Source organism: Microplitis demolitor, chromosome 10 (assembly GCF_026212275.2).
Source record: "Microplitis demolitor isolate Queensland-Clemson2020A chromosome 10, iyMicDemo2.1a, whole genome shotgun sequence".
Taxonomy (NCBI): domain Eukaryota; kingdom Metazoa; phylum Arthropoda; class Insecta; order Hymenoptera; family Braconidae; genus Microplitis; species Microplitis demolitor.
In genome coordinates this window covers 15,573,992-15,709,748 of record NC_068554.1, presented here as the reverse complement: position 1 = coordinate 15,709,748, position 135,757 = coordinate 15,573,992, and the positions used below count along the sequence as shown (strand labels likewise).

General features: G+C 31.7%; 6 protein-coding genes and 2 long non-coding RNA genes across 24 annotated transcripts; 4 read left to right on the top strand and 4 right to left on the bottom strand.

Annotated features, from left to right (window-relative positions):
- Positions 1–5,844: 5,844 nt before the first annotated feature.
- On the bottom strand, positions 5,845–8,624 carry LOC103573773 (zinc finger protein 322). Its single transcript, XM_008552979.3, has 3 exons — positions 8,137–8,624; positions 7,112–7,168; positions 5,845–7,014 (listed from the first exon to the last, which is right to left on the bottom strand). Exons 1-3 carry the CDS (start codon positions 8,284–8,286, stop codon positions 5,905–5,907), a joined length of 1,317 nt encoding a protein of 438 aa, XP_008551201.1. The 5' UTR covers positions 8,287–8,624; the 3' UTR covers positions 5,845–5,904.
- A 15,899-nt stretch (positions 8,625–24,523) lies between these two features.
- Positions 24,524–35,706, bottom strand: LOC103573771 (prion-like-(Q/N-rich) domain-bearing protein 25). 2 transcript variants are annotated; one of them, XM_053742285.1, is made up of 13 exons: positions 35,470–35,706; positions 35,292–35,382; positions 34,070–34,318; positions 33,730–33,978; positions 30,345–30,593; positions 30,019–30,267; positions 29,469–29,717; positions 29,143–29,391; positions 28,821–29,069; positions 28,332–28,580; positions 27,729–27,977; positions 25,092–25,340; positions 24,524–25,016 (listed from the first exon to the last, which is right to left on the bottom strand). In XM_053742285.1, the coding sequence occupies exons 1-13, from the start codon at positions 35,587–35,589 to the stop codon at positions 24,751–24,753; spliced, it is 2,967 nt and encodes a 988-aa protein (XP_053598260.1). In that variant the 5' UTR covers positions 35,590–35,706; the 3' UTR covers positions 24,524–24,750. The 2 variants fall into 2 exon arrangements, with proteins under 2 accessions (XP_053598260.1, XP_014298521.2); XM_014443035.2 differs by having other exon boundaries at positions 27,729–27,974.
- On the top strand, positions 31,544–58,721 carry LOC103573772 (uncharacterized). 3 transcript variants are annotated; one of them, XM_008552978.2, is made up of 5 exons: positions 31,544–31,576; positions 31,728–31,876; positions 55,150–55,308; positions 55,856–56,109; positions 56,898–58,721. In XM_008552978.2, exons 3-5 carry the CDS (start codon positions 55,257–55,259, stop codon positions 57,663–57,665), a joined length of 1,074 nt encoding a protein of 357 aa, XP_008551200.1. In that variant the 5' UTR covers positions 31,544–31,576; positions 31,728–31,876; positions 55,150–55,256; the 3' UTR covers positions 57,666–58,721. The 3 variants fall into 3 exon arrangements, with proteins under 3 accessions (XP_008551200.1, XP_014298522.1, NP_001401698.1); XM_014443036.2 differs by lacking the exon at positions 31,544–31,576 and having other exon boundaries at positions 31,710–31,876; NM_001414769.1 differs by lacking the exons at positions 31,544–31,576; positions 31,728–31,876 and adding an exon at positions 48,802–49,022.
- On the bottom strand, positions 52,944–126,342 carry LOC103572284 (prion-like-(Q/N-rich) domain-bearing protein 25). 6 transcript variants are annotated; one of them, XM_053742286.1, is made up of 5 exons: positions 126,252–126,342; positions 72,970–73,215; positions 72,643–72,891; positions 72,331–72,579; positions 62,433–62,708 (listed from the first exon to the last, which is right to left on the bottom strand). In XM_053742286.1, the coding sequence occupies exons 2-5, from the start codon at positions 73,115–73,117 to the stop codon at positions 62,455–62,457; spliced, it is 900 nt and encodes a 299-aa protein (XP_053598261.1). In that variant the 5' UTR covers positions 73,118–73,215; positions 126,252–126,342; the 3' UTR covers positions 62,433–62,454. The 6 variants fall into 5 exon arrangements, 3 of the variants coding, with proteins under 3 accessions (XP_053598262.1, XP_053598261.1, XP_008549034.2); XM_053742287.1 differs by lacking the exons at positions 62,433–62,708; positions 126,252–126,342 and adding an exon at positions 52,944–53,084 and having other exon boundaries at positions 72,970–73,341; XM_008550812.2 differs by lacking the exon at positions 126,252–126,342 and having other exon boundaries at positions 72,970–73,341.
- On the top strand, positions 67,315–98,275 carry LOC128668731 (uncharacterized). 4 transcript variants are annotated; one of them, XR_008404387.1, is made up of 5 exons: positions 72,986–73,074; positions 73,348–73,540; positions 95,882–95,985; positions 96,056–96,690; positions 96,774–98,275. It is a non-coding gene; the product is annotated as an uncharacterized LOC128668731 (long non-coding RNA). The 4 variants fall into 4 exon arrangements; XR_008404385.1 differs by having other exon boundaries at positions 73,001–73,089; XR_008404386.1 differs by having other exon boundaries at positions 73,001–73,089; positions 73,348–73,559.
- Positions 99,804–110,245, bottom strand: LOC103572285 (rh5-interacting protein). The gene is made up of 5 exons (XM_008550814.1): positions 109,910–110,245; positions 103,055–103,145; positions 102,164–102,409; positions 100,438–100,686; positions 99,804–100,308 (listed from the first exon to the last, which is right to left on the bottom strand). Exons 1-5 carry the CDS (start codon positions 110,243–110,245, stop codon positions 100,034–100,036), a joined length of 1,197 nt encoding a protein of 398 aa, XP_008549036.1. The 3' UTR covers positions 99,804–100,033.
- LOC128668870 (uncharacterized) lies at positions 115,280–117,168 on the top strand (the record flags this gene model as incomplete). Its single annotated transcript, XM_053742679.1, has 2 exons — positions 115,280–116,199; positions 117,156–117,168. Coding segments are annotated over 2 exons (933 nt in total), but the record flags the coding sequence as incomplete, so codon positions are not given.
- Positions 119,262–131,834, top strand: LOC128668732 (uncharacterized). 6 transcript variants are annotated; one of them, XR_008404389.1, is made up of 8 exons: positions 119,262–119,591; positions 120,012–120,252; positions 120,327–120,439; positions 128,058–128,306; positions 128,385–129,321; positions 129,398–129,512; positions 130,289–130,484; positions 130,590–131,834. It is a non-coding gene; the product is annotated as an uncharacterized LOC128668732 (long non-coding RNA). The 6 variants fall into 6 exon arrangements; XR_008404394.1 differs by having other exon boundaries at positions 129,404–129,512; positions 130,289–131,834; XR_008404390.1 differs by having other exon boundaries at positions 130,289–131,834.
- Positions 131,835–135,757: the final 3,923 nt, after the last annotated feature.

Sequence of the window (135,757 nt, the reverse complement as noted above, 5' to 3'; positions counted from 1 at the left end):
TGCCGCTGAATGTAATATGTTATTTAAGTCCTCGATGTCCTAGAAAAAGGGTATGGAGAAGTAAATCACCTTTTTAAAATGGTATTTTAACCATCCATGGTCTACTATATATTTTAGAATTCTATTCAAGTCCTCACTACACTAAACGAAGCGCATGGAGGACAATCACCTTGTTAAAAAAATGTTTTAACCCTCCAAGGCCTACCATACTTTTAATCTGTAACTTCAAATGAATTCAATTCTTTAGCATAATATTATTGTTATGATAATTAAGTTAGGTCTTGGTTTCGAATCTCGGCAGCAGCAGATTATTTTTCTGCAGTTTTTTTCAATTTCTTTGGCAGTTTTCGTTATCCTATACATTAGGGTGTGTCAAAAAAATCGACTGATGTTTTTTTTTTTCGAATGGCCGTGGAATTCTGTCGGAGGATGTCAAAATAAAGTTTCTGTAAAAATATGAGCTCTTAAGATTGATATTTAGAGGTCGCGAATCATAATTTTCTATTTTCTATTTAAATAACATGGAAAATAAAAAATTTTAAGCTTGAAATTTTATTCCTCGGCAATGACTCATTGTACAGATGAGCTCAATATATATCATAGGAAATTAAACGCTCTACAAAAAAGGTTTCTTATCATTTTTTGATAAATCCGTCTGTTGAAAAGTTATTGGAGCTTGAAGTCAAATTTATAGTGAATATCGAGATCTTATTACTTTTTCGGCAAACTATCAGACTTATCACAAAATGCCTTGAAATCTTTTTTGTAGAAAATTTTATTCCCTACAAATTATTTTCAATAAGCTTTTTTCAAATTCCGCATAACTTTCTAGTTATTTCCATTTCAATATTAAGCTCTTAAAAAAATAGTGTTCTAATCGATTTTACGAGCTTAATATTAAAATGTAAATAACTAGGAAGTTATGCGAAATTTGAGAAAACTTTATTTGAGATAATTTGTCGAGAATAAAATTTTCTACAAAAAAGATCTCATGACATTTTGTGATAAAACTGAAAGTTTCGCTGGAAAATTGAAAAGAAATCGAAATTTACTATAAATTTTATTTCAAGCTCCACAACTTTTCAATAGACGAATTTATCAAAAAATGATAAGAGACTTTTTTCGTAGAGCGTTTAATTCCTTACAAAATTATATCCTGAGCTAATTTGTAGAATGAGCCGTTGCCGAGCTATAAAATTCCAAGCTTAAAATTTTTTTTTTCCCATGTTATTTAAATGGAAAATAGAAAATCATGATTCGTGACCTCTGAATATCAATATCAAGAGCTCAATATTTTCACAGGAACTTTATTTTGACGCCCTCTGACAGGATTCCACGGCCATTCGAAAAAAAAAAACTTATTCGATTTTTTTGACACACCCTGCTATATTATTCGTATTTATTGTTCACATAAAATAATTAATTAATCATATACTAATACGTCAGAGGCTTTAATTATTCAATTCGAATTTCAAATGACAGTACTATTCTATTCGAACGGCTACTTGTATAACTTTAGCTATTATTATTACTATTTTAAATTTTATTATTTTTTAACTCACAACAAAACATTTATTACTAAGAAATTATTTCTGGAATTTTTAAATTTCAAATTTTTTTCGTTCATGGTGGCCATTTCTAATTAGTAGCCCCGTTTTCCCTTCTGTTTCTTTACCAATTGTACGCAATCCGATGAGAGTCTTTCTCGATCTTTTTAAAAAGATAATTTGAACCTAGACTTGGTAAAAGTGGATAAAGTTACTGCGTTTAGATGACAATCACCTTTTTAATGCATGTGTGACGTCACGACGTCGTATTCTCACTGTCAATGAAATTATTAGAAAAATCGAACATGTTATACCATCTGGCTACGCATGAATTAATTAATTAGCAAATGACTTCCAGCCTTTATTACGGCTGATGATTTTTAATTTTGAAGTTAAATTCAAATTATTTTTATTTAAAAAAAAAAAAAGTTATTATTGAATGATTATGAATAAGTATAAAAATGAAAGAGTTAAATAATAAAAAAAATATTGTTATGAAATTTGAATATAAATTCAAATTATTATATTGTTAATTATTAATAAATAATGAAATGGAAATTATGAAATATGAAGAGAATATTATTGTGAAAAGTATGAAATAGAATTTTGAAATAATAAAATATTGATAAAAAATTTATATATGAAAAATAATTATTAATAATAAAGTGAAATAATAGAGGAAAAGGAATATGAAAGAAAATTATGAAGTATTTATAAAAAAAGAAATAATTATTATTAAGAAACAAGTTATCAATAATTAAAATGAAATAAATTATAAAATGTTTAAATAATATGATGAATTTATTGCAATAAAGAAAAAATAATAAGAATCAATAAATATTGATTTGTAAACTCGACTCCAATGCTTTATTCGTATGTTGCTAACTGCATTGGAAATCATGAAATATATATATATATATATATATATATATATATATATATATATATATATATATTTATATATATATATATATATATATATATATATATATATATATATAAATAATAATTATAAAAAAATTATTGATTTAATTATAGCCGATAAAATAATTGGTATAATTAAATAATTATTGGAAGGGATGTTACTACCTAGTAACAGCTCTTCTGGACATCGAGAAAGATTTCAGTTTCCTAAGTGAGCTCATTCGTCATTGACGAAATTTTAATTATTGAAAGGCACAGTCCTTAATTTTATTAAATCATTTTAATGTGATTTGAATATTTATAAACTGAATTATAAAAACATAATTCAGAATATTTTTAATTAATTATTGAATTATTAAAAGTAATAATTCATTTAAATAAAAAAATAATTTTGATAAATGTTCCATCAATTATCAAAGGTTAAGAAGGAAGAATAATAAATAAAAAAATCAAATAAATAATTATTGATAACAATAATAATTATCAAATAAATCAAGGTAACAATTTAATTAATAGATTTTAAATAAATTAAATAACAAGTGAAATCGAGAGTTAAACCATTTTATAAAAGTGTAAAATTGTAAATTGCATTTAATTGTCTAATGCAACCTAAATTTTGTTTTGTAATAATTTTTAAATAATTGTTTTGATTTAAATAAATTTGGAAATTATTTTAATTTTGCTTTTATTATTTTAATTAATTAATTAAATTTAATTTTACTTAATTTTTATTATTTTAATTTATCTCTTAGACAACGAAACATTTTTATTTTTATTTTTTTTTAATTTTCAATAAACAGTCATCCTCATAGCTCCGTCCCAGTTATTTTGCTAGGCGAAGGCTAAACAGGAGCGCTACTTTTAATATGTGTTATTTTGACGTAATATATGGATCATATTTTAAAAAGATGATTTGAACCTCCTTACCCTCATGTAGGATTTGGAGGTTCAAATCACCTTGTCAATTTTGACTCAGGTACTGTAAAAAATAAGGTATTGACATCAAACTCCCTAGGAGTTTGACAAATTTTCTCTTCAGTGAAACCAAACTCGTTTGAACCAACGAAAACTAGTTTGTCTCAAAAAAATCATTTTTCTTGACATAAAATCTCTACTTAATTATGAAAAATTGCTTAAGTGTTTATGTCAAAGTTTTCAAGTTTGATTGTAATTAAACTATATAATATTGAGTTTTTAGAAAATTATAAAAAAGTTGTCCACATTGCAGGAAGATAAAAATTATGAAAATTTTTGGAATTTTGAAAAAGTTAGAAAAAATAGAATTTTTTCTAATTTTAGATAATTGAGTTTCTAACGATATAATTATTAATATTATAATTATTAATTATAATATATTAAATATATTTTAATAAGTTTAAAAAAACTTTTTTATATTCCAGAAAATTAAGAATTTGAAAAATTTTTAAAGCTTTGACAAAGTTGAAGACAATTTGATTGTTTCAATTTCTGAAGAATTTATGAAATTTTTTTAAGTTCTAGAAAATTCAGTTTGTAGAAATTTTTAAAAAAATTTTTCATATTTTAGATAGTTTAGAATTCGTTTAGAAGTTGGAAACAATTTTTTTTTCTAAAGAATTTATGGAAATATTTTTAACTTCTAGAAAGTTTCTGAACACTTCTTCATATTCCAGAAAGTTAACAGTTCTAGGATTCCCAGTGGTTTTCAAAAAGTTTGAGATCATAAATTTAATTTCGCTTCTAGATAATCGGGTATCTAGGAAGTTGAAAAAAACTTCGTATTCTAGAAAGTTGAGAATTTGAAGAATTTTGAACTTATTATAAAAGGCAATTTATTTATTTGTTTTTTTTTTTTTTTGTCAGTTTCAGAAGTTTTGACAAAATTAGAGATAACAAAATTTTTTTTTAACTTCAAAACAATATTTTTTTTTACTTCTAGATAATTAAAATTTAATTTTACACTCTTGAAGCTTATATATATGTATATTCATTCGAAGTAAAATGTTATCATTCTTCTTTAGACAAAAAATTACACGAAAAAAACAAAAATAAAAAAAATTATTTTTTAATAAATTTTGATTTAATAACTAGATTATTATTTTAAATTCGCATATAAAATTTCAGAACAATTGTCGACATCTTTTTTTAGTGTGACAGTTAGGACATAACATTACTCAAGATAAAAACGATAAAACTTTGTTACACATATATTTTTTGGTTAAAGTAAAAAGAATAAAATATATATATATAATATATATTATGAATTTTATATACGTGTAAAAGTGGATCAAAGGAATGTTAAATGTACGAGAAGGACATACGCCTCAAGCATCCACTGAAAATGATTTCCTTTGATAATAATGTAATTTACTTATAATAATAAAACATTTTTTTTGGCTCATATTCTTTTCTTTACCTTCTATTTTAATAATTTTTTTTCAAGTTTTCATTTTAATTATAACTCATTCGTGACTAGAGAAAAATTTTTCTATTCTACACTTATTAATTTTATTAACGTGATTTATTATTATTATAAAATAATCTAAATAAAATTTTTCTTTAAAATTACATGATTGAAATTAAATATTCAAAGGTATATAAAAATTTTAAGATTTATGCTCGTTTTGTGTATTATAATTAAAATGGAAAATTTTTTTTAACCTGCTCAGGAAAAAAGTCTGAATAATTTGATTAAGGAAGTTGATTTTCGTGTTAATATTTTTGAAGAACAGTAAATTTCCGTTGAAATAAGTACCCACAAGCAATATTTATTTTCAAGGATAAAAGTGTCCAACATGGTCACACCTTCAATTTCATGGGTAAAAATTTAATTGGACCAAATTTCAAACAGAATTTTGGTGTTCAGCGGCAAATTTTCGCTAAAATGAGTACCCACAAGCAACACTTATTTTTAATGTTAACAAATGTGTCTGATATGGTCATAACCGCAATTGCATGGGTAAAAATTAAATTTAGTCAGATTTTGAACAGGATTTTGATGTCTCGTGGGAAATAAGCGCTGAAATGAAAACCTACAGGCAATTCTTCTTTTTAATATTTGTTAAAGTGTATAATATGGTCATAACCTCAATTTCATAGGTAAAAATTTAATTGGACCAAATTTTAAACAGGATTATAATATTTAGCGGCAAATTTCCGTTGAAATGAGTACCCACAAGCAATATTTATTTTTGATGTTTATAAAGATGTCTAATATGGCAATATTGTAATCTATGAGTTAAAATTAAATGAGATGACATTTTATAGAGCTAAATTTCGGTTTCAACTCTATAAGCTAAACTAGAGAAAAATAAATTATTCAATTTGTGGTCAAAAAAATAAAATAAATACATAAAAATGTTTGGAATCAATAAATTCATACTTTATTATTCAAACAATCTTGTAAATTTTTATATTGATAACAGTTAATAAATTTCAAATTCAAAACAATAAATTACAAATTATGATAAATTTTATTATGATTTTCAAAAGAAATCGGGCCACGGAAAAATTTTTTACAACTTGTGCACTCATATCTAAATTTATTTTCATGAACACGAAGATGTTTGTCCATCAAATCCTTACGTACAAACTTTTTATCACAGTACAAACAAGAAAATTTGTTTGGATTGATATGAAAATTATTGTGTCTTGCTAAATTATCTGATCTTGTGTATTTCCTGCTACAAAATGCACACGAAAATTTAATACCATCTAAATGAGTGCGCTGATGGTATTGCAGATACCGTTTCTGCGCAAACATCTTCACACATGCGCAACAATGAAATTTGTTTGTCAGATTGTTCCGAACAAAAGTGACAGCAATGTGTTTTTTTAACTCCCAAGAAGTCCAAAAAAATTTTTTGCAATACAAACAATTTAATTTTTCATCAAAACAAACTTTGTTTCCACTAGGATCCGCGACATTATTCATATTGTTTATATTGATATTGTTCACGTTAATATTGTTAACTGTCAAGCCGTCAAAATTTTCAAAGTTTGTCGGAAATAATTCGGTAAATATTTTATAGAGGTACAGAGCTTTGTATCTTTGTTCGCATTGTTCGACAGGTTTATTAGTTCGCTGTTCCATTGTTTGTTCAATTACATTGTCTGTATTATCATCAACAAACAAATGATTATGACAGTTGACATATTGTTTCGCATTGTTCGATTGTTTGTTGCATCGTCTGGTTAAGTAATTTATTGTTTGTTTTGTTTGCACATAATTGTTTCCTAGATTGTTTTGTTCGCTCACTCCTCTTCTTGTATGATATATACTCCGATGACCTAAGTTATTGAAACTTGAACAACTTTGTACATTCTTTAAGGATAAGTCTAATGGTTCACTGTGTTCAGATACAATGTTACTATATTGTTCGGTATTATTATTAAGTGTGTCATTGTTTCTGTTAAAATCATGGAGAGTCTTGTTTGTCGAACAATCTAGACTTGTGATGACAGATAAATCCAATGGCTCACTTTGTTTGGCCACATTGCTTACACATTGTTTGGGAACAAATAGTGGAAATTCTTGAAATGAATCCACAGATTTTTCTTTATCCTATAGCAAGAAAATATAATTATTATTGATTGTTATGGTTTAAACAATTGAGAATTTATGGTTGCTTCAACAAAGCTAGAACAATGTTTATTTTTACCTGGTGATTATTAGATTGTTCTGTTGCATAATACTGTTTCGGTACGTATTGATTATTCTGAAAAATAATATGCAACATAAAAAAAATTTGAAAGCTTGAAAACAAATTATAATAAAAAAATTATGCTTCGATACTCTAAAATTTTTTTTGAACCAAGTCGTGTGGGTGCTCTAACGAACGGGCATTTCATTTTAGTTCTAATTAATACAATGCATTTTTTATTTTTTTTCAAATTTTGACTAAATCATTTTATTGGAATTTAGGAAATGAAAATTTCTAAGGTTTTTTTGGATCGTTTGAGATTAAATGGTACTTCACACAATAAAATTACTCAAAATCAGGCCAAAATTGAGAACCGAAATTTTTTGAGTTCCAAAAATTTTTTAAAATTCTTTGATTAGAACCTAGTTGTGTTGGTACTCTAATCAAAGAGCTTTTTGCACATATTCTCAAAACTAACGAATGATTTTATATCCTTATCAATTTTCAGAAATTAAAAAATTATTTCTAAAAGTTTCCAGAAAATTAATTTCGGTTTTTTTAACCAAATTATTCAAATAAAAGAAAAAAAATTAATTAATACCAAACACTGTGAATAATTTCGGTGTAAAAATAGACCCAGATAACTTTACACGGCCGTGTAGTGTGAAATAACGATGTAAAATTCTCTCGGTGTAAATTTTCCATCAGTGTCATTTTAACACGGTGTAATCTACTTTTTTTACACCATTCTGTTACTTGTTAATTTCGATTAACGAGCAACAAATGACCATTGAACATCTTTAAATACTTAAGTAATAGCTATATTAATATTACTGAGAAATTAAATAGTATTTTTAACATTTAAATATTTTGATGACGCGACATTGTCATAAATTACATATTTACACGTTTGACAGTCTGAAAATTATTAATTCGACCCCTACAAATTTCACACGAGATTTGGTGTAATTTTAACACCGGAATTTTTACACCGTCATTTACACTATACCGGGTACAAAAAATTTCTTACAGTAAAGTCTCACCTTATTTTCACATAGATATTGTTTACATCCATTATATTTGTTATAAATTAAATTACAAAATTTATTTCCGTCCCATTTTGTTGGCCCGGAAATAAATCTACTAAATTCTTTCGTTCGTACTTTTTTAATTGGCACATTTTTTACCTTCATTTTTGTTACACAAATCAGTAAATAAAATCGATTATTTACAAATTATTTATTTATCAAACTACTTGAATAAGTAACTATAGTATATATATTTATATATTTAATTATATTTCACTAGACACTGACTGATCAACGGTCACTTCAAAAATGGACGAGATTAAATTTAAATTATATATTTTCACTTATTACTTATGAGTATTAAAGTATAGGTACACAGTAGGCTTAAGCTTTTATTCGATACTAGGAAATCATGTGAAAGTAAATGTCATAAATATATGTGATGTTATATATTTAAATAGATTTAATTACTGTACGGTGAAATGCGATAAATTTGATTATGTTCTTAAAATTGAAATTCTGACTTAAATATTCGAGATACATGAAAAATAAATGAATACATTTTTGTGGCAAATCAAATATTCTATAAAAAAAGTTCTTGTAAAATTTCTCGTAAGTTTATTAGTTTAAATGTTATTTTCATTTAAAAGCAACGGAATGAAATTTTCTATCATTAATAAAAAATGTTATTTTACTAGTGCCAAAAAGTAAAATTCTGGCGTATCAATTCAAAATATGAGAAAAATTAATGAAAACATTTTTGTAAAGAATTATATTCCCTACAAATACGGTTTTAGAATATTTTACGAAAAATTGATAGTTCTGATGAAATATTAATGGTAAGTAAATCGAAACGAATTTCAATATTGTAAATAGAGAATTATTTTTTCCTTTTTTTTTGATAGAGTTTCGAATTGAATTTTCCGCTAAACTATCAAAGATACATTAAGTTCATAAGGATTAAATTTGTAGGAAATTTAATTTTCTACGAAAAACAATTCATTAGTCGTTTTCGTAAATTTGACTGTTTGGTCAGAAAATTCCAACTGAAAGTCATAGATATGTTATTGGGTAACTTTAATTTGTTTTGAGTTACAAATCTGTATGTATATATATTAGGCTGTTTAAAAAAAAAAAAAAAACAATTTTTTTTTATGGTATCCAAAAATTGAAAGTAAAACTAAAAATAAGAATTTTGGTAACAATTTGGGCTCTTAATAATGATATTAAGGTTTGCCTCAATCCATTTTTCTATTTTCCATTTAAATATCACGGGAAAAAAAATTTTTTTTTTTTTTAGAATTTTCTAGTTCACAAACTAATCAGCGGTCTTTTATGCACAATAAATTATTTGAAGAAAATTGAGCGCTCTGCAAAAAAAGTCTCTTATCATTTTTTAATAAATTCCATTGTTCAAAAGTTATTAAGCTTCAAGTCAAATTTGTAGTAAATTTTGAGATTTTTTCACTTTTCTGGCGAAGCTATCAGTCTTATCAAAAAATGCCACTGGAACTTTTTGTAGACAATTTTATTCCTTACAAATTATTACGAATAAAGTTTTTCGAAATTCCACATTGTTCACAAGTTATTTTCATTTCAATGTCAAGTTCTTAAAATCAATCAGAAGTCTAATCTTTTGAGAGCTTAGCATTGAAATGAAAATAACTTTTGAACAATGTGGAATTTCGAAAAAATTTATTCGTAATAATTTGTAAGGAATAAAATTATCTACAAAAAGTTCTAATGACATTTTTTGATAAGCCTGATAATTTCGCCGGAAAAGTAAAAAAATCTCAAAATTTACGATAAATTTGACTTGAAGCTTAAATAACTTTTGAACAGTGGGATTTATCAAAAAATGATAAGAGACTTTTTTAGTAGAGCGTTCAATTTCCGATAAAATAATTCATTGTGCATAAAAATCTGTTGATTAGTTTGTGAGCTAGAAAATTGTAAAACGAAAAAAATTTTTTTTCCGAGTTATTTAAATGGAAAATAGAAAAATGGATTGAGGTAAACTTTAATATCATTATTAAGAGCTCGGATCGGTACCAAAATTTGTATTTTTAGCTATACTTTCAATTTTTGGAAACAAACAAACATTTGTTTCTTTTTTTGAAACACCCTAATATATATATTTATGATTCCTCCACAGACTGATAAATAAGTTACATATGATTTATTTTCGTGCATAAAAAAAATAGCCCTAGTGTATTCCGAAAAAAAAAAAAAAAAATGAAATAAAGATTTGAATCTAGCAATTTGACTCGACGATATTCAAATGACATAAATTTCTCCAAAATAGCTTTTTGGCAGTATCTAATACAACATCGGTCTGACATTATTTTTTTATATGATCTCAGATAAAAAACAGGCGAAAACGATTTTATTTCTTAGTCAATACGCTGTATCTTGAGAAAAAAAAAAAAAAAAAAGGAACCAACAGATTCAACAGCTTACCAAAAAAATAGTAAGAATTTAATCGTTGAATTATCCTTTTTGAATTCATGATACTAATGATTTTTTGAATAGTTTGCGTATTGTAAAAAAAGAAAATTTTTACTTTGTAGAATTTCAAATTTTTTCATTTTTTACCTAGTCGTGTGGGTACTCTAACAAAAGAGCGCTGACTGGACACTCTAATTGAATGTTAAAAAGAAAAATTTTATAACTGTTTTTTCCGAAATCGGAAAAAATCATCTTCTTTATAATTAAAATAAAAAAATATCATTTTTCTTTTTTAACTTCTACACTCAACACAAGAAAATATTGTGTCCATTGGAAATACGAAAAAAAAAAAAAAAAATATAATAAAAACTTGTTATAAACAATTTTCTGAGTTGAAATTTTTCAGAAATTTTTTCAGTTTAAACCCTATCATGTCAGTGCTCTGATAAGAGAGCGTCGAACTCCTGTTCTGAAAATTTAATCAAAAGAATAAATTTTTTCATTTTTTTATTAAAATTTTCAAAAACTTACCTCCTTACTTTTCACAAAATCTATTATATCACTCATTTATACTTTTTTTTTTTTTTGATTTGATAACATGCTACTAACAAAGTTACCAAATTTGTCTCGTAAACTTGGTAAATATTTTTTTTTTTAACCTAGTCATGTGGGTACTCTGAGCAGAGAGTTTTCCATGCTCGTCAAAAATACTAGATCAAAAAATTTTTTACTCTTTCCTATTTCTCAAAATTCAAAGAATTTATCTCTGCGACTTTCGTGAAACTGTTGTTATTTTGCTCAAAGCTGAGCAAAATCAACAATTTTTTGTCTCTACACGTGATAAAAGTCTAAAAACTTACGGAAAAGTTCAATTGTTATCATAAAGTTTTTTATCACATTATTTAATAACAACTTTTTTTTTTCGATATTAAAATTTACTATACGTGTGTAAATATAACATCAGAGAATAAAGCGGTTATGTTGCCGCAAATATAAGCATACAAGCCGCTTCATTAGAGACATTTGAGTTTCTGACATTAAGGACGTAGAGGAACGTAAGGGGGTTGGGAGTGAAGGGAGAAGGGTTAAGGGAGTCCCTGGAGGAGGACAGTGTACGAAAGTGAACGAGAGGTTTCGACAGAAAGGTATGAGGTTGGGTTTTAGAGAATTCAAGATATAAAGCACGACAGCCTGAAAGAGTGAGATGATATCGCGAAGGGGTTGGCAGGGTTCTAAAGTAGTGGGTGGAGCAGGGTCGGGGGTGAAAGGGAAAAGGGGGAGAGGATTGGTATAGGGTAAAAGAGGTTACGCTGTGACCGTGGAATGAAGCAAGTACAGTAGCAGGGCGAAACGCGGCACGGTAGACAAAATCAACAACGAGTAACGAGAACTCGGTGATATTAATCCACTCGACGAGTTTTCAAACTTTGTACAAAGCCAGTGATACTGATGTCGTTGACGACATCGTCGTCGTCGTCGTCATTGCATGAGTTGAGCATACGCTTTTACGTTTGCACACGCTTATTTACTATTAAACCATGATCAATATTTTGTAATGCTCATAAAGTATTTTGTATTTTTTTTAAAAAAAGCCGGGATGAAATTATTTTGTAACTTTTTATTTTTACACGGAGAAAAAAGTATAGTGAAAATTACAATACTACAGTAAAATTTTCTAACAGATATGAAAAAATTCATTCTGTATTGTAATTATTACTAAACGTTTAGTAAAATTTACTAATTAGTAATAATTACATAATAAGACATTAAAAATTACTATGCGTAATGTATTTTTTGCTAAGACGATTATATTTTTTTACTGTTTGTATAGTAAATTCTACTATGTATAGATAAAATTAGGTTGGTGGGGATAGCATATACAAATATGTATTACAAGCTGTGAATTTTTTGTCCAAAGAAGACATGGGGCCGTCAGACATAGGAAAGGACTTGCGCGCGGGAGATCAGGGTTCCAATCTCGTTTGAAACAAGTGATTTTTTTAAAAACAAAAATCGACACCAACACGAATACAAATGACATAAATAACAATAATAATCAAAGTGATAGCAATCATAATAAAAAGATAAAGCTAATAAAAATTTTATTTTATTTTTTTCCATTCTAATATAGTAATATTTACTAAACGGGATAGTAAAATTTACTAAATATAACTAAAAATTAATATGCAATACAGGAGATTTTCTATAGCCAGTATATGAGAAATTACTAAACGACTAAATATAAATCAAAAGCGTTTCAAGACAACTATCCAAATTTAGTAATTATTCTCATACTTTTTAGTAAAATTTACTTTTTTTTGTTCTTCGTGTATAGTTGTCCAAAAATAGGGGTGAGAAAAAATAAACTTCGTTTTTAGAAGGTGACAATTAAAGAACTGTTTAAAAACAGGGGGGGGGGGGAGGGTGTCTTATATTTTGCGTTAAATTTCACGCACAATTACTTGAAAAATCCAAATATATATGTATATATATAATTTTATCGACATCTGCAGATCATTATTCAAAGATACCACAAGGACACTTGAAAACAAAAAAAAAATATATATATAAAATAAAATAAAACCCTCAAGCAGTTACGGATGCGTCCCCAAGTGGGATCGGAAAGCAGAGACATCACAAAACGATCAAGTATCTCCGGACGTGAGCAATATGCTATCAAATCCCCGTAACCATCAATATCTTTCGTTCGTTTTCATTCTATTTCTGATATATATGTGTATATACATATAGAGAGGAAGAGAGGGTAAAAAGTAAAAGGCAGAGTGAAAGAATCGTGGTAGCATTTTTATATATATTTTTTTGTTACCCAACCCCAAACTTCTTTTCCAATGACTCTCATTCCCTTTAACATTCCACTTTTAAGCATTGAGTTTGCCTCTTATCCTGAAATGTTTTACATTGCAAAATCAATGCAGGGATCGGCTGCTACCCTCATTTTACTCAAAATATATATCACCACAGCAAAATGTAAAATACCCACTAACGTCTCACCATCTTGACATCAGACTTTTTGTTCTATTCATATATATTAGACTAGGGTAAAAAAAAACAACAATTTTTTTTCGAACGTGCTGTCAAAATATTAATCAAATAATCATGATGACCAAAAAAAATTATCGGTCAAGTTTGAGCCCTTAATATTAATATTAAGTGGTGTATCATCACAATTTTTGATTTTCTTTTAATGAACAGGTTTTCGTCTCATAACTTCCAAATAATCGAGATAAATGAAATTGACTTAGATACATTTCTTGTAGGAAATTGAATGTTCTACAAAAAAGGTCTGATTAAAATTTTTCGTCAGATGAACCGTTTCCTTATAATCATGCCTCGAAAATAGGCATGATTTTACAATTTAATTGTTTAACTTTGAAATTTCATGATTGATGCAAAAATCAGTTTCTGAAAAAAGGCCGATGGATATTCTCAAAGGAAATTTGAAATTTATTCAAAGTATTGAAGTCGTTTTTACTTAACTTCAACCTTGAATAACTTTCAAAGGAGTGAATTTAGCGAAAATTGCTATGAGATATTTTTTATAGCATATCCTTTGAGAATATCCATCAGTTTTTTTTTGGAAACTGATTTTCGCATTAATTACAAAATTTCAAAGTTGAACAATCAAATTGTAAAATCATACCAATGTTCAAGGCATGATTATAAGGAAACGGTTCATCTGACAAAAAATTTCAATCAGACCTTTTTTGCAGAACATTCGATTTCTTACGAAAATTGAATTCGAGTCAATTTCGTTTATCTCGATTGTTTGGGTTAGGAGACGAAAACCCGCTCATTAAAAGAAAATCAAAAATTACGATGATACACCTTTTAATATAAATATTAAGGGCTCAAGCTTGAACGATATTTTTTTTTATCATGATTAATATTTTCTCAGTATCGTTAAAAAAGAAAATTATCATTGGTATTGACTCAGTCTAATATATATAGGGAAGGAGGGGGGGGGGGGGGGGTTGGCAAAAGGGAATAGGGTAGGCAAAACGGGGTACTTCCAAAATTTTATAAAAAAAATTTTTTTTTTTTTTGGTCTAATTACTATAGATCCGATACATTGGCACATTTCCACCCCTACGCATGACATCTGGGACAAAATGGACCAGCTAAAAACTCTGAAAAAATGATTCTTTCATATTTTTATCGTCATATTAAGAAGAGTTTAATATATTAATCCATTTTTCGACTGATTTTCTATGGCTGGGGCAAATTTGGCCACTAAAAATATTCGAAAATAATATTTCCTTTTTTAATTGATAAAATTTTTTAAATAATGCAAAATAATCTTTAATCTAAAAAATCAAAAAACACGTTTTTTTGGTTCCAAATAGTGACAAGTAAGAAATATAGAATTGTTCTTTTTTATTAAATAACAATTAGTAATTAAGCTAATCGAGGGGGAACGATTTATTACACCTACAAACATTTTTTTTGAGTATTATAAAACCACAAACAGTTGTCAATTTTATACATAACTCCGAATTAAAATTCCCCCATTCGATGAGAAATTAAATTATCCGCAAACCTGATAGTCCCTGCTTCGTGAAAACGATCGAACGAAAAATGAAAAATGTTTTCTTTTTTTAATTTAGTTAAGATTTCTATACATCCTTTCAAAGTGCACTGCATTTTAACCAGGTAAATAGTCGGGGCAATTACAAAAAACCCAATCAGGTTTCTGAATTCTTTCCTGATCATGCAGCAAAACGTATGCCTGATCGGATGATTAACTGTCTACCCGACTATTTACCCGACTGGACTCTTTTGCCGGGGCCATCTGAAAACGCATTACATTCTAACCGGGCTAATAACCGGGGTGATTTTTCGGGCCCTTATTTCAAATCGGGCAAATTATATGAAGCCTGGTCAGGTACCCGAAGTCATTTCTACCTGGGTGTTTATTATAAATTACTACTATGAAGTATGGCTGATAAGTATGTATGTCTGATCATAATTACAGCCACGAATTTTCCATTTCTGCACGTGGTCACTAGACGAGCGATGCAGACTACAATCCATCATTAACAAAAGTTGATGCAGTATCGAGGTGGAACATTAACTGGACGGGTGATTCATCACGGAAAAATATTGATTTTTTGTTATACTCGCTCCAAAGGTTCAACTTTTGAGCGCTGGGTGGCGTCCGTAAAGGGACTCTGTTTTAGAGACTCTACTATACCGTCTTTTTTTCATGGCCTAGGCCGTGAAGTTTTACCTTCTCCTTTTTTTTACGAACTTTTCGTGTACACCTAGACGAAATTGAGAGAGATCGTAGAAAAAAAAGTCGTATTCTAGTGTACCGACCAATGAATTTCAGTAAAATTTAAACTTAGTTACTATCGAGTGGCGCTAATTATTTTTCTGCTGGCAGTTTATTACGATGCGGACCTAATGTTAAACAAATAATAACCACGCCATTTTATTAACCATAAATACACGATACAAGTAAATTATCAGTGTATATTTTTTGAGCAAGTAATACAAATTAGTCAATTATTTGTTTAAGAAATATATATTCACCTACAAGTGATTGATTGAAAAAAAAATGTCATTATTTGCCTCCTATCCCTCAAAAGTTAAACTTATGGAGCGATAATAACAAAAAATATTGTACGTCATTCAGTCGTTTAGTGGCGATTTTGACAACGACTTTTTTTCGATTTTCGCTTTAATGTTAGTGCCGCGAATGTTCGAAAACGGGCGTAAATTTCCGTCCTCGGCTACGCCTCGGGCGTTAAAATTGCGCCCGTTTCGAACCTTCCCGCCACAAACCTTAAGCTCATATCAAAATATCGTCACTGTCAAAAACCGCCACTTCCGACCTTATGACGTAAATATTTGTTATAGAATTTTACAAAATTTTATAAAAGCTTAAAAAATTTTGTAAACATTTATACTGAAAATGGCCTAGTTAAATTTTATAGAATTTTACAAAACTTTATGAATTTATATAAAACTTTAAATGTAGAATCATTCATAATCAACTTATATTCAAACTTTTTGCCGGTTTCAGGCTTACAAAAACGAAAAAAAAAAAATTATAGATTTTTTTTTTCTTCATTTTTATACTTGAATTTTTGAATAAATTATTCAAAAATTATTCACTATTGTCGTGTCGATATGCACATTATGTGTTATGAGTCACATAAAAATTTAATAACATATTAACGGCCCTCGGAAATCATAAAGGAGAACTATTAAAATATTTCTGTATATATTAAAAATGTTTATATATTTTTTTATAGATCAATTACTTTTCAAATTCGGAATAAAAAAATTATGTATGAATAAAATTCGTTAGAAAATTCGCTTACCAAAAAAAAAATATTTTTTTTTTTAATACCGAAATATATTCACCGGGAAAAAATTCTAGTTACATTTGCGATGATTATATGCATGGTGAATTCATGAAGAAAATTTTTTAAGTCAGTATAATCCAGTCGGAGTTATAAAAATAATTTACTTTATTATTATTATTAACTCAATAAAAATTAAGTAAACTTTGGTGTTATGTCGTATCAATTAATGAAAATATGTAAGGTTATGAAATTCAGCTGACGCAGTTTCATCTACACATGCGGAGAAAATAATTATTGTTGATATATTACAATACGCTCGTAAGTAAAGGACGGCAAAATTTTTCACGAATAAACTAAAAGTTAACAATAATATTAGCGTAAAGGAGGAAAAAATATGGTAAATTTTACTAAAAAATATGAGAATAATTACTAGATTTGGATAGTAACCTTGACACGCATATCTTAGCAAAAAATACATTACGCATAGTAATTTTTACGATACTTTATTCTCCGTGTATCTGACTTGAAAAATTTATCTATAGATTTAATTTCAAAGCTCAACTTTTCTCAACAATTTTTTCTATTTTGTTGACTCTTTTTGATCCCTAACGCCCTGAAATAAATAAGTTTTAAGTAATTCCTTGAGAAATAAAAAATAAAGTAAATAAATATATAAATCTGCCTTTAAATCTACCCATTAATTACTGCTACCCCCACTAACTTAAAATAACCAATCTCCCAAAAAATAAAGCTCACGAAATTTATTAAAATTAAATCTAAAAAGGAAAAAAAAATAATTTTAATCAATGACCATAATAAATTGCTTGAAAGTCATTAAGGGATGAAAAAATGGCGAAAATTATTTATGGACTTAGAGAAGGCGGTAGCGATGCTGGTGGTGGTTGAGATAAAAATTTATATCGGATATTTTGTTGGCTCGGGAATAGTGAATTCAAACGGGCGTGTAATTGGCAGTATCGTAAAAAAAAAAAAAAAAAAAAAAATAGTCAGAGTAGAACCATTGGGGTGGAATAAGGATGCGGATGGTTTGAAGGGTAAGAAGGAAGAGGCAATAAGGTGGGGGAGGAAAGTAAAAAGTGTGGGGTTAGTGAAGACGAAAAGTGAAAGGGGAATCGGGGATGAGTCAAGACCTTAATAATTTTTTATCCGTAAAACCGCTAAGACTTTATTCTTTATTATTATTTATATTTTTTTTATTCTATGAGAATAAGCCGTTGTTCTCTGTTCTCGGTTCTTCCGTTATGTCTCGGTTCGTTCGAACGATATTGTTAATATGCAAAGGAGCATCGGAATGATGGGGTGGCAAGAAAATAACGGCATAACCGAAACTTGTGCTTTATAGAGAGGGATCAACAAACTTGCCCGATACTTCTGAGAGTTTTGATAGGATGGCGTAAAGCGAGACGTCTTTGAGATTAGCGCGATACTTAAGTGAAAGTTAGTAGATTGAAAATATGCTAAATTTGTTCATTTCTCTAGGGGAGAGGGGGAGGGGCAATATGGGGTACGCCCAAAATTTTATAAAAATAGTTTGGTTATCAATGTTGTTTTTAAATAATCTAAATTACTTTTGTGAATATAATTGAGAATTATTGTGGTTTTTTTTTTTGGTGGCATTTTCAATTTCATTCGATTTTGACAAAAAATTTTATTGGGTCCTAAAAAAATTCACATCATTTCTCAGATTAAATTGAATGAAAGGAGCTTTTCAATTGATTTTCACCAGAGTTATGAAATGCTCACACAGAAAAAAAGATTTACTTGATTCAAGTGAAAAATTTTCTTCCGAAGTTTATTCTTGAATGAAGAAAAAAACGTTTCTTGTTTTTAGAAAAGTCTCTTGCTTTGAGAATTTTTTTTTTTTTTTGCTGAAATAAATTTGCACTTTAATTTAAGAAGTTTCTCTTGTTTCAAAATAATTATCTTTTTTCGAGAACATTCAATTTCTTGATGTAATTGATTTGATCTTCAATATAGCAAATGTTCTCTTACGCTAAGAGAAAATTTATCAAATATTAATAAAATTTATCAATATTTAGTAAACGGTTTATTTAAATTGTCTTCAAGTAAACCATTAGAAAATATTTGGTAAACGGTTTATTTAAATTATCTCCAAGTAAACCATTAGAAAATATTAATAAACGGTTTATTAAATGTTAATAAACGTCCCGGGTTAAAAAAATAGATCTGTTTTAAAATAAATGATAAATTCAAATATTTTTTCTTTAATTCAAGTTTATAACCCATGTAGGAACCGCCAGGCATACAGCAACGCCGACGACTGGCCTATTAATGGCTTGCAATTATTAGCCGATGATCAAAATGCCATTATTGGGCCATTAATGATTGGTAAGTGGCCCATTGATCTTGTATCGAAATCGCCAATGATACACGTGGCCAGCCATTCAGCCAATGGTTGGCCGATCAATTGGTTACCTTGGTTGGCTGATGATCGAATAACATTAATGGGCCAGTAATATTCGATAGCCGGCTTATGAATTTTGTATCAAAGGCACTAGTTAGACAATCGGCCAATCATCCAGCCGATGGTAGACCGATCAATGATTATCGATGGTTTGCTGATGATTAAAAAACATTCTTAACCCCGCGGTAAGCTACAGAAGGCTGATAGAATTTTGATCACAACTTTTGCGCTATATTATAAGTGGATGAAAAATTAATCTATTATTAATTTCATTAAAAACTCTTAAAATATTTAAGTATTTATTAACATATTCAATTAAAATATTTTATTTTAATTTATTTTGTTTAAGTTTTTTTTACTAACAAAAAATGATTCTTATCTTTTTTTTTCTTTTTCAGTTTAAAATTTAAAGGAATTGTGTTTTAAATTATTAATTTTTTTTTTCTGCAACTAGACTATAGATTCATATATTTGTGGAAGTTAGTAGGAAATGTAGGGATAATAGCCTATTGTAGGACCTCGCTCCTTACACGTGGTGTGCTAGGTGAAATTATAAAAAAAAATATTACTTATTTTATTTAATTATTTATTATGTCACACAATTATTATCGTTAAAGAAGTAAACCATGAATTCAAGTCCGTAGATGATAATAGTGGCGATGATTATAGTGGAGTTAGAGATGAGGTGAATAAATTAACAGATTTGAAGGTTAATCATTTAGAAACTCCAAGTTATTAATCACTATCAAATACTATGGATCACAGTGATCGTTATTGAAAATAGTGGTGAATTCAATTATTGTGCTTGTGATAATTGTGATGTTAGTAGTGATAGTGATGGACATAATATTAATCCAATAACATTAAGAAGCCTAGACTTAAAAATTTTCATGGCTACAAAAAATTTAAGAATGAGTTCATTCTAATCTATGTTTTTTAATTATGTAAATAGTGTCGTAATGATTACATATAAGTATAATAAATTTTATTTATGTTGATTTATTATGATAAATATTCAATAACATCTTCAGTTTAATTATTTAAACCATTGCAAATTTTATTGTTAAAAAAATTTACTTTTTAGAATCTACGTCGCATTCACGGAAAGAAAATAAAGGAGATGGTTGCCACAATTTTGTGAAATTCTTTCCTATACCAGTATAAGAATTACGACTATAAATTATGGGAGCGGTTCCTATAATTATGAGAACTATACGTATATCATTATAGAAATGGTCCCTATAATTATAGGAATAGATCCTATAATTTATAGGAAGATTTCCTATAATATTATGAAAATCATTTCCATAATATATAGGAATTATTCCTATAAATTATAGGATCTATTCCCATAAATTATAGGAATCATTCTTATATTATTATAGGAACCCGGGAAAAAAAATTTAGATTCATTCAGATCAGATTAGATCTGATGTTTCAGATCTGAACAGATCTGCATTTTGACCAGATCTGTTTAGATCAAATTAGATCTACTCTGATTAGTATAGATCTGCTTAGATCTGAACAGATCAAGGTAAATAAAAAACACTCTTAGATCTGCTCAGATCAAATTTGATTTACTTCGCTAGATCTAAATAGATCTGTTTTTTTATCTTTATCCTAATAGAAATTGATATGTCTGATTAAAAATACATTAAATATATCACAATAATATAAAATATATAGGATTGAAGCCATTAGAATTAAAAGTAAACGTTTCATATTCCATATGAGATCAGCTTTATCTTCTCCTTTAAATGATACAATTGAAATTTAACTTGATAAATATCCATAATGAAGATCACTCTTCTCCAAACAATACAAATTAACATATAATTAAGAAGATACTAATTTAAATAAAATAAAATATCCAATAGTTATTGATCTCGACGGTAATATAAAATGAGTATAAGTAATGAAATATAGTCATAAATTAGATTGATTTTTTGTTAAATAAAAATGATTATAATCAATATGAAACATTTTGCATAAATATAAAGGATCACTATTTTATAAACAACTAGCTGACCCGGCAGACTTCGTACTGCCTCAATCTATCGTAGAGCAAAATAAAAAAATCAACTCTGTTTAAGTTCCCACTATATAAAATTGATGTATTACCGTACGATGGATGGTGTGGCTCAATAAGTTATAGATTAAATTGAACGGAATATAGTATAGTGCCCGATATCTCAACTGGTAGAGCACTCGGTGCGATACCGACATGGTCTGAGTTCGATTCCCAGTTCGGGCTATCTATATTTTTCTCAATTTATCTATAAATTGTCTTATTGAGAAGGTTTGCAAGATTTAGGTTTCCACTATATATTAAATTGGTGTAATACCGTACGATGGACGGTGTGGCTCAATAAGTTATTTTGAACCTCTGATTTTTTATCTTTCAGCATAGGTTGAAAGAGGCCTTCATGATTTTTTTCAAATTTTTTTCCTCCAACCGTTTTCGAAATATCGAATTTTAAAAAATGAAGAGATTTTTCTATCAAATGCCTGTAACTTCGTGAAAAAAGGGTCAAACAAAATTTTTAAAGAGTCAAAAAATGATTGTTTTTAGATTTTTTTTCGATAAAAAATATCAAAAAAATTTTTGAATCACGCTTCTGTTGAAATTTTGACTTTTAAGTATAAATTGTCGATTTACAAAAAACACGTACTGATCGATTTCCTTCATAATTTTTTCACAGCAAACTGTCACCTATTCTACAACTTTTCCAGCTATGCTCATAATGGGACAACGATGGGATTTATTTTTTTATAGATTTTTTAAATTTCATATTCCACTTTATTTTTAAGAAAAATGTCTTAAAATAATAGCATGCTCAGAATTTACTGTTAATAATTATCTGACACACAACTATCATCAAAATTTTCTTCCACAGTAAAATTATTACTAATTAATTAATAAATAATAATTTTATTAATAATTATTTTTTTTTGTCGCCTGCCGAAAGTAAAACAAAAGAAATAATATCGCGAAGCCGACCAAGTTGTTATTATTATATTTTGTGACTATTCAATTTGCTCGGGTTCGCGATCACTTTTTTTTAGTTTCGGAACGCGACATTAAATCCTCCAACGACGTATTCTGGGCTCCAACGCACACACGCACACTAATTTGATAGATATGATTGAATTTGAACTTTGTATAGCGGTAAGAAAGTGTAAATTTACTTTTTGACGTTAGGAACACATCTACATTTCTTAGATAACAGTGAGTGCTTGTAATTTAATATGAACTTTATATAATAGCAATAAAGCTCAAATTGATTCTACGTTTTAGTTAGAAAACGTTTGTATGTGAAAAAGAAAAGGGCTGTTTTTAGGGTTTTCCCGACAATTATTCGATTTTTTCTCGCCGTAAGAACCATCCTTGGACTTCAACGAACATTTTAAAAAAAGAATTGGCCAAATTGGTCCAGGCGTTGTTGAGTTATGCGCTTACCAACACATTTTGCGATTCATTTTTATATTATAGATAACGAAAATAATCTCATTTTAAGATACATAAAGAATTTTTCCTTAAAGTATTTTATACTTATTTACCCAAGAAACTCATGTAACGATGTATATGAAGTACCTGTATGAATATCAGATAACATCGATAGAAGATTATTATCGTGTTTACATTTTCTATGATAACAGAATTATTAGCTGAATAAACAAGAAAATGTATTTATTTTAATTACGATAGACTTTTTATAATCATCAATATTTAGGTAAATGTGTCGAAATTCAGCTCGTCGATCTTATAATTATAATATAATGTGAAGAAATATTTCTTTATAATCTGTACAGATCTAATCTGATCAGAGCAGATCCGAACTTTTTTTCCCGAAAAAAAGATATCAGCTCAGATCTGGTTTGATCCGTACAGGTCCAATCAGATCTATTTATATTTACTTCATAAATCGATCGTTTAATCAATGTTGATCTATTATGATCTGACTGGATCTAGATTGATCTAGCTTGATTTAGGTTGATCTGACTTGATTAGATTTAATCAGGGTAGATCTGGACTATTTTTCCCCAAAGAAAAATGTCATATCTGATCAGATCTAGTTTCATCTGAACAGATCAAATCAGATCTACTCTGATCTAGGTTCAGTATAAATTTTGATCAAATTTGATCTGAGCTGATCTAACTTGATCTAATTTGATCAGAACAGATCTAAAATTTTTTTCCTGGGAATGGTTCCTATAATAGTATGGGATCGATTTCCATAATATTATAGGAATGGTTCCCATAATGTTATTGAAATATTTCCTATATCATTATGGGAATCATTTACATAATATTATAGAAATCGTTCCAATACCATTATGGGAATCATTCCTATATCCTTATGGGAATAGCTCCCATACTATCATGAAAATATTAATTAAAGAAAAATGTGAAATTCACTTCTACAATACACAGAAATATCATCAAACATAAAAACAAGAATTCAAATATTGATAAAAACAATTCGTATTTGGCAAAAAAACATCAAAATTTTTAACAGAAATTTTTGTTAGCGTAGAACATTAAAGAAGATTCATATTTTGGAAATAAACATTTAAATTTCGATAAAATCTCCAATTTCGAAAAAATTTCTACACTATTTCGCAAATTTCAATTTTATATGTCCGAGTGTACAAACGTACACTCGGATATCATTTTGAAATTAGTCACAATAGCTTTCTAAAACCTCAAAACGTCAAGATCTGTTAGAAATTCGATTTTCGAAAATCGGACCGAAATCAATAACTTCCCGAATTTTTGAAAATTTTCAATTTTCTTAGCGGGAAGTTAAAAAATTTTCGAGGCATGACGGACTCCCTCTGAAAATAATTATAACAAAAACTTATAAAAAATTTTTTATTTCCTAAAAATTATTTTGCATCCCTTAATTTCATCTGTATTGAAGAAATCATCGATTATCTTTTAATATGTTTGACAGAAAAAAATTATATTCTGGGGCAGGTGAATTATCTCTAATTTTTCGTCTAATGCTTATAATTTATTTTATTGTTATGATTAGGTCAAATACAAAAAAAAAATTATTTATCAAAACTTTTAAAGTATTTCATATATCTCCAAATATTTCGACGAAGATATTCGTAAATTACATCAAAATCACAAATTTAAGCTATGGAATATATTTTTTTTTTTTTTTTCTTTAAATGTGTTATGGGGGTCTGTCGTTCCCCGGGTATCTCGTATCGTTTAAAAACTTACTCAATATATCAAACGCATGATAGTATGACGAGTATAAATAAACATTTTTTTTGGCAAATTTTTGAGGGGGTTTATCATGCTCCATTCTCTCATATTTATAAATATTGAATTTGATTTTGAACATTAATTTAAATTTCTTTATTCAAATGCATTATTATTTTTAGAAATCATACTTCAAAATTGACAGGTACACATAAATTGTTGGAAACCGGAACGAAATCAGATCCACACGCGCATCGAAAATTCTCACATATAGAATTTCCAGTCTGACATTGATCATCTCTCCAGCAGTATCCATCTAAAAGTGGTAAACACATTGATCTGCTCATTGCAATATTATTTGATCTACATATACATTTATGATCATCCGAGCATTCGGCATGCCATGGTTCAGAACAGTCGGTAGAATCTTCACACGAGTGTAGAAGATGTGCTGTAGTAATAATTACACATAATCAATAAATATATTTGATGGGTCATAAATACTTTCAATTCGCATGACACTCACTTGCCATACATTGACTAGAAGAAATTGATGAAAAATCTGGTTTACATTGACATTTATTATCAATACAATGAAAACCATTGAATTTGCATTGATTATCGCTAAAACAAAATCCGTTTAATATTGGTACACACAAGTCTTGACTCAATGCAAATGTGTTTGCGTCACAAATACATATTTTATTGACTGAACATTTAGAATTTTGAATAAACTCACAATCAAGATTTGTACTACATGACTTTCCTAATGTAACTTCATGAGAGAAGTGAAAATAAAAAAAAAAAAAAAAATATTCACATTAGGTAAAATAAAAATAAACAATTTTTCATACCACTCTTATTAAAACTGAAAGTTACAATGTCTATTGTGCAAATCGAAATAAGCCAACTTCAGAGTAAAGCGATTTAACTGACAGAAACTGATCATTTTCTTATTTATATGTGACCCGGGTAAAAAAATTTGATCTGTTCTAAATTAAATGACAAATTTAAGTATTTTTCTTTAATTCAAGTTTATACATCGTATTTCTTTTATGTTGCAATTTGATCTGTTTTTGCCCGTACTATTCCTTATCCAGGCCAATATCCGACTTGTTTTCGTACGATATTTAGTCAGTTTTTAATCGGGCTTAGACTCAAATCAGACTTTTTTGTGATAGTTATTGACCTGTGTTCAATTGTTTTTAAGGTTAAAACAGACTTTATTTACTATAATTTTTAGTCTGTTTTTAACCGCTTTTAGATCTAAAACAGGACTTTTTAAAAATATAAATAATAATAATGATAATCTAGATTTATAACCTTATTATAATTTTCTCAATATTTGAAACGCTAATGCGCTTCCGTAATAAGATGTCACAAGAATTTTGATGTTTTCTAATGCCAAAATGTTTTCGATTTTATCCAGTAAATAAGAAAAATTTTTTGACATTTTAAGAGTTATTTTATCATTTTTATTCAATGCTATAAATATACAGTCAGGACAACTAAAAAATTAAGTTGTCAAACTTTCATTAACTGCCGACATTTTTAAACAAAAGATACTCAGTAAATAGTAAACAAAACATAATCAATTCTGTAACTTGATATTTTCAACTTCTCGCTTAGAAAATCGATGATTTTCAAAAATTTCGGGAAGTTATAGTTTTCACCCCGATTTTCGAAAATCGAGTTTTCATCAGATGTCGACGTTTTGAGGTCCTAGGAAGCTATTCTGACTATTTTCAGAATGATGTCCGAGTGTGTGTGTGTGTGTGTGTGCGTGTGTGTGTGAATGGTCTATAACTTTTTAACAAATAGATCGATTATGATGTTTAAGGCGGCAATCGAAAGAGCATGTTGGCCATCAACTTTCCTGAAAATTTCAGATCATTTGATCAAGTAGACTCGAAAATATTGGCGAATTACGAAAAAAAAAAAAATTTCTTAACCATCTCAATCGGTTAATTTGTTCGAGAGATGTCGTTGGAGAAAGAAATGGTAAAAAACGGTTTTTTTGTCAAATATCTTAAAGACGGCTGAATCGATCGCTTTTAAATTTTAGTCAGCTCTAGAATTCAATAAAACGCGCCTATTGCCACCTCAAACGTCAAAATCGGTTAATTAGTTCAAAAGATATCAGCGTTGAAATGTTAAAAAAATAACACTCTCTGTTATTTTTCCAGATAAATCAAAATGTACTGTACTAAAATGTGTCTAAAATATTACAAACTTTTTCTTTTTATGTTCTCTTTTAATCATCGTATAATGCCATCAAACTTGTTCTTTAGTTTAAACCATATTATCAACGAAAAAATCGAAAAAACCCCGTTTTTAATCATTTTCTCGGATATTTTACATATTATTGCTCTGGCCTAAGCCAAAACTCATTTAAATCTTAATTTCGATCACTGACATTGATTTCTGCCTCAATACATTTAGCTTATTGAACATAATCGGAAACTAAAATTTAAAAACCGCTAGTTCATTAATGATTTTCGATTCTTGAACTTTTAAACTTTAGCATAAAGTGTAACTTATTAGAGTTTGAAAAGTTCATAAAAATCGCATGCAATAAGATTTTCGAGCTCGAAGAGCTTGAAAGTATAATCACATTAATATTTTCGAGCTCCTTGAGCTCGAAAACGGCGGGAAGTTTTGGGGCCGGCCCGCAGGGCCAACCGACGCCCGGATTTTTTTTATAAATATTGCCCATAAATAAAAATATTACAAGTCCATGATTTAATCTAGTTTTGTCTCTGCAAATTTTCAGAACTAAAATTTTTCAAAGTTCAAGAATTAATCTAATTTTGTCTGCCCGTAACGCAATTGTTTTTTAAAACAACAGGTCGAAAAAAGGTTAAATTTTTGTAAAAGATCAAAAACAGATTAAATAGTCCAATTAGACTAAAATCAGATCAAATTTTTCGGTTCGGGTAGATCAAAAATAGATTGAAATTTTTATAGTAGTTCAATAACATACCAACTAGTCCAAATATAGTTCAGTTAGACCAAAATCAGATAAAATTTTTCGACACGGGGAGAAACTTATTAGATTTGCTCACTGTATTTGTTTTTAACTTCATTTTAACCTTCAGTTAAACGGGCATTAAAGTTCGTAGTTTAAACGCAAGTAATATGTAAAAAAAGTTAATTCACATACTTGATTCGCATCTATGATTGGAGTGTGTTGAATGATGAGGTTTACATTGACATTTATTTTCATTACAAATAGAATTTTCAACACTACAATTTTCATCGCCTGAACATTTACCACCTAAAAGTGGTAGACATAACACTTTTTCCGACGCTATATAATCATTTTTGCAAATACATTTTTTTTTGATTGAACATCTAGCATTGGGTATTTTAATACAATCTTCATTTTGTTCACAAGATTCATCTAATTCTGCTGATAATATATATATATATATATATATATATATATATATATATGTATATATATATATATATATATATATATATATATATATATAATAGTGCTTTTATTCAACTATATAAGGTATTGGAACTCTGTGCGTTCATTGTGTTAAAATATCCTTTCCAAAATAATCCATCGTACGGAAATCCATGAAAAAATCATCAAAGGGAAGTATAAATTCACATGAGATTCCGTGAGAATCAACACAAAAAGGCGTGGATTTTTATAGGAATCCATTCGAAAACGCTGTGTGAGTATCTAAGTCAGATTCCTAGATGGATTTTTTTGATCGGGATATTATTTATATCAAAATTGTATACTTACTTGGTATACATTTATTATTCCCATCACTTACGTATTTAGGTTTACATTGACATTTATTATTGATACATAATGAGTTATTTATTATACATAAAGTGTCGTCGTGACACTGTTTACCCAATATGGGTTGACACCTATTCCCTGATGCTGCAATATAATTTGATTTACAAGCACAAAAATTATACTTTGAACAATATGAGTTCATTATTTCACCACAATCAATATTGGTGTAGCAAGCTTTATTGAAATGACCTGAAATAAATAATAGTAATGATGAAAAATTTGTTGAATAAAGCATTGTGTATATTACGGGTTGTCATTATCCTTCAAACAATGTTTTTAGCACTCATCCCCAATGCGCACTAGGCATACGCTGGCGCTGCACTTACGACTCGTATTAAAAACATTGTGATTTTCGTATAAAGACTCACCTAGCCCACTAGCTATATGCAATTTACTATTATTGATACGTTCAAGAGTTTGTATACTTACTTGATACACATTGTTCATTAGATTGGGCTACATAGTTGTCTAAGCATTGACACTTATTATTGTGACAATTAGAATTATACACAAGACATTCTTTATGCTCTTTACAATAACTTCCTATGAGTGGTAAACATACACCTTTATCAAATGTTGAATAACCTGATTTACAAATACATTCATTGTCATCAGAACATTTTGCATTTGATATTTTATCACAATCTCGATCATCTCTACAAAATTGTCTTAAGAAAACTAAACAGATCGATAATTGTTAAAGAAATTATTACGTACAAAAAAATTTTCTTTTATGATTAATCACACTTACCCGGCAAACATAGATTATCCGATCGTGATGAGTAACCGTCTAAGCAAGTACATTTATTATAGTGACACGCTGAAAAATCAGTTTTACACTCTGCGTCATTAGTGCAAAATCCTCCCAATAGTGGTGCGCATGTTGTTGCATTCAATTGAACATAGTTTGAATGACAAATACATTTATTTGCATTTGAACACTTTGCATTAAGTATCTCATTGCAGTCTTCATCTAATCTACACCATTTTTCTAAATAATCTAAAATCGATAAATAAATCAGTTGTGCATTTATTCAATAAATTTTTCCACGAATTTGAATTTAGTATTTTTCTTACTTAATACGCATTCATCATTAGATCGCTGCAAGTACCTAAATTTACATTGACATTTATTATCAATACAAACTGAATTATCTGGTATACATTGTTTGTCATTTTTACATGTTTCATTAAGTAATGGTGCACACTCTGTTGTATCTGTTCTTAAGTAATTTTTTCTGCACATACATTTATTATGTTCTGAACATTCAGCATTAATAATTAATTTACAATCATCATTACTGAAGCAGTATCCGTTAAGATCCGCTAAAAGTATAATGACAATTAGAATTCGTTTGAATTCAAAGTTGAAGTCCTTTATTGAAGTTTCTTTCTGTCACATTGCTAGTCTTCCTAAGTTAGCAAAATAAATACATTCAGACTGCACGTATTTGCCCTTACTGCGATTTTTACAAGACGAAGCAAAACCCGATATTTTTGACACGCTATTTAAATATCTATGGCACATCGGAATGCGCATAAGGTAATAATTTTCGTAGTAAGCAGGTAAAGTGGGGAAATAGAAACTTTAGACTTTGAGTTTATTAACTTATAATTAATCACTTACTTGGTAAACATTGTTCTTTAGAAATAGCGATATAACCAAGTTTACATTGACATTGATTTTGGAAGCATTCGGAATTTTTTACAGTACATTCTCCACTGTATAAACAAAATCCGCCTATAGTTAATACGCATTTTGTTTTATTCACAGCAAAATATTCATCTTTGCAACGACATATCTTATCTTCTGAACATGTTGAGAATTCAATTTCATCACATTCAGTATCCATAGAACATGACTCATTCAAGCGTGCTGTAATCATAATTAAAATACAGCGTTTTGTTGCCGATGATTTATTAATTTCTATGGGTGTATAGAAATTTCATTACCTGGTATACACCGCGATTCCCGAAGCACAAAATTACGTTTACATTGACATTGATTATCAATACAAATAGTATTGTTCAATGCACACTGTCTGTTACCCGAACAATGTGCGTTTATTCCTGGTACACATGTATTAAATTCAGTTAGATAGTAGTTATTATCACAAATACATTTGTTATCAGTGCTGCACGTTGTATAGTTTAGATAATTTTGACAATGAATACCATTTTCACAAGCCATACCAATATAAGCTATAATATAAAGTTAAAAAATATTCGGTAAAACAATTCCGTAATAATTCTTAATGACTACTCTATCAAAAAAATTGATGTGTACGAAGGAGCTATTCTTGTTTGAAATGCTATGGTGTCATAGTAAAATTGAAACGTTTCGGCCACCTTCGGAATTGAATTAAACGGATTGCGAAAATTACTATGATCATCGTAAAATTGGTAATGATTACATCACAAGTTACTATATATAGTCATTGTTATATATAATCGATGTATATAGTCAAGTTACTATGTATAATCATTATAAATTTGACTGTAGTCGAGGTAATTTTCGCATGTATTCATTTCAATTGACGTCAGGTAGCCAACGTGATCTGACTTTGCCATGATACCGTAGAATTTTAAAAAAGAATGATTTTTCTGTGAAGAATTATACGAGAATCTATAAAAATCCATGTAAAAAAGTATGGGTTAACATAAGAGTCCATCGAAATCTACATAGAGAAGTATGGATTTATATAAATTTTCATAGTGAGGGCTCCCACGGAAACCCGTGTGAAAAGAAATCGTTTTCAATATGCTCTAAATAGATTCAAGTTTAGAATTTTACTACAATAATCTTTTTTAGAACATTTTTCAAACGATCTTTTTTAATATCTGCTGGATCCCCGGATGCACTGATAGAAATTTCATATTGACTCAAGAAACTGTAACCGGGTAAATTAATAAACATAAATAATTAAAAAATTTGAATTTGAATTTCGTTTCCCGCCGATAACGGGCCAACGACCTCGTAAGTTGCGAGTTAGTGATGTGACTAGTCACCGAGTGTCGCATGGATCACTAAGGCCAGTCCGTTCGTCATTTCCTTAGGTTAAGAAAAGTGGGAATAGGTTTCCGGGGAAGTGAACCGAAAGTGAGACAATATAAGGGACTGCGGAATGTGAAATCAGCAGAGTTGGTCAGACGACAACAACAACCAGACCTGAATTAATACGCAGGTAAATATGTAAGTCCGTTCACGCTTCACATGGAACGAGGCGATTATTAATTAATAAATTTAATTGCATATTTAATTATCAGGCCTCAAGGCCGATAATTTCATTTATTAATAATTAATTACATCTTCTAATGCGTACTGATTATTGACAGATTACAATATAACAAAAGATTACGAGCTGAGAGACGAGAGAGAGAGCAGAAAGAACAGTGCGAGAGGCAACCCAGCCACCACGAGAGTAAATAATACTAGCCGGACATCAACAAAATCTTCCGAGGATACTGCTGGAGTTCTCATCAAGGTAAAATTTATAATTAATTAAGGCCTCTAGTAATTATTAGAGGGTCGAATTAATTATAAATAAATTACTTAACATCTTTCCGCTGGTTCTGTTAAATTTTATTGGTAGCTCAAGGCCTGTCGGCCGGTTCAACCACGCGTCGCGAAACTTCCGTCAAGTCTTTTGCCATCTTGTAACTCAAAATTTATTCTATTCGAGGCCTCTCGGCTTAAATAAAATAAATTTTTCGCGTAAATCGTCAGTAAATAAATTATATTAAATTCAATATTAATTATAAAAGTATCCCAGGCCTGTCGGCCGCTACAGACAATTTGTCCATGTCTTAAACCGATTATTGTGTCAGTAAATTGAATATGAATAAATTTTAAGGAAGTGTTCATGAAAATTATCAGTAAAAGTTGAGTAAAAATAAATATATGAACTTTGAAAGCAAATGGTAATAAGATTTATCAGTGAATTATTTATTCAATTAATAACTTAATAAATTTATAAAAATTAATTAATTAATGAAAATAAGTGAATTGAATAAAATTAGTGAAATTTCAATTACTGTGAAAAAATTATCATTTTTGAAATATTATATTGAAAAATCAAGTTCTAGTATTTGAGTAAATGAAAGTGATGTCATTATTGATACAGAAAAAAATTGAATTCAAAGTCGAGTCAAGTAATTTTAAGTAAAGTTAACTGTGTCTGTGATAAGTCTGGTGGACATATTAGTTTTAAATAAATACAAATCCAGGGGATGATTTTTAAAGTAATATTAAGGTTTACCGTCCAGGGAACGAGATAATTATTGTGGGTGTGTGAGTGTGGAAAACGTCCGGGAGACGATACATAAAATTTAGTTTGTCATAAGAATAATTTTTGTCGTAAAGGTTAAATAAAATAAAAGCAAAGTGCTTATTAAATAAAAATTAAAAACTAAATTTGATTGACATAATTTCAGCCTAATGTACAGTTCCTCTCCTCTCTCACAAAATATTGCAAGCGACCCTAAGTAATTAATTGACTTCATTAATTTGAAATAAAATTTTACAACATCCAGTTCTGGAAGGCTGAGTCCATTTTCCAATGGCGCCCTAGTATTCGACTATAATACTAGGTGCGACCAGACTTGGCAAGAATAATCTCTTTGTCATAAAACATTTTCTTGAGCCAAGAATTTATTTCTGAACAAAACCAATCGTCTTAAGTCAAGAAATTCTCGTCTTGATTTAGATTTTCTTGGCTCTAAAGACTTTGTATCTTGATGGATAACTCTCCCGTCTTGACCCGAGACTATATTATCTTCAATCGATACTATTGAATTCTTCAAGCAAGACCACTTGTCTTCAACTAAAAATGTCGTATTATTATTTTAAGAACTTTAAATTTTTGATTCAAGTAATAATTCTTCGATGGAAGAAGTTTTAAAAGTAATGAAAAAAAATGTAGCCCTAAAAAATCACTTTAAAATTTTTTATTTTTAAAATGAAAAAAATTTTTTTTTTCAAACTGAGTATATTGATATCTTGATTTAAAAATCGCGCCATTCTCGTAACAAGTCGATAATGTCTTAAACCTACATTTTGCCTCTCTTAATTCAAGAGCAAGAAACTCTTAACTAAAGTATCTCAGAATTTAGTTTCAAAACAAAAAAGGCTTCATTGAAGAATAAAATTCTCAAACTAACAGTTTTTTTTCTCTATCCGAGAATTACAATATTTTGGTTCAAAGACTTACTTCTTGAATTAATAAAACAATTAAAAATTTTGAAACAAGAACCACATTTTGAAGAAAAAATTTTTCTTGAATCAAGTTAGTTTTTCTATCAGTGTGGATATTTTCGATACGGTGTAAGAGACACTTACGTGATTTACATTCAGTATTGGAATAAGGTACAAATTGAAATTCACATTGACATTTATTATTAATGCACACAAAATTATCAATACTGCAATCATAATTACTCTGACATCGATTACCTAAAAGTTGTGAACAAGAAATGGGACTTGAAGCAATTGTGTTTGATCTGCAAACACACATATTTTCTGGAGAACACTCTGCAAATTTTATTTTTTTACAGATAGTATCGTTTTCACAGAATGATCCTAATATCTCTAGAATGATGATTATAAAAATGAGTCAAAAAGTCCATTATAACGTGATTAATTCCAAAAAATAAATTTTTTTTTGTCTAATCATAATTACTTGGTAAGCATCGATCATTAGATAACGGTAAGTAGCCACTATCGCATTTGCATACATTATCAATGCATAAAGAATTAGCTGGCGCACATGTTTCATTTTTCCAACAAAATTCATTCAGTAATGGAGCACAGTCTATACTATTTAGTCGAATATTATTTGGTCTACAAACACATTTTTTTTTCATTGAACATTTAGCATGCAATATGTCACTACAATCTTGATTAGTTTTACACGAATCGCCTAATTTCACTAAGTTGAAAAAAAAGCAATGAAATTAATTTATTCAATTTAATCTAAATTTGTAAATTTGTAATATTCGTAATCTCTAAAAATGAATTAGTGAAGTTTACTGCGATTTAGTGAATATGCACTAGAAACCAGCTGTAATTATAAATATACCATTGGTTGAATTAGTGGTATACTTATAGCAGGAAAAATAGTGACTATTCACTGATTCGTAATTAATTTCACTGATCCCGGGTCAAAAAATTAGATCTGTTTTAAAATAAATGTTACATTTAAATATTTTTCTTTGATTTAAGTTTATAAATCATATTTATTTCATATAGGAATTCAGTCTGTTTTTGCCTGTACTATTTCTTATCGAGGCCAATATCAGACTTGTTTACATATGATATTTAGTCTGTTTTAAATCGCTTTTAGACTAAAATCAGACTTTTTCGTGATAATTATTGGTCTGTTTTCAATTGTTTATACGGACAAAAACAGACTTTATTTACTATAATTAATTAGTAACTTACTAGTTAATTAGTAGATTAAATAGTAACAAAGCATAATAAATTCTGTAGCTTAAAATACTTTTTACAAATATTGTCCATCAATAAAAATATTACAAGTCCATGATTTAATCTAGTTTTGTCCTTGCTTATTTTCAGAACTAAAATTTTTCAAAGTTTAAGAATAACTCTAGTTTTGTCTGCCTGTGACGCAGTTTTTTTTAAAACAACAGATCAAAATTTTGATAAAACATCAAAAACAGATCAACTAGTCAAATTAGACTAAAATCAGATCAAATTTTTCGGTCCAGTAGATCAAAAACAGATTAAAATTTTTATAGAAGTTCAATAATAGACCAAGCAGTCTAAATACAGTCCAGTTAGATGAAAATCAGGTCAAATTTTTCGACCGGATTTATTTTTATATGTAATAATGAAGTCTAAATTTGACCATTAACTGTTAGTTAAAATTATCAATTAGTCACCTTTTTCCAAACATACAAACGTGTTTGTTAGATTTAGTCGTTTGCACGTCAAATTTTCATCACAGCATGGCTGTTGATTATGGAGTTTACACTTTTAAAATTAAATAAAAATTTTATGATTACACTGTTATCAAATTTTTAATTACATTTTATTCATTCAATTTAATTCATTACTTACTGTTTTACCATGGTTCGAGCATTCCGCTTTGGTTTGTTCATTCCCGTTAACTAAACAGCCATTGAACATCATTAAAATTAAAGTTCCACTCAATATTAAAAATAACTTTTGAATTATCATTTTGAAATTATCTTCAAATATTCAATAATTTAGAAAATTAATTTAATGGTAAAAGTAATTATTAATTGTAAGTCTTCTTTTTATTAGAAAATAGAAAAAAAAACAAATTTAACTTAATCAAATCTATTACAAGAGTGGTATATAAAGTAACATCTATATACTTTTATATAGAGCAGCAATTTAATAGAGAGCAGTAATTAAAAAAATTCTAGTTGTTTTTTTTTAATAAAGTAGTAATAATTTTTTTTTCTTGTTATTATTTTGCAATAATTTTCAATACTTGCGGGTGCAAGAAACACATTAATAAAAATTAATCATTTATCGTCAAGGACAAGTTATTTTTTTATAAAAAGTGCTGATATATTTCTAATTAATTAGTATAATCGTTTAAAATAACAAATTTATATTTTTTTACAAAATTAAAAAAAATTAAGTTTGAGATTAAAAAATAATTTATCTATGTAATATTTAATTATATGTGTCACGTTATTAAAACGTGGCAAACAAGTTTTTAATTTTTAATGCGGTATTGATTAAATCTTTATATTTTTAATTACACCTATACTTATAAGTCATATGTGAATAGTCATTTCTTAAATTGGATTTATCAATCATATTCAATATACTTTAGAATAAGAAACGATCTAATGTTAAAATATATTTTAATTCCATCGCGGAGAAAAATTGTATACACACCTCGGGAAGTAAATAAGAAAGCCTCAGATCACATGAAATTGTTGCACTTATAGAAAAACTATCTTGATTCAAGAAAAATTTCTTGTTCAAAATGTGGTTCTTGTTTCAAAATTTTTTATTGTTCTAATTCAAGAAATAAGTCTTTGAACCAAAAAATTAAAATTCTCGGATAGAGAACACTAAATTCTTTGTTTGATAATTTCATTCTTCAATGAAGCCTTTTTTGTTTTGAAACAAAATTCTGATATACTTCAGTTAAAAATTTCTTGCTCTTGGATTAAGATAGGCAAAATGTAGGTTTAAGACATTACCGACTTGTTATGAGAATGGCGCGATTTTTAAATCAAGATATCAATTTAGTCAGCTCCCGTGAAAAATGAATCATATATGGCCATGCATCAATAAATATTTTAATTTAATGGTAAAAGAGTTTTTGATTTAAGAAAGAATTTATTGATATAAGATTTGAAATTCAAATAAATTTAATACTTGATCAAAGAAAATTATGGCCTTCCTTCTTTCCTATGCAGGAGCTGCCAGAGTTGAACGAAGGGCCCCTACTTGGTCCAGCATTGGGGAACCTAGCTTTGGCACACTTATATTTGCCCATGCTTGGCTCAAGATTGGGTACTCAGTCCTGGCCGTTACAATGATTACCCTGCAGGGGTAGCGATGGTTTGAGCTAAGACTGAGTTCCCCTGTCTTGGGCATCAAAGGGCAAGCCAGACTTGGGCCAAGACTGGGTAACCTAGCCTTGGCCCAAGGTTCTACAAAGTTGGGCCAAGTCTGGACCAAGCGTGGGCCCGTAGTACTTTTCTCTCTGGGTTGGCCCAAGAATGTTCTTGACTTAAGAAAACTTATATTCAGCCAAAAAAGTTTATTTTTCTGTGCAAGAATTAAATCCAATGGATCTAGATTTTTGACAACTGCGCCCTTTAACTTGAAGACAAGTAATTTAAATATATTAACCAACATGAGTTTAAATAATGCTAAGGTGCCTTCTGTAATGTGCTTTAGTCAAAAATAAATTAAAAAATTTTTAATAATAAAAAGAATCGATATTTAAAACAGAGCTGATAAGGTAAAAAAAGAAGTAAGTGAGTAATGAAACGATGGAATATGTATGTGGTCATAGAATTTTGAAAGAAGACATTGAAGAAGAAGGCGAGAAGATGTAAAAGAAGAAGAAGAAGCATGAACGCTATCGTCACGCTAATTTATAGCACCCAAGTGTTCCATTATACGAATATTTATCCGTACCGGGTTTAATCTAAACTTCGAGAGTCCCTGTGTCTTCGTAACGGGAGATCTTGCCGCAGCTTTCTCACTACCCTATACATATATATAGATAGCTCAACATTTTCACGAGCTACAAATATCTTCACCTACAACCGACTTGTGCGCTTTAACGACGTATTGTCCTGGCGACTTATCAAAACAATTCGTTAAACTCAACAAACTCACGCCGCGAAAACATTTTCAACCGTTCGCCCTTGATTAAACCTGCACACTGTGATTTCGTAGCTACTATTGTAAACTGACTTTTTTTTTTGTTTTTTGTTTGTAATATATAAAGATTATTTTAGTTTCAGAACAATTTACATTTTTTTGGGTTATCTGCCAGCAAATAGACTAGTTAAGAAACTCTAGGAAATTTAAGTCTCAATTAGATTATTTTATAAATTTGAATAATTCTGAATATAAAGTTACTGATAAAAGTATTTTCAAACTGTCGAATAAAAATAATAATCAGATCTCAAATTGTGTCACCGAAATGAAAAATCGAAAGACATCAGCTCCCTGATAACGTAACCTTAAATTTGTTCCACTGAGTCAACTGTCGGTACACGGTAAAAAAGGATTCGTCAAAATCAACACATAATGTGTGTAAAACGAACACTTCACACTTATTTATATGTTATTTTAACAGATCGTGAGTCATGAAATAGTTACACGCGTATATGTTAAAAGTAACAGTTTTTTCAAGAATTCTTTTGTGATGCTTAACATTATTTTTAACATACTTTGTGTGTTGATTTGACAATAACTTATATAAAGTGTTACTTTCGTAAAAAATAACATTTTTGTGTGTTAAAAAATCAGTCGACTGCGACAGTTCAAAAAAATACCGGTATGAAAAAACAATATATGGTTAAAATATATGAAATCATATATGTTTGCAACAATAAAATATATGATATAGTAAAAAATCATATAAAGATTTTGGCCGATTTAATATACAATTATATACAGTAGTAAATATATGTATTCCATATATGCAACTTATATGATTTTTATATGAAGGTATATATACATTTACATTTACCTTATCATATATTGTATTGATATATTTCCTTCTATATTCAAAAAATATAAAATTAAATATATGATAGCATAGAATTTATATGATACATGGTACCATATACTTTCTTTGTTATATTTTAGCATATATCTTATTCGGTGTATGGGTATATTATATATTCGCATCAAATTAACTAATTTTCGAAATTTGATCTGCAATTTAAAGACTATGTTAAAATTTAGATCTAATTTAATTGGAGTTAGTCATACGAATAAGAAACTTTTTTTTTCCATACACAATATAAATATATGTTTTTATATATGATCAAAGTATATTTTTCGTATATGATAGAAATATATATTTTTATGTATGAAAAAAATATAGTTTTCGTATATGATAGAAATATATATTTTCATGTATGATGAAAATATATTTTTTTTTATATGATTGACACATATATTTTATATATTATAAACATATACGGACTCGTATATGATGAATATTATATTTTTTAATATAAAAAAAAATATATCAGAAAAAATATAAAATTGGCCACATATATGTTCTGATATTTATCATATATTTTGACCAAATATTCTGACCATATATGTTATTTTTATACAGCTAAATACTGTGTTAAATTGACACACAAAAGTGATAAAAATCAAACATTTAGCATTTTAACAGTTTTTTTTTAACATTTAGACGATTCATTTCTTACTGTGTATATTGAACTATTGATTCATTATGAAGATGGTCATTTATTCGTAAAGAACTCCTCTAATGTAGCAAATGGACTAAGATCTAGATTACTAACTATAAAACTAAAATAGAAAACGAAAAGGCACCCTTCTGAAAACGGAACTTTGAAATTGTTCCGCTGAATCAATTATCGGCTGTCGAGACTTTTTATTTAAAATAAGCATGAGTTTTTCTGACCAAACGACCCCTGTAAGCTATCAAAGGTAACTAAAAATTAGATTCGAGAAAATATCACAAAATTCCAAAATCGAAATGCTCAATTAGAACTCTTCCAAAAACGAATTTTTTTAATCACTCTATCAACCAAAGTATTGAAAATTTGATCTTAAAATTGCTCAGCTACATTTTCATGTCTGTTCTCAATACAATTGTAAGGTAACAAACGAAACTAAATCTTATTTTCGAAATTACGTATAAAAAATTAAAAATCCGTAATTACGAAAAACATTAATAGAATTCTTAATTGAACTTTTCAGCCTAATCATTCCGTAATTTTAAAACTACATTTCGTTTCTCTCTCAAGTCCATTTTAAAGCCCTTTACATGAAGAAAAAAAATTTAGTCTAAAAATTTAGTTTAAAAATTTTTATTTTATTTCTCGATTTCTTTTAAAATGAATTGCATCATTCAAAGAAAACTGCAAACTCAATTAAATATTAAATTCAAAGGAATAAATAAATAAGAAATAAGAAAAAAAAGGCTAAAGAAATCAAAAGAATTTTTCTATGAAGATTCGAGATGAATTTCATTACGTGCGCGATAATTGCAAAATTTTAATTGCACAATGCACAAGCCGTGTGCGTGTGTGCGTGTGTAGTCATGTATATAAGAGTACGGAGCCCATGGGTGACGACCACGAAAGAGGCCAAGGGGGTTGCGAGTAAAAGAGGATAGAGGGTGGAAAAGGGGATGCTGGGGGTTTCAGGGTTCAGGGCTGTAGCTGGAGGTTAAAGAGGGAGGTGGGTTAAAAGAGTGAGGATGGAAAATGGACGTGGTATGAGGGCAAGAAATGACCGAGCTCCGAGCTGGGCATATATGTAAAATTATAATAACATTACTTGACAGAAATGGCGGCGAGTGAGCCGAGCTTGTGCCAGAGCATTGAAATATTACACTTAGCAAAGGGAAAATAATTAAAATTCAACCCTTGCCGGTCTCTACTCCTCATATATATATATATATATATATATATATATATATATATATATATATATATATATATATATATGGATATATTTTCTACATATCGTACTCCAAGGACGAGGTCCGGATATGATGTTTTGTATTTTTTCTTTCCACCTCCGTAGTTACCCGGTATTCTAGAAACGTTTGTTCGTTATGTAAACGCGATGTTGCAATGAGAAAAAAAAAAATTTATATATATATATATATATATATATATACATAAAGAAAAAAAGGAGCTTTGAACTTCTGTCTTCAACCCCTAACTAAATTTCATTATTATTTTTAATTATTACCGCTCCTATTATTATATTGTATTATTATTATCAGCGAAATTTATTTTATACGAATTTTAATTCTCATACTGGGCGCCAAAGAAACGAGTCCCAATACTGAGACACCCCAGTCAAAAATTCAAGACTATTGTAATAAAATTAGCTATTGTTTTATAAAAATTTGTTATTTATTTAAATTAGCAACTGAAATAAAAATTGATTATGTAACGTAGCATGAATATTAATTGACATAAATAGATTGGAGAAAAAAAAAATAAATAGCTGTAACAATAATAATAATCTTTGAAGAAAAATAAGGATAAGGGTGTGAGACAAAAGAATTAATGACTACGGACCCTTCTCCTCATTTTACAGACACCATTTTAGTGGCTATCAATGCCCGTCAAACGCCATTGGTTATAATTTATTCAAATTATCCTTGGGAATATTCATTAAAAAGTTATATAAACGTACTCTTGGGGATGGGGACAGAAAATTTAAAGATTAAGATTTTGAGATTGGAACAAAGGATTTATTACTCTTGAATTATTAAGAAATATTTTCGCGTTGTATTGATTTCATTACATATATATATATATATATATATATATATATATATAGATATACATGTTTGTGTGTGTGTGGATTTAGTTATAAGTAACCATGCATAAAATCATTAAGAAAATGGATGTACCCTTATATAGTTATATATGGTATGTATACAAGTAAGGTATACAAGAAAAACTACCCAATGAAAAAAGATTTTATAAAACTGTATACAGTTATATATGAATAATATACAATTGGATAGAGGTAGTGCATAATTATACGAAATTTTTATATAATTGTATACAATTATATGCAATTGTATATAATTCTATATAAAAATGCAAAAAAGAATCATAAAATTATATACGAATGTATATGTTTGTATACAATTACATAGAATCGTAAATAATTATATATAATCTATACGAATACAGTGTGTGATTATATACAAATGTATATATTTGTATAGAATTATACAGAATTGTATATAATTATATATAGTCTATATGAAAACATTATATGATTATACATAAATTATATACAAATAAAATATAATTGTGTACGATTTTATACAAATGGATCGGGCTATTCTTTCTATCCAATTACATAAAATCTTTTTTCTCCGGGTATGCACTTTTATATCTAACCATATATGGACATGTATAGTTACATGTGGGTTTGTTAGAAAAGTTTATATTCCGATATATGACCATATATGCCCACCATGTCATACATAGCCGTATATAATTATGTATGAACTCGTTCAAAAAGTTAATAGCCCCATACTTGAGCACATGCTCTAATCAAACCATATATGTGGTCATATATTTTAGTATGCAAAGATAAAATAGATGGCGCACTATCTTATATGATTATATATGGCCATATATATAAAAGTACGAAAAAACATATATGGAATCATTCGAAAAGTGCATATGCCCATATATGACCATGCATGATCTGATAACACCATACATGGACATCTGTATATAGAAGGTATACAAACGCAGTGGTGCATTCTTGTATGTGGTTGCATACAAATGTGTGCCCATGTATGATTCAGGGAATCCAAAAAATTTTGTATCGAAATTCATAATTTTTAAGTAAACATATGAATTGAAAACAAGAATTTTCTTAGGGCGAGAAAAAATTTTCTGACGGGATGAAGTTTTTGCACCTAAATATCCCTTGTTTCTCTGTATAATAATGTATTGATATTTAGTTATAATTATTCGTAAAAAAGATGACAGTTATTAATTTTGAACACAGTATGCGTAAGAAATATTAAAAATGTCAATACTTTTCTAGTTACACTAGTTATTAAATAATAAAATCGATTCGGGACGCACAGCTAATTCTTATTCCCCTTGATGTCTTTCTGAGTTAACGGTTTTAACGGATAAAAGACGATCGCTCCCTTATTCTATAAAAGACAGAGTACTAGCTAATGGTATTCGTCTTTGCGTCTTACTGTTCGTAGTACGTGCAGACCACAAAAAATATAATAAGAAGGAAAAGATAATGATAAAGAGGTGAGTGTACAAGATGGTAGAGAGGTGAACCAAGAAATTGATATAGCATACGTAAAATGAATTGCCCATTATTTTTCAGAATATTTTCTTCCTTTTTTTTTTTTATGTAATCTGCTTGCGTTGCCTACTGCTTTTATATTCTTTATGCTCATTTTCAATTTAACCTCGCTGGTAAATTCTCGAAGACGCCCCTGTGAAGTCATCAACTCCCCGGATTCCCATAAAATTTGTATTACCATACGCAAGTAAGAGTTACTGGGTAAGACTATCTATATTTCAGCCTATCACCCTTTGGGTAGACTTACGGCTGGAAATTAAATATTTTTGCTAAAAATATTTAATTACGAGTAGTAATTGTTTAAATAAGATTTTTTTTTTCAAAATGAGGAAAATTAATTGCAATAATTTAGCAATAATATATATGCCCAGTCGGGTGGCGCAAAAAAACCGACTATTTTTTTTTTTTCGATCTCGCATGAAAATTTGTTGGTTTACTATGTTTTAAGAAGCCTCTCCAAAAATTAGCTCGATAAAAAATTTTCAAGAGGTCGCTCACGAATTTTAAAAATATCAAAAATGCTTGAAATTCGGATTTTTTATTTCAATTTTTTTTTTTTTTTCGTGGCAGCAATAGTTTATACTTGTAAAATCATGACTATGCTGAAAATTTCAGCCCAAAATTTAAATATTTAAACAGCGATCGGGAATTTTGAATATTACCTGATAATATGTAACTAATACTTTGAATTAGTTTTTGTATTTTTTTATAACTTAATTATTGTCATGTCACCAAAATATAACTTTTGCATAACCAAAAATATACAGGACATTCTTAAATAATAAAATTTGGTAAGTTTTGAATAAGCGAAAAAACCTACAAATTGAATTAAAAAATAAAAAAGTATATAAAACACTTATTATTTCTATTTCTCGGGTTATATTTTCATTCATTGTCATGCAAATTGATGGTGAAAAAATCGAGAAGCTTTATTATTAATATTTTAATTTTAGGCATTAATTTTCAGCGTAGTCATGATGTCACAAATATAAACTATTGCTGCCACGAGAAAGAAAAAAATTTGAAATAGAAATTCAAATTTCGATTATTTTTGATATTTTCAAAATTCGTGAGTGACCTCTTAAAAATTTTTTATCGAGCTGATTTTTAGAGAGGCTTCTTAAAACATCGCAAAGTAACAAATTTCCATGCGAGATCGAAAAAAAAAATAGTCGGTTTTTTTGCGCCACCCTAATGGCTAGTTTAATTATACTTTAAAGTGTATGATTTTTCGTTTATTAAACTTTACATTTTTCCATCATAAATCTAAAGATGTATGGAAAAATATATGTTACTAAGTGAAAAGAAGGGTAGATACTTAGGGAAAGGTATTTTGAGAACTCAAATACATTGAATTTTTTTTTTTTTTCAATGGTATTAAAGTGAATAGAAATAATTTTCAATTGCAGTTAAAAAAAAAAAATTCTATTTTTCACAGGAAAAATCGGGTATACAAAGAGAATTATGGGGATGGTTCCCATAATTTTGTGAAATTCTTTCCTATACCAGTATAGGAATGACGACTGTAAATTATGAGAGCAGTTCACATAATTATAAGAATGTTTCCCATAATTACAGGAATAGTTCCTATAATGATTGAAATGCTACCTATACCATTATAGGAATGGTTTCTATAATTTATAGGAAGACTTCCTGTAATATTGTGGGAATCATTCCTATAATATATATGGACTATTCTTATAAATTATGGAATCCATTTCCATAAATTATAGGAACCATTACTATAACATTATAGAAATGGTTTCCATAATGGTATGGGAACGATTCCCATAATAATATAGAAACAGTTCCCATACTGCAATTGGATTATTTCTTATATCATTACGGGAATCGTTCCTATACCATTATGGAAATCATTCCTATAATGGTATGGGAAGTATTCCTATAATATTATGGGAAATATTCCCATAATGTTATGGGAAGCATCTATAATATCACAAAACTTTTTTTTGCAAAATAGTGTAAAAAATTTTTCAAAATTTGAGATTTTATCGAAATTTAAATCTTTATTTCCAAAATTTGAATTTTTATGAATGTTCTGCGCTGACGTACCCATAGTATTATAAGTATGGTTCCCATAATATATAGGAACTATCCCTATAATAGTATGGCTACAGTTCTTATACCATTATGGGAACCATTCTAATAATGCATAGGAGCACGTCCCATCATTTTCTTTCCGTGTACTCCGTGAAAAAGGTGAATAAAAAAAAAAAATTAGTACCTGAATCAATTATTTATGAAAATAAATATATTTCTCATGAAAAAGTTATTTATAGAAAATATAAATTTATTTTAATAATAGAAATCCGGACCGGAGTGAATGCAGACTAAAATAAAATTTCCGTCACTCCGAAATCACTCCTCATGCATGGGGTGGTTTTGTTCTAAACTTCGGAATTCCAAACGTTGAACTCGGATTGAAATAAAATCCATGCTTACTCTGGGTTTCCACTCGATTTTTCACTGAGTCATCACTTTCAATAGTCCTCATTAGTAGTTTATTTCTGTAAGGAATATATTTAGTTTTCATAATTTTAGTGATCCTGGCGCCCAGTAAGTGAAAAAAGTTAAACATTTATAAATTAATTATCTTTTATAATTTGCTATTGACATATTTATAATCTTGAAGCAAATTTTCAAGGACTAGCATCGTGATCGTCAGCTAAACAGACATGACATCAGACACTATAAAGGAAAGTAAAGCAGCCCTGGCTGCCGCCGGGTGCTTGATGAAGGGGATGGGCTTTTCCAGGGTGACATTCGTTTGCTGCTTATTTGTCACCCGTTAAATGGAATGAGTTACTACTACGGCAAAAGAGATCCTGGATACAAGTACAAACATATATATCTATACATAAACGAATCAGTGTAGGTCGTCTTGGAATGAGCGAGAGTCACGATTCACGGGCCACGAGCCACGACTTCAACTAGGAGTAATGAGTCGAAGGAATAAGGAATGGAGTAAAGAGCTGTACAAGAAGCAATGGGTAAAGAAAGATACCAAGAGGCACAATCGGAGAATGAAATCGTTACTAAGATACTTGCTCAATACTATCGTGATGTATATGTATAAGTATACTGGTTTAAGTTGTGGCATCTTTAGTATTCAATCTCCCCACCTACGATCTTATTCTTCTCGTTTACTCAGTATACCCTAGTCGATCTACAAACGAATGTATGTATACTAGAGGAAGGGTTGGGCGCCTCACATTACATTTAATTTGTATTTCTGAACTTCGATGTCATTATTTATGTTTAATTTGTATGCCAGATCTCCTACACACGTATACTTGTGCATCTGTAAGTATTGACCAGAAATAATGGTAAAATTTTTTTACAGCATTTTCCCTGTCACACTATTTTTACCAGCTATAAATATGCTACACTGTAAAAAATTTACGGAGTAAATGTAGAGTAAATCTGGAGTGGATGAATTTTTATTTATTCACTACCCCTCGGAGTGAAATTTATTTCGAATGGGAGTTATCGCGAAGTGAATGATTTTTTAGTTATTTAATTCCCTCAGCGTGAATTTTATTCTGAAGGAAAGTTTCGGAAGATATTGATTACAAAGAAATTACTCATACATAGTGAGCTCATAGATGTTAGATATTTTAACATTTATATTGAATACGGAAATAATTACGAGCTTCCTTTCTATATATTCACGCAAAATAATTTTTGAAAACTATAAGTAACTGATAATAACACTATCACAAATATAATTCCACTGAGTCACCAACTGTCGTATAATTTACATCCCTGAGTCAAAATTCCAAAGCTGATTTGAGCCTCAAAATCCTGCATGCGGGTAAAGAGGTTCACATTATCTTTTTAGAATATGAAGACCCACACATTAAAAAGGTGATTTGTAAAATAAGCCTCCAGAGCCTAAATTTATAGATCGAGAAAGACTCTTATCGGACCGCGTATGATTGGTAAAGAAACAGAAGGGAAAAGGGGGCCACTAATGAGAAATGGCCACTATGATCGAAAAAAATTTGAAATTTAAAAATTCCAAAAATATATTCTTAGTAATAAATGTTTTGTTGTGAGTAAAAAAATAATAAAATTTAAAATAATAATAATAATAGCTAAAGTTATACAAGTAGCCGTTCGAATAGAATAGAACTGTCATTTGAAATTCGAATTGAATAATTAAAGCCTCTGACGTATTAGTATGTGATTAATTAATTATTTAATGTGAACAATAAATGCGAATGATGTATTGGATGACGCGAACTGCTGAATAAATTGAAAAAAAATCTGCTGCTGCCGGGATTCGAAACCAAGACCTAACGAACATGAAGCACAACCACTGCCGCACTGTTACTCAGGCGCTCACGATCAGTTGGAAATATCTTTATGTATTTAGAACGCAGATATTATAACAATAATATCATGCTGAAGAATTGAGCTCATTCGAAGTTACAGACTAAAAGTATGGTAGGCCTTGGAGGGTTAAAACATCTTTCAAACAAAGTGATTAACGTCTCCATGTGCTTTGTTTAGGGTATTGAGGACTAGAATAGCATTTTAAAATATATGGTAGGTCATAGGGGGTGAAATACCATTTTAAAAAGGTGATTTACTCCTCCATACGCTACTTTTAGGAAATCGAGGACTTAAATAACATACTACATTCAGTGGCAAGTCCAATATCAAAAGAACTCAGGCTTTGGAGGCTCAAACTACAGTTTTAATACTGACTCGGGAGCTCATTTGCAGTTACAGATTAAAAGTATGGTAGGAATGAATACCATATATGTATAAAACATAGTAGAGACATCAATAATATAAAAACCGGATAATAAATTATAATTTTATTTGAAAAACTGAAATAAATTATTCGATATGTGACACTAAAAAAATATTTAATTTGACACGGAAAATAAAAGTTGTTTCTTATCAAAATTATTATTTTGAGAGTGATTGTAGAAACCCTCTTGTTAGAAGTAAATTGCTTTTTTTTTTTTTTTTTTTTAATTTGATATAGATAAAATCAAACGATGCAAAGTTATTCAGAAGTTATTTAATACCGTAAGAAGGACCGTTGAATTCGATATTTGTAATTTGCGATTTGCTGTTTGCTAACTTGCTATTTCCAAAATTCTGACGTCGGAAAAAATTTCGACGTCGGAAAATAATCATGGAAGTGGTCATGAATTCTATGATTATTCTCTTCCATCATAGCATTCTTAGCAATAGTATAAATATTATGTTCATAGTTTTAAAATATTATTTATTCTTAATTTTTCGGAAGAAGCCCATCGTGCTTCGAAAATCTGTTTTTTTTTTTTTTTTAAATTATGGAAAAATGATAATGAACTAAGGTTACGGCTTGGTATTACAACAGAACCAAGCTTCGACCAGACTTGGTTCTAGTTTGGTTTTACATAGAGCCAAGCTTCAGCTATGCTTGGCTATCGAGACTTGCCAGATTTAAAAAAGGCCAACGCTGGTCCGATTGTCATCATTGGCGATTCATATCTGGGTATTTCAAGGTTATGGAAATCGCATCAGTAAGTTGAAGATAAAAAAAAATAAGTATACTAATAATAATGATAATTATCGATAAGCGCAACTGCAACGTATTCTTATCAAGTTTAATAGCAAAAAAAAAGTAAAATAAATAAATAAGTTAAATTGTTGCAAGGACAAAGTCAGAAGAGTATGATATATCGAGTTAATTAATAGACAAGCAAATGAAATGATTATTTAAAACTACTATGGGAGAAAAAAAAATTATGTAACAAATTATTAATCATGAAACATTTCCGCATTTTTTTTTTGTCGTGAAAATGTGTGAGGATGACGGAAATAAAAAATTTAATTGGTAGTTTAAAATCAATTGAACCTTGTAATATATAAAAATAATAATAATAATTTTAGTCGTATATACTGCATTAAAAGTGAGATGCAAGTGCATTGATTATCATCGTCTCCTTGAATAGCCAACACTTATTAAGGCAATCACATAGTTTATCGGAATAGTTCCTCGTTGGCCTAGGCCTAGTGCACTACGTGTAAAATGGAGCGCAAAAGTGTGTCAGGTATTATCGTGATTTGGAAAAAATATAGTTTATATATAAATATATATACATACATTTTTTTTTTATTGACATCAGTTTAATGATTTTTAAAAGTTAATTTTTAAAAATATTTTTTCTTAAAAGAAAAAAAAAATTAAGGAAAAAAATACTGTCACCAGAAATTTTTTATTATATTAAAAGAAGTTATATGTTTTTATAAATTTTTCAATTAAAATTTTCAAGCTTGAGTATTTTAGATCGAGTTTTTTCTTATATATTTTTGGTATACAATATATATGATTAAAAATTTGTAAAAAATAATAAAAATAAAAAATTAATAAAATAGTTATGTTTAATTTAAAAAAATTTTTATTTTCGTTTAAAAATAAAAATTTTAATCACTCTCGAAATGTTAGAAAACTATTCACAACAGTTTATTTTGAAAATTTAGTTAAAAGTTTGAGTTATAATTTAGACAATGTTATGGTACTTTTAACAAAAACAAATTGAAGAAAAATTACTTCCTTGAGTGAAAATGATTTTATATAATTAGAAGAGGGGGAGAAGGAGCAAAACGGAATACTTCAGGAAATAAAAAGTTCTTAAGGTCTCGAATTTCATTTTTTGTGCGCATAAATGGGTTACCCTTTATATAATGTGAAAAAAAAGTATTCCTTGAAATTAAATAAATTTGATTAAATGAAACTTTCGTGTAAGTCATTTAGATGGAGAAAAATTATATTTCACGTAACTGTCGGATGCGAAAAAATTTAAAAAATATTTAATATTTGTTTTTATAAGACAAAGGTCAATTACATTTTTCGACTGATCCTTTCGATTTTTGAAAAAAGTTTAACTTCCTACACAGAAAAAAAAGATATCTTGGCGCAAGAAATTTTTCCTTGCCGCAAGAATATTTTGTGCAATTTTGAATAAGAACAAAAATTTTTTTGGTTCAAGAGCAAAATTTTTTTAAATTTAGTCACCTTGGTATAAGATTGTTTTTTATTCGGCCGGTATCATATAAATTTTTTTAATAAGAAAATATTTTCTTAAAGTGAGAGAAGTAAATATTTTGCCCCGAAATATAATCAATTGTTCGAAGACTAAAATATTCGTTCTTTGAGAATAATTAATTTCGAATCGAGATGATCTGTAATTCCAGTCAAGAATTAAAAGCACTCAACTCAACGTGAAAATTCCTTTGGGAAAGCTAACTGTACTATACTAAAACAGCGGTAGTGTCGACTGCATTGTACAGTGTGCTTAATGGATATAAGTAAAGTAAACGAATGCTCAGGAAGGATAGGATAACATAACCGGTAAAGCTCGAGCATGATGCCGAATTGGTCTGGTTTCGATTCCATTCATGAGCAACCTGATGAAAAAAGATTTTATATAATTGTATAAAATTGGATAGCAAAAATGGCTCGATCCAATTGTAAACAATCGTATATAATTATATCTTATTGTAAACAAATACATACATTTGTATATAATCACATACCGTATTCGTATAGATTATATATAATTATATACAATTCTATATAATTATATACAATTCTATATAATTGTATACAATTCCATAAAATTGTATACAATTCCATATATTTGTTTACAAATTAAATTTGCCATATATACTCTATATACGGACTATGTATGATTCGACCATGCTCTATGTATAAACGATATATGAACTATATCATGTTATTTATGAAAATTGTCTACATATGTCCGATATATGGATTGTATTTTTTACGTAAGAAAGCAGAAAGTCATTTAAATTTTGAAATTTTCTTCTATACCCGAATTTTATTAGGCTATCAAATTTACGAGTAAAATCAAAAAATATTTTTTCTGGTAGCAAATTCAGTTCACTGTAAAATTTTATGTTTTAAAATTTTGTCTTCATTTTAATAGTTTACCAAAAAATAAATGTGAATAGAAATTTTCTCGATAGACTATGATAATAAAAATTTTATTACTGCAATAAAAATAATAATTTATTTCAAGATAAAATTATTGTGATTATTTTTACATAATTCATATCATAAATTAATGATTTACTAGTAAGATAGTCAATCTTATAAAAAAAAAAAAGAAAAAAAAAAGTTATAGGAATATTTGTTGCTAATTTTTCCTTATCAATATTTTTCTAATAATTAATCAGCCGTAAAAAAAAAAAATTACCACGATCATAAATCATAATTCAGAGTAATAAATTGCAATAAATTGCAGAGAGTAATATAGTGATTGCAAGATCTAATAAATTGATGTCATTAGCAGAAGATCAAGGTTGAAAAAAATAACTACTTTAAGTTGCAATTTTGCAAGGACAGACGAGACTTACGACACAATGACAGAGCATTTTCTTGTATCTAACTAATATGAATAGGAATAGAGAATTTAAAACTTTGTTTGTCTATCATTATTTATTCTTTAAACCAAACTTGTATTATGCAAGGTCAAATAAACTCAGTCCGTTGAATGTCAGCTATTTTTCTCTCATTATTTACCTATCAAACATTATCATTTTCAGATAAATGTCTTCATGACAAATATTTTTGTTTACACTGAAAAAAATATATTTTTCCTTCCAGAATCCAAAGTATATCGATCCAGTATTCTTACAGTAAGTAAACGTATTCTTACTGCAAGAAACCTGGTATAATTCCCACAACAATACCAAGTTTTTTTGTGGGACTGAAACTTTACACTATTGTACTACAGCAAATGCAGTGGTGTCTCCAGCTCTAACACACTTATCCTATAGCAATTTTTGTTTCCTGCATTTTTACCTCATGTTATTATGAGATAGAAATAAGAGCGAAAGTGACAACAAATATTCAAGGAATGCGTGCAATATTCCTTTTTTTAATTATTAAATTATTTATTAGTATTCATTCGTTTTTTGTATCAATTGCTGACAGTGCCTTTATTAAAACCAAAAATTCTCCTATTTTTACATACATTCATGCATCTCAATAAAGTAGGGTTAAGTTTATTTTATTTTAATTGTTGTTTTATACCTACAGCAATACTGAGTTTTACTACAGTCAGAATACGTATTGCTTTGTGAAATAAACTTTGATATTCTTACTACAAGACTACCAGTATTGTTACCAGAACAAAACATTGACCGGAAAGAAAAAAACATTTTTCAGTACACCTGTGAAACAATCTTACTATAAAATAGCATAAATGCCTCGTCATACATGATCATGCATGATTGAACATGGCTTTGCATGATCATGCGTGTTTTTGCATGAATCGTGCGAAGTCGTAAATTATCATTCATGACTGAGCTTGATCATGCATGATATTGCATGAATCATGCATGACTATTCTTGTCTCGTCATACACGAGCATGCATGATCGAGCATGCCTTTGCATGAATCATGCAAAGTTATGCTTGGATCATGCAGATAATGTCTGAATCATGCACGATCATGCTTTTAGCGCTGCTAAAAATTTTTCTTTCCAGTCTACAAGCTTCTAGGTAGTCTGTAAGACCCAAAAGAGAAATTTTTTGTTTCTCATCATTTGGCAATTAACATGTTTTTCTAAATATGAAATATGTTTCCGTTATAGTCTAATTTTTTTATCGCAAGTTTTTAAAGATATTTTCTACTATGCAAGTCTTATTTACATTTTTATACGTTAACTACGTCTAAAATACGTTTTTATAGCTATACTTACGTCTTCGAAGGTTGTATTTACGTTTTTAATGTCTAGCACGTTTAATATACGACTTGAATTTTGACTCAGGCGCTGAATTTAAATTTGATAACATTTTATAGAATTTTACAAAATTACAGAAAGGTTCATAAAATCATTCTCTTGACGGGGTATTCTGGTCTAGAAGCCTAATTTTTCGGTATTTGTCAAAGTAGGATAAAAAAAAAATGAAGAACATTTTTACCATCCATTTTTTTATTTTATTTTTATTGATATTTAAGAAATGTGAAAAAAATTTTTTTCAAATAAAAAATTAAAAAATCCTTGAACTACAGGCCGGTGAAGTGCGGGCTACAAAACCAAACAATGCACCGTGGTTGACATGATTCCAACCTTTGTAGTGATCTAAAACAAACGAATTTAGAAAATTTTTTCATGAGTAAAGATTTCGCAATCGCATGGACCTTTGCCAAGAAAAAAAAAGTATTTTTCACAAAATGGCGTCTGCTTAAAAAAAAATCGGTCTATCGGTTGACCCTGGGAGCCAGCCCCAAAACTTCCCGCTGTTTTCGAGCTCCTTGACTACAAAAACATTGTTGTGAATTTATTTTCGAGCTCTTCGAGCTCGAAAATACTGTTGTATGCCATTGTTTAAAAAAAAACCGTTTTTTAGCATTTCTTTTTCCTACGATATCTTACGAAAGAATTAGCCGATTATGATGGTTGAGGCGGCAATCGACGCGTTCTATTGAATTCTTGTGCTGGTTAGATTTTGGAATTGATCGATCGAGCCATTTCTGAAAAATTTAAAGAAAACTCAAAAACCATTTTTTTTTGTTTTTCTTCCATATCATAGAGTCCATTTGATCGATCAATTTGAAATTTTCAAAAAAGTTGACGGCCAACAAACTCTTTGGATTGCCACCTCAAACATCTTAATCGGTCAGTTCATTAAAAAGATATGAAAAGTTTACATCCACACACACACACACACACACACACACACACACACACACACACACACACACACACACACACACACACACACACACACACACACACACACACACACACACACACACACACACACACTCGGACATCCTTCTGAAAATAGTCAGAATAGCTTCCTAGGACCTCAAAACGTCGACATCTGATGAAAACCTCGATTTTCGAAAATCGGGGTGAAACCAATAACTTCCCGAGTTTTTGAAAATTAATAATTTTCTTAACGGGAAAGTTACAAATTTTTTTTTACCCCATTTTCTGACCTTTGCGAATTTTTTTAAAATACTTGGAATTGAAATTTTTAAAAATCCAAGGTTGATGCGATACAGAGATATATAAAAAAGATTTTCACCAAATTTCAAAGGAATCGGTAAAGTAGAACTTGAGATATCATGTCAACCACTTCAAAAATCGTAGTTTTGAGAAAAACACGTTTGAAGTTTGAGAAACAGTTTCAGTAAAATAACTCAGATAATATTTAATACTCATTTGGGATTGATCGGCGATCCTAGATCCATATATTGGGCCTTCTTCTTAAAAAGAACGAGTCTTCAAGTCGTCCGGCAACATCTGCCGTTCATTGTGTGATTTGCTGTATCTCCGAAATTAATTCGAATTTTGAAGAATCCGTTTAAAGGCATATTTTTGAGAGTCTAAACTTTAAAAATATACAAAAAAAAGAAAATCTATTCTTTCAAATTTCTAGACTAGAATACCTCCTTAAAAAGTAAATTCGAACTTATGAATTTTTAAATAGTCATAGAATTCTAAAAAATTTGATGAAATTTTATGGGATTTGATAATTTATTATAAGATTTTATGTATTTCATTTATTTTAATTTTAAGCATTTTAATATAATTTCATTCGATTTTATAAAACTGAAATTCTAGAAAATTTTATGGAATAATAAAATTTTATAAAATCATTAAGTTAGGACTGGATTCAAATTTCGTAAAGTTTTATAAAGTCTTATTAAATTTCATAAAATTTGCTAATTTTCAAAAAAATGCTAATTATTACCATCTTGTAATACAGAATGATTACCGTCTATGTCTGATAATCATTATCATGCTTTTATGTTAACTATCTGTTTCTCGTATGGTAATATTATATACCACTACCGATAGTAACAGTTACCATTTAAATAGTTATATTTCTCATATCAGAAAGATTTTCTAATTTTGCCTTCTGAGATAGTAATGATTATCATCTTGGATAACAATGATTACCTTCCCCGATAGGACAAGTTAACATCAAAGAACAAGAATTATTAATATGTAAAGATAGGCATAGTTACTTCGATGAGATGGAAAGTAATACCACTTTTTTTCAGCGTATGTAGAATATTACAGAATTGATACGATTCGTGTTAAAATATTATGAAACTTCATGATTTTTTACGAAATTTTACACTGAGATTTTTTCACTGGTATTAATGAAAAAAAAATGTTTCAATTGTTTCAGAAAGTATTGAATTTTTTCAAAAAATTTTACGGCAGTATGAAAATGATCCGAAGTTAGAAGTGACTAACTGCACTGAGGAAGCTGGAAGTAATATTGGAGACAATTATATGTCTGTCGTGATACGTACGATTGTGGACGGAAAATCTGGAAATGGAAAAAGTTTGTATATGGGAAATATGTTTTTTTTTTTTTTTTTTTTTTTTTTTTTTTTTTTTTTCATTACAGAGAAATTTAATAAAAATTACAAAAAACACTTGTTCACTAATTATTTTTGATTCTTAAATTTTCAAAGCTTAACATAAAACGTAATTTGTTTGATCTTGAAAAGCTCATAAAAAAACCTTTGCATGCAAGAGTATTGCTTAGCTCGAAGAGCTTGAAAATGTATTGACAATAATGTTTTCATGCTCTTTGAGCTCGGAAACAGCAGGAATATGTTAGGTTGGCCCACAGGGCTTACCCTTGTCCAAATTTTTTTTTTATTTTAGCCATCGAAAAACGAAGTAATTTTGAAAGTCCATAATCAATTTAAAATTCGATATTCATTAAATTTAGAATTTAACTGATTTGATCAGATGAGACTTTGAAATATTGGGGTTTGCTTAAAAACAATAACAAAATTGTTCAAAACAGATTTGTTTCAAATAATCAAAGTATTCATTGCTTGGAAAAAATTTCACGATTGAAATTTTTTAACATATTTCAGACTACAAAAAAACTCTCATAACGAAACATTGCCCTCACTGGCGCCCAACAGCAAAAATAGCTCGTAATGCGGAATTGTTTTTTAACGAAGCTCATGTGTTCAAAAATGTACTTCCACACTTGAAACATGTCGCTCCTCCATGTGTTTACGCTAGTCCTGATGAGATTGTTCTAGAGGACATGAGAATACATGGTTATGTCGTACAACCAAGAAGCAATCTTCTCGACATGGAACATTGTACAGCCGTTGTTCAGGTAAAACAAACGTAAAATTTAAAATACTGCACGGAGAAATAGTCATAGTAAACGTTTCTACTACCTTTGGGAAATATTAACCTATAAAGATATGGTAATAATTATTTAGAATTATGGTGTACACGCCTACCATTTCTAGAAATAGTTTTCATAACTACGGGAGCGATTTCTCCAATTATGGGAATAGTTCCCATACTCACATAGTAATAATTCCTATATCTACATTGGAACGATTCCTAGGTGCATATGGGAATAAACACTATACCTCATGGTAACTGCTTCCATAAAACTATGGTAAACGTTACTATTTATTATGGTGATGATTCTCATAATATGAGAAGTTTTAATTAGTATGGTAATTGTTACCATAATATTATGGTAGTTGTTGCTATCAATTATAAAAATCAATATTATAAGAGATGACAAAGTTTACCACACTATATGGGACGATCACAATAATGACATAGGAATTATTACCATAATTTTATAGGAACAATACCGATATTGTATTGGAATAATATCCATATAGGTATGAATAGTTACCATAATTTGTATGGTCGCTATTCCTACTATAGATATTTTTAAAAAATCTGTTACTGTACAATTTGGGAAGCATTTTCATAATACATTGTAACTCTTACTCTGAATTTCTCTCTGTGTGATAAACAAAATACAATTAAATTTGTTGCTTGTAAACAATAAAAATTATGCAAGTAATAAATTGCATTATTGTTTGTATCGTTTACTTATTGATCTTTGTTTCATTAAAAAAAAAAACTTTGCTTTAGAAATTGGCATTTTTACATGCGTCATCTTTGGCCTTGAAATTAAAGAATCCGTCTCTCTTCATCGAGCTGATGACACCATTGAAAGAAATCGTTTTTCCTGAAGACGATGCACCATCTTTTGGCAAATCGATTGACTTAAGTATTGGTCTCGCAGTAAGACATCTGGAGTCGCTCGAACAATCTTCTGAACTGGTCAATGCAATCAAACTCTTGGAATCTAAGACAAAAGATGTTTTCAACATAATGAAAAATCTTGTTGCACCAGGACGTGATAAATATAATTCAATGAGTCACGGTGATTGTTGGAACAATAATATTTTGTTCAAACACGATGCTAATGGCCACGTATGTGACGTTAAGCTGATCGACTTCCAAATAGTTCGACACGCATCGCCAGCAATCGATTTTCACTATTTCACATACTCGAGTGCTCAATCGTCTATTATTGAGGAACGTTACGATGAACTTGTACAAATTTACCACCGACATTTTGTCAATACTTTGAAGCATATGCGTGTTAATGAAACTGATATACAAGCTCTGTCCTTGGCTTGGTTCAAAAGTGAGCTCAAAGAATATGCAGAGTACGGATTGTTTACCGGCGCATGGATTATCAATGCAGTATTAGCAGAAGATGAGGATCTCATTAATATGGACGACGTTGATCCTGAATTTTTTAAGGAGAAACAAGATTGTTTTCCGATCAAGCCAATCAAAGCTCACAGGATCAAGTGCATTGTTCTCCACTACATGAAGACGTATTTATAAGTATACCCATTAAATGCTAGCTTCACCATTTATCTATGAGTCTTGCTCCCGATATTTGGGGCAGATTTGAATTGCAAGTCTTAGGCTAGCCTTTCGTAAGGATTTCGGTGAAGTTATGATTTAGTTCTAGGAGAAAATTGTTGCCAGAAGCATGTTGAATCTACATTGCGCATGGCTCGCTCAAGATCTGCTTAAGTTCAAATTGGTAGGGGAAAGAATAGTATGAGGAGTATCGCGCGTCTTGAGCAGATCTCGAGCAAGCCATTCGCAAGTTTTTTGAGCAAAAAATGTGTTAGAAACTTTTGACTACATCATGTTAAAAGTATTTTCAATACTCTTGCCTGTGATACAATGAGCAAATCATACACAATTTTTAAGTCAGTTCCTGGCTACACAATCTTGCACAAGGCACATACATAAAAGAAGACCATAGTAAGTATGGGCCTTGCACAAGGCCCTTATACAAGAGTACTTGCTTAAGTACGTGTTACTAGGGTCTTGTACAAGGATTAAAATAGAACTTTCTGTTATGTTGCACTTGAAGAACTGCGCAAGAATATTTAAGATATCTTGTATAGGGCGCAATGGTACGGTGATTCGTTTCTAACACATTTTGAGCAAGACATGGTCAATTTTTTTTTTTTATACAATATCATGTGCATTCCTACAACAATCTTGTCTTAGAAGCTTGCATTGATATCTTGTGGCAGGTCTATAGGTATATAAAGACGTAAACGCCTAGGGATTCTCCGTAAAATATTTATGTAAGAATAGTACAAGACGACTACAAAATTGTCTTGTGTCCTTCACCTTGGGCAAGTCTATGTTGTATTAAAAAATTCTGTGATCGGTGTCTTGACCGGCAACTTGTGATGGATGTTGTTACATGAGTATTGAAGTGGTTCATCACTTTCTGAGAAATATTGTTTTTCGATAGTATTAAAAATTGTTATATTTGTATTATGAAATGTATAAATATGTTTGTTATATATATTTATTAAAGAATTTGTAGTTTTTTCTCCAACTGACATCAAAATTAAAATTATTCGACTAGGACATGGAAAATTAGTGATTTTTACACAAACTCTAATAGTAACACCTCCTCGCTAATATAAAGCACATTTAATTATTATAATATTTGATTATTTAAATATTTATATTATTTTGATTAATTATTTAATTACACTATGAAAAATTTTCAACAAATTTTACTATGGGTGCATTGTAACCCCGGACCATAAGAAAACTGGCACAAAATTTACAAGTGTCCCATAGTAAATGGTATGCGCAGACGACACGATTGGGATCTTTGCGCATACGTTTACTATGGGACGCTTGTAAATTTTGTACCAGTTTTCTTATGGTCCGGGGTTACAGTCCACCCATAGTTAAATTTAATAGGAATTTTTCACAGTGTAGGATTTATTTGTAAATTATTAATGTTATTGTTTTTTATATTTATGTTTCAATTATTATTTTGAATTTTACGCATTAAATCAATATTTTTATTACAGTCAGAAGCACACGTATATGTATATTATATATAAAAAGTACCGACAGAAGAGAAAGTAAATCGATACGGTGGGGATTAATATCAATATCTCGCTCCCACCACGTGGTGCACTAAAATAATTATAATTTTATTGTTTAAGGAGTGGATTATTATTATGTTTGTGCACGGAGAAAAAAATATAGTAAAATTTATTGAAAAATATGGGAATAGTTACTAAATTTAGATAGTAATCTTGAAAAGCTTATGATTTATATGAAAAATCCATAAACAGATAAGTAAATTTTACTATTCCGTTTAGTAAATTGTACTATTCCGTTCAGTGAATTTTACTATCCCGTTTAGTAATCTTTACTATTCCGTTTAGTAAATTTTACTATATTAGAATGGAAAAAAATTAAATTAAATTTTTATTTCCTTTTAACTTTTTATTATTATTACTATCATTTTGATTATTATTGTTATTTATGTCATCAGTATTGGCGTTGGTGTAGATTTTTGTTTTTTAGAAAATCACTTGGTTTCAACGGAGATTCGAACTCTGATCTCCCGCGCGCGAGTCCTTTCCTATGTCTGACGCTCCGATGTCTCTTTTGGACAAGAGTTTCAGAACTTGTAATACATATTTGTATATGCTATCCCCACCAAATTTTAGTTTTATCTATATATAGTAGAATTTACTATACAGATAGTAACAGAATATAATCGTGTTAGCAAAAAATACATTACGTATAGTAATTTTTAATATTTTGCATAGTAAGAAATCCTACATTGTATTAGAAAAATTACTTTCTTAAATTTGTATTTATGAAAAATATCTATAGTAAAATTTACTATACAGATAATAAAAAATACAATTGTGTTAGCAAAAAATACATTACGCATAGTAATTTTTAATATCTTATTATGTAATTATTACTAACAAGTAAATTTTACTAAACGTTTAATAATAATTACAATACAGAATGTATTTTTTCATATCTGTTAGTAAATTTTACTATAAGATTGTAATTTTTACTATATATTTTCTCCGATAGTTTTTTCCCTCGATCGAAAGTATTATTTGGTTTATTATTGTGATGTAACTCATGTCATGTTATGTATTTATATATTTCATTTAAATTGATAATTTCAGGGTCGATGTCATTAGAGGAGATAACACGTGAGTAATACCCATCCCTGCGAAAATCGACGCAAAAATAGTCAGAGAGGACCAGAACTATTGTAAAGATAGAATGTGCTGTTATCCGTGATATTTAATTAAAGTTATTTTGGTACAGTTGCGAAGTGGGAAAAGAATGTAAATAAAAAAAAAAAGAATTTTAATCAAATGGTTAGATCGCGCTCCATACGTAACGATCGTTGCAATTCTAATGATAATGTTTCTTCAAATATCTTCCTTATATACATATACACATGTTTCATTCATCTCCGTTCGTTAAATGATCAGAACACTAATTAAACTAGCGTACATGTTTCTGCCTGCTGCATCGGTATTTTCGAATTATGAACTCGCTAGCAGTTGTTTGCAGCATCGGCGTGAAATCAGCTTATATTGACAGATTATAGAGGCACTAAAATTTTAAGTTTCGATGTTGGTAAAGTGAAAAACTAATTATAATCTCTGTTCGGGAAGCCACTATGCGATTTTTAACTTCTTGCTAAGAAAATCGATGATTTTCAAAAATTTCGGGAAGTTATTGTTTTTATCCCGATTTTCGAAAATCGAGTTTTCATCAGATGTCGACGTTTTGAGGTCCTAGGAAGCTATTCTGACTATTTTCAGAATGATGTCCAAGATTCTGTATGTATGGATGTGTGTGTGTGTGTGTGTGTGTGTGTGTGTGTGTGTGTGTGTGTGTGTGTGTGTGTGTGTGTGTGTGTGTGTGTGTGTGTGTGTGTGTGTGTGTGTGTGTGTGTGTGTGTGTGTGTGTGTGTGTAAACTCTTTGTTACTTTTTAATTAATGAATCGATTGGAATGGTTGAGGTGGCAATCGAAAGAGCTTGTTGGCCATCAACTTTTCTGAAAATTTCAGATTATTTGATGAAGTAGACTCGAAAATATTTGCGAATTATGAAAAAAAAAGAAAGTTTTTATTAGTTTTTTAATGATTCCTAAGAAACGACTGAAACGATCGACTTCAAAATCTAATCAGCTCTAGAATTTGATGAAACGCGTCGACTGCCGCTTTAGCCATCTCAATCGATTAATTTGTTCGAGAGATATTGCGGGAAAAAGAAATGCTAAAATATAGTTATTCGCGAATATCTTTAAAATTACTTAATCAAACAATTCCTACATCTAATCAGCTCTAGAACGCAATAAAATACGTCGATTGCTGCCTTAACCATAAAAATCGGTTAATTCGTTCGCGAGATATCGTTGGAGAAAGAAACGGTAAAAAACGGGTTTTTCCAAATATCTTTGAAACAGTTGAACCGATCGATTTCAAATTCTAATCAGCTCTAGAATTTAATGAAACTCGTCAATGGGTAGCTTAAACGTCAAAATCAATTCATTAGTTCAAAAGATATTGGCGTTGAAAAATTTAAAAAATAACATTTTATATTATTTTTTCCGGATAAATAATAATATAATGTGCTAAAACGTGTCTATGTGTGAAATCATACCAACTCTTCCTCTTTATGGATTTTTCCGATCATCACATAATGTCATCTAACTTGTTTTTTAATTTAAATCATACTATCAACAAAAAATTTGAAAAAACGCATTTCTCAATATTTTTTTCGGAATTTTCATATTTTATTGTTTCTGACATGAATCAAAACTTATTTAAATCTTGATCAAATCAGCACCTTCGCAGACACCTCCCAGCGCTTGGATATCAAACGTTCTGGGCAAGTATGACAAAAAAGTTACTTACCGATAATGGACATATTTACTATAATAGCTAAAACGCTAAGACGGCATACAGGTTAACGAATCATTTTTTATAAAGACGTCTTTTAATTTTACTAACTTTTATTCTACAGTTTTAAATATTTATACTTATCTTCTTTAATTCTGTTAATCCGTTTGCTTCAATGGTTTGAAAAAAGAGAACCTATTAATTAACAATCACTATTTAATCGATAATTACCTAACAAGACTGAAAATTTATACGAACAATAACACCAGCGTTAAAGTATTGATAAATTTATTTTTTAAAATTCAAAATATTAGAGCGATATCTTGATATTGTATAAGAATAGATTTATTAGTTATTTCGAAACCAGCAGATTTATAATTCCTTCTGTTTAACTTATTTTTTTCATCAATCATAGAGATAGGCACATATTTCCGGCGACAGCAATTAAACCAGATTTGCATACACAACGAAAGTCAATGCAGGATGAGTTCTGGGCCATGCATTGATCATCTCTCCAGCAGTATCCGTCTAAAAGAGGTAAACATGTTGATCGACCGAAGGCAATGTTTTTTGAAGTACAGACACATTTGCCGTCATTCGAACAATGTGAGTGCCACGGGTCACTACACTCCGAATCATTAGTACAAGAATACAACAGATGTGCTATAAAAATTAAAATGACAAATGAAATTATTAAATGAATAAGTTTACTTTATTTTATTCTCCTATATTTCGAACTTTTAATGTTAATTTCATTCCCTATCAAAAGAATCCATGTAGTAATTGAACTTTAATTCCCATGTGGATTCTCACATAGCTTTTTCTGATAGATTTCTTTATTTATTTCTATAGGATTCTGTCATAGATTTCTATATAAATATTTAGATGCGTCCTCAGGGAATCCACACTAAGTGAACATTCAGATAGGAACCCAGTGTAAGTTTTCTGTGAATTTATACATGATTTATATATGATTTACTATAGAAATCCTCACCATTCCTAGATACATGGGAATCCTGTAAATATTTATAATTTCATGCTGTATTGATTTCAACTTATCTCACATAAAGTTACTTCCTTACAAAAGTCAGGCGGCAGAGGCAGCTGTTCGATTCGCGTGTGACTCGGGCAACAATTAAGCAGCATCGAGTATGGTTGCTATATGGTTGGGTGACCACTTAGCCTCTATAACCGGGCAGCGTTGGTTTACGACGTGAGAGTGCGGCTCTCTCGCTGTCTCAGTCTTGATTTGGTCTTTCTCTATCTTTCTCATCGCAGCCTGATTGCCGAGTTTGGCTGAGCTAGGCGTTAGACCACAAGGGATGATTCCACGCAGCAGGTGACCGTAAATCGGTCATGTGCGCATAATTAGGTAGGGGTCATCGGAGGTTGGGGCCTAAGACGACTAGATAAAAGAGACATTCAAGTGCAGGCGATGGAATTCAAGCGACACTCAAGTTCAAGGATCGACTGAACATTGATTCAATCTCAAGCTATCCACAGTGAAGTCAAAGTGCTGATACAGGCAGCCTCGTTTACTAGTTGCTCGTTTTTCCTATTGTGAAAAACTGTAAAACAATTTTAAATTATATTTGCTCTAGTTCACTAAATCAAAAATTCGTTAAGTTTATTATCAAGTGATTTGTGTGAGAGTATCCAGTACTAAGTCCAACATCAACAGCCAGGATCCGGAAGAGAAGATCCAACATGCAGCGGCGTCCAATACCATCAGTACGTCGAACACAATAAAATCCAGATAAGATTTATGATTAAATAATTAATTTTTATATCTCTCTCTTCAACGTAAATCTAACGTGAATAATTATTATTTTATTTCCCGTGTCCATGAAACAATTACGTATAAATAAATTTATTTCGTTGTCACTAGACACTTATTTATCTATAGAAGAAACTTAAATTTATATAAAGGGAAATTTTGTAAATATTTGGGGACTTGGTTAAATAAAGTTATTTGTTTATAATAATTAAATTAAGTCTCAAAGAAATTACTTTTCATCACCAGTGTCTTTAGAATAAGTTAAATTTCAGCCGCGTGTCCGGTCAAGACGAGTCGACCTACTCTCTGAGATCTATTTCCCGCATTTCAGAACCAGCGATATAATAATTATAATTTATATTTATAATTAATAATTAATTATTGAATCGGGAAATTTTGTAACTGTGGTTCGTGGCTACTGGACACGAAGTAGCCAAGGTCACCGTTATACCTCGCGTCAAGCTTAAATGGAGGTCTTTGTGTGTCAGACATAGTCTGAAGATTCGGTGATCGGTAAAATGGGAGTTTATTCTATTACTGGAATTCAGCCCGTTCCGAAAACTAAACTACCCAGGAAAAATTTTTTTTGTTAAATTATATGAAGTTTTATAAAATTTGATGAAATTTCACAAAATTTTATGATATTATACTAATGAAATTTGGTGAAAATCTTTGAAATTTTCAAGTTTCATAAAATTTCATACAATTATATATAATTTGTCACGATATTTAAATATCGCGGCAGTCTCGCATCAGGTCAGTGAGCAACAGAGGGCATCACACGTTGCTTACACGTCTCATCCGATATATTGTTATCATAATTATTTTGTTTACATATGTCATGTAACGATTCAAAATTATTTAATTTTAATTAGTTGTAAGTTAAATATTTTAATTTTACGTTTGAATTTGAATCGTTGCGCGGGCATTCCGCCATTTCGCTGGTTGAGACAGCAGTCCGTGCACAAGACTAGCGCATGCGCGCAGCGTGTGATTGAGCACATGTATGGAATGATTTTATTTTATAATTTAAAAATACAAAAATTGATTTTTGTAAAATTTAAGTATTTGCTTATGATTTTGAAATAGATGGGATGCATAATCCAGCGTGACATTATGCCCCAACATTTGTTTAACATATTATTTTTATTAAAGTTGTCATCCGATTAGGGATGTCATTTGATGTTGAGGGAAAAATATTGACCGCCGGGTAGGGGAAAATCAATACTCAGGCTATATTCTTGACGTCAATTCTATGATTTTAAATAATTATTATTTAAATTATTAGATGAGATAAAAATATATAAATAGTATAAATAAATAGTTCATGCAATGGAATAATGATTAATGTATCATTCAGGTTCCAGAAATTATCTTTATATTTTATATTTTTGATTTAAAACTAGACCCAGGGCTAGAAAAAATTAGCATAATAGTAACTAAGGGCGATGATCGCGCCACGTGAGCGACGACCAACAGGTGGAGGATAGAGTAATAAAATGAGAAAGATACGGGCAGTTATTATGCACGGACGTGGTCCTCCGAGTAAAATTGTGTATAATTGCGTTTTATTATTTTTTTGATAAAAATTAAAGTTGTTGATAATCGTAGTTATTATTCACTGGGTAAATAACCCATATCGTTTTGGATCTAATCATTTGGAGATATTTACTAGTAAATACTTTGGATTTCTTTTGCCGTTTATATTTTCACGTGATAACCTCCCTCGGTAGTTGTTGGTCGCCGCGGGGAGTAAAATCAGTTTATTTATAATCGCCAACTGAATGATACATGATATATATTATAAATAATTATTGTTAATTATCATTGGATATTTCCTTTTTTTTTAAAAGTTGAAAATACCCAGATGGTTATATACATATAACTATCGATATACAACGTTTGTTAAACGATGCCGATAGGTATACATATATCTATAGATATATATATATATATATATATATATCTATAGTGCACATACAGTACTTGAGCAAATTCCTCAAGTACTGACATCATCGCTTGGGTGAAAAATTCCCAACTTATTAAAATTATTATTGACTCAGAATATCTGTAAGATATTATTCGGTATTATTTTTATTTATTAGTATTTAAAACAATGAAGTAATTTTCTTTTTTTTTCTTTTGATTTATTTATGTACCCCAGCGGTCAAAATTATTATTGAATTTTTATTAAAATTATCAATTATTTGAACAGAGAAAAATTTATGATTTGTGTGAGAGTGAGAAAAAAATTCCGTATCTTTCCCTATCTTACAAGTGTTGAGAGATAAATTAAAATAAAATAAAAATATCGTTGTTATTTATGATTTAAAGAAAAATTCAACTGGAATAATTAATCCTTTTATTTAATATTAAAATTAATAGTATCAATTAAATCAAATTATATAAGTTTTTATTAAATTGGATATAAATAGTTTTTTTTTGTTATATTATTATTTCTTGAGTTGAGTATGAATACTTGGTTTTGATACTGCGATTATTGTCTGATGAATTCACCCCCAGTGGTAGAACTACAACGATTGTAAAGTGTATTTTTGGTAATATAGCCAAGTATTATTGTTAATGATTTAATCAAACTAAGTATCGTGAAAAATTATTATTTTACTATTGTTTAAATTATTAAAACTCGGAAAACCAACAGCTGTCGGGGAAAATTTAATATTTATTTTCCTCTGGATCTTTTTCTACTGGTTCATCTTATTTTTCGTAATCTTATTTATTATTTGTATGTAATTATCTATTATTTATTTACAATTTTTCTATTATTTATTTAATTTCTATTGGGTCGCTCGAGTGTTTATCCGCTTCGTTTCAACCGCTTGCTCGGATTTTTCCTCGTAAATTCCCCCTGAATAATATTTGTCCGTTTTGGATAAACGGTCTGGCGCCTGCGTGCACTAACCCAGCCTGAGGAGGTGGTTCAGGTACACTAATTGTTTATTAGTTATAATTTAACAATTATTTAAATTTATTATTTTATTATAATTTGATCTCAGTATTTATCATCATTTATTATTATTTTTCTTATCATTTATTTATCACGTGGGTAGTTACATACGATGTCGGACTGTTCCGCGTCTCCGTCGAGGAATTTTAGCTCGGTATACTTTATACATATAAGATTTTGTTTTAATTATTGTGTTTATAATACTTTATTGATTTCTTAGGTATAAATTCTATTCGAATCAGGAGATTTCACTGATCAATTTGAGCATATATTTGGATTTTTGTAGCACTGGGAAGAATAATTGCGCATTTGATCCATATGTTTATGATTATTTTGATTGGTTGAAGCATGCGCGTCAACGCAGCAGTTAGCATCAGTATATTTATTTATTATAAATAAATCTACTAGTTTTGGTGAATAAATCATTGATTGATTTATCTTTAAATCATATTAATAACTAATTATGAAAGAGACAACAGGTCATTTAGCGTCGGGAACTGGATAAATTACACGGCCAAGTTATGTACCATGTTGGTGGCACTGTAAGCAATAATATGCGACAGTTATATATCTCTAATGGTTGAAGAGAGATGTATGACAAAATAGTGCCGGCCTAGGTGCCGGCATGAGATTTAAGTGCTGCCATGGTCAGACGTGGGATATTCTTTGTAAGAGTAGCATGTGTGCTCCTGTTACATTTGTATAATTATAAATTTGACGCCATTTGGTATTTTGAGTAGATAATATAAATCCATTGGCATTATTTGATTTTTTCGGTAAAAAGCAGAAAGGAAAATACATTTACCGTAAAATAGTTTATTGCATGTACATAATGATATCACTCGCCCGTGATATTCAAAAAAATATAAATACCGTATTAATGTGCAACCAAGGGAGTTGATTAATTACGTAAATTGTAAGTACTTTTTGGCTAATACATTGGTGTGTAATTTGGTTCCCGAGTTGGTGATCATTTGTATTCTCCTATGAGTGAGAGTGAGATAATACATTCTGAGTCTTAATATTTGTCATAAGCATATGATGGAATGCGTGATTATATTGTGCCCAGTAAAGACTAATACAATAAGTGAAATTATTCAGTATTATTTTATCAGTACCAAATATTGATTGTGATAAATATTTGGTTATCTTTCTTTATTATTTACTACTATAATTATTATTTCTTGCGTTTATTATTATTTTTAAACTATCACGTGTAAGTGATACAAGAGTTTATAATTATTATTGATTCTAATGACTACTGTTATATCTATTATTTTCTGATAACACTATTATTGTAAGTACTGTGTAATATTCACCAGTGGAAATTTTACGAAACTATTTACTGGGAATATTGGAAGATTAGTTTGAGATTATTTTTATTTTATTTTGAAATATCACGTACGAGTGATATATTATATTACCAGTATTTATATTTTTTTGAATATCACGGGCGAGTGATATCATAATGTACATGCAATAAACTTTTTTGTGTTTAAGATATTTATCGATTCATTATTATTATTATTTTTTTTTTCTATTTGTATACGCATACCAGTATTATTTTGTGTAAGTGATTCATTATTATTTTATTTTTGATATTGTTTATTTGGTTATGCGATACAATTGATCAATTAATTTATTATTTAAAATATATTCAAAACAAATGGTCATCAACCCGGTAGTTAATTAGATTTTATTTATTTAAATTACTGCTATTTTTGCTTCCTTTTCCTAAAATCTGAAACTGCTACCCTGTCACTTATTTTTATTTTCATTTTCTCCGTTGTATTTTATTTTGAATTTGTTCGTGGGGCACACGAACTGGCGCCCAACTAGGATTTCTAACCCAGCCTGAGCAGAGCTGCGTGTCCAGGGAGATTCGGGATATTACCAGGCAGGACTTTTGGTTTGTTATTATTTTTATTTCCAGTTTTTCACCAACAGAGGGCCATAACGGCTATTGATCACCAACAACACTCCGCCGTGGGCCGTGTGAAATAGAGGAGAACGTTATAAATTTTATAAAATCATGCATAATTTTAATAAAATTTCATAACAATTTATAGAGTTTTCATGATTGTATACACAATTTTTTTTTTTTTTTCGAAAATCGACCAAATTATGATTTATAAGTATACCAGAGACGAAAGAAATGTAGTGTCCAGAACCACAGTGATTGTGATCTTAAGAATGATAAAAACCGTTCGAACTTAGAAAAATGCTTTTCGTTAGTTGAATATACATTTGAATTTAAAAAAAAAGGAAATTTTTTTTTCAAGTATGAACAAAAAAAAACAAAATATTGGAAATTTTTTAACTTCCTGCTGAGAAAACTTAAAATTTTCGAGAATTTGGAAATTGATTCGTTTCAGTCCGATTTGCGGAAACCGAATTTCTATCAGATTTTGACGTTTTGAGTTTCTAGGAAGTTATCCTGACTAATTTCACCATGATGTCCGAGTGTATGTATGTAAATATTTATCATTTTTGAACGGATGAACTAATTTTGATAGTTAAGGTGTCATTCGACACGGCTTTCTAATATCCAAAAGACGAGAAAATTTAGCTTGATTGGTCGAGTGCGTTCGAAGATATTCCAAAAATAAAATTTTTTGAAAAATGTTTTTTTTTTTAGATAACTCTTAATGTGTTCGATCGATCGATTCCAAAATCTAATCAGCTCTAAAACTTTATAATCCACGCCAAATGTCACCTTAAGCATTCAAATCGGTCTAATCGTTCAAGACAAACCGTTGACGAAAGAATCAAAGAAAAAATGTTTTTTTTTTTCGGTTTTTTTAAAAATTTCTCAAGAACAACTAGATAAATTTATTTTAAAATTTGATCAGTTCTAAAACTCAATAAAATGCGTCGATTGCTGCCACCTCAACCGCCTCAATCGGTCAATTTTTTCAAGAGATATCATTGGAGAAAAAATGGTAAAAACGTAATTTTTTGAAAACAAAGACATGCAAAAGTATTTTTGAGCTCGAAGAGTACGAACATGTTTTTACAACAATGTTTCCGAGTTCAAGGAACTCGAAAATAGCGGGAAGTTATGGGGTTGGCCTGCAGGGTTAAATGATAGACCGGTTTTTTTTTTCAGTATTATTCTTTTAGATCATAATTACGTCCGAGAAATAACCTTTTTTATACGCCAACATGGCTACTGGTATCAACATAGATTTTTTGCATAGAAATTTAGATACCGATAAGTTTCGGTATAATAGTCTTGCTATAGAAGAATCCATGGTACTTAAAAGTATCCATTTCTGTGTGGATTTCTAACATGGGAATCTAGATACCGAAGTACCTACTGGTATCTTATTCCCTCAAAAAGGAATTTATGGTGACAAGTACAAGAGTATAGGAAAAGTTACTATGTCGTATGGCAACATGTTTTTTAGGAATATCAAGTACAGGAATGGCACCAATACAAATGATGAAAACTTTTCCAATTTATATGAGTTCAATTTTTGTAAGAGACCGGAATAGATCTTACAAAATTATGGTTATTATTCCAATGTCATTATAGCAATCATTCCCATAATACTATAGCAACTGTTCCTATACTACTATGCTAATTATTAACTCCGTAATGCTGGTAACCCAGAGGCTTTTTTCAGGAGAAAAAGGAGTCGGTGAAGTAAATACTTCGTTAAAAAAACCAGGATCCGTCTGATCCCCTGCTAGAGTTACAGGTTACATCTGTTAACCGGCAAATTGTCCCGACTTATAAAAAGAGGCTCACTGATAACGTCATTCATATCAGCCACTCTGTATGCTAGGCGTAGCTGATGAACTTCTTGAGAAGCTACTCCAAACGCACTTAACGATTGCGGTAGAAAAATTAGTTGGGCTTACGCAAGACCAAAAGGTCTTGCACAATCACAGAGTGGACACGTAGATGGCAATCTTCAACTCGAGGTCGATTGACCTCGAAGATGATATCTTTGCTGTGCAAATGGTTCAAGAACAAACATGGAAAGTTGAATTATTTCCTAGCTCAGTTTATGTCCAGACACAGCTAATTTGATGAATACTTGCGTCGATTAGGACACAGGAAGGCACCGTACTGCGTCTACTCTAAAACTGAAGTCGGTAGTGCCAAGCACACTTTTTTCGGTTGCAATAGATACGCAGTAGAAAAAGAAACAGCATGGAAAGATTTTGACATGCTACCGACTCCAGACACGGTCATTCTGACCATGCTTAGATAAGAAAAAACTTAGAGTGAAATTTCAACTTTCACAATAGCAGCGAATAGTTTCCAGCCTGGTCTGCCTCTGCTCATGCCGAGGGGCAAAAGAAATAAGGTTGTTTAGTAGATAGAAATCTTACACTACCGAACACCTGTGACTTTCAATTTCTCAGTGTCATTGGAAAATTCCCCCCCCCCCCCCCCCAAAAAAAGAAAAACAAAAAAAGATCCATGGTTACTATAATCATAATGTAATGGGAATGTTTTACATATAGTTTGGGATCAGTAACCGCAATGTTTTAAATTTTTTCACATGTGCGCCTAGAAACCGTTCCAATATAAATATGACATACAGCGATTTGACTATAGGAATTATTCTTGTAAGTATAGTATATATTAATAAGTATATAATACCGTACGATGGACGGTGTGGCTCAATAAGTTATAGATGAAATTGAACGGAATATAGTATAGTGCCGGATAGCTCAACTGGTAGAGCACTCGGCGCGATACCGATATGGTCTGGGTTCGATTCCCAGTTCGGGCTATTTATATTTTACTCAATTCATCTATAAATTGTCTTATTGAGAAGGTTTGCATGTTTTAGGTTTCCACTATATTAAATTGGTGTTAATACTGTACGATGGACGGTGTGGCTCAATAAGTTATAGATGAAATTGAACGGAATATAGTATAGTGCCGGATAGCTCAACTGGTAGAGCACTCGGCGCGATACCGACATAGTCTGGGTTCAATTCCCACTTCGGGCTATCTATATTTTTCTCAATTTATCTATAAATTGTCTTATTTACCTATATACTTATACAACCTTATAATATAAGGTATATAAGTATATAATAGGTATATAAGTAAGTATAGTAAGTATAGTAGTAATTACCATTATTCAATTACCACACGATAGAAAAATTATTACCATAGTTATAAGAATTGTTCCCATTGTTATGGAAACTCTCCCCAGTATCTACAGGTGCATATCCCGTATATTAAAGTAATTATTGCCTTAACTTTATGAGTTGATATTTTGTACACGTACTGGAAACATTACAATTGTCTCTGCGCATCAAAATCCAGGCACGTGAAGTTTTTTATGTAGATTTTCTATATAAAAATATAGGAACCTAAAGTTTCCTATGGATCCCCTTCACAAGAATTCAGATATCCATAGTTCCTCGTAGATTTCTATATAAATCTATGATTTTTTATGTTGATTCATATAGATTTTTATGTAATTTCATACCTTCCTTTATGAATTTCTATGGATTCCTACATAATTCTACATGGATTTTTTCGAAAGGGTCAATTCAAATATACTTACTTTTCGTACATTGATTCGCAGACACAGCTGTAAAATTCGGTTTACATTGACATCTATTATTCAAACAATAGAACGTGTCCATATAACATTGATGATCATTAGTACATAATCCATGTAAAATCGGTATACACGTAAATTTATTAAGCGCAATAGTATTAGAGTTACAGATACATATGTTATCAATAGAACACTTTGAATTCGGAATATTCACACAATCTTCGTTCGTTAAACATGCGTGCCCCAAGTGACCTTGTTCATGTAATGAAAAATGATCGTAATTCACTATATTTTATTTTTTAAGCTTACACTTACCTGGTGCAGATTTAGAGTTTGAAAAAGGATAAGACTTTGTATCGTATTGGCATTTGTTGTTGATACATAATAAATTAGCCGGTACACAGTGCAATTCATCTGTGCAAGCTGCTCCTAAGGATGGTGCACAAGTTTTTCTGTCGATTGTAATATATGCGTCTTTGCAAGCACATTTATATTTTTCTGAGCATATCGCATATTCTATTTTAGAACAGTTTTCATTAGTTTGACAATGTTCATTCAAATAAACTGGAATCAATAACAATAATGTTCAACTATAATAGTTATTTATTGTTTTCTCGCAATAGAAGTAACAAATTTACGTACTTGGAACACATTTTGACTCTTCATAGATATAATTAGGCTTGCATTGACATTTGCCATCAAAACAGAGTGAATTATTGACTTTGCAGTGGTCATTCTCTCGACAAGGTACGGTTAGTAGAGGTAAACAAGATATTCTATTTATTTCCATTGTATTAAATGAACAGCTACAGACTTTCAGTTCAGAGCATTTTGCAAATTTGACTTGTTTACATACTGTATCATTTTCACAGTATAAACCTAATATCACTGTAATGTTAAAAAAATTTGAAGATAACCATAATTTCGAGTAGCGAATGAAATACACAAATAAATTTGGAGACCGTTTGATATCAAATCTGAAATCAAATCTAGTTGATCAAAGTGTTAATGACATTTCAGGAAAACCGTCTTCTACTGAGCTAAAGAGAATAACTTCAATCTACGCAGATCTGTTGAGATACAAAGCATTTTTTTAGGAAGTTGACCGAGGCTTGAAAATTCACACGAAGTCTTTGGAATACTGGAAAAAATTCTAACATAACTCAAAACAGGAGTATCTCCATAGAAGACCAGCCATGGAAAGTTGAAGCTTGTAAGGGCAAATATTTTTGGTAATTGTGTAGAAATGGGGCTCACCCATGTTTAAATTAGTAAAACCCTTATTGTGAGCAATTAGCAACGAAACCAAATTGGTCATCATGCAATTGTCAGCGGATTGGCGATGTAATTGCTTAAATTGAGTATAAATTAAGCGTCAATATTCAGGTGTTTATAATAGGGTTATAAACATGATATATAATTTCATTATTGATATTTTTCAATGTTCCGTGCTATACTGCACCAAATGACATATTTTTCTTATTTTTCAATTTACTGACTCTTAAGTCAACCACCAAAACTCAAGGTATATGCCTATTTGCCATAATGTTTGTAGTTTTTTCCTAAGTACGTTAACGGACTCATCAGTAAGCCTATGTTAACGCACTCTTGCTTTAGACTACATCTCTTACTAGTCACGTCGGCGTAAAACAGTGTTGTGGGCTTCAGCCAGACACTGTACTAGCAAGGGGAGGCGGATACCGTCCAAACTACTTGTAACAAACTGTTAGGTGAGCTGTTGTACACCTTAAAAATATTGAAATAACACAAATATGCTGATTTTCACTATTACAAGAGTTAAAAAATTATTTATAACTCTTAGATAGACCTTCCTATCGCCACCGTCCATCTTACGACTTTAAATAAATTCAATTATTATTATTAGAAAAAATTTATTTTTGAAAATCTACATGATTTTGTGTTATTTTTGCCAATTTTATACACATTAGTCACAAAGTTCGGATAGATATCACATGTAAGAGACAAAAACTCCTACAGAAAATTTAAACCGCCATGTAGCTGAACACGTGGAAAAAATTTAATTATAGATATTTAAGGTATAAGCACTTGAAACATTGAAAAATGTGGTGAGCCCTGAATAAAGGCAATTACCATATTCTTTCTATCAACTAATGCATATTGTGCGAGTATCTTACTTCAGCTTCGTCTAAGATTGATGATGCAGACTTGATAAACACGATAAGACCTTTATTTACGTAAGACTATTTTGAAAATACTATTAAGGAGGTTCTTTAAAATTTGTATTCTAATAAACAATAGAGATTGGTATTGTTGTCAGGGTAAATTGAGAAGGATTGATTAATGGCGCTCATTGATAACTAAAAGTGTTACATATACACGAATAACGATATTATCAGTCATCACTGAGAAGGGGCCATTTACTTGTACTGTACTTTCGATTAGGCTTAACAAAATGCGTATTGCACTCGATGGCCGACTCCAGTAGATAAACGCAATAGATCTTGTGATGAATGCAGAAAGAGAAATACATGAGTTTCCGTGAAAAATGAAACATACATGGCCATATATGTTTGATATATGCTTCACATATCCTTTACAAATGGATCATATGTCGAGCATATATGACCAACTGTTATATTTAACTATATCATTCATTTTTATGGGTGAACTGTTTTCTTCAAAGCCATATTTTTTCCTTATATGTATGTTCAGCTTAGGAAGTTAGGAAGTTTAATAGAGATTATAACGTATTTCTCTTTTGAAAATAACATCTTTAAAAGTGAATTAGATTGCATGTTTCACATTAAAAAAGTTTTGTTTGAATGCTGACTTACTTACTTGGTATGCATCGATCATTAGATTCTAGATGATTCCTTTTGCACTGACATGTACTGTCTATACAAACGGCATTATCAGTTGCACATATTTCGTTTTTCCAACAAAACCCTCTTAACAAAGGTGCACAGGTATTATTTATTCTGACATTATTCAATCTACAAATGCATTTTTTTTCTGTTGAACATCTAGCATGCATTATCATGCTACACCCTTCATCATCGACACAAGAAGCTCCCAATTTTGTTTGATTTCCTGTGTTTAGATTGGGAGTTGTTTAGATCTCAAGAAATAAGATCAGATTTTACAAGTTAATGATATTTATTTACTTGGTATGCATTGATTATCGATTTGCATGTGACTTTCTTTGCATTGACATTGATTTTTAATGCAAACAGCATCATTGGTTGTACATTTTTCGTCTTTCCAACAAAATGCTCCTAACGACGGTGCGCAATTTGTGCTATTTATTTTTACATTATCTGCTCTACAAACACATTTTTTTTCTGTTGAACATTTAGCATGCAATACTTCACTACAATCATTGTCACTTGCACATAAGTCTCCCAATTTCGCTATATTTTAAATGAAATAAATTAACATGAATTGAATTAAAATTTTATCATTGGTATGAAATCGCGAAATTATTTAGAATATAATTTTCTACTTGCATATCAACCCTATCCTGTCAAAAAAATTCATATGGGAATCCAGCCTAGATTTCTAGGTGGGTTCCCACAAAGAGCTTACAGACAGATTCCCATATGGTTTCCTATAGGAATATTAATCTGTTATGTAATTTCCATACGCGCATCAAGATACGATAGACAGGAAACTCCAGATACCCCGGATTATATAGAAATTACTGATATAGAAATCAAGATTCTTATATGAATGTCTCACAAAAAAGCCATGCACCCATGTCAAGTTCCTACATGGAAATCAAGGCACCTACAGTTTTCTAAGCGGATTTCGTTCCTGAGAATTCATATACCTAGTTTCTTATATAAAGTCCTTACATGGAAGCCCCGGTACTTACAGTGTTCTATATGGACTTTCCATAAAGGGATTGAGATATATATGGTTACTAACATAGATTTCTGATCATGGATCCAGGTACCCATAATTTCCTATGTAGATTTCTCATGTGAGAACCCAGATACCTATGGTTTCCTCTATGAATTCTTATATGAATCTATACACTCCTATTATAGCTAACATAAGTTCATACTTCCATGTATGAATTCCTATGGGTTGCCATACATTTTTTGATAGAGTATACCTTTTCGTATGCCGTAGAAATCGTTTCTTGATTCGAGAAATTTACATAATGAATCGTCATCACAACAGGCTCGTTGATCATTAGAATGATACTGAGAAAGATTATGAAAATTTGTAAATATTGAACAAAAAAAATATCAAGTTTATTTTATTGATTAATAATTACTTTTTTTTGGTAGTCAGCACACTGAATACTTGTTGTTCTATTGCTTCCATTTAATTGATAAATAAATAATGTCGATAATGCCAAAAATTGGCTCAAGTTGCGGAAAAAAAAGTTTAATAGCATTATTATACAATTTTATATAACGCTTTGTGTGAACTAAGAAGATTTAGCAAGAATAAAATGGATTTTTCTACATTTAATCTAAAAATATAACTACTGATTACATGGATGTCATCATAGTCCGATATTTTTTTTCAATTATTTGATCGCTTTTTAATAACTCAGCGTTCATAAACGTTACAAACACATATGTTAGAGACTAACACGATGATAAATATATCGTTTTCTGTATATTCCTACTGCTGATTCGTGTAAGAAAAATTTTTACATAGATCACATAAGAGGATCGATGGAATTGTGTAATTGCTATATTTTTGAGCTCTCAGAGTTTAATAACAGGTAAGAGTATTGGGATTTCTTCTCAACATTGACCGGTCTTCAATTTTCTCAATAGTTTATTCTGACTGTAATACCCATGTGTTATGTCCGCCGCTGAAATTTAAATTAATTATCCAGGATTTTTCCCTTTGGTAGCGATAACCATATTTGGACGAACGATATGGAGGATGCGGACGACAATAAAGAATACGATGAAGAAAATCTCTTTCTCTAAGTTCTTATTTAATGTAGATTTTTTCGAAAATTAAGAAGCCAAACGTCTTCGAAGAGACTGGTGCTCTTGTGATAGCCAAGTATTTTATGAAAGAATTGAAATGAAAATCTTTCACCTATCTGTGGATGAATCTTTCTTCTTGCACGGCAGACTAAATCCGTCCAGTATGTTGCAGCTCACTTAGCCTTCTCCTGAAGGATTTAGTTGTATGGACGCGGCCGAGGTTGTAGAATGTAATCTTATGTGTTACTCTCAAATGAAACTCGCAAGGTTCAAGCAATGATATTTGTATTTTTACTTGATGTGTCTGTTACAATATTTTTGGTCAAACTTCACTTGTACACTGAAACTTTCTCGCAATATCTATGAAAATGGTTTCTATTATAATATTATGTAATTGTAAATATTTTTAATGCGTCCTTATCACACCCAAAGGGTTTTATTCGCAATAACTCGGCCCGAGATGCAATTAAAAATTCGGAATCTTTTCAATTGTAATTAACAAATTACACTCTACACGATAGTCAATTATTAGCCAAGTATCTAAGTTGATTGATAATTCTGTTAATTTATAAGATTTATAAATGATAAAATAATATCTTACAAAAAGTTAATCAGCTAGATATTCTTATTCACGACAATCTCTTTTTGCCACGAAGACAGATTTTTGAAATATGGGCTGATGATTACGGGCTGTTGATGCCGTTTACGTGATCCAAGAGGTCAAAAATAAACTAAAGGCCCTGGGCCATAGTGCTCAGGCTTCTCATAAACTTGCTTTTGCAATTAATGGGGAATTTATGATTATTATCATTGGTGAAAGGTAATGACAGTTTATTCTTTATTGTTTAAACTTATTACAAAAATCCTCCCACTATTATGTATCGCGTAAAAATGTAAGAAAGCTGACCCTGCGTTTTTGCGCACTTTAGAAAGAAGAGCTCAGAAATAATTATTTTAAATAATTATGAAAAATAATAAAAAAAAACTTATTCCAACATAACACATGGAATCATATATGGGTTTTCGGGGTTTTTTTTTTTTTTTCGAGTATTTTTATTTCTTAACTTATATCAAAAATGTATTGTAGACAACAAAAAAAAAAGTTTCTGAAAATTCAAGCCCTTGATTTTAATTTTAAGAGGTCGTGACCTATTTTCAAAGTTTTCCTATCTAAAAAGCACGGGAACGATACCACATTTTTGGGTAGATTTTTTTTTTTAAATTTAGGTATGGCATTTGTCTTTATGGTCGATTTTTCAAGGAATTTTGTCATAACCTATCATAATTGGTTGAGTTGAGTTAAAAAAAATACCATTCATTGAAAAATTTATATACGTAGGCATATGTGGTGGTTCGGCTTCACTCCGCGAGAGAGTATTTACAACTCGCGCCTCTCGCAATACCTCGTCCCTATGCCTGTTTCCATATATAACATTTTCGATAGACACACCTACCTAAAGAGTCTCAGCTATCGTATACTTCGACAAAACACTTTAAACCCTACAAATACATTTTTCCATCTCTCCTCTTTTCATTATCACTCACAACGTTTCACTCTTTAGTATTTGGCCACTTAAGCAGTGATTATTGCAATCTAATCCCAAAGTATCGTCGCTAAATGTGTATATATATATATATATATATATATATATATATATATATATATATATAATGTATATGTAGCGTTGCTACAATAATTACGATCGATCTATTTCAGCAATCTACATCGATTGTTACATATTCTGTGACTGCGTACACGCATTCAAGCATTTTTCGTTTTGTATACTTTCTTTTTAATGTGTTAATTACGTTGGTTAAATAAAATATTTATTCAACATTATTAGTTGGTTTGAATAATTTATTTTAATGTACTTAATTTTTACCGTTAACTACTAAATACATACATATATGTAGTATATGTATGATAGAACCGACTTTTAAGGACACGATTGCGCCTAAAATTCTTATCGGATCCTGATGAAATTTCCCATACTTATTCTATGTGTGATTATCATGATTAAGTTTGAAGATGGGCTCAATCGGTTGATTAGTTTAAAAGTTATGGCTGTTTGAAATTTCTACGATTTTTTGAAAAATTGAGTTTTTATCCACTTTCAAGTTCCCATAACTTTGAAACTAATACCCCTAGACGATTTCCGCAAAAAGTATCTGAAAGTTTGTCTAAAATGTTTCTTTCATTACTAATAATGTTTCAAATGGACCTCTATGGACAATGATTATTACTGGTCTTGTCATTACGATAGCACTCTCCGTTATTATTGAATTTTAATGAAATTTCCTACACTCATTCTATAGGCAATTATCTTGATGAAGTCCAAGGTGGGCTGAATTAACCGAATAGTTTTGAAGTTATGGATATTTTAAATTTTCACGATTTTTCGTAAAAATAAATTTTAAATCACTGTTAAAGTTTGTATAACTTCAAAACTGATATTCATAGACAATTTCTGTAAAAAGTATCTAAAAACTTGTCTAGTAATATTTACTACGTGACCTTAAGCATTCTGTTTTGACCATTTCTTCCAATAACTTGATAGCCTTAAAAATTTTGATGGCATCAAAAAATGTTGAAAGTATGGTTTTCATTCTATATAACTTATGCATTTCCCATTATAATATAATTTTGTCAGTTGCATTTTATTGTGAAGTATACTAACAATATTTAAATCGCCGATTAAGAATCTCGGATTGGAAAACTGGCCTTCAAAAATTGGTTTAACCCTAGTAAAAATCAGCAAGGGTCGTCTTCGTTTCAAACTAAGAGCGAGGTAGCGAAAAATCAGGGAAGTGCTAAAAATTTTCAAAAAATCTACCTTCCATTCTGGCTGCCAAATGTCATTTTTTTTTAATTTCTACTCAGGCAGTTTTTGAGAAATCGACTCGTTTTGTAGGACTCGAAGTCCTCATAAAAATTGCTCTGAGGAACATAGATGCATTTTTATGAGAGTAATTTTATTTTAGCAGTGAAGACTGAGATTTTAGCCGTCGGAAACTATTGGCGTTTAGATCAATACGTAGAATCAAAGAATCACGTAAAAATTGATTAAGCTCGATCAAGATAATACCAAAAAAGGGACACTTACGAAAGTTTGATTTGTGATGAAAATTAAATTGAAATTAAATAATTCTAAAACCCTTCAAAAGAGAAAAGAAAAAAAAATGTAAACAATGACGTTAACAATATTGAATAGTTTTAAATATTTCTTGCAGAGTATTTAACACACTACGAAATTCGTATGTCTATTTTTTCTAGAAAGTCAATAGCTTGAATAATAATTTATTTATTTATTTATTAATTTTATCGAACCTGAGACTTATATCCCCTAAGGGCCGCAAATACAAAGTGTACAGATAATAAAAATAATACATACATAATTAATGTAATATTATGTTATATTAAATTATATTATTATTTATATTATATACATAAATGTATATATATATATATATTGAGACAAATCGCTTTTCGTTTCGCGACTTTTACCAGCAGCCACCAGAATTCGCGTGTTGAACCCTGGCTTAGGCTGGGCTCTAACAAATTTTATTTTATTGGGACAGAGCAATGGGCTAGGGTTCTTGCAAAGCAAGGACCCGCACTTATTCAAACTCGGCAACGTAAATAAAAATTCATTAACTTACCTCACGGCTTATTATTTATAAATATTTCTTATAATTAATTCAATTATCTTATATAATTTAATTAATACGTATGGGATCTTATTGAATAATTTTACCAGTATTTTAAAATATGAATAAAAGTTAACAGATAGAATAGAGAGTTTATAAGAAAAATATGCAAGTTTATTGCCAGTTATAATAACTTCAATTACTTACAATAAATGTTTCCGAAGAATACAATCGATATGGTCCAAATAATAGTCGATGGCCACGTGGAAAGCGTTGATTATCGCACTGATTTTATTCTTTATAAATAATGCGCTGATACTACAGATGTATCAGCGGTAACGTAATGATAAACTTAATAAATTAAACGTATTTTATACTAAAAATAATATATAATAAACAATGAAATCGCAAGCTAAGTTGCCAGTTGAATATAAAGTATAGTAATAAAATTGAATAGTAAGAAACTGATATAACGCAAGTAAAATTGCCATCTAACAATAATTAATTCCGAATATTTAAGTAGACCTAAATGCTACTAGATCCAAGATCGAAATGTCTATCGATGCCGCAGGGTCCTTGGTCGTGAACTTGCTCTGCCCCCACTTACCCCACGGTCATGCGTCGACGTGAAAAACTTGTCATGTGACCACGGCACTATGACATACGAAAATTCAAACGGCAACGAGACGGATAAAAGAGGGAACCGCAGGGCTGAGGACGACGAAGACAATTCGCATTGTCTCAATCCCCCCCACCAAGCCAAGATTACCTTTTTAGATTTCTGTCTAGGTTGCCCGACGAAGATAATTATACAATAATAAACGAAAATATATACATTAAATTATTTACAGCGGTGCGAATAAATCGCCTCAAAATTGCAAGTTACTTGTCAGCATAAAAAAGATTTTCAATTGAAAAATTCTTGCCAGATAACAAGTTTTCAAAATTTTGCGATTTAATCGCCAGTAGTGCAAGTCAATTGCCAGTATAAATTTGAAATTTTAAAGTGCGAGTCAATCGCCAGCGGTGCAAGTAGATTGCCAATAAAAATTTTGAAAACGATTGCAAGCCGTTAGGAGTATTTTGACTCAAATTCCAAGTCCAACCACCCTAATCTCGAGCCCACCTCGATCCTGGGACTTCGATCTGGATCAGGAAATCTTTACAACTTACGAACTAGACAAATAAAATATGCAAAGAAATAAAAATATAATTTTAAATATTTGTTTTCCGCAGCCTCTGGGCTGTAGAAAAAAAAAATAGTAATTTTTCTGCTACCAACTGCTACAGGACTCGAAGCTGTAATTGAAAATTATTACAATTGGCAACAATAATAAAATGAATTAATGAGATGAGTATGAGATTATGTGTATGTGTTTATTTAGATTTACAATCTAAATCGGTACGGTAATAGGGAAAAAAAAAGTGTGTAAATTCATTCCGGTTTCCTCGTCGCTCGCAGATGACTTCGATGGAAGCGCTCGATATCCTCTGGAGTGTACTTCGTTGAGATCCAATCTTTGTACCCCGGGTATCCGCGATTGCATGCACTACAGTGCAGATCGAACAACTGAGCTGGAATCCCGCAGCCTTGGCAACGTCCCCAAATGTAATCTTTGTAATTTTTATCGTGTGGACGGAAGTACCTTGCCGTCGTCACTTGGTCTTGATAGCATAGGTGGCACATGTCAGGTCGCCATGGTAATTGACATTCGGTAATTTTGTGATCTCGTTGCCGACAATTTTGACACGCATTGGAAATAAACAACGACTGAGCTTGGGTCGTTACCATCTGTGTCCATGATTCCCTCAATTCTGTATAACATATCCGAGGCTTGACAACGACACAAATTTTTTCGATCGCTTTGCAGAAGGTTGTGTAATCCAGAAAGTGGACACCGTTATGGATCACAACTTGTGGTGTTGGCTCTGTTGCAGCTGCGATGGAGTTTGATGCTGGAGCAGGCGGTAAGTCAGACAAGAATTGTTTGTAGGCGTCTGTAGGTTTCAATGGAACCTCATACCTTGGCGCTGGAGCTGTCTGCGAATACGGTAATGAGTTAGCAAAAGTTACCATCTGGATCTTAGTCTTGATGTCCTTAGGAATAGCTCCCGAAGCTCGTAGTGTCGAAACTTCTTTTTCAGATAACTCTTGACGAGCCATTTGCCTAGCAAGCAGTGAGGGATGGTGGAAATCTGGCGCCTTCCGGCGATGGACGTTGGTATGCACCATCGCTAATCTTGAGTCCTGGATTCGGACCGCAAGCAGAAGCTTGTTGAGCCAGTAATGGCAGCACCGATTTGTTATTTGGCGTAATACCGATGTCATACTCTACTTTGACTGGAGTAGAGGTTGTAGCTGAGGTCGTTGTTGTCTGACAGCTGATTTCAGTGACAGTCAGTTGTGTTTTCAAATTGAACGCCTGGAGTTTCTTAGCAAATTCTTCTGGGCTTGGCAATTTAATGTCTGCGATCATTTTCTGGCTTCGCTAGACTTGCTCAGTTAACTGATCAAGTCGTGCCGTGAGGTTTGTTGTAAGACTTGACTCTGATTGCGGAGTGACTGGAGGCATTTTCAGAGATTCTAATTGCGTTTTGAGTTCGGCGACTTGATCGGTGTTGGTTTGAACGACAATTTGCAGATCTTCTAACTTCTCGTCGATGCGTTCCATCCACTGGATGTCAAATCTTGATGCCCCAGATGGTATTGACGTGACCGCAGGACGGTGACTTATGGCACGGTCAATACGAGCATGAAGCCTACTAAATTCATCCTTCATGAATTTAGTTAAAGTCTCGAACATTGCTGAAGTTGGTGCAGACGATGGACGACCAAAGTCAAGGCCAGTTGTAGTTTGCCATGGCGGCAACGCAAATCGGGGTCCAGTTGATGTCGCTGATCCAGTAGACCATGTTGGTGATGCTGCGACGGTTGTTGCAATTACAGGGGCAGCCGGTGACGAAGTTGATGTTGTCTTCTCAGTAACAGGGGGCAATTCAGAAGTGGATGTTGATGCGGTGTTAAATGCGAGTGATAATGAGTCAGATGATGGTATGACTGCATGAATGGATGATACTTCAGCATCAGACACCTCGGCCTCGGACTCATGAGATGAGGCTTCAGTATCTGATCCTGAGTTTCCATGTATTTTCACTTTTATGATGGATGATTTGAAATATATCGAGAATAATCAGTTACGTCTTCGAGACAGTCTAGGAATTTTTAAGTCATTGTAATAATATGCGCCAATATCGTTACCGGCATTATCTTGTAGTTCGACTACTAGAGGACTTAAAATTTTAGAGACAATCGCGGGTCCCGAATATTTTGGTGCTAATTTAGCACTATAACCATCAACTTTCTCACTTAATTTTTTATTTAGATAATAAACTTCATCACCGATTTTTAAATCTATAGGAATATCAGAAAATTTTTGTTCATGTTGCTTACGCGTGCGTTCCCGAGCTTTCAACATATTTTGCTCAACAAAATGTCTCAGTTTAACTGCACGGTCCATTCGGGCTTGCCAAACGATAACGTCAGATACGTCTAGATTTTCGAGAGGATCGGTGTCATTAATCAGTCGTGCGTCACGTCCGTGGTTCAAATAGAATGGGGATACACCCAACGCAGTGTGTACTGAGGTATTGTACGCGAATTTTAAATCGTTGAGATGTTCGTCCCAGTCTTTCTGATGTTTACTTGTAAACGTGACAATCATAGGTTTAATTGTATGATTACAACGTTCAACAGGATTTGCGCAAAGGTGACCGATAGGAGTTGGTGTAAATTTTATATTGTATTGACTGATGAGATTAATTATGTCTTTGTTTATGAATTCTTTGCCATTATCTGAGATAATTTGGCAAGGAGGACCCCAGTGATTAAATACAGCCGTCAGGTGATGTTTTATGATTTCACCGGATTGTTGTTTCGAAGGAAATATTTCATGATAGCGCGTATAAAGGTCTTCAATAACCAGAGCATATTAATTCCCCATAGTTGAACGGGTATATGGGCCAATTGTGTCAATAGAAATAATAGACCAAGGCTGAGTTGGTGGTCTCGTTCCGATGTACCCTTGCGGTTTTGTCTAGTTACTTTTAGTCATTATACAAGTTTCGCAAGCTGAAACGTATGCTGAAACATCTTTGAACATTCCTGGCCAGTAGAAGTGATCTCGTATCCGTTGATAAGTTTTGTCAATCCCAAGATGACCCGATTGAGCTTCACAGTGTGCTTTCTCGATATCTGGACGAATTTCGGGCTCAGTTAGGACGACTTTCCAAGGGTTTAATTCACCAAGTATTTCTCTGACAGCTAATGGACGGTAAAAATACAACTTGTCATTCTCATATTTCCATTCACGATAATTCTCCGGATATTTTTTGACAACTCGGACTTTCTCATCATACCAAGCAGAATTTTGAGCAATTACACACAATGATAAAGGATTCGAATCTAAAGCAAGTAAATCAGCAGTCTCTGGTTCTTCATATCGACGCGAGAGGGCGTCTGGAGCTTCGTTTTGTGTACCCCGATAATGAACAACTTCTATGTCATAAGCGGAAATGTCAATGGCCCACCTGGCCAGTCTACCTGCTGGATCTTTTAACGAGTGAAGCCATTTCAATGCGGAATGATCAGTGTAGACCGTGATTGATAAACCCTCGATGTAACCGCGTAATTTCCGTAAGGACCACACGACAGCAAGACATTCCTTTTCTGTTGTCGTGTAATTCATTTCTGCTTTATTTAACGGTCGACTTAAACAGATAATTAAATTTTCTCGATCGAGTTCTGGATCATACTGAGTTAAGACAGAGCCTAACCCAGTGTTACTAGTATCGGTATATAGACGATAAGATAAGTCTGGACGTGGCAATGACAATGTTGCGGCTTTTAACAGAGCTTCTTTTGTTTCCTCAAAAGCTTTTTCTTCGACATCTGTCCATTCCCACGGAACTCGAGTACTTGTTAATTTGTTCAAGGGACCTTGAACTTATGCGACATTTTTAAGATGTTTATGGTACCAGTTGACTAATCCATTAAATCTTCGCAGTTCCTTACGGTTTGTAGGTCGTTTATAATTTGCAATTGGCTCCAATCGAGCTGGATCGGGTTTCAAACCATCTTCATTAATGATGAAGCCCAAAAAATGAACTTCAGAGCAACCAAAATGACTTTTTTCTTCGTTCATTTTTATTCCAGCCTTACGGAATCCTTCAAAGACAGCTTGAAGAAGAATTTTATGCTCTTGTAAATCATCACTAACTATTATCCAGTCGTCAAGATAAGCGAAAATTTTATTTTCTGCTTCAATATATAAAAACTGGGTTTTTTATGACTCAATAATTTTTCGTCGTACCGTATCGGAAACTTCTTGGTAGGTGCTTGGTGCATTTGTGAGACCGAATGGCATCCGAATCCATTCAAATAACCCTCGTCCATCTACACAAAATGCTGTGTACTGACAGCTATTTGGCTCAACTAAAACATGATGGAAGGCATCACTGACATCAAGTACCGAAATTACTTTAGCACCTTGAAGGCTTGACAAAATGCGATACATAATTGGTAACGGATAAGCAGATTTTTTCGTGACTTTATTTAATGGCCGGTAATCGATGCACATGCGCCAAGTATTGTTCTCCTTGGGTACCATTACTGGCGAACATGCCCAAGCACTATTTGAAGGCTGAATATAACCCTTCGCGAGCAATTCATCGACTTTGTCGTGCATCGCTTTCATTACTGGTGGACTTCTACGGTATGGTTTAGTACGTATTGAAGTATCATCTGTCAATTCGATACGATGTTGAACTAAATGCGTTAAATCCAACTGGATTTGCTTATTTTTCTCAAATTCTTTTGCTAGAAATTTTTCAAGATTGACGCGTTCAGCTGACGACAGTACATTTAATGATTCTTGATTTATAAATCCGGACCGAGAGAAAAATGAATGAGTGACGTTACTGGTATTTAATTTCCAAGTACTCTCCTTGGAATTTACTTGGATATCTGCTAGTTCCCAGAAATCAAGACCAAGAATTACTGGAGTAGACAATTCAGATAAGACACTTAACCAAGTGATAATAGCATGACCATCAAGTTGAATTTTGAATGGGGCTCCAACACGAGTTTGCGTGGACTTAGAATTAGCCATAGTTACTCCATGAGTGCTAGTGGGGTCAGGTGTGAGGTCTTGCAGTTGATATTCTTTGATTTGTTCATACGCGATCTCAGAAATATAACTGCGCTCACTCCCACTGTCCAATAATGCTTCGAGCTCATATTTACCGATAAATATATTGGCAATCATGCGACTTACTGTTGACGGAGCTTTAAGACTGGCTAGAGGTCATATGGCTGAGTTTATTATCATTACTGAGCATTGGCAGTAATGTACTCTGTATATTGTCCGAATTCATTTGAATGGTGAATTTTGGAGCGTAAGCAATGTCTTCGCTCGAATCGGATCGATACTCATCAATCTCTGAGTCATATAAAGGACTAGTATCCTCCCTTAGATCACAGAGAGGAGTACCGTATGTCTCCGAGTCATTTTCAAGCTTTGTGACCGTTGGTCGTTGCCGTTCGTTTATTTCAAGGTCTAGTGATGAATTTTTGATTGGAGATTTTAATCGATTTTTATTAATTTTATTTTTAGAGTTACGCGACGGATTTATGGAATTTTTAATTTTGGATTTTAGAGTTTTCACAGGATTTTTAATTTTTGGTCTTTTGGTATTTCTAAATTGTTGAGAAGCTTCTGAACTTGTCTCCCAACTGGACTCTTCGCTCACCAACTTGTCAGCTATTTGATCGAGAGGAGTTGAAATGTCAATTAAATCAGCATCAGGATTTTCCGAAGCGTTACCAACCAGTTTTGAAGTATCAGCAGCAATGGGATAGTTTAAAAATAATTTTCCATTACTGATGATAAATTCAGGAGCATCCGGATTTAATTGAGTCGACTTAGGTTTATCATCATTAATTTCAATCAGCATATCCGAGTTATTAGTTGACACTGAAGCCCTGGTAACGTGGTTGGTGTCTACCAGGGCGCTTACGCGTTTTTTGGAGACGAAGGGTGAGAACGAAGAGGTAATCCCGCTTTAATGCGCAATTCATCGGTTACTGGTCCACAGCAAACCTCGGCAACATGACCAATTTTTCCGCAACGACCGCATACAGGAGCTTTCGTTGCATTATTATTTGATCCCGGAGTTGAATTGACTTTTACTGGTGACGTATTGACAGTATTTTGATCTAATTTTTCCAAAATAGTTTTCATTAAGGACACAAAATTATTTAATAAAGTAGAAGACTCAAAATTTTCATTTTTACTAAATGGATTTGACTGTGCTGGATTTTGAGCGTATTTAGAATTATGAAAATTTTTATTATTGTTAAAATTATTATTTCTATTAAAATTATTGTTTCTATTAAAATTATTATTTGCAAAGTTATTGTTGGGTGATACAGTAGAAGGCTGTAAAGTCTCTATACTATTTAATTGATCTATTTCCGTACTTTTGATGGAATTTAATTGGCTACGGGTTTTGATTCTACCGTTATTTTCTTTACGATTTTTAAAATGAGGGTTCAGCGCATCAGCTGTCGACTGCCAGGCGCTGACTCGCGTATATAATTCAGTGTAAGTCATAATAGTCGTATTTGAAAATTTTTGTAAAAACTGTGAATTAAATCGCGAGGTTACAATTCGAATTTGCTTCATTTGCGGTAACGGATTTTCTTATTTTGCAAATTCGCTTTGCATCCGATTAATAAATGCAACTCCTGTCTGGTTGCTGCTTTGTTTGGCCGAATATATCCCCTGCAGCACCGACTCATCTGTTTGCTGAACCTGCCAAATCTTAAAAAATTCTTTGAAGGTCACCCAGCTGTGAAATAAACATTCGCTTTGGTAGTACCACTCGAGTACATCGCCGCGAAGTGTGTTGGTTACCACTGCATGAAAATTTTCAAAAGAAATATCATTGCTGACCATCCGCTGCTCGATTATTTTTAAATATTTTCTGGCATCAATGGAAGAAGATCGATCATGAGATGGAAACGAGACATTCCAAGATTCAACAAGACGACTGAGATCATACAACCACATAGAGTTAGACCCACTCATATTTGAATTCCCCGCTGGAACTGTATGAGTATTATGCCAGGTTGACGGCTGTGCATGTGGATATGCTTGTACTAATCGAGCTTGTGCGTGTGTATTTGTAAATGCGGGTACGTTATTATTGCTAGATGGATGTATGTATGTGTACGAGAGTGTCGGCTGGGCATCCATGTGCACTGGTAACGTATGAGTTGGTGGTAGGACCACTGAGTGCGCGTACGGTTCACGCGCAGGTAAGCCAGACATGGCGAACTGCTGTCCGTTCGCTTGCGTTGCCGAAATGGGTGCATGTGGATGTGGATTGACTGGTCGAGTAGAGGGGGGATTTGCCGCTTGTGACGTCACAGTGGCAGCAGGGAATAACTCTCTCGGTGTCCACATGCTTAATGCGTCTGGTCGAAAAGATGGGGGTGGCAATTGAGGACCTGGGGGTCGCAAGACCGTGCTCGATATGCGAAGCAAATGCTGACGTTCTGCCCGCAAAGCTTCAATTTCAGTCTGAAGGCCCGAAACTACATTTTGCAATATGGCGACGGAGGTCGTATTTTGGGACTCTGAAATTGGTGCAATCCCACTAACGTTGTGCGAGTGACCATTTACGTTACCGCTCGAACTCGCAATACAAACATTGTTGTTACTACTAACAGATTGGCTTTGGATACAAAGGGTACTATTATGTATTACATCGTTCTGCGTTAGATCAACAAGATTCTCCAGTGCGCTCGATGTGGTAGGAAAATGAATAAGATTACCAGGATTATTAACCGAGGTGACTGGGAGAGATGATTGTAAAATCGGCGTTCTCGGTAGCGTCATTTTTGCGGGAAAATTGTCTCAGTCAATTTTTTTCAAAATACTGATTTATAAAATTTTATCATTGATAAACTTTATTTAATCCGAACTGACAATAATCTTGTCGGATTATAAATAGATTTCTTTAATCACGAATTATTGTAATACGAAACTTTTAAAACTGTCAAGATTATTTATTTATAACTTAATAGTTTATTTAAGTTATTAAAATTCTTAATGATTAATAAATCTTTGTTTGTTAGTTTAATAACTTATTGAAATTTTCAATGACTCATAAAATTCTTATTTATTACTGCACAGATTCTATTGATAATTTACTTAAGTGCTTAGTTTACTTGAAGGACAATTTTGTCGAGCAAAAGATATTTTATTTTAAACCGAAAACGAATATAGTAATCTTTTGTGTCGTACAGAAAGTAATAAATTTCTTTACTTAGAAAATATTCGAACTGAAGTTTTATTTTGATATTTTAAGTATTTATTTTTATTATTTACTTTGGGTTGTCTTTGTGCGTAAGCAGAAAATCCTAAGCTGCAACGGAATAAATACTAATGTCTCGGGTTACAACGCGTGTAGCTAGTATACGCTCAAGGTCAAAGTATAACGAATTATTTATGGGAACGAAACCGACACACAATATTACAACGACCAATATTACTTAATTTTATATAAATTATAATGAACAAAGGAGATTTGGAAAATAATTAAATATTTTAAAGTGTTAGATGCTGATAATGAATTATGAAGTGTAATGGAATGATGAATGTAGAGAAATGAAATTTTTTATACTGGTAAAATTTTCGAAATTATTACAGGAAATTGTATAAAATTTTTACTGCAAAGCCGTGAGAAAAACCAAAAGAATTTTCAGTTGCCCGTTTGAACTACTGCAAAGTCCCTGTTCGAGCGCCAGTTGAGACAAATCGCTTTTCGTTTCGCGACTTTTACCAGCAGCCACCAGAATTCGCGTGTTGAACCCTGGCTTAGGCTGGCCTCTAACAAATTTTATTTTATTGGGACAGAGCAATGGGCTAGGGTTCTTGCAAAGCAAGGACCCGCACTTATTCAAACTCGGCAACGTATATAAAAATTCATTAACTTACCTCACGGCTTATTATTTATAAATATTTCTTATAATTAATTCAATTATCTTATATAATTTAATTAATACGTATGGGATCTTATTGAATAATTTTACCAGTATTTTAAAATATGAATAAAAGTTAACAGATAGAATAGAGAGTTTATAAGAAAAATATGCAAGTTTATTGCCAGTTATAATAACTTCAATTACTTACAATAAATGTTTCCGAAGAATACAATCGATATGGTCCAAATAATAGTCGATTGCTACGTGGAAAGCGTTGATTATCGCACTGATTTTATTCTTTATAAATAATGCGCTGATACTACAGATGTATCAGCGGTAACGTAATGATAAACTTAATAAATTAAACGTATTTTATACTAAAAATAATATATAATAAACAATGAAATCGCAAGCTAAGTTGGAAGTTGAATATAAAGTATAGTAATAAAATAGAATAGTAAGAAACTGATATAACGCAAGTAAAATTGCCAGCTAACAATAATTAATTCCGAATATTTAAGTAGACCTAAATGCTACTAGATCCAAGATCGAAATGTCTATCGATGCCGCAGGGTCCTTGGTCGTGAACTTGCTCTGCCCCCACTTACCCCACGGTCATGCGTCGACGTGAAAAACTTGTCATGTGATTACGGCACTATGACATACGAAAATTCAAACGGCGACGAGACGGATAAAAGAGGGAACCGCAGGGTTGAGGACGACGAAGACAATTCGCATTGTCTCAATATATATATATATATATATATATATATATATATATATATATATATATATTTTATTATTTTCACTTTAATTTTATTTTTATTATTTTTTATTATTAACTCTATACAAATTATCAAAGATAGTATTAATAATAATAATAACAATAATCATAAATCACAAATCACAAATCTACATTTATACATTATCAGTTTCATAGAATAGTGAATAACACGCTGATCTAAATTCTTGGTATGTACTTAGTGCAACGACATCAGAAGGTAATTGATTCCAGATTCTAATAGCCGTTATTAGAAACGACTTTTCGTAAGTCGAAGTTCTGCACGTTGGTTGATAAAACACATCATTACGCCTTACAGCTCGATCTCGAACAGACAGTAGGATTCGAAAATTCTCTCGAAGGATACTGTCATGATTTAGATGTCGCATTTTATATATTATACAGGCAATTAGGAATTCTCGTCTCCTATGGATCGTTAACCAGCCAAGACGCATCCTATATTGTGTTATGTGCTCATATCGTGGTATGTGATAGATGAATCGAATGCAGGCATTAAATTTTCGTTTCAGCTTAGTTTGAAGATTACCAGAAATGTTAACGTATACAGCACTACAATAGTTGAAGATTGGTAAAATGAGAGTAGCAATCAGACGTCTACGCATAGTAGTATTCAAAATTTTGCTATTTACTTTTAGGCGAGCAAGATTGCTCATCGCTCGGTTATTTATAGAAATTATCTGCTCATGCCAAGATCATATATATTGTCAATTAATATTCCAAGATATTTAGTAGACTTGACATAGTTTATAGTAAAACCATTAACTGTGATCTTCGGCGCAGTTATGCAGGCTGAACTACTTACATGCTGAGGACTACCAAAGATGATTGCTTTAGTTTTTCCTGGATTCGATTTCAAAAAATTATCAACACACCAATTATTAATCTTTATAATGTTGTAATTAAGTGTAGTCACTGTTTGTTCTACTTCAGCTAATAAGCAACTGAGATAAATCACCAAATCATCAGCATAGAAAAGATGTTTGCAATTAATTAAAGTCCCTAGCTCAGATACAAATAAAGCATATAGTAGTGTACCAAGCACACATCCCTGAGATACTCCACTACAAATATACTTCCATGAGGAGAGCTGATCTTCCAGTTTTACAGCTTGTCGTCGATTTTTAAGATACGAGTAAAACCATTTAAGAGTACTAGTTGAGAAATTAAGATTTCTGAGTTTTCTTAATAATAGTAAATGATTAACACTATCAAACGCTTTGGTAAAGTCAAAGAATATCACAACTGTGATCTGTCGAATATCAATACCCAAGCGAATATCATCACGTAATCTGAGTAAAGCCGTTTGGGTATTTAAGCCTTGCTGAAAACCTGTTTGATATGGATCTATTAACCTATTAGATTTAATGTATTGTGTCACTTGATCGTAGACACATCGCTCAAGAACTTTAGATAATGGACATACAATTGATATAGGCCTGTAGTCGTTAAACAATTCAGGTATTTTAACTTTAGGTATAGGTAGTACATATGAATCTTTCCATTGTTGAGGAAATCCCGAAGACCTCAGTGAAGCATTAAACAAATCAGTTATAGATTGTAAGTTGAATGTTAGAAGTTGCTTGTAATATCTAATGGACATGCCATCAGGACCAACTGCAGATGTAGTTATTCTATTTACGTTTTGTTTAACGTCTTCTGTAGTGACTTCAACAAAGTTAAATTGACCTGGATCACAACTGAAATTTAAACAGGATTTTGTTAATTGTAAATCATTATCATGATGCATGATCATTACCAACAGAAACAAAATAACTATTTAGATTATCAATATCAAGTTCTGGAGGAGACGCCCTCGACTTTACTTTAAGCAGCCCAAGTTTTCTGAAATCATCCCAAATGACCTTTGGGAACCGAGCATTAAATATCGTAGATTTAAGAAAATCCTTTTTGGCAGTCATGATTCTTTGTTTTACCAATCGACGAACATTGCTATATTCTGTATAAGCATATCCAGTCCTCTTGAATATCCTATATAATTTATCTCTTCTTCTTTGAAGTTCACGAATATGATCATTTATCCATGGAGCTGGAAGTCGCCTAATCTTGATAGTACGTTCTGGAGCAATTCAATCTACTGCAATACAGAGACTATTGTTTATAGCTTGTAATGAACCATCTACCGATGAATTATAATCTATGACTGGCAGATTAGAATAATTAAAGTAATTCAGTAGCGATTCACGATTTATAATATTCCAGTCACGATATTTCAGCATTCTGGAAGGTTGTTTTGGAACTGAATAATCAAGAGTAACAGATATAATGTCATGACCAGATAAGAATGGTTCCAATGATTGACTTGATTTATTAACCTCAAGCTCATTACTAACAATGCAATGATCTATTCAAGTATGAGAACTTGATGTGTGATGAGTACTGTCAAATTGTATTATATGTAGATTATGTGAAATACAAAAATCTAGGAGATAATTAGTATTAAAAGTGCCTTTGAGTAAATTTATATTCAAATCTCCTATTATTATAATATTATTGTATAATGGAAGGAGTTCAATGAATTCCTGTTCATAGTTATCAAATAGAGCAGCATTAGGTGGCCTATAAATAACTGTACATAAAACTTTTTTATTAGACTTAGACCAAATTTCAATGACTACATATTCTGGATACCCATCCTGTAGATTATTTGAACATATAACAACACGTGATGTGTTACGAACAAATATTGCTACCCCACCTCCATGACGTTGAATTCTATCATTTCTATGCAGGTGAAACATAGGAAGGCCAATTTGAGCATCTATTATATTGGAAGTTAACCATGTTTCAGAGACAGCAATAACATCATAATAATTTGTTCTAAAATGTTCTCGAAACTCATCAATATGTGGTATTAAAGATTGAGCATTCAAATGACAGACTTGTAGTTTATTTTGAGTTCGAGATTGAGGCACTGAAGTTGATGTAAATAGTTGTATAGAGTTAATAAAAATATACTATGCTAATTGATTTTTAATATTATCAAGATTAGAAGATGGGTAAAGCTTAATGGGTTCCAAACCATCTTTTCATCACAAACAAACACTTGAATTAGAAATCCAAATGTTTCTTTTAGTGATAGTAGGAAACTTCTTGATAATTTCCTGCCGCAATTTGTATAAAGACGGTGGAAATCTCTTATTCACATTTATTACATCCTTTTGTGCACCAATTAACAGAGCATCGGCAGTTATTTCTCGATGTTTCTTTTTGCCTAAAATATAACTATTAACTATTTGTGGTGATTTACATTTTACAAGAATAGAACGCTTCATAGATACTCTTTTTTTTTGCCAAGTCTTATAGTATATTGGAGGTCATTACGTGTAATATTTGGTACATCCAGTAGTTTACCAAGCTTGACAGTAACATAAAATAAGTCTTCAGTAGCAGATTCGGGAATACCCGAAATTATTATCTGATCACTTAGCATTTGTGATTCAAGAAGTAATTGACGCATTTCTAATTCTTCCGAAGATTTATCATTAGCTAAACTCTTTACACGATTTACTATATGTTCAAACATCTCACTACCCGGAGCTAGCTGAGCATTAGACAGAGATCCAGCCTCAAGCTTACTAACTCGATTATCAAGGGCCACAAGACCATTTTTAAGAGTGGCACATTCGGTTCTTATTTTATCAACTTGGTTAGATATACCAGATAGTTTATCTTCTATAATAGCCATCCTGTCCAACTTGCGATTGATCTCATTTAGAACCAGTTCCTGTTTTGTATTTGGACAGACAGGACAGTACGAAGCAACGTATTCCTTTACCTCAGATCTTGAATGTAAACCGAACTTTCACACAGACAAGATGAAATTTATGTTTACACGGTGCGCTTGTTTGTGTATGTAATCCTTCATTGCCTTCTCCGTCGGTAATCGATCGGCAGCAAAGACCACACCAATCAATAACTTTATCCGGCATGACAAATAGGCGGCAGCGAATTAGTAGATATTGAGATAATTACGAGATAAGATTGAGTGGCTAATCAGATAATTGCACTAACCACGAAATTGAAGCCAATAATATAAAAATTAATTACGAAAAATTCACAAATTTTCAATTCAGTAATATTATTTCAAATTTATAGTTACAGGTTTAAAAAGCTTTTAAAACAATACTTAGTATTAATTGATGCCTAATATTTGAATATCACAGTTGAACACTGAGACCACAAATAATGTACACCACTACGTATGTATTATCTTTAGATATTTTTTAATAATAATAATTAATATTTTTTAATAATAGTCAATAACTATAGTTTTTTAGTGAAAAATTTTTGAAGTTTGAAGTCTCGTAACTTTTGAATCATTGGGAATACATCTCTGTCATTATTAGTAACTTTAATGAGGACTTAAAGCCTTACAAAACTAGTCAATTTCTCCAAAATTGCCAAAGTACAAATTTTTTTTTTAGAATGTGACGTCATTTCCATGCTTTTTAAATGTGATATCTATGTATATCTTCGTAAGTGCATGGATAGTCGAATATGAATCGTATGTAGCTATACATTGTCATGAATAAAGAGATTAATTCTGCATATCCGGGTAAAACCATATTGTCTATGTATTCCCATATATGGACATATATGAGAATATAAACCTGTATACTGTCATACATGGCAATTTAGAAGCAAACAGATTTTATAAATTTATGTATACAGTAGTTGTATAAAATAATCGAAAATTTTTGAACATGCTGCGAAACTTCATTTCACCAAAATAAAAAATTACATAACTAAACTTTTAAAATCATGTACTTCTATTAAGTTTCCAAAGATTTGGTAAATTTTCGTATAATAATTGATCTACAACTAACAATTAGAAATGTCGCAGGTGATATTAATATACTGCAGCATTCTTGAATGTATAACTTGATACTAAAAAATTTAAGACGGTATGTTTATATTCTATTTAAGTACAATTATCTCGATAACAAATAAATCAACATTTCATTCTTAATATTTTTTTTCAATCAAGGAGATACACACATGTTACCGGCAACAACAATGAAGTTAGATTTGCACGAACACCGATAGTGAATGCAAGCAGAGTTTTCAGGCATGCATTGATCATTTCTCCAACAATATCCATCTAACGTAGGGAGACAAGTAGAATTATTTATCGCAATATTATTCAACTTACAAATACATCTGCCATCATATGAACATCGTGAATGCCACAAATCGCTACACTCCGTGTTATCATCACAGTGATATAGCAAGTGTGCTGTAAAAAAAGAAATAAAATAAACGTATAAGCAGGCACATTGCCTATATAATAATCTCTTGCTAGTCAAGACACTGATAAAAAATTTTTTCCGATAGATACTACATTCCACTACGGAAAGAAATCTAGATAACACCATTGAACACTGTCAAAAATTGATTAATGTTAATAAGTATTTATTACAGTTCATTATTACTCTGACTAGTGAATTTTGCAATACAATTAGAAGTAATTAATGTTCACTATTGTTTCATTACTGATCATGACTAGCTGAAGGAGTGAGCCTACAGCTCTATTAACAGAAATAAATTTCGATCAAGTTAAAAAATATCGTGAACAATTTCAAATTGCTCAATCATCACGATTAATATGATTTGCATTGTTGAAATTATTAAGATTTCTATGATAAATGTATAGATTTTAAAAATAATACTAACTATTCCGTGTTTGAGCCCCACTTATAACGAATAATTTTTCTTCGATAAAAAAATAAAAAGCATCGATTAATCAGTACAAACCGACCCGGGAAAAAAAATTTAGATATATTCTGATCAAATTAGATCAGCTCAAATCAAATTTGATCATAATTTATACTGAATCCAGATCAGAGTAGATCTAATTTGATCTGATCAGATTAAACTAGATCTGATCAGATATGACATTTTTCTTTAGGGAAAAATAGTCCAAAGCTACCCTGATCAAATTTAATCAAGTCAGATCAACCTAGATCTAGTCAAATCAAAACAGATCAACATTGATTAAACGATCAATTTATGAAGTAAATATAAATAGATATAATTGGACCTGTACGGATCAAACCAGATCTGAGCTGATATAACTTTTTCTCGGGAAAAAAAGTTCAGATCTGCTCTGATCAGATTAGATCTGTACAGACCATAAAGAAATATTTCTTCACATTATATTATAATTAGAAGATTAACTAAACTGTGAAAAATTGACAACAAATTTTACTATGGGTGCATTGTAACACCGGACCATAAGAAAACTGATACAAAATTTACAAGTGTCCCATAGTAAACGGTATGCGCAGACGACACAATTGGGGCCTATGCGCATACGTTTACTATGGTGCACTTGTAAATTTTGTACCAGTTTTCTTATGGTCCGGGGTTACAATGCAACCATAGTAGAATTTAATGGGAATTTGTCACAGTGTAGCTGAATTTGGACACATTTACCTAAATGTTGACAATTGTAAAAAATCTATCGTAATTAAAATAAATACATTTTCTTGTTTATTCAGCTAGTAATTATTTTATTATAGAAAATATAAACCTAATAATCTACTATCGATATTATCTGAAATTCATATAGGTACTTCATATACATCGTTACATGACTTTCTTGGGTAAATAATTATAAAATACTTTAAGGAAAAATTCTTTATGTATCTTAAAATGAGATTACTTTCATTACTGTTTATAAAAAAGTGATCCTTTATATTTATGCAAAATGTTTCGAATTGATTATAATCATTTTTATTTAACAAAAAGTCAGTCTAATTTATGATAATATTTCATTACTTATACTCATTTTATATCAACGCCGAGATCAATAACTATTGGATATTTTATTTTATTTGAAGTAGTATCTTCTTAATCATATGTTGATTTGTATTGTTTGGAGAAGAGTGATTTTCATTATAAATCTTCATTAAGTTAAATTTTAATTGTATCATTTAAGAGGAAAGATGAAGCTGATCTCATATGGAATATGAAACGTGTACTTTCAACTTTAATGGCTTCAATCCTATACATTTTATATTATTGTGATATATTTAATATATTTTTAATCAGACATATCAATTTTTAATAGGATAGAGATGAAAAAACAGACCTATTTAGATCTAGCGAATTTAATCAAATTTGATCTGAGCAGATCTAAGAGTGTTTTTTATTTACCTTGATCTGTTCAGATCTATTCTGATCCGAGTAGATCTAATTTGATCGAAACAGATCTGGTCAAAATGTAGATATGTTCAGATCTGAAACATCAGATCTTATTTCATCTGAATAGATCTAAATTTTTTTTCCCGGGGAACTATAAGTAGTTGCATATATGGTTTGATCCAATGTTTTTTATCAGGTTACACCATTGATACTAAGGAATAAGTGCAATACGCTGATGACAGTAAAAATACCGAGAAAACTAAACCCATTAACGATTCTAAAGCACTAATGTGCAAACATACTAGAACCTTAAATGATGATTAGAGTCTTCCAAAAATATTCGTTAGTATTTTTCAGTAAGATCATGCTTGGAAAAGACTGTTGTAAGATTGTGATATGAGTAATCGATTTAAATTCAGTAGCAAATGATTAAAGGTCGTAGTATGAAATGGTTGATTAATTTATACACACTTTTAATACATTGATGAGCAGACACTGGTGTGAAATTTGGTTTGCATTGACACGTATTATTGATACAATAGAACGATTCCAGATAGCACTGATTATTATTTGTACAAAATCCATTGACAGTTGGCACACAAGTTAATAAATTGAGAGCAATAGCATTGGAATCACAGATACATTTTTTATCAGTAGAACATATTGAATATGGAATATCTATACAGTCTGAATCTGCTTGACATGAGCTTCCTAATATAACTTTATGAATTGAAAGAAATTTATGAAAATTTAATGAATAATTAATATTTACTACTTCTTTGTAGCTAAAGCGATCCTTACTAGGTCCGGTTGTACCATTGAATAGAGTAGAAGTATTTGTAAAGTATTGACACTTATTATGACTACATATTAAATTAGCCGGTACACATTTTATTTCTTCAGAACAAGCTGCTCCTACAGATGGTGCACAAGTTATTCGGTCAATTTTAACGTGTGCATCTTTGCAAACACATTTTCTATATTTTGAACATGTTCCAAATCTTATTGCGCCACAGTCTGCCTCTATTTCACATGCTTCGTTTAAAGCAACTGCAATAAGTAACATAATTCTAAATTTAATCAATCGTTTCATGATTACTTCTATAATAGGCCACAAAGGTACGTACTTGGAACACATTTTGATCTATGATAAATATAATGAGGCTTACATTGACATTTATTATTAATGCACATGGCATTATCTGTTGCGCATATTTCATCAATCCAACATTCCGCACTGAATGCAGGCATGCATTTATTATTTTCTATTTCATAATTATTAGAGTCGCATATACATTTATTATTATCGGAGCAAGTTGTATGGTTGATAAACATTGCACAAAAACTATTATCATCACAAGGCATATCTAAATGAGCTGCATTACAATAATAAAGAAAAAATATTAATAATTTTTCATTGCTGTACATTAAAACTGAATGGAATTCAAATTATAATCGAAATTCATTGTAGCGTCGAAAGTAATTCATATTAAACGAAAACTTACGTAATGCGCATTCATTATCGTTGTGGATAAGGGCTTTAATCTCGCATTGACATTCGTTATCAACACATATTGAATTGTTGACTTTGCAATGTTCATTCACTTGACATGGTACGCCTAGTAGAGGTACACAGGTTGTTCTGTTTATAGCCATTGTATTGAATGAACAGATACAGACTTTCAGTTCAGAACATTTTGAAAATTTTACTTGTTGACACTCTGAATCATTTTTACAGTATGAACCTAACATCACTGCAGTAACAAACATATTATTGAGATGTGATGGAATCGAAAATTAAGAGGCAGAAATAAAACATTTTGTCATCACTAACGACAAAAACGCGATTTTTGATTTCCTAATTTACTTGAGAATGTTCCAGGTGGGTAAAGTGGCATTGATTCGATGCGGGTGAAATTTGAAAATTGTCGATACATTGATAGCATGCAATGACTAGAGACAAGTATAAGCATTGCATAATTTTTTAGCAATGAGAAAGTATCGTTAAGGAGCATTATCTCGTCGATCGGCCTTAATAACATTGTCTTAAGCAAGTTACTTGACATATGTCATTCAGCAAGTTTCTTATAGAAGATTCGAACGAGACTTGATGAGGATGGATTTTATGAGTATACTTGCCGCGAATTTCATCAAATCTTGCTTGATTCTTTTTAAAGACTTACCAAAATATGTATAAACAGCCTGCAGCGATTTCTAAGCAACGTACATATCATGTAACAAATTGAGGTCAGTGTTGCTGCAAAATTGCTCCAGATATCGGGTTTTTTTTTTCTTTGAGTCACTCTATATTTAAACCCAGTGCCTATAGTAGATCAGGTGGTCTTCATTTGACTTTAATGTGCTACAAATTAATAACAATATTACTTGATGAAATAATATCAAGTACGCGCCGATGAATTTACTATACTAATGTTGTATGGGCAACCCACTCAGTAACGAAGAGAGCGACCAAGTTCAGGTACCTTGAGCAACCTTGCAGCAACTGAGTTAATGCATCCTAAGCAAGTATCTTGTCTTCCCTGTCAGACTTGCCGAAGACTGAAGCTAGACTAATGTAAGGCTCTCTTACGAATGCTACTAAGGTTAAAGTTTCAGTATCTGTGCTGCTAGTCAAAATGATATAATTTCAGTTCAATGTCACGGATAAATATTATAAAATGCGGAAATTGTAAATGTCTTTAATCAGTAGGTGAAAATAAACTAGTTTCGTCCCTTGAATAGAAACGGATATTATTTCTGTCCTTTGAAAACCAGTTTGCATTTGCTCTCAGCTCTGATACTTGTCGTTTGTTTATTCGGAATTTCGGATCACTGATTTCATTCAAGTATGTGACAATTATGATTTTGCAATTAAGATTTAAAAGTATTAACAAGAATATATTTCTTTCTGCTGAATCATAAATTGTAAATCACAGTTCGCGCTTACGTGTATAATAGATCACACCATTGATAAAAAATCAACTTGTTTCTAATTAGCAGCTGACATTAAAGCCGTTTCAATGAAGGCAATCATGATAAATATTATATGAGACAAGAGATGAAATAATACGGTTTCACGCTGCGGGTTATGTTAGCTCTTGCCTACTGCTCGGGCAGCCAACTTTACCCTAGTCTGAAATCGTCTTGTTTTGTTTCGTGTTACACAATATCCTATTACAGTCAATAAGTACAGTTTAACTTTGAACTAAATTTGAATGCTGACGTACTTACTTGGTAAGCATTGATCATTTGATCGAAAATAATAGTCTTTGCACTGGCATTGGCTGTCGATACAAACGGCATTGTTAGTTGCACATTTTTCATCCTTCCAACAAAATGCTCCCAATGATGGCGCACAGTATGTTTCATTTATTGCTATATTATTTTCTCTACAAACGCATTGTTTTTCCATTGAGCACCTAGCATGTAATATTCCGTTACAGTCTTCGTTTCTAATGCAGAAAGCTTCTAGTTTTGCTACATTTGACATAAAATACTTTTATATAGTTTAAGCTTAAACTTTGTCATTAATAAAATACTAAAATATAGTTCAACGAGTTAACGGTATCCCAGTGTTAAGATAATCAGGGTTAAATTCATCTCCAAAAATGGCTGTAAAATAAAACCGGTAGCTAAATTGAAGTTTTTCCCGGTATTGAATGGTGTATTTTGAAAGTAATTGATATGTCATAATGGTATATGATTTCGAATCTAATAGTATATTACATACTTAAGGAGGAAAGCAGGATATTTTAATCCACATGTGTAATTGCTTTCCCGAGCCGAAAGCAAGGATAGCAAACACGGGGATTGGAATGTCCTATTCACCTTCAGAGTGGGTGGGGATAGAGATGCCGGAACGCATGTATGCCAAACAGAGCGCGGAAACAGCCTCCATTAAAACGGAGGTGGTCTTTGGTCCCGTTACATTAATTAATTACTTATTACCGAGCCTGCACATTAAATTTCAAACGTTTTCCGTTGCTTCACGGGAAGAATGGCGCATGCGTTTATTAATTTCATTCATTTTCTCATAAGAAAAATTTCCTTCTTTTTCCACTGAGCAGAGCATGAATTCAATCTTTCCAGCGCAGGTCTACTAAAATATTAATAATCAAATACCTTTTTCTCCGCAGTAGAAACCATTTCTTGATTCTTTAAATTTGCATGATGAATGTTTATCACAACACGTCTGTAGATTGTGAGGATTACACTAAATAAATTGATCAATATTCATTACTATAAAACTTCTAAAGTACTAAATTAACGACGCTGATTTATAATTACTATTTCATTAAATTTGTAGCATTGATTGTTTGCCCCTCCAATGATTCCATTCACTTTACAGAAACATGACGTTAATAAAGCTAAAATTTTGATTAAATTGTAAATGAAATTGCTTTTTAACATCTTGAAATAATTTTATGTACTGTAATTTTGTAAACTAAGAAAATTGAATAGGAATAGAATTTAATACTTTTTCTAATGATAAAATTTATTAATAAAAATTACGCAGTAAACTAATAATTTTTTATGACTTGATTGTTTTTTAACTACGTTGTTTTTATAATCATCCGTAAAATCCACATTTAGTGACTCGGTCGATGACATACTTTTTATGATTATAGTATCCTGCTTTGTTTATTCTTAGAAGAAGAATTCTCACATAGATCATAAAATTAAATACAAAATGAAAATGGAACAAATATTATATTTAATTAGGTTCTTGAGCACTTACTATTTTTAGAATCTGCATGAGAAATTAGAGAAATTTGAATATAAATCGATAGAAATTTTAAAAACTTAATTAATATCTATGGGTTGATTTCTAAAAGAATGAAAAATGTTTCAATACACTGTAAAAGTTTTTGAAGTAAACACGGAGTGAATGAATTTTTTTTTTTTTTTTCAAGAATCTCGAAAACAGCTGTTACGTCTAAGTTATTTTTTCGCTTCAATATTATTTTACTTTTATTCTAGGTTTAGAAATTTCTCTGAACACATAATTCGTGTTCGAATATTATATTAAGTGGAGAGGCAGTTCAATCCTCACCAGGGTCAGAGTGGCAGTTGACGTACTTTCTTATCGCAACTGCACTTTAAAATAAGACTTGAAGTGAACAGTACAGTTCCATGACAACTGATTCCAGACAACTGATCCCCGACAAAAGATCACACGACAATCTATCCCATAGACAACTGATCCCACGGACTATATTCAACTGACAACTGGCCCAACTGACAACTGATCTTTTAATTCACCAGTTTCATCAAAATCTTTATAACTTTCATAATTATCATCTTTAAAATCTTCATTTTCACCATTTTAAACCATATGTCGATGGGATCAGATGTCGGTGGGATCAATTTGTGGGGGTCACCTGTCGTGGTGTAAAATTTTTGGGATCAGTTGACGGTACACCAAATAAAATAAATTTTTCTAGTAAAGTAATAATCTATATAATAATAATAATTAATAATAAATTAATTAATCCAATTGACCGCTGGAATATATACTATCAATTAAAATAAAACAAATCAACTATTTTAAATGAAAGAAATAATAATCATGTCTCCAATATTTTCCATAAATATTCTAATCAAAATATAATGATTTGAATAATTATAATAATAATCCGGGAATTTTTCGTTCGGATAATGACATCCGTACTTGAGGGATTTCCTTTCTCATAGTAAAATCAAAAATTACTGACCGAGTCTCGCAAACGTCGGCTGATTTAGTATAGCTATATATATATATATATATATTCCCTATACGCAAAAGCTAACAACGACTGCAGGATACATGTATATTTATTTCTATATACACAATTTCGATAATCAGTAAAAATAATGCAAAAACAAAACAATCTTGACAGTCAACTTTTAAGTATTAATGTCATAAGTATATGTATCATTCAGGATAATTATTAAATTAATGTAATTATTCACGAGTGTGCGATTCACACACGTGAATTTTGTCTACCGTGGCGACCAACAACTACCGGAGGTTATCAAGTAAAGATGCGACAAAGGAATTACAAAGTACTTACGCGTGGATGCTTTCAAAAGATTTAATAATTCAATCCATGAATTACGTGACAAATGCACCCGGTGAATTTTACAATTTCACTCAATTTTTAAGGAACAACAAAAACGTATGCAAAACGTATAAGTAAACAGCGTCCACTCGCAACAAAACACCGTATCTTTCTAATTAGTTTTTTCTTTTCTCCACTTGTTGGTCGCCCCCGTGGCGCAATAATCGCCCTTATTTATTATTGTTATTATTTTTTGCAGCCCTGGGCCTGACTTTAAATCCAATAAATAAATATAAAAGTGCTTATTCCCTGCCCGAATGATACATATATAATCAATTAAATATATCTAATATTTATTTATCCAAGTTTTATTATTTCAAACTATACAGTAAATTAAATAATTATTATTTTAAATTACAAAATTAGCATCGACAGTATAGACCAAGTATTGATTTTTCCCTTACCCGGTCAATGCTCCCCAACACATCGATACTCGGCTATCAGTTTTTACAAATATAAAATATTAAACATTTGTTGGAGCATAATGTCATATTGGATTATGCAGCCCGAATTTTTCAAAATCATAAACATACTTTTAAAACTAATAAATATTATCGATTTGTATTTTTAAATTATAAATCAAAATTAATTCATACACGTCCTCACTCAAACGCTGCGCGCATGCGCTAGTTTGTGAGCAGATTGCTGTCTCACCATCTGCGTAATAGCGGAATGCCCGCGCAACGATTAAAATTTGTACTTAAAATAAAGAATTTTTAAGCTTACAACTAATTAATAATAAATAAAGTAAATCGTTACGTGATACCCCCCCCCAAGCCGTGTTTTAGCTCCTAAAATACGGACGAGACCCTGCATTTCTTTCACCGTCACACCTGAAAACTTAACTCAATATTTATACTTGGATCTTTTGTTCCGGGTATATAGCAATTCAAAATAATCATAAATCACAAGAAAATTAATTTAATTAAAAAAAAACTCAGGCGAAATGTTGACCAACCTGTCACTCACCAACTCGCTCGAACCATCGGTGGAAAGGGGGAGAGGGTGAACTGGTTGATTCTCGATAAATATGAATCATTTTAAATTATTGATTGGTAGCACCGTTTTATTCGAACAACAAAATTCAGGGACGGATATTACACAGGGCGTCTTACAAAAGTGAATAATAATAATAAAATAAAAAAATAAAATATGATCTGTTGTCTTTGCTCTTGACCCATTTCTATGGCTGCTACTGGGAAGTTTTTGGGTCACTGGGTCCGCGACGGTCCAAACTATAAACCCGATGCATATGTGCGCTAGGGGCAAGCCAGGTAACCTAATCGAACTCGCTGAGTTGATCCCCAATTCCTTCATGGCCATTGAGGCACCGTCCGTCGATCATTCTGGTTGCACAGACCATGCACCGGTCTCGTGCCACCAAATGGAGTCGTCCATGGGCTCCTTTACATTCCCCCGTGTAAAAACTGAGGCATTTCTCGCAGAATGGACGCTCCGTTCGCGGTTGATTAATGCATCGGTGGGCTAGATGGCACATCTGACCACATCGAGCTCAGCCAGGTGGTAAATTCTCGCGGCAGGGTTATCGCTTTAACGCTGTAATTTTCAACCCAACTAAGAGATTCAAGTAGGCCTTCCACGTCTCTCACCCCCGGGGTACCATGTCAATCCCTCGCTGCTCGTAATAGGTTTCGACGTACCTTTTCACATCCTTGTTGCTTAGTGCCATCCCTACGTAATTATGTCGCGGTTACAGATTTGTATTAATAGCCTAAATAGAATTATTTATAATATTGTTGCTTGGTGTGAGAGAAATTTGATTAAGCTAAGTTCTGGAAAAACACGAGCTCTAATTTTTGGATCACCTCAGCATGTCAGTCATGAAATATGTGTAAATGCGCCTAGAATAGTTGTAAATAGTGGCATTATAGAATACGTTACATCGTTAAAATATCTAGGTATTATATTAGATAATGTATTATCTTGGGATAAGCAAACTGTATCAGTTTGTAAGCGTGCAATGAGTTGTTTAGCAAGACTAAAAATGAATGACAATATTTTTAATATGATTATACGTAGGAATCTTGTACGAGCACTTATCTTTCCGGTATTTGATTACTGTGCTGCAGTGTACACAAATTATCTGGTACAAAGAATACAATGCTACAAAGGAAAATGAATGCTTGCATTAGATATATTTTCGCAGATATGAGCATATTAGTCCGTACAGAATAAGACTAGGTTGGTTGAAACTGTATAGTAGGCGTAAGTTCTTTTTAGCATGCATTATATATAAAATCTTACGATTAAATTGTGATAAAATACTGTGGAAGAACTTCTACATCTTGAGTACCGTGCGTGCACGTGCACATCGTCAAATTGATGTCCTGTATCAACCAACCTGTCGTACATATTCTTATGAACATTCATTTTTATTGTCTGCTATTCGAGTATAGAATGATCTGCCCTCATCTATTGTATCAATCACAACTTATAAAGAGTTCAGATCAGAGTGTTATAATTATTTTCTACAGAAAGATGTAAATTAGGTCTACTTTATGAATATATGATTATTGATCATTATGGTGTTATTTATTAAATATGTACTTATATACTATTATTATATAAATGGAGTCTACCGACTCACCTACCTAACTATCTATATCATTGGCTTAATTAATTAAATTCATTAATTTACTAAAACTTTTATAACGTAAACCGTTTTTATTTTCACGACGGAGACGTGAAATAAACCCGGAGTCGTATGTGGTCACCTAAGTGTATTAAAAAAATTATAAATAACGATTATAATTATAACTAAAAAATAATAAATAATTATAAACAAACTAAAGGTGCGCCTGGACCAGCTCCTCAGGCTGAGTTAGTGCACGAGGGCGCCAGCCCGTTTTTACAAAACGGACAAAACCAATAACGATCAGGGGAGAGATCACGGGACCAAATCTTGAGCGAGAATGTATGCACCAAGCGGAATGACAACCAAACAAATATATAATGAATAAAAATAATAAGGAATAATTACTATTAAATATATCCAGGAAACAAACAAATAAATATAGGCTATCACTGGGTTCCTTTTACTAAATTATTCAATTCAAAATATATTTGAATAAACTCAACAAATGGTTACAATAATAATCAATTCAATTCAAATAATATTATTAAATTATCCACTGGAGAGACCAAATTACAAATTACAAACTTTGACCCAATATAATTAGTATTCTTAATTCTTTATAATAATAATTTTATTAAATAATAATAATAATCTTTTCTTATTTTAAATTATCAACTCTGGGGAGAGAAAGACGCGGGTATTCCATATATGTGGCAACACTGGATTGCATACCATTAATTCATAAAATAAATTTTACCCAGAGAAATAATATTTTAAATACTGAAATATAACATTAAAATAATACGCAAAAAATACTAGCGTAAGACAAGGAGCTACATACGCTATCCTTGTCTAATCTCTTAAGGAATTTCCTCGACGCGTCTTCGTACATATGCACCCAAATGCCGTGACGGACGCCGAATATATTCAACTTATTACTACAATAACTTAGTTTCAATTTTCTATGAAACAAATAGCGCGATCAACTCTACTGAAGGACCAGCGATAGCCGATGCAACAAATGATAACACAATTGACTTACCGGCGTTGATAAAAATTACTTCTGGATCTATTTAACCACAACGATATTCAAACTATACTTTTGACTTAATATAATAAAAAACTAATTATTCAAATTAAACAAACTTTAACTATTTAATATTACAGAATTACGGCAACTGGGCCAGAACAATTTGCTCAAAAATAATCACGGACAACACGTCTTACCTTCACAAAATCCCGGTCCTCTCTGCCTATATCTTTCCTTGATTTTTTCGAGGGAGGGTAATCACTCACGTGTTATCCCCTCTCATGACCTCGGACCCGAAATTATCAATTAAAATAAAACATATAAAATTGTCACACGACCTGAGTTATATCATAATAATAAATCGAATAATATTTCCTATCAATAAACATAAATATAATCGGTACTATCCCTTTCAAATAATAAAATAATAATTAATTCAGTGCACCACGTGGCTGGATAAAAATATTGATTTTTATCCCCACTATATCGACTTACTCTCGCTTCGTTCGATATTTTTATCTATAACCTACGCGCACGTGTGCTACTAACTGAAATGAAAATATCGATTAAGTACATAATTTTCAAAATAACTATCAAAACATATATTTAAACATAATAAACAATAATATCAATAAATCCATAATTAAATCATACTAAAATAATCGATAAAAATAATATAAATATTTGAATAATAATAAATTACAATAAATAAATGCGCTTGATTTGAGCTAGGAGGTGTTGTCAAAATCAGGACGAGATGGAAAAGCGCGCGCATCGATTCACGTTTGAATCGCTACGTGACACTTTTTACTTATTATATGTTTATATATAAATGTTATTATTATACTATACTTCGTAATACTTTTGTATGTTGTGGCCCTTAAGGAATCTCGATTCTAGAGTCGAAAAATTATTAATAAATAAATAAAATAAATAAATAAATAATAGTAATAGACAGTAATACTGATAGCTATTAGTAGGTAAGCGTAGAAAAAGTCAAGTAGTATTAATAGATAGGACATTTAACCGTGCGACTGTATCAATCTGCCTCTGACGGAAATTTTCAGCTCGCTTAACTAGTTGTAGAAATTTCACATGGCTACGACCAATATATTTGCTCTCGGGGGTCTCCATTTCGACAATAACTGGAGTTACCACCTTCGAGATGACAAATGGACCCGCATAGCGTGGTGCAAGCTTACCCACAACCTGCTCATTATTTTTGACAAGATGTGAGTAGATTTACATACCTGGTCTCCTACTTGAAACAATTTATTACGTCGTTTGTTACTATAATACACTGCGTATCGTTTGGATGATCGTCGGATGCGTTGATTTACGATATCACGTACTTCTACAGTACGACCTACACGCTGAATCCAGCTATTGCGGTCGACATCATTATCGACAGCTACATTATTGTCATCTGCAACTCGACAATTACGAATGGGACATGGATCACGGCCCAAATTTAAGTATACCGGACTCACACCGAGTGACACATGAATCGCGGTATTATATGCAAACTGAAATTTATGAATATTTACATCCCAGTTACGATGATCATCACCCAAGTAACTCATCATGGTTATTAAGTTACGGTTGACTCTTTCAACAGGGTGAGCGTGGGCGTGATACTGTATATGGGCATTCCACCAAATAAAGTTATTTTTACAGGGTGACCCTCATCGATTTGATTCAAACCATGTGGAGTCTTTCCAAATATTAAAAAAAATATTCTTTAAAAATTCGAGCCTTTAATATGCAGCAGTTTCAAAGTTAGGATTTTTTGTATTTTTTAAAAATTTTTGTTTTCAACTTTTTAATTACTTTTTTTGAAGGAAACAATTTTTAAAAAAAATGAGCACATAATAGTTTTTCGTAGGAGAAATTCTCAGCTTTCCAACGAAAATATCCATTTTTTATTTTAAGTTACAGAAGACACTTTAAAAGTCGTTTAAAATAGGAAAAACGATTTTTATGACTGTGCGGCGCTTGATACATCTAATTTGATATTTTTTTCTGAAAGCTGAGACTTTTTCCGACAAAATATGTAATTTTCACGATTTGCATATTTTTTGTTTGAACAAAATCAATAATCATTTAAAGACAAGTCATTGATTTTATCGTTTTATCAAACTATAATGGTTCATTGTGTGGCAAGAGATGAAACAAAACGATATCAGACAAGAGTGAAGTACGTTGCCCAAGCCGTAGGCAAAAGCTGACAATAACTGCAATCTGAAGTCGTGTTTCATCTCGTGTTGCACACTATTTTTTTCATGATTACCTGCATTAAAAATTAGTTTCAGTGGCAGCAGCCAGTTAGAATTAAGTTAATTAAAGATCGATGGTGTGTTCAACCATAAGTCTATGCGTAGCTTATAATTTGCAATTTATAATTAAATAAAAACCATAGATGCTCTTTATTATTTACACAAATTTTTAGAAAACTTGTTGACAAAGTTAGAACTGTCATTGAGGGAGATAACATCAATAGCCTGAAATCATTTTTGAACTAAACCCAAGAATCAAAGTTCAAATCACTAATTCCTAAACTTGAAGCTTTGATGCTGGTATCATGAAAAATAGTTTTATAATTTTTGTTGTCAGAGCTTTACTGCATATACATACTAGAAAACATATCCTCACGCCGCAAGATTTATGCATCCAGGCTATTCAAAATTTGACCGGCGTTGATTTCACATTTATAACCAACTCTTATTAAAAAAAACGATTCAAAACGATTGGAAAAAAAATTTTTAATACTTTTCAATGCTTTCGAATAATTTGAATACTTTTTAATCACCCTTTTTATGAGCATTTAACATTACAAATCGTTTCGAATCGTTTCTTTTAATCAAGGAATAATGACTTTTTATAGAAAATAAATGTTTTAGACGTACGATATCAGAGTCAAATACGGTGAAAGAAACACAAGCAGTACACTTTTTCTCACCTATTGTTAATAGCCAAGGATATATTTGTATTAAAAATGTATCAAAATCCTCAAAAAACCTAAGAATTAAAGTTTTTTAATCATTGGGAGTTTATATTTCATTTAATTTTGTTTAAATAAAAAATATGCACATCGTGAAAATTACATATTCTGTCGGAAAAGGTCCCAGCTTTCAGAAAAAAATATCAATTTAGATGTATCAAGCGCCGCGCAGTTATAAAAATCGTTTTTCCTATTTTAAACGAAATTTAAAGGGTCTTCTGTAACTTAAAATAAAAAATGGATATTTTCGTTGGAAAGCTGAGAATTTTTCCTACGAAAAACTATTATGTGATCATTTTTTTTTTAAATTGTTTTCTTCAATAAAAGTAATGAAAAAGTTGAAAACAAAAATTTTTAAAAAATTCAAAAAATCATGACTTTGAAACTGCTGCATATGAAAGGTTTAAATTTTCAGAGAATTTTTTTTTTACATACATAGAAAGACTCCACAAAAGTTGAATTTAATCGTCGAGGGTCGCCCCGTAAAAATAACTTTATTTGGTGGAATCACCCATATATATATATATTAGGGTGCTTCGTTTCCGGCGGAAGTATTTTTTTTGTTGCTCATCAAGCAAAATATCGTTTTTTATGCTAAAAAAAAAATTTCTGCCAAGTTTGAGCTCTTAATTCCAATCCTAAGTACTTTTCATTTGATTTCCAAGATTTTGCATTTAAAATACACGTAAAATGCAGAAAAAAAAATCTGGGCGTCGGTTGACCCTGCGGGCCAGCCCCAAAACTTCCCGCTGTTTTCAACCTTAAAGAGCTCGAAAACATTAGTGTAGATATATTTTCGAGCTCGAAAATGCTATCACAGGCCATTGTTTTTTTACGATCTTTTCAATCTCTAACAAGTTACCTGTTATGCTGAAGTTTGAAAATTTAAGAATCGAAAATCATTAATGAAGCGGTTTTTAAAATTTAATTCTTGATTATGTTTAATAAAATAAGTGCATTGAGACAGAAATCAATGTCAGGGATCAAAATCAAGATTTAAATGAGTTTTGACTCATGTAAGATACAACAAAATATGAAATATCCGAGAAAAATATTAAAAACTACGTTTTATTGATTTTATTGTTGATAATATGATTTAAACTAATAAATAAGTTCGATGACACTATATGATCGAAAGAAACCATAAGAAGGATGAGTTAGTATAATTTCAGACACATTTTGGTAGGTTATATTATGATTTATCCGGAAAAAATAACATAAAATTTCATTTTTTTAACTTTTCCACGCCGTTATCTTTCGAACTAATAAATCGATTTCGACGTTTGAGGTGGAAATCAGCGCGTTTAATTGAATTCTTGAGCTGATAAAAATTTGAAATCGATCGCGTCAGTCGTTTCGAAAAAATTGAGAAAGAACCGTTTTTCACCATTTCTTTCTTCAACAATATCTCGCGAACGAATGAATGGATTTTGATGGTTGAGGCGGTAATCGACGTATTTTATTGAGTTCTATAACTAATCCGATTTTGGAATTGTTTGGTTAAGTTGTTTCAAAGATATTTGCAAATAACTGTTTTTTACCATTTCTTTCTCCCGCGATATCTTTCGAAGAAACCAACCGATTGAGATAGCTATGGTGGCAATCGACGCGTTTTATCAAATTCTAGAGCTGATTAGATTTTGAAGTCGATCGTTTAAGTCGTTTCTGAGAAATCACCAAAAAACTAAAAAAAAAATTTTTTTTTTTCGTAATTCGCAAATATTTTCGAGTCTATTCGATCAAATGATCTGAAATTTTTAGAAAAGTTGATGGCCAACAAGCTCTTTCAATTGCCACCTCAACCATCCAAATCGATTCATTAGTTCAAAAGTTACAAAGAGTTTACATATACACACACACACACACACACACACACACACACACACACACACACACACACACACACACACACACACACACACACACACACACACACACACACACACACACACACACACACACACACACACACACACACACACACACACACACACACACACACACACACACACACACACACACACACACACACACACACACACACACACACACACACACACACACACACACACACACACACACACACACACACACACACACACACACACACACACACACACACACACACACACACACACACACACACACACACACACACACACACACACACACACACACACACACACACACACACACACACACACACACACACACACACACACACACACACACACATACACACTCGGACATCATTCTGAAAATAGTCAGAATAGCTTCCTAGGACCTCAAAACGTCGACATCTGATGAAAACTCGATTTTCAAAAATCGGGGTGAAAACAATTACTTCCCGAAATTTTTGAAAATCGTCGATTTTCTTAGCGAGAAGTTAAAAATGACAATTGCTATTTTATTTTTTTAATTATTAAAACTCCTATAGCTCAGAAACTATGGACTTTAGCGACTTGATTCACAGGACTTTTTTTGAAGGGAATGAAATTTCCTATAAAATTTCCATTTACATTTTTGGTGTGCATTCATTGGTTTACGTTCTGCAAGCCAATAAAGGTCAATTTGATACGAAAACGACTTCCTCAGTGGACATCAGTGAAACAGCTGGAATTACAGCTAAGTTACTATGGGCACTTTTGAAGAACACCAAATGGCCTACAATTTGCGACCAAAACCGCGTCGATATTAGAAAACGCAGCTGAGTATAGGTTTTAATTTGAGTAATTCAATACCTTTTTGCAAATATCTGCTACAAGGGAAAGTCTACATTCGCAATAGAGTCACCAAGATTCAAGAATCGCTACCAAGTGTCAACTGGGATTTTGTTCCTGGGAAACTTAACCCAGCTGACTGCGCTTCAAGAGGTCTAACAGCAGCCAAACTAGAACAGCATTCGCTATGGTGGACGGGACCAAAGTGGCTCAGTCAATCAAAAGATAACTGGCCATCTTTTGCTATCCCTACGCAGACGGTATCACATCTTGAAGAACGTCCAGGTCTGGTTTTTACCATCTTCAAGGCAGATTCACACCCGCTATACACGCTACTAGAAAAATTCTCTAAGTTGTCACCATTACTTCGCACGCTTGGAATCTGTCTTCGTGCCATCGCTAAATTTAAAAAAGTGCCACAGTCCTCACTGGACACACCACTCTCTACAGTTGACCTGGAACTCGCTAAGACTTTGCTGATCAAGTATACTCAAAGTCAGTACTATTCGCAGGAGCTGAAGCTATTGAAAGATGGTGATTCTCTACAGCGAAATCATCATCTCGCTAAATTGATTCCCTACGTCGACTACAACGGAGTACTCAGAGTCGGCGGTCGCTTGAAGAATTCGCTGCTGGATGATGAACAGAAAAATCCAGCCATTTTACCAAGGTCATCACGCTTAAGTACGCTATTGATAGATCATTCGCATCAAAGAACACTCCATGGGGGAACTCAATTGACTCTCGCTGATCTACGGAGATCTGTCTGGATAGAAGGTGGTCGAGTTCCAGTCAGATCACATATTCTTCGCTGCGTCGTGTGCACGAGACATAGAGGTGTTCGTGCACAACAATTAATGGGACAATTGCCATCCGCTCGTGTAAGACCATCTAAAGCATTCTTACACACTGGAATAGACTACGCTGGGCCAGTAACACTGAAGACTTTCCAAGGTCAAGGTGCCAAAACCTATAAAGGATGGATCGCTGTGTTTGTATGTCTCGCTACGTCCGCTATACACATTGAAATTGTCACCGACTACTCTACTGACGCTTTCATCGCAGCATTTAGAAGATTCACTAGTCGAAGAGGTGCCTGCAGTATCCTATACTCGGACTGTGGTACAAATTTTGTAGGAGCAGACAACACGCTAAAGAAAGAATTCGCAGCAGGATCGAGGCAACTAAAGGAACTTCAGTATTTACTCGCTACAGATGGCACAGACTGGAAGTTCAACCCACCAAGCGCTCCTCACTTTGGTGGCAAGTGGGAAGCAGCCGTAAAGTCAATCAAGTTTTATCTCATACGAACTATTGGTGAATCGCTATTGACTTACGACCAACTCGCTACAGTCCTAACACAGATTGAGGCTGTGTTAAATTCAAGACCGATCGCTCCTCTATCTGAAGATCCTGCAGATTTAACCGCTCTAACTCCTGGACATTTTCTCATCGGTGAACCGCTTATCGCTGTACCTGGGCCCTCGCTACTGAAAAATAGTTCAGCTGCGTTGTCACGCTGGCAACAATTACAACAAATGTTCCAGAGATTTTGGAGTAGATGGTCATCAGAGTACCTGCAACGTCATCAATCTATTTCGAAATGGCATAATCCGCAAAACAACATCAAAGTGGGTTCATTAGTCTTGTTGACTGATGAAAGATTCCCACCATCGAAATGGCCGCTTGCTCGAGTACTCGCATTACATCCAGGCAGAGATGGCCTGACTCGAGTAGTCACGCTGAAGACCGCTACCACGGAACTTGTGCGACCAATCGCTAAGCTGTGTGTACTACCAGTGCACTCTCCAGAAGACAATCAAGTCGACACAGTCGCCAGCGCTGGGGAGAATGTTCAGTCACGAGCTTGATTAATTTAAATCAAGCTTCGTGCATTTCCGCTCGGTTCGGGAGAAGCCGAGCTCGCTACTGACTGAAGGTCAGAATAGTGCCGGGTCACTCGCTATTTGGGCCCGGCACATACAATTTCTAACTCAGGATCGTGTCAAGACGTCCTGAGAACCCGCTACAAGCTGACCAATCACAAAATTCGTTTTATATTGGTCAGCCTATGAGAGAGCTCGCTATCAACTGATACCTGTTGGCGCGCTTTTAGGCCAATAGGAAAATTCGTTATATGCAGCAAGGCTGCCACGTCGACACCAAGCTTCTCGACAACTCAACGACGCTACCAATATTCATTCTACAACGTGTCTTTGCTACTTGCAACCTCGTGCTTGAACCGCTTCGCTTATTAACTTGTGTGAAACTAAATCAAATCGCTACGCTAAATTATCCTCAATACTTAGACAGTACATCAAGGCTGCTATTTATTGAGAATAAATAAATTGTTCCTGTGACGATAATTAATTGTTAATTAATTATCATTGAAGTAACCGCTACTGACCACGTGTCAATTTTTATACGTGAATAAAATAACTGAGTTGCATTCGCTATCGCGTATAATTTATCTAGTCGCATTCGCTATTAATCATAATTCTCATAATTTTTAAGTGTAAATAAGTGTAAATAAATCTATAATTTATTTATTGATAAAATCTGTGTAATTTTTAATTGTTTAATTCACCTCGCCTAAACCAGATCCAATTAGTTTATTCGCTCATTTTACAGATATATATATATTGTGACGTTTTTTTTCGTATGCGGGTCAAATCAAAGTGAACGTCACAAGCACCAACTGATTTTACTGTATTTACGAGCGTGGTAGCTCAAGACTTAGAATTTAGCGTACAGGTATTAACGATTTTGATACAGATTTCTGATTTAAGCTATAGTTTAAGAATTAAATATGGAGTAACGTTTAGCTACAGTTATGGGTTTTGTTAAGAAAAATTATAGTAAAGATTTAGAATCAGAATTATGGGAATTTAATATAGAATATTGTTTGAGATTAATGTTTGGGATAAAGTTTGAGTTTAGTTTACAGTTTTGGAATTTTGAGTGTGTGGAGAAGTCAGTGTTACCGTGAAGCGGGACTTGAATTAGTCACCCGGTATCATTTGATGATAGAACCTAGTTCTATCCCTATGAGACTTCTTGGTAGATTGCAGAGGTCTAGCTGAAATGCTAGCGCTCCAGTATAAAAGGAATCTGATAAATGCAGATTGGGATCAGTTTTTGAGTTTTGGTTTGGCAGGCCTCAACAGTAATATTGTGACCGTTGCTGTTGTGGAAGCCGTTTGGTCATTTTTAATTGTTTTTGTCTGACAGGCCTCAGAGGACAAGTCATGACCACTTGTACCGCTGAGGAAGTCATAGGTCACTTAGTTTTAAGTTTACGATCCCAGCTGAAGTCTGTTCCAGGAGAGCAACTACCAAGGATATCCATACTCAAAGTGAGGTTTAGTGAGTACGTTTGGTGAGGTATAAGCCTCCAGTTATCGATATAGTAGAGTTTGGGAATTGATTTATGGATTGAGAATATAGAGGTCAGTTATAGATAATGATAAGATTTAGTTTTGGATTTTGATGATTGAGGAAATGAGAGTCGAAGGGAGACCCTCGAAGAGTACGGACGTGAGCATTCAGCTCTGGTCGCTCGAAGTGAGCAGACGTGTCCAGAAATGGCGGTACAGTTCATGGCATTGCGGAAAGCTACAGATTGAGTATTGTTATAGAAGTATTATTTAAAACAGTGTAAGACGTTACTCGATATTTTATTCATCAGTAATCAGGTATGAAATAATTATTATAATTATCAATAATTAATTGAGTTCGAGTCAGAGTCTTGAGATACGATGCTACTGTTTTAATTAAAGAAAATATTTAAGAACTGAGAGAATTATGAGAATATTGGTACAGATTAGAGTCATGCTCACGATTTATTGTTGACATCATTTTACAAATAATTATAAGGAATATGTTTAATTATTAAACCAATTGTCGTCTAATTGATGTCTATATTAGACCCATGTACGTTAGTTTTATGAGTTTTGTTGAAGAGAATGTTCTAGAATATCGGTTTTTATAATTTATTTTTCTCGGTTACTGAATATTAGTTAATTGTTGATTAGCTCTAGTAATTAATTAATTTTTTTAATGTATCGATACATATCCTTCAGATGTCAATTTACCTTTTTGTTAAGATTAATTTCATTATTATTAGATTCGGTATTTTGTTATAAAGAAGACTTATTTGTACGAAGCTACAGTATTTTGTTAATTGTTAAATGGAGATCTTAGATTATTTGTTGTTTAAATAAAAATTGCAAATTCACTGATAATCTACATGAATTTGGAATGATGTAACCCGGACCACTCCCTCTCTCCATAAACCTACGCACTGAGCGACACCATGGCATACCGTAACTCTGTTTTTAGTTTTCCAGTCTCTGTTTTTGTTTTTGCTTATAAGTTCTGAGCATCTTGTTAAATTTCAGTTTTCATTTAGTTGCGTGGTTTTGGTGTTAATTCCACAGATCAAAAATTATCCGGTTTTTATTTACGCGTGGTTTTGAGATAGTTCCACAGATCAAAAATTTATCTAATTCTTAAGATTTACTGGTTTGGTGATTCCAGTGATAAAAAAATTACCTGGCGCCCTGATAGTATTGAGACTGGAGGCTAAGGATAGAGAACGAAGTTTGTAGCGCAAAAATCTTGGCATATTAACGTATGCTTGGAATAGATCAACAATTTTTGTGTTATAATATATATATATATATATATATATATATATATATATATATAAATATATATATATATATATATATATATATATATATATATAATGGATTTTCATGAATGTGAACTCATTAAAGATTAACGATTAATAAATTATCGACTTATAATTGAGGTTTTACTGTGAACACCAATTTGTTTTGTTTCTACAGCATTAACTAAAAGAAAATTTCATTTCGTCACCGCTCACTCCTACTATATCGCAAAATATATAGTATAATATTATATTAAAATGAGTTTGTTGTATGAGATTAGCATAAGTTCTGCTCTGCTAACATTATGTGTCTATCAACTAGTTGGATGCAATGACGCATGGAGTAATCTGTGTGCTTAATATAATGAAATAGTAATTATTAATAAAATTAACTAATCTTATGCTTCGAAAATAAGTGTTAACAAAACTTTTTATACTCTTTTAGTGTAATCCTCACCTTCTGCAACCGTGTTGTGATGAAAATGCTTCGTGCAAAGTGAAAAAGTCAAGGAATAATTATGTCTGCTGAGAAAGATGTAACTATTTATTAGTTTTAGAGTTGATAACCCGTAAGCTTTTCATCGTATGAAAATATTTTTTCTTTATATGTGTTGGAGTAGGCTTTGAAAAATTTTCAAAAATTTCATGTCACTCTTTTAAAGCCTGAGAATAATGCTTGTACGTTATACAAATTCAGTTTAATGAACGATTTCACGATTCTAAGTTCTCTGTGTCTTAAACTTCGATAAGTTAATGCATAGAGGTGCTTAACGTAATTGCGCTAATAAAACGTCGCGACATTACAATCCTGATATAACTGGAGTTATTGATTCACGTTTGATGACGCATTTACAATTCGAAAGTCATAAAAAAAATTATGTTAATTAACATTGTGATATTTATCAATGATAAAAATTTAACTTAAATTATGTGAAAACATTTTGTTTAAAATATAGCTAAGTTGGATGGTTAGTGTGTCAGCGATAAAGACTGCAGCGAAATATGGCATGCTAAATGTTCGGAAAAAAGGTGTTTGTCGACCAAATAATATAATAATTAATGACATACACTGTGCATCGCCATTAGGAAAATTTTGCTGGAAAAACGAAATGTGCGCAACCAATAATGCTGTTTGTATAGATAACGAATGTCAATGTAATAAACAGCATATCCAATTTGATAATCAATGCATACTAAGTAAGTAAATTATCATTTAAAATTACAATAACGCATCCTCATAGCAATAACACTTCAAAAATGCTTTGAGCAAGATGGATGAGCAAGTTTCTTCGTCCAGAACTGTAATAGTAGCATCGTCTTGAGCGAGTTACTTATCAACTGTCCTTAAGCATGCTTCATCAGAAACTCACTTCACTCGAGCAAGGTAAATGTAGATGGGTGATTCCGTTATATCTGTGATTTTTTTTATTAAAAATTTTAAGATTTTGAAATTAAACTCTTTCGATTCTTTTATACAAATTATTTGTCTATTTTACTCTAAAAATAAAAATCTAAGAGGATTTTAATACAACTTTAAAGCGTCAAGAACGAGAAACGAATATTAAACTTTTCGTTCCACGGTACTGACATAAAATAAATTTGGTAGAATTATTGAGAAAATTATTAAATTTATTCAAAATATCGTTACAACTGTCACGATCGAAGTGAGTGAAGGCGACGGGCGAAAGGGTAATTTAATTTATTGTTTAATATCAGAATGCCGATTTTCCCTATTCTATAACTCAGCCAAGGAGTTCAATTGAACGTCACGTGGTTAGTGTGAGAAAGTATAAGGGATCAGGCACCGATTTTTAATTTATAAATTATAATGTGAAATTATTTTTATACTGTCATCTAACCAAGGATCTTTAATCACGTGGCTAATGTAAGAATGTTATAATTTCGTGTTGTTCTACAACTTATGTGTCTATTCGTACCGAGCGGATGTACTATAGACCGTCCCGTTCAATGACCTGCGGGGCGTTAGGGTAGGTCAGGGACTTTCTGAGCGAGAGGGATGTTGGGTCGGTGAATATGGGCCCTCGAAAAGACCGTGCTCTTTCCATGTCTTACTTACGGTTACTATGACTTAGATCACCAGCACTCGAATGCCGGAGAAAGGATAGCAAATAAAGAGACAGATGTATACAAAAACATGTGTAGTATATTGACAAGTTAAATGTTACAAGAATATTACAGTAATGAACTTACCCCAGTGGGTTGACATACCTGCACAAACACTCACTCCAGATTCACCAATTAAAATTTTTGTGTACACAGGAATTTTATAATGTTTTATGACAGTTTTTAACTGAGATTCACAGGTTGAATCTATTCACACGAACGCACTGCATGCTGAACCGAGAGGCCGGCTTTGCCTTCAAGTGAATTTATAATGATTTTTAGGATTTTTATTAACAAGATTAACTATTCCCGAACAAGAACTCCGGTTGCCTAGGCGGTGGTCATCACGTGAAAGAGTTTGGTTAATTTTATTGCGAACTCAAATGATTTTACTCTAGGTATCCAACCTAGGAGTCTATAACAGGGCTATGCTGTTACTCTGGTCGTCCTTAAATTACCTTTTTAAGGGCGCCACTGGAAGTGATAACGGCCTCCCAGAACCGGATCTTAAATCGTCAGGGTCGGTGTAATTTATTTAATTGTAAGGGAAGGATGAGGAAGGATAACTTATGAATGAATTAATTTTCCGGTTAACAAATTAAACCTTTTTATTTACTCAATAACCTATTTAACCTTTATATACCTTATTCACTTATAACCTTTTATAAACCTTAAAAATTATACCTTTTATAAACCTTATAACTTTTTATAACCTTATGACCTTAAAACCTTTTAAACCTTAAACCTTATAAACCCTAAACCTTAATTAACCTTTTATTTATTGACCCGCGATATTTTCATTAACTACTAATTCATTTATTAGCCGCAATAATATCCTTACTAAAATTAGCCAACTACCTTTGGCATTTCCACACATTCACTCACACAATTTTAAAAAATCGCTTAACCTTCACGATACTTAATTACTAAATTTTCCACTAAAATTAGCCAACTACCTTTGGCGTTTCCACACACTCACACGCACAATAATTTTAAAAATCGCTTAACCTTCACGATACTTAATTACTAAATTTATCATTAAAATCCTTATCTCTTTTCTCTCACACACTCACTCTGTCCCCTGGACTTATTTTACACACTCTGAGTTTAAAATAATTTTCCCGCAATAAATAAATGAATTAATTTGGAGAATTATATGATTATTAATTAATTTATTATTTACTTTCAATTTTCCTTAATTTATTGTTATTCTTTTATTCCTTTTATCACCAATAACTTGTAACTTCACTACCACACGACTTTTTCTCAGTCATTCCCTCACGACGTTATCAAATTTATTCGAACTTAAGTTCCGCCATTATTATTTTCCGCTTTTATCACATGTTCCTTTTCAGGTACTGGCTCATCGCAATAATTATTCTTATTTTTATTAATACTTTTTCTTTAATTATTTCCTATATTTAGTTAATTATAATTTCATTAATTAACTTTATTTATTCTTATTTAATTTTTGTGTGACTTTGACCGCGGACCTTTTTATAAGTTTTCCGAGACAATTTCTTATTAATTTGATTTAATTTTAATTATTTTATTATCTATAATTAATTAATTTTCCGACTAGCGAATATGACTAGATTCGACAGTTTCCAGTTCGTGAGTTACCCGACCCACCTGGAAATTGCTAGAATAATTCCGGCTACCTGCCTGGAAATATTTCACCAACGCAATGGCTCCGGCTACCTGCCTGGAGTTTATTAATTAATTATTTTATATAGTTTAATTCCGGGTTTAAATTATTAATTTGCGCTTTATGATTTTAATTATTCGAATTACGAGTAATAAATTTTTGAACGCTAAGACGCGACGCTACCAGACGTACGACGATGTATTAATTAAAATTTTCCGGCTTCCTGCCTAGAAAAATTTTAAATAAATACCTTTACAACAATGTAACTCCTTGGTTCCTTTCTCGTCGTTGTGTTTGTCTTGGTCTCGTCCTGGTCTGGGCTGGTGATTGTAAATTTTTCGTCTCGTTCCAGTATTTGTCCCTTGTCTCTCCTCTTTCTCTATCTCTAAACTCTCCTCTACCCGTTTTCTCCTTCAACCTGCTCAATCAGACGCAATCAGTAATATTTATAATAGATACCGGCTAACCGCCTAATATAAACTCGTAGCGTCTAAATATCGGCGGTTATAGTGGAGTCCTATCGTAGCGTCTCCTCAGCTGTTGAACTTTTCCTCGACTGGACTAGGTCCGTTCCGTCTGGTCGTTCCGGTCACTAATGCCCGATTCTCGTTTCGGTCCCCATTATAATTGCTCCCTCACTTCTTGACTTTGGTTGTCTTTCTTCTCTTACTTAATTCTAAGTGGGGTTGACGATCGAGCAATTGAAATTTCCACTTCTGGACGACTAGTCGCTACCTACCCGGAATACCGTGGGTGGTAATATCACATGATCGACAGTACACATAATGGATTTTATTTTAATAAAAGTTAAGTCGCGTAATTTATATTTTAAGTAAAAGAATCGAGTTACGATTATCGATCTAGGACCCCCGGTTGCCTAGACTGTGGAGCGTCACGAGAACGAACTTTGGAACCTTACTCGCGGATAGATCCGACAAGGGTTTTAGTAGCCGAAGTAATGACTGTCTCTAATTATTTTTCCTAGGTTTATATATAGAAATTTTGGGAGAAAAGTGGGGCTAAGAATATTGAAAGCGTGAGAATAAAGAGGTTAGGTCATAATTTTGAGTGACATTTATTTGCATTCTCGGAAACCTATGTCATGTTAGAAAATTTACTAATTGTAGGGGACTCAGAAATACAAGCGCTTGATTCGTTAGCGACCTACTATTAATTACTTAAATCCATTAGTGGTACATATTTTTACGAGCGATAATTTAATTTTTAAGAAAAGATTTTAAAATTTACCTCTGATCTTCGTATTATAGAATAGTATGGAGATGATAGAAAATAACAGGAAATCGTAAATTTAAGTGACATTTATCTCAAATTTGGGCCTCTGAAAATGTCATCGTAAAAAATCATTGACTACCAGAGTCCATGGGAAACCGTTGAATTCATTAGCGGGCGGATATGAACTTTTTAATTCCATTAGCAGTGAGACAGAAAGAAATAAAATTTTGATTTAAATGACAGGAGCTCTTTACTCTACTTTTCGGGTAAATAATATCAACAGAGAATTCGTGGGAACTCGTGTAATAAAATTTTAAATCTTTGGGAGAATTTTTAAGCTAACTTAGTTTGGACATTAAAAATTACTTAAGGCTCGAGTGAGGAGTATTAAGGAAGAGATCAAAATAGTTCTATTTGTAGGTTTGCTGTTGAGCACTTCACCTAGTAAACCGACCATCGCGGTGCAGATGCGCTTATGAGAGAGAAAGACAGATATTTGTCTATCCACTTATTTAACTTCTATTTCACTCTCTCTTTCTCCATGCGTTATACTATTATATTTCGATATTAATAATTATTGTTCGTTTCAGAATACTTTCAATTGATTTAGAGCAAGTCCAATATCCCCCCTTTTTCCTGGAATTCATTGGATGTGCTCTGAATAGCAAAAATATTTCCAAAATAATTTAATTGAGTAAAATTTTCAAATTATTTGGAATTAAAAGTAATTCATGTATATCTGTTGTTACACAACACTTTTAGAATCTTTTTTAATAATTATTCAAGACATTAATGATGATTAAAAATAATTGTAAGGATTAACTTTATAATTGGTAGCAACTATAAATAAATTCATAGAATTTACTAAAAATTAAATCAATTAATCAAAGTAATTAACATTGAATAAATTAATTGTCACTTGTATCAGGTAGCTTCCTAATTTGAAGTATTGGTGCTATCTGTATTGAAAAAAAAAAATTGCAATAAATGATTAAAATAATTTCACAACTAATTATTATAACTATTATAACGTTCTCTTCTATTTCGCGCGTCCCACGGCGGAGTGTAGTTGGCGCTCAATAGCCGTTATGGCTCTCCGTTGATCGAAAACTGAAAATAAAATAAACCCAGAACCAAATATCCCACCTGGAGATGTCCTGAATCTCCCTGGACTGGCTGCTCCGCTCAGGCTGGGTTAGAAATCCTAATTGGGCGCCAGTTCGTGTGCCCCACGAACAAAATCAACTCAAAATAACACAACGGAGAAAATGAAAATGAAAATAAAATAAAATGACATGATAGCGATTTCAGATTTTAGGAATTAGGATAGCAAGAAAGATAGCAGTAATTAAAATAATAAAATTAAATAAATACCGGGTTGATGACCATTTGCTTTAATTGTCCATCAATTAATTAAAATAATCAGTCAATATATAGCGCATACTCACATAAATAATGTTCAAAAATAATAATAAATCACTTACAAAAGAAAATAATAGTAATAGTATGCGCATATAAACTTAATTCAAATAATAATACTATTGCATAAAAATAAACGTATTGTAAAACATATAGCTATTAATAATCAACAGTCTCACTCACACGTGAACATAAACAAATGTAAATTAGGAAACAATAGATAACTAATCTTGGATAAGAATTTGAAGTATTTCCCAATACCACTTCCCAGTAAATTCCAATGGTGAATTTACGGTATTTCAAAATAATTTTGTTTTGAACGCAAATAATAAAATAATTATTTGATGAATCAACTCAAAAATAAATATAATAATAATTCAAATTAACCATACTTAATAACTCAAATTAATAATACTTAATACGCAAATTAGTAATAATTCATAATCAATATTCAAATAAACAATAATTAATAATTCAAGTTAGGAATAATCAATACGCTAACTAATACTAACTCGTAAGCAATATTCCGTTGAATAATAATTAACAAATCAAATTAATGATAATTCATAAATAATACTCAAATACTGAATAATTTCACTGACTGTACTCGTATTTACTGAGTATAACATTCACGCATTCCATCATATGCTTATGACCAGTTAACAATACTCAGAATTTACTATCTCTCTCTCTCACGCTTAGGCTATATACAAATGATCACCAACTCGGGAACCAAAGTTACACGCCAATGTATTAGCCAAAAAGTACTTACAGTTACGTATTATTCAACTCCCTTGGTTGCACGCTAATACGGTAAATGTATTTTCCTTTATGTGAGTTATCCAAATGCTAAACTAATGCCAATGGGTTTATATTATCTACACAAAATACCAAATGGCGACAAATTTATAATTAGTTTAATGTAACAGAGCACACACGCTACTCTTACAGAGACTATCCCACGTCTGACCATGGCAGCACGTGAATCTCACGCCGGCACCTAGGCCGACGCCATTTTGTCGTATATCTCACTTTGACCAATAGAGATATATAACCGTCGCATGTTATTTCTTTACAGTACCACCAACGTACCTCATAACTGTGGCCGTGTAATTTATCAAGTTCCCGACGCTAAATGACCAATTGTACTTTCCCTAATTAATTCTTAATATTATTTACTGCTAAACCAACCAATGATTTATTCATAAAACTAGTAGATTTATTTATAATAAATAAATCTACGGATGCCAACTGTTGCGTTGACGCGCATGCGCCAACCAATTCAGAATAATCGTAAACACACAAATGAAATGCGCAACTATTCTCCCCAGCGCTACAAAATCCAAATATATGCTTAACTTACTCAGTAAAATCTCCTGATTTCAACACAACTCACACCTAAAAAATCAATGAAGTATTATTAATACAATAATTAAATAAAATCTTATAAATGAACAAACAATAATCATAACACAATGCTGGATGAGACGTGTGAGCAGCGTGTGCCGCCCTCCACTGCTCACCGACCCGATGCGAGACTGCCGCGATATTAAAATATCGTGACACTATATACTATTTTTATTATTCTTTTACATAATACTGACAGACATGGTACTGATAGTTTCATTTCAAATAACAACTGTCATTGTTTGGTTATTTAATTGATAATATTCGTTTACTGCAAAATTTAAACTGGTATTAAGTACAAGAATTTAATATTTCGTTCTGAAAAAATTAATAGTTAATGAAGTTTATCGATACCACGGTATCGACAAGACAGTTTATGACATACCGTTTAAAAAATTGAGTTCTAACATGACACAAACTCTCAGCACTATTTCATCAACTCAATGTTTGTAAATATTACTCAGGTGACGTACTTTCAAGATGGTTCACTAGACGTGTTATAAGTCTTAAGGTATATGGCGCTTGAGTCACCCAAATTCAAATTTAAAAATTCTTTAAAATTTAAAGACAAAAGTTATTGAACCGGAATTCAATGTTAATTTAATACATTAAACAAAGAGTGTTTCGATTTTTTTCAGTTTGACCATAAGCATTAGAATTTATGAGGTAATTAGTTTCAATTATTTATTTGAACAAAAAAATTAACAATTTATAGGTAAATTCTAGAAATAGACATGACACGGTATTGACATTTAAGTAATATATCGTAAGTTTGCTCTTAGCGGCAAGTTATAGGATAGAAGAATAATGTTGACATATGTTTATAATTATCAAATTAACACAAAGATTTCATTACTTGATTATTGAATAATGACCTGTGAGAACAAACAATACAGGACTTTGAATATCACAGTCAGAACGAAATACCCAGTAGTCATTTTCGTAGAATTTGCGGCATAACCCAAGACTCGTGCCACGAGTATAATCATACAAGAAATTCTCTTTTGAGTCATATGTATCGAAAATAGTCCATTTTTCAACAAATTTATTCTTGTGCTATTTATAATTTAATCTGAAAATGAAATAAATGTTAACTAACGAATTTTATGAAAATAAAATGAATGTTAACTAAATTAAACTTCGTAATCATTACTTTTTCTCTTTAATGCAGTTTTTTTGGGCACTCAATGTGAAGACGAATCATTTTGTAAACGATTTATAAATCATTCCAAATGCTCTGAGAGTGGAAAATGTGTATGCGACTCTAATGACTATATAATAGATAACAATGCATGCGTACCAAAATTAAACGCAGATTGTTTCACTGATGAACTTTGTGCAACAGACAATGCTATGTGTATTGATAATAAATGTCAGTGTAAGCCTAATCATATCTTTCGAGGATCTAAATGTTTTCCAAGTATGTAACTTTTTTTTTAATAACCATAGCGATCGATAAAATGTTGATTCAATAGAATTTCTATGTTATTTATTTTAGTTCATTTGTTCGAAGAATGTTATACACATAGAGATTGTTATAAAATGGAATTTGCAAAGTGCTCAGATTCAAATCAATGTATGTGCAGAGATGAATACTTACCAATTAACGAATCAACTCGTGCAGCAAGCTTAGGTGCAGCTTGTGCAAAAAATGCACAATGTAAACCCAGTAATTTGAGGTGTGTTCAGAATAAATGCCAATACCCTGTAAAACCTATTGTACTGTTAAATGATGAATCCGTACCCAGTACGCTTCGGCCCTTTGTAGCATTCTTCTTGCATAAGGCGGTATCGTCAGTCTTCAGCAAATCTGCATCATGAGTTTTAAAAAAGTCTGAGGCAAGATACTTCCGTAAGTCACGTTGAGTAAATCTGCAGTAATGCATGATTGAGAAAAGATACTTGCATGAGAAACATAAGATCAGGCTTGCTACCGAATCGCTTAAGATACGTGAATATGTTTACCACCTTCATTACTTCCTGAGCCGTCTATTCAGCATCAGTATAGTAAATTCAATGGTGCTGACCTAATGATTGATATAATTTTATCGATTGATGATATTATTAATTTATAGCGCTTAAATGTAAAAGAGGACAACTGAAGTTGCCAGAAATACTGTGTTTGAGCTTGGAGTAGTGTGAAGATAAAGAAACCTGATTTCTTAAACAGTTTTGCAGCAATTCTGAGCTTTCGTTATTATACAATATTATACTTTCTCCAAGTTCTGTTAGGAAGCCCCTGCCTGACAAATATAAATTGTAAGAGTATTCAAAAGTCCACTTCTTTGCATCCTTTAATTTAACATGTGAACCAACTTTATATGGATTTCGTACGAAAGATGATCAATGTCTTCATCATTCATTTTATTGTTTGAATAATATGTGTCAATGCAAACCAGGTTTTACATCAGTTGCTGTTGATCAATGTTCCGAAAGTGAGTACGACTTTTCAATGTGTGTACATCTGAAAATTTTTTAACTTCCTGTGAAGAAAATTGGTAATTTTTAAAGTTGTAGATTTCGTTCATATTTCCGAAAATCGAGTTTCGAATAGATTGCGAGGTTTTACCGTACTTGGAAGCTATCCTGACTATTTTCAAAGGGGTGTCCGAGTATATGTATATGGGTATGTACGCACATGCGTACGTTTATAAATATTTTATAACTTTTGAACAGATGAACTAATCCAAAACTTTAAGGCGGTATTCGATGTGGCTTATTAATTCTCAAGTGTCATACGAAATTGAGCTGGATCGGCACAATACGTTTTGAGTTATCCCAAAAATAAAATTTTGTGAAACATTTTGTTTTGGATAACTTTTAGTATACCAGATGGATTGATTACAAAATCTAATAACCTTTAAGCTTTGAAACTCGCTTCGAATACCGCCTCAACAATTTTTTTCTAATAAACTCAAAGATCACAGAACAGATTGATCTCATAATATTTTTGCGTTAAAAGCAGTATAACTGCTTCAAATGCTGTATTAAACATTGAAATCGGTTAATTAGTTCGAAGGATATCGGCGATGAGAAAAAAAAAATAATCAATTACTTTTTTTTTCTCGGATAGCCTATATTGTACTTTCTTGTATGTTCCAAAACTCATACTAGCTTTATAGTGTGAGATGATCACTTTATAAATTATTGCCATCGGTTTGTTTAATAACATCATCATCAATAATTATGAAAAATCACTGTTTCTGACACGTTTTTCGGATTTTTTATATAGACCGGCTCAAAAATTCCAATGTACACAAATGTTCAATCATGTTTTCCCTTGGGCCTGAAAATAATAGAAAGTTTTAGGCTGGTTTACTGGGTTAACCGTTTTTCAAGTTTCCATTTTGATTATGCATCAAAAATTTGTATTTAGTTATTTTATATTTCTTATGATTTCAGCAAATTCTCGGTATTCCTGTAAAAACAAATATGACTGCAGTGATCTGTGGCATTCACATCGTTCAAGGGAACGCAAATGTGTTTTTAAATCAAATAATGTTGCAATCAATAATTCTACATGTTTACCTATTTTAGATGGCTATTGTTGGAGAAATGATCAATGTGCTGTTGAAAACTCTTTTTGCAGTAATTATAGGTGTGCGTGTAAATCTCACTTCCTTGCTATCGCCAAAAATCAATGCATTTCTGTTCTTAATTAATAGAAATGCTTAGCCGATATTTTATAGAGTTATTATTCTAGAAACTGGCTAATTTATCAATGAAGATACAATTCGTCAAAATGTCGCAGAGTTCAAGACAAACTTTAGCAACAATGCCAATCTCAAGTTACTGGAGGAAATACTGATTTTAAGGTTGACGCAACAGAAACGATGATCTACATATGAGATATACACAATAAAATATAATCTTGAAGTAGTTTATGTAAATTTGACATGAATGTCCTGAAAAACCATTGACTATTAATTTTAGATAACGACTCTAGTAACATTCTTAAAAAAGTCTTACGCAAGTCAGTACATTCAGTCTTTAGCATGTCTGGATTATCAGTTTTGAACAAGTCTGAGGCAAGATACTTTCGTAAGATCCGTTAAGTAAATCTGTATTAAAACTTGTTGAGGACGAAATCCTCTCTTAAGATGAATCAAATCTAACTTACTGCAGAATTAGTTAAGATATGAGGATGACGATTCTCTTCGTTACTTCGTTACTTCGTGAGCCGTCTATTCTATGCTAGTATATTCAATTCAGTGACGACCACTCAGTGTTCAATTTGATTTTATTGAGTGATAATATTTTTTGCTTGTGACACTTTAAATTCAAATAGGAACCGCTGGGTTTGCTACACGTACTGCATATAAGCTTGATCTGACTTGTAGATAATAAACTCCGCTATGCGAAGTCTTGCTGGACACTGTTTCTACAGACTTCTATAAGTCTTGAAAACGAAATTCAAAAAAGACTTGATAAGCTCCACAGCAAATATACTTATCAAATCTATCTTCTTTAAGTCTTGTTTAAATTTACCGTGAGAAAATTAATAATGGACATTTGTCAAGTAACTTGCTTAAAATGATGACACTACGGTATGAATCAGCCAGCAAATATTGATGCGTTTTGACTATTGTACGATTCACATAAACCTCGTTTAGGAAACAACTGGTTTAAGTGGTGGCTCACTAATGCTTATCTAAGATATCATTGACAAAACTGAGATATATTTACATTGTCTTCTTTAAAATATTATATATATGCATACATACATACATTTACATGTATATGTACTGTAACAAGATTTATCGGCGCAGTAGCAACGTGTATCGTATATAAAAGGACCTACGAGTCTAGACATCGATTATTTATTATTATCAATCCTTTATGAATCATGTATTAGTTATACCTTTCATTCTCATAAAGATGAGTTATAATGTTGGAATACGTCTACAATTATTCTACCTTATCCTATTCCTTTCATCCGTTTAAGGAACTTCTCTTCTAATCCTTTCATCCGTTCAAGTATTAGAGTAATTGATAGATAATGATGTACTGTAAAGTGAGCGAATAAACTAAATGTATCTGGTTTAGGCGTGAGAAATTAAACAATCAAAAATTACACAGTTTTTATCAATAAATAAATGAGCGATTTATTTACACTTATTCAGAGCTTAAATTGTAAGAAATTATGATTAATAGCGAATGCGACAAACAAACACGTGATAGCGAATGCAACTTTAGTGATAAGATTCACGTATATAATTGACAGGTGGTCAGAGCGATTATCTAAGCGGCAATTATTTATAATATAATTATAAATCACAATTAACTAATTCTCAGTAAATAGCAGCCTTAGTATACTGACTAAATATTGAGAGAAATTAGCGTAGCGGTTTTATTTAATATCATACAAGACTTAATAAGCGAAGCGGTTTCAAGAGCACGTGGTTGCAAGTAGCAAAGCACGTTGTAGAATCACGAAGATGGTAGCGTTGTTGAGTCGTGGAGAAGCCTGGTGTCGACGTGGCAGCCTTGCTGCATATAACGAATTTTCCCATTGGCTTAAAAGCGTGCCAACAGGTAGCAGTTGATAGCGAACTCTCTCATTGGCTGACCAATATAAAACGAATTATGTGATTGACCAGCTTGTAGCGGGTTCTCAGGACGTCTTGACACGGTCCTGAATTAGAAATTGTATGTACCGGGCCCAAATAGCGAGTGACCCGGCACTATTCTGACCTTCAGTCAGTAGCGAGTTCAGCAACTCCCGGACTTAGCGGAAATGCACGAAGCTTGATTCAAATTATTCAAGCTCGTGACTGAACATTCTCCCCAGCGCTGGCGACGGTGTTGACTGGATTATCTTCTGGAGAGTGAACTGGTAGTACACACAGCTTAGTGATTGGTCGGTCTAGTTCTGTGGTAGCGGTCTTCAGCGTAACTACTCGAGTCAGGCCATCTTTGCCTGGATGTAATGCGAGTACTCAAGCAAGCGGCCATTTAGATGGTGGAAATCTTTCATCCGTCAACAAGATTAATGAACCATTTTTGATGTTGGTTTGAGGATTATGCCACTTGGATATTGATTGATGCCTTTGTAGATATTCCGATGACCATCTACTCCAAAATCTCTGGAACATTTGGTGTAGTTGTTGCCAACGTGACAACGTAGCTGAATTGTTTTCCAGTAGCGAGGGCCCAGGTACAGCGATTAGCGATTCACCGATGAGAAAATGTCCAGGAGTTAGAGTGGTTAAATCTGCAGGATCTTCAGATAGCGGAGCGATCGGTCTTGAGTTTAACACAGCCTCAATCTATGTTAAGACTGTAGCGAGTTGGTCGTAAGTCAATAGCGATTCACCAATAGTTTGTATAAGATGTAACTTGATCGACTTTACGGCTGCCTCCTACTTGCCACCAAAGTGGGGAGCGCTTGGCGGGTTGAACTTCCAGTCTGTGCCATCCGTAGAGAGTAAATACTGAAGTTCCTTTAGCTGTCTCGATCCTGCTGCGAATTCTTTCTTTAGCGTGGCGTCTGCTCCTACAGAATTTGTACCGCAGTCCGAGTATAGGGTACTGCAGGCGCGTCGACTAGTGAATCGTCGAAATGCTGCGACGAAAGCGTCAGTAGAGTAATCTGTGACGATTTCAATATGTATAGCGGACGTAGCGAGACATACAAATACAGCGATCCATCCTTTATAGGTTTTGGCACCTCAACCTTGGAAAGTCTTCAGTGTTACTGGCCCAGCGTAGTTTATTCCAGTGTGTAAGAATGCTTTAGATGGTCTTACACAAGCAGATGGCAATTGTCCCATTAATTGTTATGCACTAACACCTCTATGTCTCGTGCACACGACGCAGCGAAGAATGTGTGATCTGACTGGAACTCGACCACCTTCTATCCAGACAGATCTCCGTAGATCAGCGAATGTTAATTGAGCTCCCCCGTGGAATGTTCTCTGATGCGAATGATATATTAATAGCGTACTTAAACGTGATGACCTTGATAAAACAGCTGGATTTTTCTGTTCCGCATCCAGCAGTGAATTCTTCAAGCGACCGCCGACTCTGAGTACTCCGTTGTAGTCGGCGTAGGGAATCAATTTAGCGAGACGATGATTTCTATGTAGAAAATCACCATCCTTCAACATCTTAAGCTCTTGCAAATAGTACTGACTTTGAGTATACTTTATCAACAAAGTCTTAGCGAGTTCCAGGTTAACTGTAGAGAGTGGTGTGGCCAGCGTGGACTGTGGCACCTTTTTAAATTTAGCGATGGCACGAAGATAGATTCCAAGAGTGCGAATTAACGTTGACAACTTAGAGAATTTATCTAGTAGCGTATATAGTGGGTGTGAATCTGCCTTGAAGATGGTAAAAACCAGACCTGGACGTCCTTCAAGATGTGATACCGTCTGCATAAGGATATCAAAAGATGACCAGTTATCTCTTGATTGACTGAGCCACTTTGGTCCCGTCCACCATAGCGAACCCTGTTCTAGTTTGGCTACTGTTAAACCTCTTGAAGCGCAGTCAGCTGGGTTAAGTTTCCCAGGAACAAAATCCCAGTTGACACTTCGTAGCGATTCTTGAATCTTGGTAACTCTGTTGCAAATGTAGACTTTCCATCTTGCTGGGTTGTTCTGTATCCACGTTAAGGATACAGCAGAGTCCGTCCACAAGAAAACTGGTATGTTTTCCAGTTTCAAGACTTTCTTGACGTAGGGTACCAGTTGAGCGAGTAAGACAGCGGCATTGAGCTCCATTCTTGGTATAGTTATAGGGTTCAGTGGTGCAACTTGTGTTTTGGCACACACTAGCGAAATATTGGAGCTTCCAGTAGCGTCAGTAACTTTTAGATACACTACAGCAGCCATAGCGAGTTGTGAAGCGTCAGAGAATCCATGTAATTCGATTGATACACCATTTTTTACATGATTCCAGCGAGGTATCTGAATCTTCGAGATCTGATGTAGTTCATCTCGAAACAAATTCCATTCTTGAAGAAGCGACGGTGATAGCGTAGCATCCCAGTCGAAGTTCTGCAGCCAGATCTTCTGCATGAACACCTTGGCTCTCACGATAATCGGTGCCGAAAACCCCAGTGGGTCAAACAAGCGAGCAATTTTAGATAAAATTGTGCGTTTAGTAGTTGGTGATGCTTCTGGAAGCAAATAGCCGAACTGGAATTTATCCTGTGTTGAATTCCAAGTTAATGCGAGCACTTTTACGGTAGTATCCCCAAGTTCTCTTGGTGTATCTTCTTGGGTTTCAACTGGACCGACTTGAGAGAGTATTTCAGTCGAATTACTTGCTCACTTGGCAAGCGGAAAACATCCTGCGGTACACATATTTTTTATGTCGAAAGCAACTTGGATTGCCTCAATGAGTTCATCTGCACCTCCATAGATGTCATAAACGTAGCGTGCATTAGTTAGGAATTTGACAGCCTTCGGAAATTTATTTCCTTCATCTTCAGCGAGTTGTAAAAGTGCTCTCTCAGCGTGATATAGTGCTGAAGTAGTTCCATACGTAACAGTAGCGAGTGCAAATACTATTGGGATGTCATCTTCGTCAATCCAGAGTATGCACCGTAGATGATGATCTTTCTTGTCAACTGCAATCTGACGAAACATTTTAGTTACGTTAGTAGCGAATAAATAGCGATGGCAGCAGATGCGAATAAGTACGTCACTGATGTCAACTTGGATCTTGGGGCCCACATGAAGTATCTCGTTGACAGATACGCCAGATGTTGTTTTCCAGGACCCATTGAAGACCACCCTGAGCTTGGTGGTAGTGCTCTGATTTTTTAGAACTTCATGATGCGGCAACAGGTAGCTGTTAGGTGGTAAATCCTTTAATTTAATGAGTTTCATGTGTCCCAAGTCTTCATATTCCTTCAGGAAGTCG

What these genes read in the sequence shown, in the direction of transcription:
- LOC103573773 (XM_008552979.3), bottom strand. Translation starts at nt 8,286, where the DNA reads ATGAAGGTAAAAAATGTGCCAATTAAAAAAGTACGAACGAAAGAATTT. An exon ending in AATATCTATGTGAAAATAAG is followed by an intron (nt 7,169 to 8,136) that starts GTGAGACTTTAC and finishes ATTATTTTTCAG; the next exon opens with AATAATCAATACGTACCGAA. An exon ending in AACAATCTAATAATCACCAG is followed by an intron (nt 7,015 to 7,111) that starts GTAAAAATAAAC and finishes TTCTTGCTATAG; the next exon opens with GATAAAGAAAAATCTGTGGA.
- LOC103573771 (XM_053742285.1), bottom strand. Translation starts at nt 35,589, where the DNA reads ATGATAATTCAAAAGTTATTTTTAATATTGAGTGGAACTTTAATTTTA. An exon ending in GTTTGTATGTTTGGAAAAAG is followed by an intron (nt 34,319 to 35,291) that starts GTGACTAATTGA and finishes TTTTCAACTTAG; the next exon opens with TGAAATTAGGCGATTCGTGT. An exon ending in GAATAATAAATGTATACCAA is followed by an intron (nt 27,978 to 28,331) that starts GTAAGTATACAA and finishes ATATATTATCAG; the next exon opens with CAGAATTAGATGAATCTTGT.
- LOC103573772 (NM_001414769.1), top strand. Translation starts at nt 49,001, where the DNA reads ATGGAGCGCAAAAGTGTGTCAG. An exon ending in GGAGCGCAAAAGTGTGTCAG is followed by an intron (nt 49,023 to 55,149) that starts GTATTATCGTGA and finishes CAATTGTTTCAG; the next exon opens with AAAGTATTGAATTTTTTCAA. An exon ending in AAAATCTGGAAATGGAAAAA is followed by an intron (nt 55,309 to 55,855) that starts GTTTGTATATGG and finishes AACATATTTCAG; the next exon opens with ACTACAAAAAAACTCTCATA.
- LOC103572284 (XM_053742286.1), bottom strand. Translation starts at nt 73,117, where the DNA reads ATGGAAATAAATAGAATATCTTGTTTACCTCTACTAACCGTACCTTGT. An exon ending in AGAGTCAAAATGTGTTCCAA is followed by an intron (nt 72,892 to 72,969) that starts GTACGTAAATTT and finishes TATTGATTCCAG; the next exon opens with TTTATTTGAATGAACATTGT. An exon ending in AAACTCTAAATCTGCACCAG is followed by an intron (nt 72,580 to 72,642) that starts GTAAGTGTAAGC and finishes TACATGAACAAG; the next exon opens with GTCACTTGGGGCACGCATGT.
- LOC103572285 (XM_008550814.1), bottom strand. Translation starts at nt 110,245, where the DNA reads ATGATGAGTTACTTGGGTGATGATCATCGTAACTGGGATGTAAATATT. An exon ending in TGTTTCAAGTAGGAGACCAG is followed by an intron (nt 103,146 to 109,909) that starts GTATGTAAATCT and finishes CAATTTATTTAG; the next exon opens with TGTAATCCTCACAATCTACA. An exon ending in CGATAATGAATGCGCATTAC is followed by an intron (nt 100,309 to 100,437) that starts GTAAGTTTTCGT and finishes ATTGTAATGCAG; the next exon opens with CTCATTTAGATATGCCTTGT.